Genomic DNA, 128,772 nt, shown 5'->3' with positions numbered 1-128,772 from the left:
AAATTTCTGCTGGTGGGGCTATGCTGAAAGTAAATTAAGAACTTAAAAAAATGAGAGTTTAAGTTCTGCATTCAGGGAAAGACATGACTTCTCTTGCAGATGACATGACAGTCTATGTAGAAAATCTCAAGGAATATATATCCCTTGAGATATATGTGTATGTGTGTGTGTATATATATATATATATATATATATATATATATATATATATATAACTAGAACTGATAAGTTTAGGTTTAAGAAGATCTTAGGATACAAGGAAAATATAAAAAAATAAATCTTTCTTATCTGCCAGTGATGAATAGCAGAATTTGAGCTTTAAATACCATTTACAGTAGCATGTGGGCATGGACACACACACACACACACACACACACACACGTAAATAGTTATACATAAAGCTAACAAAATTTATGTATGCTGAAAACTCAAACACTGATGAAAGAATTCAAAAGATTTAAATAGAAAATATAGTGTTATTAATGCAAAGAATAAACATGGTGAAGATGTCAGTTCTCTGCAATTTAATCTATAGGCTCAATGCAAACTGAGTCAAAATTTCAGCAAGCTTTTTTTGGTATTACAGGCTGAATTTAAAATGTATATGGAAAATCAAAAGAACTACAACAGCCAAAACAGTTCTGGAAAAAATTCTGAAGATTTATTCTACCCAATTCCTAGATGTAAAGCTATAGTAAACAAGTCAATGTGGTATTTGGAGAAAAGGTAGATACGGATCATTGGAACAGAACAGAGCATCCTTAGGTTCAGACAAATATGACAAATTGAGTTACAAAGGGGCAAAGACAATTCAATTGACAAAGTACAGTTGACCCTTGAACACCACAGGTTTGAATTGCATGTGTGCACTTATACATGGATTATTTTATTTATAAATATTATAAATGTATTTCCCTTATGATTTTCTTAACATTTTCTTTTCTCTCATTTTATTAGAAGATTACAGGGTATATGAAGAGCTATATTAAAAAATTAAAAAAGATTACAGGATATAATACATATAACATACACAATATATGTTAATCTAACTGTTACTGGTAAGGCTTTCCGTAGCAGTAGGCCATGTTGTTCAAAGGCCAACTGCATAGAGTCTTTTTAACAAATGGTACTAGAAGAACTAAATGTCCATATGCCAAAAAAAAAAAAAAAAAAAAAGCAACTGTGATACACACCTTATATTAAAAAATAACCCTAAATGAGTCATGGACCTAAACTGCAACATGTAAAATTATGAAACTTCTAGAACATTGGTTTCAACTTTTTTCCCGAGACACTTTGGCAATGTCTGCAGACATTTTTGATTATCACTACTTGGGGGAGGATGGTGCTGGCATTTAGTGGGTACAGACCACATTCCACAATGAATAGCCCCCCACCCCCACAACAAGGAGAACTAATTTCTTGGTTTGGATAAATGTACCATGGTTATGTAAGATGTCAGCCTTAGCGGAAACTTGTAAAGGGTATACAAGACCACTCTGTACTATCTTTGCAGGTCTTCCAGATATCTGAAATTATTTCAAATATTTAAGTAATCTGTAAGTAATCTCTAAAAAAAATTGTGATAAGCTTCAAAGGTAGAAATTAGCAAACTCACATCCATCTCTCACATGGTAGCACCTGGTAGGTTATTGAGTTACTTACTGAGATCAGCAATGAAGGCACAAATGAAAGAATCCTCAACTCTACCTGGTAAGTGAGGGAAGGTTTCAGAAAGGAAGAAAGCCTTAGACTAGGTCTTAAGGCAAAGAAATACATCAGCAAGCAAGAGCAGTAAATCCTGAATTGTAAATGTTGCCACTTCTCTTAATTTTCATCATGTAAAATATAGATAGAAAATTGATTCACTTTGGTGGGGCACCTGGGTGGCTCAGTTGATTGGGTATCTAACTCTTCATCTTGGCTCAGGTCTTGAGCTCAGGGTCGTGAGTTCAAGCTCCACTTAAAAAAACTGATTCACTTTGAGAATAAGGTCCTAAAGTGTATCTAACCTCCCTCACTTGGAAAGTTTTTCCTATACAGAAAGAATGCACTTCTTTCTTACCATTTTGTATGGAGAGGATGTAAAACAAGCAAGCGAAAGTAAATCCCAGGTTATTCCCAAACCAAAGTAACTATTTTGCATCTTTCTCAAATACTAAATAATTCATGAATCTAGGTGCATACATATATTTTAATATGGAGATTTTAAAAACTGTTGGAATTGATTATCAATGTACCTACCTATTTTATTTCTCTTGTCCTATAATACTTCTACAGATTCTATTATTCTATTATTCTAGTCTATTATTATTCTAATGTAATTTTTGATATTAATACGCTGGTTTAATGCAATTTGTCTTTACTTATTAACCATGATATATCTGGATTTTCCCATTAAGAGCTGGAGGGAACACAAAAGATCATACACTCTTTCAGGAGAAAACATAAATAGAATTATGTAAATAATAGTTATATTTAAGATAAAATATTAAGATGAATCTGATCAGATAATAATGCATGATACAGATAATTAAGTGCTAGGAAACTAAAGGAAGAAATAGTAACATTATACAGAATTATCATGGAAGCCACAGAAATTGAGGAGAAAGAAACTGAGATGCCCTTGAAGTTTGAGCAGGATCTGGAAAGAATTTGGAAGAACTTTCTAAGCAGTAAGAACATAATAACTAAAGACATGACGATTGCATGGACAGAGTACCATAAAGATTATCTGACTTAGAGATTCTGGAGAAGTGTTTTCAGTAGATTTGATGAAATATCCTTTATAAGCTGGCTATCAATGGAAGTATGAAGTAAGACAAAGAAACTTTTCTAGTTTTAATAGAACTATTTTATCCTGAAAGGAGTATTTCCTTCAACAGATTCCTTGAAAGCCTATTTTAAAAGACCCTTAACTGAGTCCCTTTGTATAATTCAATATTCCCTGAAGTACATTTAGGTAATGGTTTTTACATAAAACTAGCATTCTCTAGTCAAATTTTGAAAATGTTGTGTTAGTGTTAAAACTTAAAAAAAAAAAACACACACTGTATGAGCTGACACAGCCTTTAATAATATACTTGTATAAACTATGACTCTCCAAAAGAAATTTATCTGACCTGAGAACATGGAATACTCCCTCTTTTTCTTTTTCCTTTTTTCATTTCTTCTCCTCCTGCCCCCACTTTTTGCTTTATCCTCTTTGTCTCATTGGCTTATTTTTTTGTAGCGTTGTTGAGGATTAGGGTTTCTTGGAACAAACTTTAGAAAATGCTGATTTAAAGCCTCCACATACATATGTGAAAGAAAACATTCACTGAAATAAAACAAGTCTTTAATTGGGGAGTAGAAATAATAAAACTATAATATCCAAGTTCATTATTAATTAGCCTGCCTGTGTCTACTTACCTTGCCTAGTAGGTACGAAACAAAGAAAGCAAATACAAACACGAATGCATGGCTATTTTTTCCCTCAAGTATTTGACACAACCAGGTATGCTGAATGCTGTTTTGAGCATAAATTTTCTCTAAAATTCAGATCTATCATAAACAAATGAAAATCAAGGAAGACAATTTTGATAACCTTCAGCAAGCATTTAAAAATATTGTTCCTTATTTTACCATAATCTCAGAATGTTTTTTCAACACTTGTTAGGGATGTTTTAGACTGCCTTTAAGGAAACACTTTCAAGGACAGTTTTAAGAGTTTACCTTTAGAAATGTGAAGTTCCCTCATTTCTATAGCTAATGGTTTACCAACAGTGCTAGTTCATCAGGGTGGAGGTGAATCACACAGCTGACCATGTTTTATGGTAGAGGAAGCACAGTTACTTGGAAAAGTCCCTCTGAAGACAGGGTTTGGTGAGGAATCGTCTGCTCCAAAAAATATTCGTCAGCTCCCTTTTCTGGAGTTAATACAAAAATCAAACAGAAAACATACTTGATTCAAAGCCTTGTGAATGGAGCAACCCGTGAACTCCATACAACTTTCTTTTATTTATTTATTTGTTTGTTTGTTTGTTTTAAATTTATTTATTTTCAGAAAAACAGTATTCATTATTTTTTCACCACACCCAGTGCTCCATGCAATCCGTGCCCTCTATAATACCCACCTGGTACCCCAACCTCCCACACCCCTGCCACTTCAAACCCCTCAGATAGTTTTTCAGAGTCCATAGTCTCTCATGATTCACCTCCCCTTCCAATTTCCCCCAACTCCCTTCTCTCTAACACCCCTTGTCCTCCATGATATTTGTTATGCTCCACAAATAAGTGGAGCATAACATATGATAATTGACTCTCTCTGCTTGACTTATTTCACTCAGCATAATCTCTTCCAGTCCCATCCATGTTGCTACAAAAGTTGGGTATTTATCCTTTCTGATGGAGGCATAATACTCCATAGTGTATATGGACCACATCTTCCTTATCCATTCGTCCATTGAAGGGCATCTTGGTTCTTTCCACAGTTTGGTGACCATGGCCATTGCAGCTATAAACATTGGGGTACAGATGGTCCTTCTTTTCACGACATCTGTATCTTTGGGGTAAATACCCAGGAGTGCAATTGCAGGGTCATAGGGAAGTTCTATTTTTAATTTCTTGAGGAATCTCCACACTGTTTTCCAAAGAGGCTGCACCAACTTGCATTCGCATCAACAGTGTAAGAGGGTTCCCCTTTCTCCACATCCTCTCCAACACATGTTGATTGGAGAAGTCTCTGTTCATATCTTCTGCCCATTTTTTGATATGTTTGCCTGTTTTGTGTGTGTTGAGTTTGAGGAGTTCATTATAGATCCTGGATATCAACCTTTTGTCTGTACTGTCATTTGCAAATACCTTCTCCCATTCCGTGGGTTGCCTCTTTGTTTTGTTGACTGTTTCCTTTGCTGTGCAGAAGCTTTTGATTTTGATGAAGTCCCAAAAGTTTATTTTTGCTTTTGTTTCCTTTGCCTTTGGAGACAAATCTTGAAAGAAGTTGCTGTGGCTGGTATCGAAGAGATTACTGCCTATGTTCTCTTCTAGGATTCTGATGGATTCCTGTCTCATGTTGAGGTCTTTTATCCATTTTGAGTTTATCTTTGTGTATGGTGTAAGAGAATGGTCAAGTTTCATTCTTCTACATATAGCTGTCCAGTTTTCCCAGCACCATTTATTGAAGAGACTGTCTTTTTTCCACTGTATATTTTCTCCTGTTTTGTCGAAGATTAATTGACCATAGAGTTGAGGGTCCATATCTGGGCTCTCTACTCTGTTCCACTGGTCTATGTGTCTGTTTTTATACCAGTACAATGCTGCCTTGGTGATCACAGCTTTGTAATAAAGCTTGAAATCAGGTAACGTGATGCCCCCAGCTTTATTTTTGTTTTCAACATTTCCTTAGCAATTCGGGGTCTCTTCTGATTCCATACAAATTTTTGGATTATTTGCTCCAGCTCTTTGAAGAATACCGGTGAATTTTTATCGGAATGGCATTAAAAGTATAGATTGCTCTAGGCAGTATAGACATTTTAACAATGATTATTCTTCCAATCCAAGAGGATGGAATGGTCTTCCATCTTTTTGTGTCTTCTTCGATTTCTTTCATGAGTGTTCTGTAGTTCCTCGAGTACAGATCCTTTACCTCCTGGTTAGGTTTATTCCCAGGTATCTTATGGTTCTTGGTGCTATAGTAAATGGAATCAATTCTCTAAATTCCCTTTCTGTATTTTCATTGTTAGTGTATAAGAAAGCCACTGATTTCTGTACATTGACTTTGTATCCTGCCACATTGCTGAATTGCTGTATGAGTTCTAGTAGTTTGGGGGTGGAGTCTTTTGGGTTTTCCATATATAAAGAATCATGTCATCTGTGAAGAGAGAGTTTGACTTCTTCATTACCAATTTGGATACCTTTTATTTCTCTTTGTTGTCTGATTGCTGTTGCTAGGACTTCTAATACTATGTTGAACAAGAGTGGTGAAAGTGGGCATCCTTGTCTTGTTCCTGATCTCAATGGGAAGGCTGCAAGCTTTTTCGCATTGAGGATAATATTTGCTGTGGGTCTTTCGTAGATAGATTTGATGAGGTTCAGGAATGTTCCCTCTATCCCTATACTTTGAAGTGTTTTAATCAGGAACGGATGCTGGATTTTGTCAAATGCTTTTTCTGCATCAATTGAGAGGACCACGTGGTTCTTCTCTCTTCTCATATTAATTTGTTGTATCACATTGATTGATTTGCGAATGTTGAACCATCCTTGTAGCCCTGGGATGAATCCCACCTGATCATGGTGGATAATCTTTTTAATGTGCTGTTGGATCCTGTTGGCTAGGATCTTGTTGAGAATCTTAGCATCCATATTCATTAGTGATATTGGTCTAAAATTCTCCTTTTTGGTAGGGTCTTTGCCTGGTTTGGGGCAGGAAGTTTTCCTTCTGCTTCAATTTTTTGAAACAGCTTCAGGAGAATAGGTATTATTTCTTTGAAGGTTTGGTAGAATTCCCCAGGGAATCCATCAGGTCCTGGGCTCTTGCTTTTTGGGAGATTTTTGATCACTGCTTCAATCTCGTTATTAGATATTGGTCTATTCAGGTTGTCGATTTCTTCCTGGTTCAATTTTGGTAGTTCATAGTTTTCCAGGAATGCATCCATTTCATCTAGGTTGCTAAGCTTATTGGCATATAACTGTGATAATAACTTCTGATGATTGTTTCTACTTCCTTGGTGTTAGTTGTGATCTCTCCCTTTTCATTCATCATTTTATGAATTTGGGCTTTCTCTCTTTTCTTTTGGATTAGTGTGGCCAATGGTTTATTGATCTTATTGATTCTTTCAAAAAACCAGCTTCTAGTTTCATTGATACGTTCTACTGTATCTCTGGTTTCTACCTCATTGATCTCAGCTCTAATCTTGATGATTTCCCTTCTTATGTGTGGAGTTGGTTTGGTTTGTTGTTGATTCTCCAGTTCTTTAAGGTGTAGAGACAGCTGGTGTATTTTGGATTTTTCAATTTTTTTGAGGGAGGCTTGGATGGCTATGTATTTCCCCCTTAGGACCGCCTTTGCTGTATCCCATAGGTTTTGGACAGAAGTGTCTTCATTCTCGTTGGTTTCCATGAATTGTTTCAGTTCTTCTTTGATCTCCTGGTTGATCCAAGCATTCTTAAGCAAGGTGTTCTTTAGCTTCCAGGTGTTTGAGTTCCTTCTGAACTTTTCCTTTTGATTGAGCTCCACTTTCAAAGCATTGTGATCTGAAAATATGCAGGGAATAATCTCAGTCTTTTGGTATCGGTTGAGTCCTGATTTGAGACCCAGTATGTGTTCTATTCTTGAGAAGGTTCCGTGTGCACTTGAGAAGAATGAGTATTCTGTTGTTTTAGGGTGGAATGTTCTGTATATATCCATGAGGTCCATCTGGTCCTATGTGTCATTCAATGCCCCTGTTTCTTTATTGATTTTCTGCTTCGATGATCTGTCTATTTCTGAGAGAGGCGTGTTAAGATCTCCTATTAATGTATTCATATCAATATGATTATCTTGATTAACAGTTTTCTTATGCTCCCATATTGGGGGAATAGATATTTACAATTGTTAGATCATCTTGGTAGATAGTCCCTTAAAGAATGATGTAGTTTCCTTCTGTATCTTTGACTACGGTCTTCAGTTTAAAATCTAATTTATCTGATATGAGAAGATTACAGGGTATATGAAGAGCTATATTAAAAAATTAAAAAAGATTACAGGATATAATACGTATAACATACAAAATATATGTTAATCAACTGTTACTGGTAAGGCTTTCCGTAACCATACAACCTTCTATAGAATTCTACACAGCTGTCTGCACCCGTGAGGGTGAAGGGCATAGGGGTTAGGGAGAGTGACACGTCCACACAAACTGAGAGGATGGTCTTTACCACCACACAGTGAGGGCGACACCTGGGCATCACCTGAAGCTCATATCAAGCCAGTCAGCACTTTATTAGGGGCTGGTGAAGGTGTGCAAGAGCAGGAAGGATGTGAGTTGAGCCGACTGGTGACTGCGGTAGGACTCTGACCTGTCTCCACTAAAGTTTTGATTTCCCTTTATAAGTAAGTGAGGACCATTGACAGACCTTCTAAAATGGATCTGGTATATACAAAAGTTTCTTTTAAAAGATTAAAATTTAACATAGAAAGTAATGTTCCTGTTCTTATATAGTTTTGGTCTCATGTGCATTCTGAGTAATAAGGTTTAAAGTCACATATTCAATGACAGAGCTCAAATAGTAGTACAGTATTAAAAATCTTGTCTTAAAAATCCTTCAAAATTCATGAAGTGAATCTGACAGTGTTATTACATAGGTCATTTATTATCAAAGGAGAAATGTTATCCAAAGCCAGCAATTTGTTTGTAATATGTATGAAAATATTTTTATATAATACATATAGTGTCAAAATTAAATATACATTCCATTAATTAAAAGGTCAACATATATTATTCTGTTAAAAATATACTTCCCAAATTGCAAACTCATTTAGAAAAACTTTATTACACATAAATGACAAAAGTAACTCAGCATTATGGTTTGGCATCCTTAGAACAGGTGACTTTCTATTTTGTGAAATCATTCTTTATGGTCATCTTAAAACATTTGCTATACCATTAATGAAGGCACTGTCTTATGCATTCAAGTTTAATTACATGTCTTAATCTCACTGAAGTATCTTGGACTCCATACTGCTTCTTTAGCCCTTACTCTCATTGGCATTACCCACATTTGTTAACTCTGAAACATTTCCAGCACAGAAGACAACAATTTCCACTCTTCTTGTAGCATGCTGGTGCACAAAATTATTTGGATAATAAAGCAATGTTAATTTTTAATTCCTGCAACCTTTATATACTTCACAGATTTTACAAGTCTTCTTCTGGAATTTTAAGACAGTTTTTAGAAGTATTATTGCCTTTAATACCTTACTTGGATTGTCTTGCAAAAAATCACAGAATTAATACTGATTGCTCTATGTCCAAAAACATATGAAGGTTTATCGATTGCAGCATTTGGTTTACACTGTTTACATCCATCTTCTAGTACTACGGTATGAATTACTCAATTGCTCTAATCCGCTTTTACCAGGATGCATTCTGTAACTTCTAGGGTCCTCTACCCCCCATTATGAGCAGATATATTCTTGAAGGATACAAGTGAAGTTCATATGTCTTTATATTGCCACTCCATATTTTTCAATGTTCTTTAGAGCCCCTCAAAATTTTATTCCAACAAGTTTTTATTTTTTGTAGTAGTATCCCTAGGGAACACAAGCTCTTCTGTTTTCTCTGTTCCTTTACAGATTTATTGTCTTCCTAGAAAAAGATATTAAAACAAATTTTAAAATTATATTGAAAAAAATACACATTTTCAAGTGTTCAAACTTTAATTTCCATCATGTTAGGTTATGCTGAAGGTTTGCTAACTAACCAGGATGGCTACTTTCTTCATACACTTGTTTTCTAGTTTATGTGCTCCTATAGAAGTGGTTTGCTCATGTCTTTTGTTCATTACCTATTGATGTGCTCATTTTGTTGCTTTATTAAAAAAAAAAATGGTGCTCTGATATTTCCCCTCGCCTCTTTCATTTTAAAGTAGTGGCTTTAAGGGTCACCTGGGTGGCTCAGTTGGTTAAGTGTCTGACTCTTGATTTTGGCTCAGGTCATGATCTGAGGGATGTGAGATGGAGCCCTGCATGGAGCTCAGGCACTGCATGTGGTGCCTGCTTAGGATTCTCTCCTCCACCTCCTACCTCCGCACACTGTCTCTCTCTCTCTCAAATAAATAAATAAAACTCTAAAAAAAAAAATTAAGCAGCGGCTTTAAAAACTGTAGCTTAAAGGAATCCAATTTCTAAGGGGTACATCCCATCTCCTTTTATTAACAATATAATGATTGTTTTCAAAATGAACCATAGAAAAGGAAAAAAAATTCGAAGGGAAACATAAAGGAATTAAGTTGAATAAAAAGCTGATGAAGAAAGAAAATTATACAATTATTCTCACCAAGTTTTTAGTGGGTTGGACTTCACCCTGGGAAGGTAGCTTTATTCCTTCCTTAAAAACAAAGTCACTTTGATAATATTGAATATTAATTGTCTATTGCTCCTTTTATTAATGTCTGCTAAATTTTATTTTGTTTTATTTTCACGGCTAAATTTTAAATTGCTGTCAAATTCATCTAATCTATTAGAGAATCTTCAGTTTTGATAGTATGGAAGAATAATTTCATTTAGAAATAGAATATCAGGAAAAAGGAAAAAGCAAGACAGGTTATTTTTCCTTTTTCTTTTTAACAATTTAGGATGTTTATTTTTAAATTTTTTTATTTCAAGTTTTTATTTAAATTCAAGTTAGTTAACATGTATGGTAAAATTGGTTTCAGGTGTAAAATTTAGAGATTCATCTCTTATGGATTTATAGAAAAGAGAACAATAGAAATTGGTAGGAGAAGAATAAATGAAACAAGATGGGATTGGGAGGGAGACAAACCATAAGTGACTCTTAATCTCACAAAACAAACTGAGGGCTGCTGGGGGGAGGGGTTGAGGAGAAGGGGGGTGGGGTTATGGACATTGGGGAGGGTATGTGCTTTGGTGAGTGCTGTGAAGTGTGTAAATCTGGCGATTCACAGACCTGTACCCCTGGGAATAAAAATATATGTTTATAAAAAATTTAAAAATTAAAAAAAAAAAGAAATTTCATATAGAAGACTAACATAAGTAAGGGGTCAAAACTGGAAATAAACTTGGTGAATCCAAAACACCAAGAAGAGACTGGCTTGCATCAAGTAGATAATATAATGATAAATGAAGTGGTTCACATTCTATCATCTTTATTTTCATCGCTCTCAATAAGGCTCAAGGATAATCTTACCATCTTACCGCCTGTGGTCAACTATAGGTATTAAAAAATAAGAACACATAGGAACACTTTTATGTCATGAAAATGTTAAAAATTTCTTTTTAAGAAATCATAAGAAACCTTTTGGCTTTTCTGGCCATTGGTAAAAATTTCTGAAGAGGAGGATAGTGGTAATAATAATATATCATTTATTGAAACCTTTCTAGTACTAAGCACTTTACATGAATTATGCCAATTAATTAACCCTGTCACCATCCTGTAATGTAGATATTATATTTTTCTCCATTTTGCAGATAAAGAAACTGTGGCCTAGTATCAAGATTGTGTCTTCCAAATTTTGTTTTATTGCTTATATTTCATAACCACTAGAAGATAAGTAGGGAAAATTAGCCCTATACTTAACAAAAATGATTGAAGCAAAAAAATTTTAAAAATTGGACATATATGTATATATATATATATTTTTTTTTTAACATGTGAAGTTTTAACATACAAAGATATTAAATGCTTTTGATTATCTGTTTTATTGGCTATGAGTTCTTATAAATGTGTACATCTATGGACAAAAATTATTAATGAGTTTTAGAGGTAAAAATTCACCATTCCCACCCAAGTTAATGACATTAACCTCGACCAACATTATTATAGCAATGATGTATGCACTTCCTTATTTTTACTCCGCTTCTGTAAACTATTTGCCCTAGCAAAGAATAGGTGCTTTCCTAGTTAAGACTTTCCTCTTCTAGAGTTGAGTAAATATATTTCAACTTTAAGTGATGATAAACAGAATTCTATGATACCAGATATGATCACCAGAGAATTATAGTATCCTATCACAGGACTAGTTGATATTTTTGTTCAAAGTAAACAACTTACCTTGGGGGTACAGTTCAACAATTGTAATGTGCCCTGTGAAACTCTTAATAAGTGGAGATTGAAATCCTCACTGTCATTCACTTTCACAAACTGCTTCAACTTGTGAGCAGCACGATATAAAAATATACCTTCCTATTACAGAAAAAAAAATCAGAAGGGTTGTGGTTCAAACAAAATATTAAAAAATGATAAGCTTTTATAAGGAGCCTAAAGCCAGAAAGGTATTGCCAAATAATGCCCCACCTCCGCCCCAGATTTCTATTCCGGTTAATCACATGACTGACAAGTAACTAGACTAAAACTGTTTAGCTCCTAAGTGACAATCTGGAGTGCCTAGAATTTGCCTTAATGATTATTTGTCTTTTTGAAGTCTCCTTTCTTCATAATATAAATTTATGATCTTATCACTTATGGATGAACCTATAACAGCATTATTCCATTTTAAATGAGTCAACCAAAGGAGAGGGCTTCGGGAGGTGACAATAGTGGAAGGTATGTGGTTTCTCTTCTTATTATTTTTGTACCTGTTGAGTTATGGATGAATAGCTGGCAATTAGAAAAAAAAAAAGGTCCATTTTTCACCTCAAACAAGCCTTTCAAATATTTAAAGTAAGAAATTAGAATAAAAAGAATTTATGAATATATAATGTGATACTATGAGGTTAACTCAGCTACTGTGAGTTTAAAAAAGACTGAATATCATACTAGTTTCTGTAGAAGGAACTAATACAAAATTTGGTTGTAAGTTTTGTAAATTGTAGTATTGCACCAACCAGAAGCAGTCGTTGTTTGAAGATAAGCAAATATTGAAGGAAGAAATTTCAAAGGCCTAAAAGTAAATTATTCCCATGACTTATGTTTGTGTGTGTGTGCAAGCAGTCACTCTAACAAGGATTTTCCTGCACAAAAATGTCACAAATAAGGGAAGTGTATCTTTGAATTCAGCAGTTCTAGCATTTTCCAAAGTGAAAACTGAAATGCTAAAATAGAAAAAAATATTTACTGAATAAACATAGGATTTTTTATAAAATCAAAGTATAAAAGAAGACCATAGTATAATTTAATAGGTCAGTGAGAATTATCTGGTTAAAATGAAAAGATTATGTTATTAATATAATCAATATAATTATCTAATACTTAACAAATAATACAAACTTCTATAAAATCAAGTTTAAATGACATATAAATCCCAAAAAATTATTATTACCTTATTATCATCACATGCATGTTTTTTTAAAACTTTAGGTTCATTGCTCGGGCAATTGGTACGATTTTTTATCATGGTGTCCTGTAAAGAGTAATTATATAATAGTATGGTTAAATTGGGGACTTTTCTAATATGTAGCAATTTTAAAAACAACGTTATAATACTTGCTTTTAATATGTGCATTTTAAGGAAAATAACTTCAGCATGGCTCAGCTGACTAGGCATAAAGAATAGTTTTCTACAGTTAAAGAATAAACCAGTATAGACACAAACCCTCACATATTTAGAGCTTCCCCAGACTCCCTAATTTAATCCCAGAAGTCACTGTGAGATTCTGGTTCATTGGGGAAATAGAAGTGCCTATTTTAGAAGTTATACTATGTAGACAAAGCACAATAAATTCTGAAATCATAATGTTGAGATGCATTTAAGAGGTTCTCCAGTCCAATTTCCTGCCACTACAAAACAGCAACAAAAAGAATTTACATAAGAATAAGAGAAAACCTCTTGACAGAGAGAGTGAAGCTGAAATTTATTTTGCAGCATTTTTACTAACCCAATTTGTCTAGGATGCTTGAGATAGAACTTTGCTAATAAACAATGGGATTGACTGTGTGTGTATTGTTATGTAGGAGTAGGAAGGCAGACAAGCCATGTTAATTTTTCATTTCTAAGGAATGTAGTAGTAGAAGGTGGGGATTACCCAAATCAGGAATTTAGTTGAGGTATTAGGAAGAATTTCCTAAGGATTCAGATTCTCTTATACACAGGATTAGACTGGTTTTGTCAAGCAAACTAGCAATTCTATGCTATCAGAGCTTCCAGAAGTACTTGAAGCAATCACAGCCTGTATGTTGTCACCAAAGAAACAGGGTAAGTGGAGTAATGGCAAGCTTTAGTCTTGGGGTTCTAGTCTTCACCTGCCTTTCAGAAAAATGTGCATTACCCTGGTCACCAGTGAAAAGTATGAATGGTCTCTGGGTTTATCCTGACTTTAATTGTATTTACTATCTGCTTTATGTAGGAATGAGTGTGTGAACATTCATTTAACCACTGGACACTTACTATCAGTCAGTGTGCATGGTCCCTACTAAGCCCAAGGAGTAAAAGAAACAGTTTCAGTTTCTTGTGCCATTTGATATAAAGGGAAGATATTGCATCATCCCTTGGACACTTTTCTATCACTTCTTACCTTTGTAAAAGTATGCTTTGTAAACAAAATTTTTGTTAGTACCAACCTCCCCAGTCATACTGCAAATATCTTAGGTGCAAATGGATATATTTTCCTGTAACTAACTTCATGTTGCTATTATACACACTCCTGAAGAGGTAGTGAAGAATTAACATTTTCCTATTAAATTATCTTCCTATGGATTTCCATTTAACTTCAAAAAACCCCAATAAATCATATATACATTTCTCTCTGATAAAACATGGAGTATTTCATTTTTGCTGTGCCATTACTAAAAAAAATAAAAGAGACTCTTAACTTTAGAGAACAAATTGAGGGTTGATAGAGGGAGGTGGGCAGGCGATGGGATAAATGGGTGATGGGCATTAAGGCATCATACACTTGTGATAAGTACTGGATGTTTTATTAAGTGATAAATCACTAAATTCCAAGACTGCAACTAATATTACACTGCATGCTAGCTGAAATTTAAATAAAAATATGAAACATTAGGAAAAAAAGAAGATAGACAAATGTGCATGTTTTCCAATTTATCAAAATTATTATACAAAAATACATCACAGAATTAGCACTCATTTCTTGGATCATTTTAACAAATTGCATTGCACACAAATATATGAAAAACCACTTGGTTAAGCCCTTGTTCCAATGAGTTTAAAAACGACTCATTTATATGTAGTCATATGTTGTTATATGTATGTACAACATAAGAAAGATAATATTATGCCAGTTGGTTTGTTTGCTAAATGTATGCTGTTTGCTACAGTGTATATATATATATATATATACTGTTTGCTACAGTATATAAAGATTTATTCTACACTAAAAGATTGACTCCTATAGAGGTAATAATTATTGGCTTCAGTGTTTTTTATGAATATGTTAACAGGTATATGAGTGCCAATTACAGTTAGTTTCTGAAACTGTTTTTATTCAAGCCTGGTGAGAAGGATGGCTCAGACTAAGGTTAATAGAATCACAGAGTTGAAGAGAACCTTAGATATCCATCTCTTGAGTCACTTTACTTGATTTACTTTACCAATAATAATTTCTTATAAGCATCATGACATGTTTGAAGATTTCATCATATTTAATAAGGATATGGAAAATCAAAAGAGAAAAGCCAGGATCACAATGACTGCAAACTGCAATATTTTCCAGTATAAAACATGGTGTTACATAAATTGCTCTAAAAATACATAACATCCTTTCAATCTGTAGACTTAACATGTCTTTCATTTCAGTATAGATTTCTTCTTTGAATTTTTTCTGTTACACCTTTAACAGTATCTTCTTCAGAAACACTAATTGTGTTTACAATGGATTTTCTATTTCATCTTTTCTTTTTATATGTTTGTCTTTGATTTTTTTTAAATTTCATATTTTGTGGTTTTCTCTACCATGTCTTCCATGTGCCTGTTCTAACAGGGCACTTATTTATGGTTTTCATTTTATTCTCTATTTTTCCCCTAAATCCAAAGAGCTCACCTTCATTTTCTCTGTTATCTCTTCTCCTCACACTGTATTATTTTTTAGATTTTTTTACTTCAGTTTCTTAGGGAGTGTTATGAAGAAAAATTTGACATTTTCTACTGCTTTCCTAGGTAATTGATCTTTGATCTGAATTCTTCATTTTCCTTATCTATGTATTCATTTGCTTATTTACATGTTCATTTGCCCATTTCTTTTGGTAGTATCAATGCATAGTTTTTAAAAATTTTCTGGTTTTATATACATACATATATATATATATATATTTTTTTAGATTTTATTTATTTATTTGACAGAGAGAGATGACAAGCAGGCAGAGAGGCAGGCAGAGAGAGAGGAGGAAGCAGGTTCCCTGCTGAGCAAAGAGCCTGATGCGGGGCTCGATCCCAGGACCCTGAGATCATGACCTGAGCCGAAGGCAGCGGCTTAACCCACTGAGCCACCCAGGCGCCCCAAGGTTATATATATTTTTAAATTTAAAATCAATTAATTAACATATAGTGTATTATTAGTTTCAGAGAGAGTTCAGTGATTCATCAGTTGTATGTAACACCCAATGCTCAATATACATCATGTGCCCTCCTTAATGCCCATCACCCTGTTACCCCATCCCCCCACCGACCTCCCCTCCAGCAACCCTCAGTTTGTTTCCTATGGTTAAGAGTCTTTTTTGGTTTGTCTCTCTGGTTACATCTTGTTTTATTTTTCCCTCCCTTCCTTTGTGCTCCTTTTTTTTTTAAATTCCACATATGAGTGAAATCATATGATAGTTGTCTTTCTTTGATTGACTTATTTCACTCAGCATAATACCCTCTAGTTCAATCCACATCATTGTAAATGGCAAGATTTCATTATTTTGTACAGCTGAGTAATACTACACACACACACACACACACACACACACACAGACACCACATACCACATCTTCTTTATCCATTCATTTATCTGTAAATATCTGGGCTCTTTCTATAATTTGGCTATTGTGGACATTGCTGCTATAAACATTGGGGGTATAGATGTTATTTTTTGGTTATCTTTTGAAGGGATGCTAAACTAAATTAGATAATATTTTCAGCCAATATTCAACTCTTCCCTCTACCCCATCAGAGGATATATCTGTTTCCTAGGGCTGCTGTGGCAAATTACCAAAGTTTAAACAGAAGTTTATTTAGTCACAGTTCTGCATGCCAGAAATCTGAAAGGAAGGGATCAGTTGGAGAATCTAGGGGAGAATCCATTTGTTTGCTTCTTCTTTCTTCTGTTGGCTACCATCATTTTTTGGTGTTTCTTGGCTTGTGGCCACATGGTTTCAGTCTCTGTCTGAAATTCTATCACCTTCTTCGCTATGTGTCTGTCATGTCTCCCTCTGCCTTTTTCTCTCTTTTTTTCCTTCCAAGTTTTTATTTAAATTCCAGTTAGTTAACATACAATGTAATATTAGTTTCAGGTGCATAATTTTGTGATTCAACACTTACATGCAATACCTGTTGCTGATCACAAGTGCCCTCCTTTATCTCTGTCACATATTTAACCCATCCCCCCTCCTGCCCACCTCAGTTTGGTAAACATCAGTTTGCTCACTAAACTTAAATGTCTGTTTCCTGGTTTGCCTCTTTTTCCCCTCTATGTTCATTTGTTTTGTTTCTTAAATTCCACATATGAGTGAAATAATATGGTATTTATCTTTCTCTGACTTATTTTGCTTAGCATGATACTCCCTAGCTCCATCCACATCATTGCAAATGGCAAGATCTCGTTTGTTTTCATAGCTGAATAATAATTCTATGTGTGTATGTGTCTTCTTTATCCATTTATCAGTCAATGGACATTGGGGCTCTTTCCATAATTTGGCCATATTTTTTAACTTTTTAAAAGATTTTATTTGTTTATTTGAGAGAGAGAGAATGAGCACGAGAGAGGGGAGAGTCAGAGGGAGAAGCAGATTCCCCACTGAGTAGGAAGTCCAATGGAAGACTTGATCCTGGGACTCCAGGATCATGACCTGAGGTGAAGGCAGTCACCCAACCAACTTAGCCACCCTGGAGCCCTTGGCTATTGTTGATAATGCTGCCGTAAATATCAGGGTGCATGTATCCTTTCGAATCAGTATCTTTATATCCTTTGTGTAAATACCTAGTAGTGCAAAGTGGGACTTTTTTTTGAAGAACCTCCATACTGTTTTCTAGAGTGGCTACACCAGTTTGCATTCCCACCCCTAGCTTTCTTTTACAAAGACACTTGTGATGGCCATTTTGCTCAAGCATAAGACATAATCTTGTGTCAAAATTCTTAATAACATCTGTAAAGACTCCTCTTCCCTATGAATTTCTAAAGATTTGAACCTGATATCTGTTAAGTGACCTATAGCCTCCTTTGGAGAATATTTCCATGACTGTTGGTATTGAGTTTGACCAAAAGACCATGCTTTGGATAGTGGCTATTTGCAAACTGGACAACAGCAGAGGTTTGAGATGTATTTGCCCAACTGAATTTGCCTACTTGTATTCATGTGTTTCAACATGAGGAGAATAAGCCTCTGGTAGCCATTTGTTCATTATTTATTATGACAAAATAAATTATTACAAACTTTAATAGCTTAAAACAAACATTTATTACTCTATAGTTTCTATGGTTTGGGAATTTGGGAGGCGCTTCACTAGGTACTTCTAACTCTGTGTATTCCATGAGGCTGTGGTTAAGATGTTGGCCACATCTATAATCACTTAAGGCTTGACTGGGACTAGAGGATCCACTTTCAAAAGGCAAGATTGTTGCAAATGGCAAAATTTCATTCTTCTTTTATGGATGAGTAATATTTCATTATATATGTGTGTGTGTGTATGTACACCCTCCCCCCTCATATTCTTTATCCATTTTTCAGTCAATAGATATTTGGGTTCTTTTCATAATTTGGCTATTGCTGATAATGTTTCTATAAGCATTGGGTTGCATGTATCCCTTTGAATTAGTATTTTTGTATTCTTTGGGTAAGTACCTAGTAGGGAAATTGCTGGGTCATAGGATATCTCTATTTTTAACTTTTTGAGGAACCTCCATACTGTTTTCCATAGTGGTTGAACCAGTAAGTATTCACCAAGAATGCAAAAGAGTTCCCATTTCTCTGCATCCTTGCCAACACCTGTTGTTTCTTGTGTTGTTGATTTTAGCCAGTAATATCTCACATTGTGGTTTTGATTTGTATTTCCCTGATGACCAAATGGTGTTGGGAAGACTGGACAGCAACATGGAAACAAATGAAACTGGACCACTTTCTTACAAAATACACAAAAATAAATTTAAAATGGTTGAAAGACCTAAAATTGAGACAGGAAACCATCAGAACCCTAGAGGAGAACACAGGCAGTAACCTCTTTGACATCGGCTGTAATAACTTAATAGATATGTCTCTGGAGGCAAGGGAAACAAAAAGAAGAATAAACTATAGGGACTTCATCAAAATAAAAACCTCTTGCGCAGTGAAGGAAATTATCAACAAAACTAAAAGGCAACTTATAGAATGTGAAAAGATATTTGCAAATGACATACCTGATAAAGGCTTAATACAAAAGTGTATAGAGAACTTACAAACTCAACACCCAAAAAATGAATAATCCAGTTAAAATATGAGAAGACATGAAGAGACATTTTTTCATAGAAGATATACAAATGGCCAATAGACTTATGAAATGATGCTCAACATCAGTGGTAATGACTTTTTAAATAAATAACAAAGGAATGATTCATGAGAGAAATAATTGATAATATGGATTTCATTAAAATAAAAACTTCAAAACACATACATATACATACATATTTTCCCTGATTATAGTAATTATAGTAGCACTATCTATATTAATATATGTACATAATGTAATATATAATGTATGTAATATATAATATAGTAACACTGTATATAGTATAATTACATTTATATTATATTATATTATATTATATTAACACATACATACACCTATCCTTTGAAAACAAAGTTTGCAAAGTAAACTTTTAGAGACTGGTTTTCTTAGGGTTGTTAAGATAGATAGGGAATCAACAGAAGATTAATATGTTATCATCTAATGACTACATCTATGATTAGCCTTGTAGCCATGGTAACTAGTTAAGAATCTAAGTGTTTCTAAATGAGGTCTTTCCACCCAGAGTGATTTTTATTTAGATAAGATGAATACCAACGTAGGAGTACAACATTATTTTGCCACACAAAGTTGCATCAAGTGGCTCAGCATACATTCCAATCCTGCCTTACCCATATGGATGCCCCAGACATTTCTTTTTAGTTGAGATGTAATTGGCATGTAACATTAGTTTCAGGCATACAACAATGATTCAGCATTTGTGTATATTGCAAAATGATCACCCCAATAAGTCTAGATAACATCCATCACTATACAGTTAAAATTTTTTTCTTATGATGAGAAATTATAAGATCTACACTATTAGCAACTTTCAAATATACAATATAGCACTAAATAACTATAGTCACCATGCTTTACATGACATTCTCAGGACTTACTAATTATATAATGGGAATTTTGTACCTTTGACTACACTTACCCGTATCCACCCCCTCTCCCCATTGGAATTTTTAGAGCTTATTTGGCTCTATGGCAAGCACTAGCATGCAAACATGCTATAGATACAATGTTGCACTTTCAGTCACAGTCCGTAGATTGGAGGAGGAAGAAACAATTTTAATTGCACTGAGGCAATACTAAGAAAGTTTATAGAAAAAGTAGAGAAAAATCATATCTTAGTAATAATGATGATATAATTGACTTTTAAAGTTTAACAATATTTTCTAACCAACGTCAAGATTCCGGTGTGGCTCTAGTTACTGAAGATCCACAGATCAACAAGTACTCCTGTGATACTTTGAATCATGGTGTTGAATGTGTGTTTCTGTAAAAGACACAAAGCTTAACTACTTCTCTCTCCTATTCTCAGAAAGAGCCTTTGAATTCACTGCTATTATTACTCCATTATTACACTGGGATATAATACACAATTTCTTTCAAAGGAAAAAATGGAGGCATAAAGAGACAGAGTAATTTGTCCAAAGGCACAGTTAGTGAATGTTAAAAATTATGCCTAGGCCATCTAACTCCAGAGTCCTTTCCATAACTGTAATGCTTTATTTGCTTTCTTTTGGAATAGTTAAGTGAAATGTTTGTTATATAATGGGAATTTTTCAGTGGAGAAGCCAGTGTTTCAAGGAAAAGAATAGATAACTAATTAAATAAAAATTGAGTCTTAAGAGGAGGCCATGTGGAATAAAATCTCAAGTGCATTTTTAAAGTTGTTACTTTTAGGATACAGGAAGATATGTCTTTCTCCAAGGCAGAAGTGAAAGAGAAGATTGCCTTATTTATAAGAATTTTTACATTAATATTGCCATATATTGTATGTGAATATTTCCTTACAATAATTTTTTATTAAAATAAAATATTCTTCTTTGTAGACATACAAATGGCTAACAGACATATGAAAAGATGCTCAACTTTTCAAGCAGAAGATACTCCCTGATAAAGTCAGGGAAATGCATATCAAAACTGCAATAAGATATCACCTCACACCAGTCAGAATAGCTAAAATAAAAAACAGGTAACAACAGATGTTGGTGAGTATGCAAAGAGAGGGGAACCCTCTTACACTGCTGGTAGGAATGCAAGCTGGTGCAACCACTCTGGAAAACAGTATTGAGGTTTCTCAAAAAGCTAAAAAAAGAACTACCCTAAGATCCAGCAATTGTACTACTAGGGTATTTATCCAGAGGATACAAAAATACTGACTCAAAGGGATATATACACCCTGATGTTTATACAACATTATCAATAATAACCAATTTATAGAGAGAGCCTAACTGTCCATTGATTATTGAATGAATAAAGAAGATGTGATTTATATGGATCACACATGTATGCACACACACACAACACACAGAGAAATATTACTCAGCCATGAAAATAATGAAGTCTTGCCATTTACAACAATGTGGATAGAGCTAGAGAGTATTATGCTAAGTGAAATAATTCAGTGAAAGACAAATACCACTTGATTTCATTCATATGTGGAATTAAAGAAACAAACAAACAAACATGGGGAAAAACAGAGGCAAACCAGGAAACAGACTCTTACCTATAGAGAATAAACTGATGGTTACTGGATGCAATGGGATGGGTTAAACAGGTGGTGAGTATTAAGGGGGGCACTTGTGATTAGCACCAGGTATTATATGTAAGTGATGAATCACTGAATTCTACAACTAAAACTAATATTACACTGTATGTTAACTGGCTGGAATTTAAATAAAGTCTTAGGAAAGAAAAAAAAAAGAAATAAATATATTTTGTTATCTTTGATAATACTTCTGAAGTTTATTTTATTCATAGTGTGACCACACACCCCAGTTTTCTGGGACCAATCTTGATTGTACCAGAGTGGCAGCCTATTGGTTAGCTTCCTTTTACATTTTTTTTTTTAAGATTTTAATTATTTGTCAGACAGAGAGAGCACAAGCAGGCAGAGTGGCAGGCAAAGGCAGAGGGAGATGCAGGCTCCCCACCAAGCAAGGAGTCCGATGTGGGACTTCATCCCAGGATTCTGGGATCATGACCTGAGCTGAACGCAGATACTCAACCAACTGAGCCACCCAGGTGCCCCCTTCCTCTTACATTCTTAAAAATGTACTAGATTGGGCAATAAATTTTTTGCTCACCCTACTTGTACTATGGTACTTTGATTTTTGGTTTGCATGGTATAGAGTTTTCCTATCTTTTTTTAAAAAAATTACTTTTAACATAACTTAAAAATACTTTTAATGTTAAATATATTACTTGCTTGCCATTATTCAAATAATATTGGTATGTATGATAAAAATCTTTTTAATTTCTCTCCTCTGTCCCCACTATAATCACCCATCTGAGGTGACTGGTATTAGCAGTTTGATGAAAATATCCTTGCTCAAGAAAATCGATGTTTATATGTAATGTATATAATGTACATATAAGCTTTCAAAATTCACTTATATAGGATATGTGAAGGAGATACACACACACAATATATATATATATATGACATATGAAGGATGTATGAAGGTATTTTCTTTTACCATTTAAAAAAATTTCATAGGGGTGTCTGGGTGGCTCAGTGGGTTAAGGTTCTGTCTTCAGCTCAGGTCATGATCTCAGGGTCCTGGGATTGAGCCCCACATTGGGCTCTCTGCTTGGCAGAGAGCCTGCTTCCCCTCTCTCTCTCTCTGTTTGCCTCTCTGCCTACTTGTGATTTCTGTCAAATAAATAAATAAAATCTTTTAAAAAAGGGATTCATAGTATATACATTACTTTTTGTTTTGTATTATTTTCACTTTATATAGTATAGTGACTATCATTCTAGGCCAAATATATCTAGAACAATTTTTCATGACTGTATTATATTCCACATCCTGTGTATTCTAGTTTTATTCAACAGTTTTCTTTTATTCAACAGTCAATATTTGCTCCTATAAACAGTGCTATAATAGGCATCTTTGTGTGTGTATACATATATATTTTTATGTGTGTATTATCCCCTTTCAGATAAATACTTACATTTCTGTAGAATTGTTTCCCCTCATTGAAATTTGCTAAAGAAAATGGTATATTTATTTTTAATGAATCTTATTTTATTAATGAATTTGATTAATGAATTTGATGAATTTTAATTCATTCACACTTTGACTAGGAAGTAAGGGAGCCCATTCTGTCACATCTTTGCCAGCAACAGATGTCATCAGCCTTTAACATTTTTACCAGTCTTGATATGTGAAAATCTATGCCTCATTGTAGCTTAAAGTTGCATTTCTATTACTATTAGAAAATGAGCATCATTTCATGTTGACATTTTGCATTTCCTTTTATATAAATAGCCAGTTCTTATCCATTCTTAGGTTGCTTTTCTTTTAATAAACAGTTTGTACATTTTATATAAGAAATATTTTAGAACTTTCTATGTTTTATTTCAGTTGTGTCTCTCATATAATGCATATTTTTTATACAATTAGTTTTACTTTCAGACCTTAATTCTTATTTATTGTTAGATATTCATTATTATTTCTTGTGCTCTTTTTCATTTGTTTTGTAATTTTGTCATATTAAAGGTAATTCTTAAAAAGTGTTTTCCAGGGGCGCCTGGGTGGCTCAGTGGGTTAAAGCCTCTGCTTTCAGCTTGGGTCATGATTCCAGGGTCCTGGGATCAAGCCCCACATAGGGGTTTCTGCTCAGCAGGGAGCCTGCTTCCTCCTCTCTCTCTGCCTACTTGTGATCTCTGTCAAATAAATGAATAAAATCTTCAAAAAAAAGTGTTTTCCAAAAAACTGTTAAAATTATATTTTTTCTCAATATAAATGGTAAATATATCTCATATAAATGGTCATTCTGAAACACAAAGAGGGATAAATTATCTATTTTACTTTCAGTTCTCCTGTAACCTCCTGTAACCACTTGATTTGTATATTATTAGTTTTTAGATTAAACATGTTATTATTGTGTTCCCATATTTGTAATAACTATCTAGACACCACAAAACAGTTCAGTATTTGATAGTAGTCATTTTATAGCATCATTTGTTCATTATTGAAATATATTAATATCTTGTTTGATAGGACCAATCTTGCTGTCAGATTTTTGTTGTGATTGTTTTAGATAAGAGAGTTGTATCTTTCCTGAGTGCTATGTATTTTTATTTTCTTTGGCACATTGATTAAAATTTGCCTACGTGTAGGATTGTGGACTCATGTTCTTGTTATTACAGATCTTAGTAGAGATTGGTCAGGTGAAAGTAAAAGTGGGTTAAAAATTGGAGGGCGGCCTAAAATTATCTTCCTTTATTGGAAACCCTTTCTCTTTATTCTTCTAGGATGATACTTGTTTGAAAAACTTCTCTTTGAAATATGCTAGATTTGTTTATTATTATTATTGACATAATCAAAGGAATTTTTGATATTTTTTTAATAAAATACAGAAATAGATCTTTCTTCAATTCTGGAATTTTTACTTCTATTTCATTTGTTATTTTTTTCCTACAATAAAAGTCTTTGCCTTTTCTTTTGAGAGGTCTTTACATGTATGTCTATGAAATGATCACAGCATAAAGTAGCTTTTCTTTTTTATGCACACATTATTATAATATAAACCTTTACCTTCCTAGCTTATTGAGATAAACTCATCTCATTTGCTAAGTTCATTTTTAAAAATTTTTTTAATTTTTTATTTTTTAATCTCACAAGTTCATTATTTTTTTAAAGATTTTATTTATCTGAGAGAAAGACAAAGATGGTGAGAGAGAGAGCATGAGTGGGGTGAGGGGCAGAGGGAGAAGCATACTCCTTGTGAGCAGAAGCCCCCATGAGGGGCTCAATCATCTCAGGACTCTGGGATCATGACTTGAGCCGAAAGCAGACACTTAACTGACTGAACCACTCAGGCAGTCTGCCATGTTATTTCTGAAATTCCTCCTGGTATTATCTAATGTATGATCTGTAATAACTCCTCAGTTCTTGCACCTGATCTCTTCAACTTGCTGTCAAGACCTTCTTCTAGAGATGATGGTATTCATGAATTCACCACTTTCTTGGGTAAAGCTAGTGAGAATCGGTCATATGCCATCTCTAGTTGTGGAAAGGAATCACAACATTTTGTGTCGAAGAATTTTTCTGGCTGCTGGAACTCCGAACACTCCTACTGTAATGAACATTGTGTTTTATTTCCATATCTTATCAATTCCTCCCCCTCTTCATGACTTAGCAGACACGTGATTTCTGGGACTTATTCCACTCCCACTTATAGGTTGGAATCTAATTGGTCTAAGACTTAGATACGAAGTTAATAAGGGTTATCTGATCTTCCTTGTTCCAAGTAATTGGCTCAAATAGCCAAGGTCTAAAGCATTCAGGTCCTTGGTGTTCTACTGTCATAACAACTGTTTCATAGGCAATCCAATAAAAATACAGCCAGAGCCTTGATTAAATTGGCTATGTACAAGAGAATGATCATTCTTCTGGATCTGAAGGAAGCAATAAACTCTGTTCGCTACTGACAAGTCACAACATGAAGCCAAATGGCACACAGAGAAATGTAGAGTGAAAAGAAATGAAGCTGATAGATGAGTGGCTGAAAAATATATGGTACACACATACAGGATTATTACTCAGCCATAAAAAGAATAAAATCCTTTCATTTCCCATAACATGGATTGACCTACAGGGTATTTTGCTAAGTGAAATGGACAAAGAAGGACAAATACCACATGATTTCATTTATATATGGAATCTAGAAAACTAAAAGAAATAAACAGAAACAGATACAGAAAACACACTATTGGTTAACAAATTGGAGAGATCTGGGGGGGAGGCAGATGAAACAGAGGTACAAGCTAGATTAAGAGGTACAAACTTTCAATTATAAAATAGTCATAGAACTGTAATATATACCATAGGAAATATAGTTAATAATATTATAATAACTTTGTATGGTAACAGATGGCAACTAGACTTATCATAGGGATCATTTCACAATGTATATCCAGTGATTGGAAATATCCAATCACTATGATGCATATCTGAAACTAACAGAATATTTTATGTCAATTATATTTCATTTAAAAATAGCCAATAAATACTCTTTAATGATGAAGTTCATTTATGTTGTTTTCTACTACTGATAAGTGAAAGTGTACTAACTGATATAACTTCTTCAGCCTGAAGGATTTCATGACTAATATTCTAGACTCTGGCTACTCTAAAAACAGTTCCTCTTCTGATGCAGCTACTTCTACCAATGAGAATCTGTGGCTCACACTTGCCCTACTTCCACACGGTCACCTTCAGCATTAGAAAAGCTCTCTAGTCCTCTTAACTGAGATTTTTAGAGCAACTCATTTCCAGTTCCAAAGAGAAGAGGGAGTTCTTTCTCCTGTATTAAAAAAAGAGAGAGAGAGAGAAAGAAAAAGAAAAAGAAACAAAGAAAAACAACCAGAAAACAGTTACATTTCTTACCCTCCCAGGCATGTCCTTTTCCTAGAATGATTGATGGCAAACAATACTCGATATATCAATGATCACCACCACCACTACACCCCAGAATCCCAGACAAGCATATTCACAAACAGACTAACTGAAAAAACTAATGATTGGCAGAATTAGCATACAAACAGAGGTTGGCATGGTTATAAAGCTCATGCTTTTTCTACTACACTAAGGTTGCCATCCAAGTAATGTAGACTTGATTAAAAATTTTGATCAACCAAGTTTATTATTTTTTAAGATTTGTATTTATTTATTTGAGAGAGAGCGTGAGAGAGGATGAGAGGGGAGAAGGTCAGAGGGAAAAGCAGACTCTCCCGCAGAGCTGGGAGCCAGATGTAGGACTCGATCCTGGGACCCTGGGATCATGACCTGAGCGGAAGGCAGTAGCTTAACCAAATGAACCACACAGGGGCCCTAATCAACCAAGTTTAACAGAAGAGTTGAGAGTATCTAGCCAAAAACCAAGAAAATATATTATTTTCTCAATCCTGAACCCTATTCACATGTGCTAAAATTCTAAGTTAAATATAGAGTACTATTAATTAACAACTGTAAATTTATTAATCAAATTTCTGAGGTTATTGAAGTATAATAATATTAATTTTCCAGTCCTTCCTATGACCAAGAATAGCCCAAGTAAAACAGCTCTAATTAATGTATTGTCATTTTGTTTCTCATTTAACTTCCGTTCAGAAAATAGTGTTTTATATTATGTCTCCATATACATAAGTAATAGCAGAAATAAGAAGTTAAATGCTTTAACACAAAAAAATAAATGCTTTAACAATTAACATTAATGATAATTCACTATAGAGAGCACACTAGGAATAAAAACAAAGAGGACCAGTCCAAAAATAATATTGAAAATGATTCTTATCAAATATTTCAAAGTCGTATCATGAAAGTGCCTCCAAAGTACTTTTTATACAGAAGAGTTAGAAAAGAAAACTTGTGTTTGTGGGTTCCCACTTGTAGAAATACCTCTAAAGAATTTCTCTGATGTGGCTCAAAATAAGAAAAATCAAACAATCAGCAACATTTATTAAAAATACTTATGGTTCCATGAATGCTCAACAAAGGAGGACACTACAAAAGGATGATAAATAAATCTTAGCTATTAAACCCATTCTTTATCTTGTGCAAAATTATATAAGCATTGGATGCCTATTTTGGAGGTGAAGATATATTTTCTACTCATGAGATCCCTCTCCAGCATTACCAGCACACCCTGGATACATAACTTGGTATTTTACTCATTTGTGTTAACCAAAGTGTGGTTACCAGAGATTGATGATAAGAACCTGTGTTCCAGGAATTCTATGATTCAACAGTTGGCAGATTTCCCTAAATCTCAATGTGCAATATTAAGTACATTGAATAACCACTGAAACCTGGTGGCATATCCACCTGTAGTTGGTATAGTGCCACAGACCAAAAAGTTATGCACATGCTCCTCTGGGTGTGTAGGAATATTATTATGAGAGAGAAAGTTTCATACATGGCAACCATTCTATGTTTTTTTTAAATAAACTAAAGTCCTACATCAATGCAATGAAAAGAAGACTGAAACAGAGGTGTGGATAGCTGGATCCTAACGTTCCTCTATTGGCATTAAATAATTTTTCAGTGGTAATGGACCTCAAAAATTACGCAAGTCAAAGTTCTAGTTTTATGAATTATAAAAGTGAGGCCCTATAGCAGTTAATTGACTTGTTCAAAGTCCCAAAGCTAGGACTCTGACGGAAACCTTTTTCTTTCCAGACCAACAATCTCTCTGTAACAGTACACTGACATGATCTAGCCTCTCCTTGAATTACCTCATCTGTAAAGTGAGTACACTGAACTTGAGCAGTGGTTTTCCAACACCCTGTTCCTTGTAACCCTGGGGTTTATAGAACGACACAGAAGCCACTGAAAATAGGCACAAGATGATAAAGAACACTCAAGGCTCAAAACCTCACTGGAGTTCTATGTAAGATTTATTTGAAAAAAAAATTCATAGATAAATAAAAATTTGAAAACCACAGTTATTGATGATTCACTTCGAAGTTTTAAATGCAAAGTCATCATTTATACATCTTTTAATAGAATTTCACTCTCATATATCAAGCAATTTATAGCCATTTTAAAATATTCAAGGTTTTTATTTGTTTCTGTTCTTAAGGGCATAAAGTAGAAATTTAGAAGTCATTGTTACAGAAATATTCTAACTTGAATAAGATTATAAGAAACACCACTTGTTGAATGCTTACTAAGTTCCAGGAATTGTTTCATCAGCCGGTCATATACCAATTCATGTTATCCATATAATAGTCCAGTGAAGTGTGGGTACTAATTTTTATCCCAATTTTAGAAATAAGGAAACAAAGGCATAAAAAGGTTAAGTATTTATCCAATGTCACACAGCCAGCAAGTGGCAGATTTAGACTGAACATTCACACAGGGTTCACTAAGTCATGGCATAAATAGGTTCACACTAAAGTATTCACTGATTAAAACCTATCTATGGTCTTCACGGTATGCAGAATCCTTTTATCTCTATAAACTACATTTCTAACCTCATAGTACTCAACACCAATGATGGTCATTGATTTAATAAGCACCATTAATAGAAAACAACTGAGGATCATGTATAGCTTTTACATGATCTACAACATCTGTGACATCTTGGTTGGTTATCTGGCTAAGATTTACCTTTATATGCACATGATAAAGGAACCAGATTTTATAAAGCTTATGATATTGGTAAATCTAATAGTGACATAGGTGTGGGTTCAAAACAAATTTAAAAATTACTAATATAGTAATTCTCACAAAATTGCTATCAAAGCATGGGAGTATTAGAAACCATTGTCCTCAAAGAAAAAAGGCACAGGTTTAGTAGAAACCTGGCCAGATATGAGTAAACCAAAGTTTAACAATAATAAGCACATATAGAAAGAGAACTATGACAAGCCCTTTCTACTTCACTAGGACAGGCTCTGTAATCATGCTGTGGTGCTAGCATTCATCTCACTGCCCCTACTTAGAAAAGTGTCTTCTTTTTCTAACTGCTGGGAGCTATTTCAGTCCCACTAATCCTATGGAATCTTGCTTTAAGAACAATATGATTCTCTCAAGAGATGCAGAAAAAGCATTTGACAAAGTGCAACATCCATTCATGATTAAAAAAACAAAAACCTCCAACAAAGTAGGGATGGAGGGAACATACCTCAACATCATTAAGATCAGATAAGGAAAACTCACAGCTAATATCATCCTCAAGGGAGAAGAACTGAGAGTTTTCCTCTATGGTCAGAAACAAGACAGGGCTATCCACTCTTACTATTGTTATTAACTAAGTACTGGAAGTCCTAACCTCAGTAATCAGAAAACAAAAAGAAATAAAATCCCAAATCACCCAAATCAGCAAGAAAGAAGTCAAACTTTTACTACTTGTAGATAACATGATACTCTATGTAGACAACCTGAAAGAGTCCACCAAAAAATTGTTAGAACTGATACATGAATTCAGTAAAGTCACAGGATACAAAAATCAAAGTACAGAAATCTGTTACATTTCTATACACCAATAATGAAACAGCAGAAAGAGAAATCAAGGAATCAATCCCATTTACAATTGCACCAAAAACCATATGATATCTAGGAATAAATCTAACCAAAGAGGTAAAAGGTCTGTATTCTGAAAATTATAAAACACTGGTGACCAAAATTGAAAATTACATGAAGAAATGGAAAAACACTCTATGCTCATGGATTAGAATAACAAATATTGTTAAAATATCTATACTACTCAAAGCAATCTACACATTTAATACAATCTGTATCAAAATGCCACTAGCGTTTTTCACAGAGCTAGAACAAACAATCCAATGGAAAAAAGACTGTCTCTTCAACAATGTTCCTGGGAAAACTGGACAGCAACATGCAAATGAATGAAACTGGACCACTTTCTCATAAAATACACAAAAATGAATTTTAAATGGTTGAAAGACCTAAAATTGAGACAGGAAACCATCAGAACCCTAGAGGAGAACACAGGCAGTAACCTCGCTGATATTGGCTGTAGCAACTTCTTATTAGATATGTTTCTGGAGGCAAGCAAAACAAAAACAAGAATGAACTACTGGGACTTCATCAAAATAAAAAGCTATTGCACAGTGAAAGAAAAAATCAACAAAACAGGCAACTTACAGGATGGGAGAAGATAGTTGTAAATGATGTATCTGATTAAGGGTTAGTAAATATGTAAAGAATGTTACATATTTATGTTATAATGTTAGTAAATATGTAAAGAACTTACGAAACTCAACACCCCCAAAAATCAATAATCCAGTTAAAATACAGGCAGAAGACATAAATACACACTTTCCTGAAGAAGACATACGGATGGCCAACAGACACATGAAAAGATGCTCAAGATCACTCATCATTGGGTAAATACAAATCAAAACAACAAATGAGATATCACTTGAAACCTATCAGATTGGCTAAAAGAAACAACACAGAAAATAACAGATACTGGAGAGGATGTAGAAAAAGGGTACTATTGGTGGGAATTCTAACTGGTGCAGCCACTGTGGAAGTCATTATGGAGGTTCATCAAAAAAGTTAAAAATAGTACTGCCTTGGGGTGCCTCAGTGACTCAGTCAGTTGAGCGTCTGACTTGATTTTGGCTCAGGTCATGATCTCAGGTTCCTGGGATGAAACCCCACATCAGGCACATGCTTAGTAGGAAGTCTGCTTGAGTTCTCTCTCTCTCTCTCCCCCTTCCTCTGCCCCTTCCTCTGTTTTCTCGCTCTCTACCTCCATCAAACAAACAAACAAACAAATAAATAAAACTATCTACCCCCCCCCAAATAAATAAATAATAAAACTGCCCTAAAATCCAGCATTGTACTATTTGGTATTTATCCAAAGAATATAAAAATACTAATTCAATGGGATATATGCACCCTGATGTTTACAACGGCATTAACAGCAATAGCCAAATTATGGAAAGAGCCAAATGTTCATGAAATAATGAATTGAGAAAGAAGATGTGCTATATGTGTGTGTGTGTATACCATATAAATGGAATATTATTCAGCCACAAAAAAGAATAAAATCTTGCCATTTGCAATGACATGGGCAGAGAGTCAGAGAGTCTATCTTTCCTTCAGCTCACTGTGATCTAATGTAGTCAATCTAGTACTTGGCCCCTCATATTCTCTCATTAATAAAATTAATAAAATTAATAAAATTCTATGAGTCCTATGAGTCCTAAAGTTGGAAGAGATATATAAAGTTCAGTTCAGTAAGGCAGTTAGAAAGTAAAGTATGTAAGCACTGAGATTACAAATTCATATTTGGCACATTTTTAATTGCTGACTGTCATATGTGTAAGATAATATATAATCATTACTGCCTATTAACCTTAAGACTGGTGAGTGATTAACATCTCCTAAAATGATCAATGTGCACACATTGGCAAGTTTACAATCAGCTCTCCAGATCTGTGTAAATCTCAACTTCTGTTCCTTAATGGTTCAGTTAAACATTTATTAAGCATCTGAACCTGCCAACTCAAAGATGGATCATATATTTTTTAAGAACTCTAGCGACTGAAGCAAAAATTACAATTTTATAGGGCTTTGAAGAATGGTAGGTCTTAAGTAGGCAAATAAAAGGGAATAGAAGGCTATTTGAGTCAAGGCTGGAGTCCAAGGTTTTCAATGCAATACTGTATGCATTTATGAAATGCTTGTTAGTGGCTATGTGTAAGCTGTTAGGTATCGAACATCAGTATAAAAACACCAGCCTTCCAGACTGGGTCCTAATCCTGTGATGTTCACAGTTTTGAAGAAAAGATAACGACTTCAAAAATTACAACACAAGGGAATAATGCTGATAATAACAGTTAAAAATGTTTAGAGAAAGCAACTAATTCAATGCAGGGAGCTTGGGAATTGCATTAAAAGTCAGTGGCCCTTTGTGGATTAAGTTTAGATGGAGATTTGAGTTTAGAGTGTTTAGAAGTTAGGTTGTGATCAGATCTTAGAAAGCCTTACCTGCCAACTTGAGGAATGTTGACTTGGTTTTTTGTGACTAGATAATAGGGATCCACTGAAGACTTTTAAACTTCAGAATGGCAGAATGAGATCTGAGCTTTTGAAAGGTAACTCGTATAGCTCATATAAAATAAATTAGAAATGGGAAGCACCAGAAAGATGGGTTATTTCAGCACTGAGTTTACATATGGCAGCTGATGTCTTCTGAAAGTTTAGGAGTATGTGACTAGTGATATTGTCATTCAGTAATTTTTGATCATATGAAAACACAATGGAAAACTTTTAGACTGTTAAAATGTAGTTCTTGTAGTAGGAACCAGTAAACACAAAGGCAGTTAACACTGAGCAGTTAAAGGGACAGAGGAACAGAGTGTCTTAAGCAGACTTGGTGCTGAGGACAGAGTCCAGCTCAGGGCCAATATCACCACGCTGAGATTATGATCTGAGTCAAAACTAGAAGCTGGATGCTTAAAATGACTGCACCACCCAGGCACCCCATGGTGTGCCCCTTTAATCTGTTAATTCCATTTTCTTTATCCATTTGGGGAACATTTTTCTCTATCATAAGTTATTTTACTTTTCCATTTGATGAGTTTTCTTTTGGAGGAATGGTAATCCATAAACTGACTTATTATTTTCTGGGGTGTTTCTGCATGGTTGCCATGTTGTTTTCATCTTAAGTTTATAGGGGACCACCCTGTGCTATCACCTATCCCAGCACTTCCAGTGAGACCATGTTATTGTCTACCCCATAACAATTTTTTCAAGTTCATTGTGGGGTTTGGTGAACTGCCTTTCTTGGGGATAGAATGGTCACTTGGACTTAAAGGTTCCCTTCCCATTAGGAGTGAAGCATTTCACTTTTGATAGAGACTAGGATATTCAGGAGTGATTTTCCACTTCACTTGCCTTTCCCTAGCAGATATTTCCACTGACTTTCTCCAAAATGGAGTATTAGTGAGCTCTTTTTCAGAATTTTGTCCACTTTAGCCACTATCAATATGAGTTTACATAGCTGCCATAACAAATGTCCACAAACTAGGTGGCTTAAAACAAAAAAATATATATATTCTCTGGAGGCTCAAATCCACAATCAAAGTATTGGCAGATTTCCATGCCTCTTTTCTAGTTTTTGGAGGCTACCAGCAATCCTTGGCATTCCTCGTAGCTCGTAATGCATAACTCCAATGCTCATGGATTTTCCTGTGATTCTTCTCCTGCTCTTCAGTTCCAAGAACGCTTGTTGTTGGAATTTGGACTCAGTTAATCTAGGTTGATCACCTCTTGATATTCTTCATTGTAACCGCAAACATGCTTTTTCCAAATAAGGTAGCAGGTACACACACCCATTGGGGTGCCACATTTGAACCACTGCACTACCTGTATGGAGTGTTGTTTTCATGTCAGTTCCTGAAAGGTCTTTCTCATTTGGGAGCTGCCAGTTTTCAATAACTTGTGTGTGTGTGTGTAAAAACGAGTGTCTTTCCATTAGTTTGATTCTCTATACTTTTGTACAGTTTGAGGTACTCAACTTCAGCTCATTTCAATGGGATTTAATCTGTCATCTCACCCCAGCAGTACATTTGAAATCATGAATACCAGTGACACATGTACCTTTAGATTCTATTGGGTGATCTTCTAAAACAGTATGTTTTCAGCCCACTGTGAAGGTTAGAACATATGTTATACCATTTTTTCATTGTAATGAGATCATAGTAGTTTTCAAAACAATGACATGCTTTAACAGATTCAGAGTACTCACAATGTCACATCCTTACAAATTTCCCAATTAAATTAGCTCTATTTCCACTTGTTAGATTTGTATAAATTCTCTTTTCATTTTCAGAATTAGCCAAGAATGTAGAGAGTTTATTCAATGCAAACAGGCTAAGTTTCCTTCCATATGCCATGTAAGGAAAACAGAACCATGCAATCCATCCACAGCTCTCTGCTTATGCTTTTTCTTTCTGTTTTAATTTCTGTTGCAGATATAATGTATCAACACAAAAAACCCAGTGAAACATAGTCTAATGTTCTTGTTGGTCCAGATATGTGTATAACTTCAGGCACAGGCCCGAGGGCCCAAATTTATAGTTATTTAATTTATACTTGTTTGCCCAGAACTGTTTCCAAAGACATCTATGATAGCAAGGTAATCAGATCTAAAAGTGATGCCAATCCTTACACTCTTTTCCAGGGTAAACTTTCCCCAACAAATATCTTGAAAAACAACAAGTATATTGGTGGTGGTGAGTCTAGGGAACCAGTCAAAACTCCTTTCTTTCTCAATGAATCCTTCCTATCAGTAGATATCAGACAGGAATAATTCAGTCTTTCATAAAGAATCAAATATCATGAGGCTTCAAAAAGTAAGAGTCTGGGTTCTTAAACTCACCCTGCCCAGGAAACTATCTATGGAAGTGAAATTATTTCCTCCCTAGGGACTAGTTGTACATACCAACAGATTTTGGATTTGGAGAATTTATGGAACCATAAAATACTGCTAGCCTTGTTTTATTTTTTAATGAATGAATGAACAAATGAATGAATGACTTTACTGTTTTAATAGACTTTATTTTTAAAAAATTAAAAAATGTTATTTATTTGAGGGAGTGAGACAGAGAGAGCACAAGCAGGGGAGAGAGGCAGAGGAAGAAGGAGGCTCCCCACTGAGCACGGAAACAAACATGGGTGTTGATCCCAGGAATGGAATCATGACCTGACCTGAAGGCAGATGCTTAACCAACTGAGCCATCTAGGTGCCCCAACAGACTTTGTTTTTAAAATCAGTTTTAGGCTTACAGAAAAACTTAAAAAAAGGACACAGTTCAAATATATGCCTTCACCATTGCTTCCCCTTCATTAACGTCTTGCATTAATGTATTTTTGTTACAGTTCATGAATCAATATTGTTACATTATTGTCAACTTAAGTTCTTAGTTTACGTTAAGTTCACTCTTCGTGCTATAAAGTCCTATGTGTTTTGACAAATGTATGTCATGTATCTACCATTACAGTGTCATATAAAATATAGCTTCACTGCTCTAAAATTACTCTGTGCACCACTGATTCATTCCTACCTTCCTTTCTTCCCAGCCCCCAGCAACCACTGATGTTTTTACTTTGTCCATAGTTTTGCTATTTCTAGAATGTCATATAGCTGGAATCCTATGGCAAGTAGTCCTATATACTGAATTCTTTCACACAATACACATTTAAGACACCATCATGTCCTTTTGTGGCTTGACAGCTCATTTCTTTTTATCACTGGTTATATCCCACTGAATGGATGTGCCACATTCTGTTTATTCATTCACCTGTTGAAGAATGATGTGGTTGCCTCCATTTGGGGCAATTATGAATAAATAACACCTTTATAAACATTAGCATGGCATTTTTACTGTGAATGTTAGTCTTGAACTCATTTGGATAAATCCCCAGAATCATGGTTACATGATATGACTATGTTTAACTCTGTAAGAAACTGCCAAACTGTCTTTCAAAATGGCTGTACCATTTTGCATTCCCATTGGCAATGAACAAGAACACTTGTTGCTCTGCATGCCTGTCAGCATTTGATGTATGATTGTTTTTAGTCATTTTAGTTATGACAGATTTTAGTCCATTCATCAGATGTTTAGTGCTACCTCAATTTCAATTTACAATTCCCTAATGATATATGACACTGAGCATCTTTTCATATCTTTCATATATTTATTTCCAATGTGTTTATCTTCTTTGCTGAGGTGTCCATTCATTGTTAAAATTACGTTGTTTTCTTTTGTTGTTGTTGAGTTTAAACTTTTTTTTTGGGGGGGGTGGGGATATTTTGAGTACAAATCCTTTATCAGATATGTGTTTTGAAAATGTTTTCTCCCAGTCTGTGGCTTGTTTTTTCATGTTCTTAACAGTGTCTTTCTCAGAGCTAGCGTTTCTGGTTTTGTTTTGGTTTGGTTTTAAGATTTATTTATTTATTCATTTATTTGAGAGAGCGAATGAGCTGGAGGGCAGTGTGGGGAAGGAGAGGAAGAGAGAGAATCTCACGCAGACTGCCTACTTAGAACAAAGTTGGACACAGGGCTCAATCACAGGACCCTGAGATCATGACCGGAGTTGAAACCAAGAATCAGACCTTAACTGACTAAGTCACCCAGACACCCCCTCTCAGAGCACTTTTAATTTTAATGTAGTCCAATCTTTTTTTTTATTTCATGTATGGCACTATTGAGTGTCACATCTAAAAGATTATCACCAAATTCAGTGTTACCTAGGTTTTATTCCTATTTTACTTTCTAGGAGTTTTTATAGTTTTGCATTTCACATTTAGATCCATGCTCCATTTTGAGTCAATTTTTGTGAAAGCTATAAGGTCTTTTGTATATTGATGTTCAGGTGTTCCAGCACTATTTGTTGAAAAGACTATCCTTTCTCCAATTGAATTGGCTTTGATCTTCTGTCAGAGATCAGTTCGCTGTATTGATGTCGGTCTCTTTTGGGCTGTCTATTCTGTTCTATTGATTTGTCAGTTATTTCCCCAATATTACACTGCTTTGATTACTCTAGCTTTACTCAAAACTCTAGTTTTGAGTTTGGGCAATGCCGGCACTCTTTGTTTTCTTTTTCAATATTTTGTTGGCTTTTTTGAGTCTTTCGACATTCCTTGTGAATTTAGAATCAGGTTGTTGATATCTACAGAATGACTTCCTGTATTTTGATTGACACTGCTTTGATCAAGTTTGAAGAAGTGACATCTTTACAATATTAAGGCTTCCTATGTATGAACATGAAATATCTCTCCATTTATTTGGTTCTTCTTGACTTCTTTCCCTAAGGTTTTATAGTTTTACTCATATAGATATTGTCCTTTTTAAAATAGATTTATCTATGATTATTTCATTTTTTGAAGCTTATATGAGTGGTATAATTTAAAATACAATTCTTCACTGCTGGAATAAAAAAAAGAAACTGTCTTTTGTCTTTTTGTGACCTGAAACCTTGCTATAACTGCTTATTAGTTCCAGGTTACTTTAGATTTCCTATGAAGACAGTCATGTCACCAGGAAAGAAAAACCATTTAAATTCTTCTGAATATATTTTGTTTTCTTTTCTTGTTTTGTTGGATTAGCTAGGACTTCCTGACAATATTGAATAGGAGTGATAAGAGGGTATATTGTTAACTTGTTCTTAATCTCAAGGGAAAGTATTGCTTTGTCACCATTAAATATGTTAACAGTAGGATTTTTATAAATAAATTTTATCAGTGTGTTAAATTATTCCCTATTCATAGTTTGCTGGGAGTGTTTCTAATGAATCACTGTTGGATTTTATCAAATACTTTTTCTGCGATTACTGTAATCATATGATTTATTTTTTTGCCTGTTGACATTATAAATTACATTAACTGATTTTCAATGGTTGACCCAACCTTGCATACTTGAAATAATTGTATTTAGTCATGATTTATAATTTTTAAAAAATACACTATTGGATTTCATTTGCTAATACTCTGTTAAGATTTTTTTCCCCACCTATGTTCATGGAAATATTCACTTGGAGGTTTTCTGTCTTATGTGCCACGGTCAGATTTTGGTACTGGGGTCAGACTGGTTTCACAGAATGAGTTGGTATGTATTCCCTCTGTTTTTGAATGAGTTTTTAGAGAACTGATATGCTTTCCTGCTTAAATGTTTGGTAGAATTCACAAGTGAAACCACCTGGACCTGTATTTTGTATTTTGAAGAGTCATTAATTTTTTATTCAATTTCTTTAATAAATGTAGTCCTATCTCGATCATGTAAATCTTCTTATGTGAGTTTTGATCATTTCAGTCTTTTAAGGAATTGCTGCATTCATCTAAACTATCAACTGTGTGTCCACAGAGTTGTTCATAATTGTATTAGTCAACATTCTCCAGAGAAACAGAACATTCAATAGGAATCTATCTATCTATCTATCTATCTATCTATAGAGAGAGAGAGGAAAAAAACAGGGAAAGAGAGGGAGTGAGAAGTGGGGGTATTTTAAGGAATCGGCTCATTTGATTGTGGGTGTTGGCAAGTTCAAAATCTGTAGGATAGGCCAGTAGGTTGGAACAGCAAGGAGGCTAATGTTGCAATCTTAAATCTGAAGGCAGAATTCCTTCTTCCTTGGGAGAATTTGGTCTTTTCTCTTACAGCTTTCAAGTGATTGAATGATGTCTTGGTCTGCTCAAGTTGCTATAACAAAATATCACAGACTGGGTGGCTTAAACAAGTGATTGAATGATGTCTTAGTCTGCTCAAGTTGCTATAACAAAATATCACAGACTGGGTGGCTTAAACAACAGATGTTTATTTCTCACAGTTCCATAGGCTGGGGAGTCCAAAATCAAGGTGCCTGAATGATGTCAGTCAATTTGGTTCCTGGTGAAAACCCTCCTCCTGGCTTGCAGGGAGGCATCTTCTCATCATGTTCTCATATGATGGAGAGAGAAAGTTCTGGTGTCTCTTCTGCTTCAAGGGCACTAATTCTATGATGGGAGTTCCACCCTCATGATCCCCTCTAAAGCTAATTATCTTCCAAAGTCCCATCTTCTAAGACCATCACATTTGAGGTTAAGGACTTAAATATATAAATTTTTGTAGAACATAGACATTCAGTCCATACAAATGAGGATCACCTGTATCATGAGGGGTAACCTGTTTTCCTCATAGTCTATTGATTTAAATGTTAACATCTAAAAAAATACCTTCACAGCAACATCTACACTGCTGTTTGACCAAATAACCAGGTACCATAGCCTAGCCACGCTGACACATAAAATTAAACATCACAATAATATTCCTTTATTATCCTTCTAATATGCATGGGATTAGTAGTGATGACCTCTCTTTTATTTCTAATATTAGTAATTTGCATCTTTCTTATTTTCTTGGTTAGCCTGGATAGAGAAAAGTTTACCAATTTTATTGATCTTTTTAAAGAACCAGATTTTGGTTTCACTGATTTTTTTTCTATTAATATCTTGCTTTCAATTGCTTTTCTAATTTTCATTATTTCTTTTCTTCTGATTAATTTCATTTTAATTTGTTCTCTCTCTTCCATTTTTCTAATGTGGGAGCTTAAATGATTGATTTACATTTTTCCTCTTTTCTAATATATGCACTTAATGCATATATTTAGCTCTGCCTTCACTGTGTCCCACAAATTTTGTTAACATTTAGTTTATTACTTTTAAATTTTCCCAAGGCTTTTTTTTTAAATCTGTATTTATCTAAAATGTTGTTTAAACTGCAGATATTCCATCTATTGTTCTAGTATTGATTTCCAGTTTAATTATGTTATCATTTGGGAGTATATTTCACATGATTTCTATTTGCTAAAAGTTTGTGAAAATGTGCTTTATGACCCAGAATATGTTTAGAACATGGTGATTACTCTATGCGAGCTTGCAAAAAATGTGTATTGTGCTGTTGTTGGATGATGTATTTTATAAATGTCAATTAGGTCCAGTTTTTAGAGTGCTTTTCAGTTGAACTATATACTTACTGATTTTCTCTCTGCTGAATCTGTCAATTACTGACAGAAGAGTGTTGAAGTCTACAACTTTAATAGTGGTTTTATCTATTTCTTGCAGTTTACCAGTTTTTGCTTCACAAATTTTGATGCTATGGTTAGGCATACACATTAAAGTTTGTTGCCTTCCTAAAGAATTTACCCCTTTATTATTATTTAATGCCCTTACTTTACTTACTACTTATCTCTGATAGTCTTCCTTACTGTGTGCTTTGCTTAAAATAAATATAGCTTCTCCAGCTTTCTTTGGATTAGTGCTAATATAGCATACCATCCTTCATCTTTTTTACTTTTAATCTACATGTATCTTTATACTTAAAGTGGGTTTCTTGTGGATAACATATATTTGGGCCTTTTTTTCCTTTTTTTAAAAAATCCACTCAGCAAATCTGTCTTTTAAGTAGTGTATTTTTATTTCATTTTTATAACTAAAATAAAGTCATTGCTAGGACAAAAAGACTCACTTCTTGAAAGGTAGCTTCCCTTGTTAAATTGCAACTGACTCAGTCATACTGCTAAATTATACACACAGGAAATTTGTTTTATCTTCTAGCATAACTTGATAAAAGAAGAACTAATTTAAGACTAATTTTAGCCAATTTAAAACATCTTTCCTCTGTTAATTGGAGTTAAACATATTTAGACATATTTATAAAGTAATGTTTGGCAGGAAGTTGATCATTTATTTGTCAACAAAGCAATGAAATGCAAGATCGAAGTTGATAGGTCCTAGGTCAGAGAGATTTTAAAGCGTTAAAGAGCCTTTGGAAAGGAGAGAGAGTGTATCAGATTTGAATTTTGGAAAGATAACTCCAATGCCAGCAAAGAGGACAGATGCACACAGGGAGATCAACCAGGAACTCCTTGGAGGCTATGGAAGTGGTCTTGTGATGTCAATAACTGCCTGACCTGAAATGATTAGTGGAAGTCAACAGAATGAATGACTTGCACAGGTGTTGAGAAGGTGTACTAATCTGTAGAATTGCTGATGGATGAGCTGAAGGAGTAGGGGTGCCAAGGATGATCCCAGGCTTTCAGCATTGTTACCTAAGATAGAAAATGTAGAAGCAGGAAGCAGTGAAAAGTGCTAATTAGTTCTCCATTATGCATGATGTGTCAGTGCAATTCATCAGGGTAAAGATTTCTAATTGATATTTAAATTATATGGTGCTTAAGTTTATGAAAGGGGTGTAAACCAGAGGACCATCAATGCAAAGACAAACCTTGAATCCCTTAAGGCCCCTCAAATAGAGATGAAGGCAGAATTGAGGACATTGAAAATTGCAAAAGCCAAGTATAACCCATTCACTGGATTTCATAATTTAATAACTTACAATAAAGTAAGCCCTTTGTGTGCCTCTAACTAGACTGAGTCATTCGTAGAAAGTATATGGCCATTCCCAGCAGTCTTTATATTTTTAACCAGCCTTTGTTCTGGTGACTAAGAGTTATGTAATTCAACCATATACGTTATGTAATTCAACCATATAAGTCATGTTGACAAAATAGTTTTTTATGGAAAAAAACAATATTATATAATATCCCAAACTAGTTCATATTGAATATCAGAATGGCACTTGACATTTGATTCTAACAAATGTCCATAGAAACAGATGTTCAAAAGAAGAGACTTTTAGCCTATTTGAAACAAGTTCTGGCTTCTCATGAACTTGTGGCATTAATTTTAAATTCATCCATTATTTATCATATATTATTACAATTCATAGTTACTGATGAAAAACTACTATGTATATGCAAAGTATTCTGTTGAACATTCTGCGGGACACAAAGATAAATCCAGCATAAACTGTCCTTAAGATACTTATAAGCTAGTATGAAGAAATAAGACACAAACTTAGGTAAGTATACAGGGTCACAGAGAATCACAGACAATTGAGAATCATGGACAATTTAAAAATGAAATTAAACAATCCCATTTACATTAGCATCAAAGGCACATAAAATACTTAGGAATACATTTAACCAAAAAGTTCGAAGTTTATAGTCTGAAAAATACAAAATATTTGTTAGAAGAAATTAAAGGAGATCTACATAAATGGCAAAGCATCCCATGTTTAGGTGTTGGTGGATCAGAAGCATTGTTATGCATTGCTGAAAAGATAATACTCCTCACATTTATCTACAGGTACAAGGAATTCCCTATCAGAGTCTCAGCTGACTTCTTCCTAAAAATGAAAGCTGATTCATATGAAATTGCAAGGGACCTGAAAGAGCCAAAACAATACCAGAGCTTTACCCTGTTTTTTCTCATACTAATGAGCACGTTTCCTGGGGTCTGATTTCCAGGTTTGCCCCTTGCCAGCTATGTTGTCCAGATCTTGGTGTCCTCATTACATAGAGGTGTTGTAGGAATTATATAAGTTAATACATGGAAAGTGCTCATGGAAGCACTGGCACATTGTACACCTTGATTTTGTCTTAGTTATTATTATTATTATCATAACCTCACAGGAGTACTGTGAAGCTCAAAAAAGATAATGTATATGAAACTTTTTTGTAAGGTACTGCTTATCGTTTTGTACTGTAGTGACACATACATCCGTCATCCTTATAGGGTATAGAAGAACACGGACTATTAATTTTTTATAGCCTAATAATAATAATAAATGCTCAGAGATTCATATTTTAGCTTTCTGTAACTTTTATGATCAAATCACTACAGACTTTCAGTTATGCTGAGAATAAAGTCCAAATATCATTGCATCAACACCACTCTCAATCTTGCTATAAAGTATAGATCCACTTATGTCTTCTGCTCTATCACTGGTCTTGAAAGTGGAGTCACAATGGATCATCCACTGCAGTGTGGGAGGAAAAATTTTAGAAATTCTGTCTACATGTAGTTTTGATGACATCCTTTGCAAATTTTCTCCAGTTTTATGTGTATCTTTATTAATGCTTGCAAAAATACTATTAAAGCTCTAATATGTAAATAGATGCTAAATGTCTATGGGAACGGCAAGCTCAAAAAATTTTTACTGGATATCAGTCCACTCTCCCACAACATGGTCTTTCTCCTAGTGCCAAGCAGATCCATTCAACTCCTCCTAGAACACAGCTTCTATCTTTTTATTCCCAAATCTAGCTCACAGCCAGTCTGTTGGTTTTGAATGGCCGTGAGGCAGCCACCCCTCTTCAAGCTACAGCTTGCATCCTTCACACCAAGACTTAGCCATCACCGAAGGAAAGCTTCTTTGAAGAAGGGTCTATACCTCGTCCATCATGGTACCTACCCAGAAGCCCCCACCACTTCACCACATGAAAGGTTTTCCAAAATAACAGGTTCCAAATAGATGTTTGCCCCATGCATATGCTAACACCAATATTGTTATCAAGAGGCAAGAGAGCGTGCTGTTTAACAGCAAAGGTTCTTATCCGGGTTCTGCCCCTCACAAACTGGCCGGCCACAAGACTCAGCTTCTTCCTCTGTGAAATTAAAGTAATAAAAGTACCTCTTTTCCAGGTATATTGTGAAAGTGTATTTGGCTAGCACCTGGAATAAAACAAGTGCTTCATAAATATTAGTATTATTATGCTATTCCCGAGACTCAAACACTATAATGTCTGCAAAGCATCTAGGACACAAGTTAGTAAGGGGACTGAATTTCCTCTACCAGTCATGTTGATACAAGTAGTTCTTGGTGACTTCTTTCTCCTTCCTCCTATTTTATCACCTCATATTTACAGATGACTTTCTTGCGATTATCATGGCACTATTCACTTGAATTGATTAGTTCATATACTCTTCCTCATATAGTCTTCCACATCTAATGAATTAATCTCTTAAGAAGAGTTGCCATGTTTTACTTTGGCTTTTGTTGTCGTTGTTCAAGATTTATTTATTTATTTTGCAGAGAGAGAAAGTGGGGAAGGGGGGAAGAGGCAGAGGGACAGGGAGAGACAGTTAAGCAGACTCTGCCCTGAGTGCTGAGCTGACAAGGGGCTTGATCCCATCACCCTGAGCTCTTGCCCTGAGTCGAAACCAAGAGTTGGCCACTTAACCAATGGCGCCACCCAGGCACCACCAGGTACTGTTTTAAAAGGATCGTTGCTGCCGTTGTTTTTTTGCTGCTGTGCCTTTTAATCAGATAAACTCCTTTATATTTCCAGAAGAAATGTGCTATGAATATGGTAGACAAAACTCTCCTTTTGGATTGTCAACAGCATTTTTCTTTGCAGTTTTACACACAGAGTTATTTACAAGTGTTGTAGGACTAACACCAGTTGATTCCTTGCCTAGATAATAAAATTAAATGAAAGCATTATCTTGATTTAAAAATTAACTTAGTACTTTAATTAATGCAGAAAATGTCAAGTGTCAAAACTTCATGAAATGCAAAGTGGGGTAACTGCCATTTAGAGTACATTTTTTTCCTTGTCAACGGGTAAAATCAAGGACCTCTGTGGTCTCTGTTCAATATTATCTTGAGTTCCCCATATCCTTTCAAGAGGTAGAACAATGAATTTCCCAAAATGTCATGCCACTTCGGTGTAAGTATGTAGTGAAGATGATAGTGGGATGGCAGGAGGGAGAAATTAGACCATTTATCCCATCTTAAGAACATTTGAGAGGGTTTTCTTTTGCATTTGGGGCTTTAAGAACTGATTATCTTTTAAATCAACACATCCCATGATGTTGATCAGCTCTTAAATTGTAAAAAAAAAAATATTTTTGTAAGTGCTATAATTGTGTAGAAAATCCCAAAGGATCAACAACAACAACACCTCCTGGAACTAATAAGCAATTACAGAAAGGTTTCAAGATATAAGGTTAATACACAAAAGCCAATTGCTTTCCTATATATCTGCAATGAACAACTGGAATTTGAAATTGAAAACAAGACACTATTTATAATAGCACCCTGGTTTAGATTTAAGAAAATCTTAAACAGGATCTATATGAGGAAAAATATAAACCAAAGAAAGGAATCAAAGAGAGATCTAAATAAATGGAAAGCTATCTCACTAGAAGAAGACTTAGTATTGTTAAGATGTCAGCTTAGATGTGAATTCAGAGACCTCATTGATCAAGATATACAGGTAGTAATAAAGTATATGAAAAGATACTCAACAGGTGCTTGGGTGGCTCAACTGTTTAAGCGACTGCCTTTGGCTCAGGTAATGATCCTGGAGTCTTGGAATTGAGTCCCGCTTGGGTTCCCAGCTCCACAGAGAGTCTGCTTTTCCCTATGACCTTCTCCCCTCTCATGCTTTCTCTTACTCTCTCTCTCTCTCAAACGGATAAATAAAATCTTTAAAAAATAATGATAAAAAATAATAAAAAAATACTCAGCATCTTATGATACTAGGGAATTGTTGATGAAAACAATGATATGCCATAACACACATTTTTGAATGGCTAAAATTCAAAACACAGACAACACCAAATACTGGTGAGGATATGAGGCATCAGGAGCTCTCATCCATTGCTGATGAAAATGCAAAATGGTACTGTCATTTTGGAGGACACTTTGACAGTATTATGTAAAATTACACATAGTCTTACCATGTGATCCAGTAGTCACTCTCCTAGATATTTATGCAAATGAGTTGAAAAAATATGTCCATACAGAATCCTACACATGAATGCTTATAGTTTTATTCATAATTGCCAAAAGTAGGAAGCAACCAAGACATGTCCTTCAATCAGTGAATGGGAAAACAAACTAGTATATCCAGTTAATGGAATTTTATTCAACAATTAAAGAAGTGAACTATTAAGCCACAAAAAGTCATGGAGGAACCTTAAATATACATAGCCAAGAGAAATAATCCAGTCTAAAAAAAAAGCTATATACTGCATGATTCCAAGCATATGACATTCTAGAAAAGCAAAATGATAAGAGACCATAAACAGATTGGTGGTTGCCATGCATTCAAAAGGGAGGGAAAGGAAAGGGTGAGTAAGCAGAGCACAAAGGAATTTTAAGGGCAGTGAAACTATTCGGTATGATACTGTTATGGTGGACACATGACACTACAGTTGTTAAAACCCATAGAAAGTACAACACAAAAGCAGAGCCCTAATGATAGCTATGGACCTCAATTATAATAATGTATCAATATTGGTTCATCTGTTTAACAAATAAAAGTACCACACAAATGCAAGATGTTGATAATAGGAGAAATTGTAAGGAGGAAGAGTGTTATGGTAATTCTCTACTTTCTGCTTAACATTTCTGCAAACTTAAAACTAAAATATAAACTATACTGTAAGGAGAATCACACCATAAACTAAAAAATTAACTTACAGCAAATTACATATAAATGTGTGTGTAAAAATACCTATATAATACCTATGTTTGTACACACATTCAGATAAAATAACTATACGTCTCTTTTTCATGATTGTGGTTTAATGTTGTACTCTTGTTATTTTCCCTGCTCTATTAAAGTGCTTCTACGGGGACTGCCATCACGAAGTGAGGCAATGCAGATAGTTATGCTAAATTATGCTTACAAGAAATGTGGTGGTGGTGTGAACTGAGCTGAAATGCATAGCTGAAGGCCTATTAAAGAGTTATTTTAAAAGGATATAATGATGTCAACTATAAAAATAGGTAGTGTCCCATTAAATTTTGCTCTTTAGTTATTTCAGTTTCTTTAAGAAATACAGATGGATCCTTGAATATGAAACTGTTACCGTGTGAGGGAAACAAACAAGCACATACCAAGTCGTTGATGCTGATCATTAGGACGTGCTGATACTCTCTGCCCTCTTTACCTTCAATGTCACAATCGGATGATGCTACTGGCAACAGAACGAGGATCAGGGGAGGAATTCCAAAGATATACCTAAAAGAAACTAAATTGAACAGTGAGTAAGAATGAGCTAAATGTTGTACGTCAGATTATATACTGATTGTGTTGTTTTGATTGGCCTGACCATTTATTTCTAATAATTTTTTGAAATGCATCATGGCTTTTGGATAGTGTGGGAAGAACCCTAAAATTCAGTATTCTGTAACAACCAAAGTAGGACGGCATTTTAGAGTTTAGATTTCTTTCACTTTTTTATTTAAAAATTACTCTTTGGAAAAGCGATGAACAGGTGTGATGAAAGCAGACTCTCTGTCCCTGAAAAACACTCTCAGGTATAAATCAATTTATTCAATTTTGATTTATATTGAACACTTCTACAAGAAAAAGCATCTCCAAGTAAACAGGTAAACTACAGGTAAACAAATTACACATTTTTTAAATTTTATGATTTGTGGCATGTGTATTTATGTAAGCCTTGATGATTATCCAAGTATCCAGCCTCTTCCTGAAAGCCATGCTGCACGTTTATTTCCATGGTACTGTGATTATATTCTTTCTTTTTAATGATGGACCTTAAAGGATTTACCCTTCCCAGAACTGTGACAAAGCTGACATTGACATTTTGATGCTCTATATTTTCAGTATATTCTTTGTTTCTAAGTGCCCAGAGGCCCATATTTTCTACAAACACAGCTCTGTCTAGCTTCTTGACAAATTAGAAAAACCCATTAAATAAATTCACACCCTGGTAACTAATGATTTATATCTGTTTTTGATGAGACTTCCTACTTTAGAGGCAATTGTCTAATCAAAAAGAATGAAATTATAAATGGTATCATTTCGGGCAGTAATAATGCACTGATGGAAAGCCAATTATTCCCAGAGACCTTAAAATGTGGCTATATAGAAATGTATTTCTTCATAAGTCTGCCAAAATGTCTTGTTTGTATCTTTCTGCAAACTCTTGAGTTACGTTGACAATATCTCCTTTTAATTTCCCAAATGAAGTTTAGCTATACTTGATGAATGCAAGACATTTCACATGTGTGTCTTTTCTGATTAGGACTACAAACAATACTCCTTGGAACCCAAAGAACTAATATTGTGACATATGTTAAATGCATCATAAAGTTCCCAATAACATTATCCTCTATTGCATCATGTGTCATATAAAAATCAGTAGCACTCCCCAATAAATGATGAGCTATTTGTGACCCATATTTTTATAAATAGAGAAAGTAGGCTACATAGCAGGTATGAGAACAAACACAAATCCTACATCGTATCTTCATGTATCACAGACAACTGACAAGGTAAGAGAAACAAAATGAGACACAGAATTGATTCATAGCTCTGCCACTAAGAGCCTATACATGTGCCAGCAAAATTCACTGAGGAGATTAATAATGGTCATGATGATGATAGTTATGTTTGGGTACCTATCATGGGCCAAGCACTTTGTTACCTTATACCTATCTGTAAAGATCAGAAGAGTCGTACAATTTAATCTTTTTGTAAAAACCAGACAGTAGGTGCCAAGTCTGAATTCTAACCTGAGTTTACTGTCTCACCAAGATTTTATCAGAAATGGCCATAGTTTTCTGATAACGTGTAATTACATTAGTCCTCTGAATGAAACCACTTCTATGAAATACTACAGAGCTCCACCTCTCTCTTGTACTATTGCTCCTTTGCCCTGAAGATTCTCAGACGATAGTCAATTGCTGTTTCTTTACAAGATGCTGACACTTTAATTGGATCTGTACAGACTGCATAGATCCAAACTTCATTTTTCTGTCTTCTTACAGGTGTCCAAAAAGGTATACTTTGCAAAGAGTAGGTGATAAGTTATATAGCATGTAACTTGAAATGAGTTTTAAGGGGAATATAATAAAATAATTAAATACTGGAGTGAAAAAAGAGACCTTTTTATTATTCTACATAAATGTTATTTTAAAGGTCCATCTTTAATGTTTTGACAAAGGAGTTTGTTTTACTTTCTATGAGCACTAGCTGTTGTGTCCTCTTCACCCCAACTTTCAGTAATTAGTGCTCCCCAAGTTCACACTGATCCATTTATTCATTGAATGGCATTTACCAGTGCGTTTAATGATGGCTTGGTTAGAAAACTTAGCCTTTTTTATGTATTTCAACTAGTTTCTCAATCCCGAAGCATAATTTGCCTTGAGGTACCTGAATGGCTCAGTTGGTTAAGCATCTGACTATTGATTTCTGCTCAGGTCATGATCTCAAGGTCAAGAGATTGAGTCAGGCTGTGAGCATGGAGCCTGCTTAAGATTCTTTCTCTCTCTCCCTCTGCCCCTGCCCCCTCCTGCACATGCATTCTCTAAATAAATAAATAAATACATAAGATCTTCTTGAAAAAACCTAATTTGCTTTGTCTATAAAGTCAAAGCCATTTTTGTCATTGTTGTTAAATAGGTTAGCTTCAGATGGACTAGGCCAAAACAAAACACAGAGGGTTGGAGTATGGAGACTTGGGGTTTTCATCTTGGTATGCCAAGAAGCTGTATTACAACGAGTTGTGTGACTAAGTGAATGACAGTGTCTTTTAAGTTTCATTTAACTGATCTGTAAAGTGAAAACTTTAGACTAAATGATCTAAGGTCCCTTTCAACTTTGAAGCACCTTAAGTCTAAGAATCTTCCTGGCCATCCCAATAGAGTATTTCTTTAGACTTGAAATCGCCTCAGGGACAATACTGCAAACACACCCAGGGCTTCGGATCCACATCTCACTGGGTCTGAGATGTGGATCTGAAGTTTCCACCTCTCAGATGAACAACTGCACTTTGGTCTGCAATTGAATGAAGACTTTTCTCCACACCACCCAAAGAATAAACATATTCATACTGCCTAGTTCGAGCATGCTTTTGACATTGTTGTCACGATAGGAAAAAACTCTGCACTTATTCTGTTTTATTTCAGACTATGCATAGACATTCACCCCTTTCGTGACCCTGAACTTTTCTTTAGGTCACAGAGAAGATAAACCATAAGGAATAATGCAAGGCGAGCTTGGGCCTGTGGAATTCTGTCTTTAGATTTCCTGAAGGGATTGAAACTGGAGACCCTGCTTTTCAATAGGGAATTTGGTTACACCAGAATGATGGCTGTCTAAAAATTCTTGTTGGTTTTTAATTTAAGCCAAATAATACATTCAGTCCTCAGCCGCGTAAGTTATGGGGTCAAAGTGAATATAAATAAATTAGTTTCTAAGTCTATTGAATCCAGTCCTTCATCCCTCCTTAAGATAAGTAAATGTTTATTGAATGTCCACTATAAACATTTCATAGAACCGTTTTCACTAGGAATTACAAAAAAAAAAATACTGAAAAGACATTCAGGATGGAATAGAAAACATTATCTGAGTATATAAGACTTGGTTTTAATATAAGACTTGGCTTGTGCTTGTCACAAGCAAATTGGTGCATAAATAGAAGAAAAAGTTAATAAACAGAAAACAACCATGAGTTGTATGGAAAACAGCTCGTTATAACCTTAACATAGTAAATTTGATTATCCTCATATGAAGAAATCTAATTTCTGCCACAATCAATATTAAGACTACTCTGTAAACTCTATCCACAAATCCCATGATAAAACTTAAAGACAGGGCACCTGGGTGGCTCAGTGGGTTAAAGACTCTGCCTTCGGCTCAGGTCATGATCCCGGGGTCCTGGGATCGAGTCCCCCATCTGCTGGCTCTCTGCTCAGCAGGAAGCCTGCTTCCCCGCCCCCCTCTCTCTGCCTGTCTCTCTGCCTACTTGTGATCTCTGTCTGTCAAATAAATAAATAAAATCTAAAAAAAAAAAAAAACAACAAAAAAAAAACAAAACCCAAAACTTAAAGACATTTCTGTAGCCATCCTATGATATTGCACACAATATTCCATTTACTCTCATAACCAGTTCCGGAGGTAAGTACTACCAGTTTTCACGGTTGTGCAGATGGAAAACCTAAGGAACAAAGAAATTTTTCCTGGTATATAATGTGTATAGTAAGAGACAGGTTAAAGAGTTTAGGAACTCAGCTTTTAGCCACTGAGCTGCACCGCTTCCTACAAAAACAAGCATGTGTGTGCAGTCAAGGGAATATTTTAAAAAAAAAAAATCTTTTTTCCACATGAACCTCACTAAGGTGCTTCCTGATCAAGCTCTGAAACACTGCATCACACACTCTTATTTCAGAAAAACAGACACATGACACCAGGTTATGTGTCAGAGGCAAGACCAGAAAAAATAATCTCATGTGCATGAATGTGAATATGACATATAAATTGATCCTATAAAATAGCTTTTCCCATTTTTGTTTAAGAGCCTCCAACACTGATGTAGTACCATTTGTGACTCTCCTTTGTACCTGTTCAGGCTTTCTCATCTTTCTCGGTTCCCTGTTTTTATTACTATTCCATTTTTGGTCCTCAAATGTGATTAAATTGCCTAAACTAGATAGTACCCTTGAGAACCACATAGTAGGGCATCAACTACTTCAACTCCTCAAAGAAGCAGCAAAGGAAAAGTTTAAAAAGAGTAACCCTATCCTTAAGCTTCTTGTGAAATCTCTTGGAAATGCAAAAGCCACACATTATAATCACTATTAACAAATTTAGAACTCTAATATTTTGTTTGCTAATAACTTTTGGTAGATGAATAATACAGATACACTTCAGGAAATAAAGCTCCTTGTTAATAATGCACTTCCTAGCTTCCTTTTCTTTTTTCTTTCTTTTTTTTTAACCTCTCCAGTTAAAATTAGAGTTGATGCAGGGATTAGAACTAAGAGCTACAGGAAAGAAATAATTGCAGGAGATCCATGGCGCTGTGAGACAGGGATATACCTAATTTCTAATTCTATACTAAACTTCTGAAGGGCACGCATTACAAATCTTTTTCCATAATCGTCTTCCATACTCTACCCACCTCTCCCCCTAATGTTGTTACTGATCCGGTACTTCTTGGCTATGGATTCTCTAATACCTACGGGAGAGAAAAGATTTTTGATCTAACGGTGTAGCTTGGAAAGCGCACAGACCACGCATGAAGAGCAAAAGCAATTTGCTCCTTATTCCCCTCACCCTCCTCCACCCGCCTTTTTTTTTCTTTTTCATGAGGAAGTGTTTACTATAAAATATTCTAATTTATCTCAGCAGCTCTTTGCCTGTCACATCTCTCTTTATTTTTTTTTCCCCCATCCAGTAAACTTTTTGTCTCTTTCCCTTGGCCATATAGCTGCCAAGGGAATCCAACTCATTCGCCTCACCTCTGCCCTTGTCCGTAGTCCGCACGAATAAAAATACATTAGATCTTGGCAAAGGTCTAGAATTTAGACTTAAGCCTATTTCATCCTGCCTCCACCAAGAAGCACCCATATAGGGGAAAGAAAGAAAGAAAAAAGAAAAAAAGAAAGAAACCCAAACCCCGAAGCTCGCCTTTCTCGACGCCAGCCCGAGGACTTGGGTTCCCAGCAAAGGGCTCGAGGTACAGCCCCAGTCGGAAACTCCCAGCCTCGCTGAAGGGGTGAAACGGGGTTTTCCAGAGACCTGTCCCCTTAGGGTTTAAGAGCGAGTCCCGTGGGAGCTTCGCTTTCACTTCTCTAGAGAGTAGGGAACTACACGAGCTCAGGTAACTCGCCCCTTCCCCGGGCGCCTGTGAGTAACTGGGCGCCGCCAGGAGCGCGGGGAGGGCGGGCAGGCGCGGGGTCGCCGGAGGGGAGCGCCGGCTCGGCAGGACTGACGGCGAGCCATTGGCTACCTCGGAGACCCGGCTGCCGGCTGCAGCCGCTGAGCGGCGCGGAGGCTGCAGCGCCGGGCTTGGGACCGCCAGCCGGCGTCGGGGGTGGCTTCTCGCAGCGGGCGAGGCGCAGCAGTCCCGACGGCAAGTGGCTGTGGGCCAGGGTACCGAAGCGCGGCTGACGCCCGCCTGTGGGAGAGCCAGTGCCTTCGGCAGGTCCAAAGTGCAAGGCTGGGCTGTTCCCGGACGCGCCTGGGCGCGGGGCCCGGCGACGCGTCCTGGAGTCCCCCGGCGCGCCGGGCGCGCGGAGTGGTGCGCCTGGGAGAGGAGCGCTTACCATGGAACATGGTCTGCGGGAGGCGGGCGTGGTCATGATGACCGCCACTGCAGCAGGAGCGAGCTCTCACCGCCCATAGTCGCTGCCAGGAGCCTGGTCTTCCGCGGAGTTGCCGGGAGTCCGTGCGGGTTAGGGCGGCCTCTGCCGCTGGTTCCTCTCACCCACTCCGCGCCTGCTGCTTCATCCATCCCAAGGGGGGCGGCACACACCACGGCCCGGCTCTGCGCTTTGCCTTTCCCATAACTTCCGTAGGATCAGCCGGCAGTGTACTTTCAGTTTCTACTTTGAGCTGGGTCTGCAGGTTTGATCTTTGGGTTCACCACCGGGGTGCCTTCACCGCCCCACCTCTTTTGAGCACCTGCGTCCTCCCCTAGCTCTTCTTGTGCACCTGAAGCGGCACCAGAGGAGGGCGCGAATTTCCAAAGCCCCACAGGAGGAACCAGCGGGCCTTCTGAATGAGAACAATTCGAGGCAAAAGACTTTCCAAATGACCTCTAACCGTCTTGGCAAAGCTAGGCGACTGGGATCTAAAAGCATTGGTTGCTCTGTCCACGGAAGCCACAAACGTGTAGTGCGAAAAGCTGGGCAATTACAAGCTACGCCACCAAGGAGGCGTCGTAGCTCTTGCATGGATGTCGTGGACGATGCCAAGTCCTCTTGAAAAAAAGAGAGAGAGAGAGAGAGAGAGAGAGAAATAAAGAAGAAAAAGGAAGTAAAGAAAGATTAAAAGGGTTACGCCCTCAGCCCCTCAAACCTATGTAATCAGTCTCTTTCTGCCCTGTTTTGTAGATGCACCTGCCCGGGTGAGACCTCAAAGAAAAATAATCCTGTGGGCGCATCTAATATGGTAAGTGGTATGTTTGGACCAGAAACAAAGCCCAGAGTAGGTGGAGGAAATGGAGACTGACTGTAATAGTTAATAACTATGACCCCTACCCAGGCATTTATCAGAATTGACCATTTTTACTGTGTTTTACTGAGAAGTTAATATTTTTCTAAACCTGAATTATTTTAGTATTTCCTGCTTGAATTTGTTTTCTGATATTCTGCAGGAGCCCTGCTTAAAAGGTGAGTGAAGTAATAACAGTGATGATGATCATGGCTATCCTTTATCTAGCATTTGCTCTGTACTATATTGTGCTAAGCATTTTATACATATATACTCTCAAGCATAATTTTCTATGAGTTGAAAATTTTCTTATCTGCACTTCACAGATGTGGGAACTGAGACTTCCTTAAGTAACTTGCCAAAGTTAACAGCTAGTTAGTAATAGAGCTTTTACACAAACCTGGTGTATTCTGGCTCTAGAGTTCATGCTTGCAGCCTCTGTGTTAGCCATCCTTGGGAACAATGTGGAAATTAATGCCAGAGGGAGACAGGGTCAGATATCCCATGGGTGTGTCTTTGCTCCACTGTTGGGGACCTCAGGAAAGCTTTCTAGAGTTTCTGAGTTCTAAATTGAGACTCAAGCAGGCACTAATCTAGGGTGGTGAACATTCCAGATTCAGTTATAGTGTGAACAAAGAAAAGAGGAAAAGAAGGGAGGAAGAAGAAAATTACAGTGAAAGAGTGAGATGGAATTACTCAAGCCTCAAGTTTGGATCTCCCATTTCTCTTTTCGTCTCACTTCTCACATCCAGCCCATAGGCAAGTCTTGTCAACTCTACCTCTAAAATACACTCTCTTCATAGCAGCAGGATATTTGATTTATGCAATGCCACCTTCTGTGACCACACTCTGGCCACTTGCCACTGTGTACCAAGCCTTCGAGGTCGTCTGGTGTGATCTGGGTGCTACTGCCCTCTCTGACCCCCTGTGGTACACAACTCGCTCTGCTCCCGCTGTTTTCTTCCCTGTGCCCAGCCAAGCATCTGTCCACTTAGAATAGTATCCAGCACACAGGTATTCAGAAAGTATTGCTGAGTGACAGAACGAGAGAGAACAATTGTATGAGAACGCATGGTTGAGAGCATGCATGAACAGAAAATATGTAAAGGCAGAAGGGAAATAGAAGAAAGAGCTGGAGAAGGAGGGAAGCAAATGGGAACAGGAGACAGACTGGGATGGAGAAAAACAAGCATTTTCATTTGACTGGAGCCTAGAGTGGGAGGTGGGAGTGGAAAAACAGGAGGATGGAGTGACTTTTAAAAATGAATTCTCAGGGCGCCTGGGTGGCTCAGTGGGTTAAGCTGCTGCCTTTGACTCAGGTCATGATCTTGGGGTCCTGAGATCGAGTCCCACATCCGGCTCTCTGCTCAGCAGGGAGCCTGCTTCCCCCTCTCTCTCTGCCTGCCTCTCTGCCTACTTGTGATCTCTCTATCAAATAAATAAATAAAATTTTTTATAAAATGAATTCTATAACTAAACACACCCAGATTAGTTACTTATTAGTCTAAAATCCCTGACAGCAGCATTGAGGTATGTAATTGCACAAAGCCTGCACCTTTTCTTCTTTTTTAAAAATACGTTTCAGGGACAGATAAAAGAGCATCCATCAATAACTTCCTCAAGAGGAAATCCATTTCCTTTTTCATGAGGTCAACATAAAACCTGGCAGAATAAAGGCTTGTGCACAAGTAAACTTTTGGGAATCATGAGAGGAAATTATTCAGAGCTCCAGAAGGGGACATGTAAATTCCAACCTAAACTCTGACCCCAAATGTGAAGAATCACACTAAAAAAATTCATAAGACATTTAGAATTTTTATTGGTATATGAAAAAAGGATATGCTCTAACTCTATCAAATTATTATTATTTCAAATTATTATTAAATAACTTTCAAATTATTATTTTTCTAACTCTGTCAAATGAATTATAGCATTTTGAAAGAATTCCAAAATAAAGTCTTAAATTAGTGGTTGATACTTTGATAAGCTGAACATTATTTTGTATAAGACAGATGAACAAAGATTAAACATTCTATAAATGTTTATGTATTAATAGTTAATGATTAGAGAAATGGAGTGGTTTTTATAATGTTCACTCATAGATTCAATGAATTATGCAGAAAAGTCAACACAGAAACAAAATAGTGCATAGCTTGTGAATTACAATTAATATATATTAGAAGGGAAAACATCATCTCAGAATGATTTATATAATGCAATAGAAAACACTGAAATGAAATGATATAAATATCTACTTAAAGGGCAAATTGTTAAAGATGAATCAATGTCATTTTAACTGTTCTACCATCTTCTGTCAAATTAGTCAGTCAGTGGTAAGCCTGAAAATATTTTCTTGATTAAATATCTGAACTATTTTTGCCCAACGTAATATGGCTATTGTTTATATAGATCTGAATGCTAGCTAACTTTCTGTCTATGGATATTTTCTGAGGTTCCTATGGCTTGATTTTCCAGGTCTAATGCTTAACGTGTTTCCAATACGCAGATACACACACAGACATATCACATAAAGCCTCGCCGTGTTCTGTGTAGTTGCATGGGGGCCAGTGCATGGAAGGGCTCCCTGCTTGGTTTAATATTCCGCTATCACTGTCTTGGAATTCTTAATTATTTTTGGACAAGGGTACTTTCGTTTTCACTTTGTACAGGGCCCTGCAAATTCGCTAACTGACCATGCACACACATATAGGCGTATCTTCAAGGTATTTTCGGTCTGGTGGGGAAAACATATATTAAATATGTGACTTCAAGGATAAAGAATATTATGAAAAGGATAGGATAAGATATATTTCACACAAGGGTTTAAGGCAATCTAGACCCATTTTAAAAATCAGTGAAACTAGGATCCCAAAAGGGTTAATTTACCTGTCTAATGGAAAAACAGCTATAAGTGGATAATATATAATTCTAAATCATATCTGTTTGATTTTCAAGCCCGAGATTGAGGATGGGTTTTGATTTTTATCAAATGACTACTGAGGATCTATTTACAAGGTCAAATTTTTTTTTCTTATTGCATTTTTAAAGAAACTGTAAATTTACCATAATGCTAAATTCCAGTGGCTAATACTTAACAGACTTTTGCAATTTTTTTTGTAATTTGTATAGGTCTGTTCTTCATATTATATTTAACTAGGCTTGGGCTATCTTGTCAGATTTTCTTAGTTTCATAAAGGGATTTGGAAATTCTATTGTTTTCTAGAACTGTGTTTAATCATTATCTGAACTATTTGTTTCTGGGTGATTGACTAGAGTTTACCAATAACACATACTTAATTTCATGAGATGCAGCCTAGGAATAGGATGAGATTGTCCATTTAAAGCATTAGAAGAGTAAAAAAATAAAGTTACTTATAAGGCTGAATCAGAATATTAGGAACCCTGCCAAAAATGTGTATGTCCACATATCAGTGACTGCTGGGGCCATGAAAAAGAATGATATCATCCAACTTAGAAGAGATGAGAGAAAGAGACACGAACATTAGGGGGATCATGAGACACAAACATTAGGGGTAGCTGGGGAAATGGGTGCCCACCAACAAACTGACCAAACAGTGGACAGCAGGGTAAGAGAGAGAGAAGTCGGTATCCCAGGATAGAATGTCAAAATAGGCTAACTAGTCAGCATTTCCAAATGTCACAAAAAGATCAAACAAAAGGAAAATTGAAAGGTGTATCCACTGATCTGGCAGAGCAGAGATTGTGGTCAACATGACAACAATTTAGAAGAGCAGGATAGATAGAGGCAATGTTCCAGTTTGTGGGATGCAAGGAAGGATACAAAAAGAAGAGACAACTTTTAAAGATCTGTGGTAAAGATAAAGAAATCGGGTTTGAAAGGCATGTAAAGCATGATGGAAGGTTTCATGAGGTACTAGAGCATATTTATATATTAGTTGGTAAAATTAGGTTATTTGGAAGAAGTAGGAAAGGCTAGAACCAAGAAACTCAAGGTACATGATTTATTTTTTTTCCCTATCCTCTCTTCATTTCTCTCTCCTCTTTCATTTCAGTCCATAAATTGTGTAATTCTAAACAGTCAGAATCCATTAGGAATCTTGTGCCTAATTTTGTTTCTTATCAAAATGTCCCCTCTGACCTCACTTGTGTCCTCTGGGTTGAGAATTGGCTAGTGTAAGAGAGAAATATTTCCCAAATTGTCTTTTGGAAGGAAGAGCACTGTCTTCTATAGCTTGTATTGTCCAATCCTTTTTACATAGTAATGGATATGTTGTTGGCACTTAGAGAATTCGTTTATATACTAAATTTTGGAGGGACTGGGCTTTTAACCATTGCCTTCATAGATGATTACTTAAAGAAGATTACACTTATGACAATGTTTTATGGAAATTACTTGAAGAAAATGGAAAAATATTTTCCTTTATTTCTTTAAAATCCCTGACAGAGTCCCTTTAGAGCATCCAGTTACTATGTGAGGCTGTTTAGTTGTTCTTATGAGCTCTTTGAACAACAGCGACAGTGTCTTACTCAACCTGGAGTTCTCGAAAGTCAACAGAATTCCTATCAAGTTACAAATTCTTCCCAAGTATGACTTGTAGAAAAGGGCGATATCAAACTGCACAGGTCTTGACTTGCTGTTCTTACAGAGAATCAGTGCTCTGGGCAAACCTGTATTAATACCCATGAATGTTATAGTAAAAACTATTGACTGACATTGATATGTCTAAAGTTCTGGTAGGCTTGTTAAAATTCTGATTTAATATGAATTTAGACTGCTTTAAAGATTTATTTATTTATTTAGAAAGAGAGCACACTTGGGCAGGGGGAAGGCAAGAGGGAGAAGGAGGGAGAGAATCTCAAGCTGACTCCATGCTGAGCACAGAGCCCACATGGGGCTCTCGATCTCACAGTGCCAAGATCAGGACCTGAGCCAAAACCAAGAATCAGTTGCTTAACCAATTGAGCCAGGCAGGGCCCCTAAATTTAGACTTCTTTTTCTAAAATGGAGGGCTATGTGTCCTATTTAAATCCTTTTATTGTTAAATTAGAAAATGAGTTCAATCTGCCTCTCCTTCAGGCAAGCCAAGTTGTTCCAGCACATTTGTCATTGTGTTGGACTGTGATTGGACTATCAGAACATCCATTAACTCGTATATGATGTGGAATGATTAAGTGTATTGCAGTAGTAATTAAGTCCATAAAAAGTAATCTAAGAAGAGCTTGTACTTCCCTGAGTTCTCGGGGTATCAGTCATTCCTCTATGCCAATAGTGTGTTGATTAACTGGCATCCCCGAAGCCTGGAACTACATTAACATGCTTGCCTAAAATTTTAATGTACTAGCTGGTAGTGACATTTATACCTCCATGAGAAGAGCACAAAATTGGAAGTTTTGGAGAGGAGCTCTTGAGTTTGGTTTATCAGAAAATGATTTCTTCAAACAATGGAGAAGAGTGTCTTAGGTTTCTTGCGTAATATCCTCTATGAAATGGTGACTATATGTTTTGATTTCTTTATTTCTTTTACAATGTTAATAATTCTCCATGATGTTTAACTAACAGATTTTCTAATCATGTCTTCCTCATTAGATTATTTTTCTAATAAACACTTCTGTTTAATGTGGGTAACACATTGTTTTTTTTGTTTTTTTTTTTACTAGTGAAATGTAGTATTTTTCTATTTCTTATTATTTCCTTCTTCTCAAAATGATACTCTTTGTCATTTTCATTCTGAGACTTTTAAACTTTTACTCAGATTAGAAAAATGAGGATCCTTTGTTTCTAATTCCAAACTAACCCATATTAGAACTTTTAAAAAAATCTTTAAATTTAACTTTATGAAATTAGGGCTGTTTACCAAATGCAAATATATACTCATGTATTAAGCTATTTGAATTTACTTTTAAACTTTTAGTATATATTTTTTTTCATTTCATGTACATGATCCAAGTGGCCTATGTTGAGATACAACAACAAACAAGACAAAAACAAATATCGTGTATACTGGGTCGTTGATCATTTAAGAATGGTCCTCTGAGACTAGAGATTTTTGCAAGCATTGTTCAATGGCCAGGTATAAATCAGGGAATTTAAAGTAAGACCACCAAACAATCAAAACAAAACAAAACTGGGGCGCCTGGGTGGCTCAGTGGGTTAAAGCCTCTGCCTTTGGCTCAGGTCATGATCCCAGGGTCCTGGGATCGAGCCCCGCATCGGGCTCTCTGCTCAGCAGGGAGTCTGCTTCCTCCTCTCTCTCTGCCTGCCTCTCTGCCTACTTGTGATCTCTGTCTGTCAAATAAATAAATAAAGTCTTTAAAAAAGAAAAAATAACCGAGGACTTTCAAGAGTCACAAGACACTATCAGAAGGTTAAAAAAAAGAGTAAGGGTCCAAAGAAATCTCAGGAGGTTGAACCTAGAAAAGCATTAGGAGATAAGGAAAAGAGCAAGTTCATACTTTTGCTACAGTTATTATTGCAGTTTGTAAGCTCCTGGGAGCCTCTCAGCTATAATCTGAAACTGGCCCATGTCCTCAGAGAAGAAGGAGAGACAGAAGAGACAAGCCACTCTAAGTGGGAAGGGGTCTTGTGGGTGGCAATAAGACAAGTAGATCTCCACACCTGCTAACCAAATCTTAAAAGTTTATATAGACATCTTAACTGGGTTCAATCACATCTACACCATCTAGATGGTCTCAACATCACATCATTATTTCAAGGCTGTATCCTTAGAGCAGCCTCTGTTGGGTGGGAGAGGCAAGCAGAACCTACATTCCAAGGGATGGAGGCAAAAAGGGCAATGGGGAATCTCTGATTTGGGGATCCAGTTCAAGCTCAACCAGTAGTCACATCCTCCCAGCGGCCTCCTCCAACATGTTAATATGGTTGCTTTGTGTTAATATTGATTGAAACTACTTATCTTCTTTATTACTTTAGTTTTCTCTAGGTCTTTTGATGCTCTTAAGAAATCTTTTTTTTGTTTGTTTGCTTTTTAAAGATTTTATTTGTTTATCTGACAGAGAGAAATCACAAGTAGGCAGAGAGGCAGGCAGAGAGAGAGAGGAGGAAGCAGGCTCCCCGCTGAGCAGAGAGCCTGATGCGGGACTCGATCCCAGCACCCTGAGATCATGACCTGAGCTGAAGGCAGCGGCTTAACCTACTGAGCCACCCAGGCGCCCCCAAAAATCTTTGTTTTGACTTTAATTTGACTTAATACAATTCCTTTTTCCCTCCCCTTAATCTTTATTGAATATTAAACTGTAAAAGGATATAGACCTCGTGACAAACCTGTTCTTGCAAGCAGATCTTTTTGGCAGTTCTCATTTGGTATCTTATCCTACTGTGTCAGTGCAGCTAATTCAATACAACTTATCATTAAATGGAATTAACTGGACCTTTGCTTTTCCATGGAAGTAAGTACTAGCTCAAACATTGTGTGTTTCTGACATGTATTGTGGCCAAAGTGATGAATATCTTCCACAGAAACTTAACTTTCTTCCTGAGAATATTCAAGATTAATACATAAAGGTGCTCAAGTCTTTCCCAAACCTAAATAACCCTTCTTTTAATCGTACACATAGTTATCAAGTAACACTATGTGGCATGCACTATTCTAGGTACTTGGAATATTTCAGTGTAAAAGACAGACAAAAATAATTTCTGGTACATGGAAGTTTACATTCTAGGGGAAGAGATAAAAAAGAAAAAAGTAAAAAGTACATAAATTTTAGAAAATTACTAAGTTCAGTGGTTAAAAAAAAAAGTAGGATCAGGACAGGGGATTTGTGCAAGTGGAGGGGAGGAAGTAGGGGAAGAGAGCTGTGATTTTGAACAGGCTTCAGTAAGAAGTTGACATTTGAACAAAGACTAAAATGTGACTGAGTGCATCACATGGATGTCTGTTAGAGGCATCTTCTGGAGAGAAGAAATCCAGTACCAAAGATTTAGGGCAAAGGATGCTTGGAGCCTTCGAGCTCTCTGTTTCCGATTAATCACTCTGCTTTCTCCTTCCTTTCTTTACTGAGTACCAAACTCTGTAGTTTACACTTAGAGTTTCCACTCCTATTCATTTTCACTCCACTGCACCCTGACTTCTGAAGACCACATCCCAGGTCTTCAGTGAACTAGTTGGTTGATTGTTGATGATGTTATTTCTTAAACTGACTTTTAAAAATTATAAAAGCAGACATGTAAAGTATAAACATTTAATAAATGGAGACAAGCAAAATTTGTAAAAATTAACACTCCATCTAGATATCACATTTATTATGGCTGTGCTGTTAATATATATTTTTAACCAAAATGAGCTCATACTATACATATTGCTCTGCAACATGCTTTGTCTTCATTTACTTGCCTCCATCTTTAAATTTCAGGAATTCTTATCTAAAACCTAGATGTGCAGATTTCCAAAATTGACCCCTGAACTTCTATTACATTGGAGCTTTGGTTTCTTCTTTTAGTAGATTATTATTTAGAAACCACAATCTGGGCTTTAGAAGCTCTCACTGCTTTTTTTCAAAAAATCCACTTCCAGTTTCATTGATGTGTTCCACTATATCTCTAGCTTCTATCTCATTGATCTCTGCTCTAATCTTGATTATTTCCCTTCTTGTGCATGTGGTTGGCTTCATTTGTTGTTGATTTTCCAGTTTTTTAAGGTGTAAAGAGAGCTGGTATAGTCTGGATTTTTCAGTTTTTTTGAGTGAGGCTTGGATGGCTATGTATTTCCTCCTTAGGACTGCCTTCACTGTAGTATCCCATAGGTTTTGGACCAATGTGTCTTCATTTTCATTGGTTTCCATGAATTGTTTAAGTTCTTCTTTGATTTCCCGGTTGATCCAAATAGTCTTAAGCAGGGTGGTCTTTTTAGCTTCCAAGAGTTTGAATTCCTTCCAAACTTTTTCTTGTGGTTGAGTTCCAGTTTCAAAGCACTGTGGTCTGAGGATATGCAGGGAATAATCTCAATCTTTTGGTATCATTTGAGCTACGGTTTGTGACCCAGTATGTGGTGTGTTCTAGAGAAAATTCCATGTGCACTGGAGAAGAATGAATATTCTGTTGTTTTAGGGTGGAATCTTCTGTATGTTCTATGAGGTCCATCTCTTCCAATGTGTCATTCAATGCTCTTGTTTCTTTATTGATTTTCTGCTTAAATGATCTATTATTGAGAGTGGAGTATTAATATCCTCTACTGTTAATGTATTTATATCAATGTGACTCTTTATCTTGATTAACAATTGTCTTATGTAGTTGGCTGCTCCCATACTGGGGGCATAAATATTTACAATTGTTAGATCTTCTTGGTGGATAGGCCCTTTAAGAATGATGTAGTTCTAGACCATTTCAGTAGCAGGGGAAATTACAGGTTTGTGTTGTTCTTTCTAATTGCATTTTAATAATTCAGCTTCTTTTTCCTTAATTTCTTTATTTATAATGTTATCATGTTTCTTCTCACTGAAGGATATTGACTTCTGATAGAATTAATTTAATTCCTTATTTTTTAACAACTGATATAAATTGGCTGCAAAACATTGATAATAATATTATATTAAACAATATACCTTCTAACAGAATTTTAAATTGCCTACATAGTTCTTTCTGTTCCTTGAACACATCCCTTTAAGGACATATATAACATCAAAATGCTGTATTCAAAGTCATTGAAACTCAACTTTTAAAATTTATGGCTATTTAACCAATTTAATATATGATAGGTTCAGTTGTTTCCAATGGTATTTTTAAAATTTAGTTGTTTAGAAATGCCTACTGCAGAAGCTCTGTGTGGCAGGTTCTATTTCTTTTTCCTTTTCTGTCCCTTTTTTTCTCCCCCCAGAGGAAAACCTTTTCTCCGTATCAGAGCATAGAGACCATTTTTGTTTTGTAATAGCTGCATTATATGTAAATGGCTCATAATTTTTTCAATCATAGTCTATTGCTGGCCCCTTGTTTTGGATGCAATCTTATAAAAGCACTTTAGGTACATCTTACCACTTAGTCTCCTTGACATCTCAGAAGTATTGGATACTTAATCACTCCTTCTTGGAATATTTTCCCCCTCGTGGTTTCTTTGGACATCCCTAATTCTCATCTTGTTAGACTTAAAATCTTTCCTCCTTCTTTCCTGGATTCTCTTCCTCTGCCTGTCATAACATTTTTATTCTTCAGGGTTCTGCCCTCTCCTCTCCTCATGTTGCACTCACTTCCTAAGTTACTGCATTCACTCTGATGTTTATTTTCATTGCCCACTCCGTGCCCCTCCCCCGCCACTAGTCTTCCATGACCTTAAATTCCAATCCTGTTACTCAACAGGTTTTTGTGCATCTACCTGAGTTTCTCAAAGAGATCTCCAACTCAACCTATACCAACATAAGCTTATTTTCTACCTCATTTTTTCTCATTGTATATTTTTCCAAAATATGTAGTTTAATTGTATCTTTTATCTCTCAGTCTGGAAACCTAAGAGTGATCAAATAAACCACTAAATCCTGTGTGATACTATTTGCTTGCTACTAACTGTCCTCTCTCATCTGTTCCTGCTGCCTTTTTTAGGGAGTAGGAATCTCTCTCTCCTCCACTACATCCTTAAGAGATATTTTTGAAAAACAACTGGACTCTCATTCCCTGCTTTAAGTTTTTCAATGACTTCATGTTTCCTAAGGGCAGTGTCTCTTGGCACTCTGCATGGAATACAAGGCTCTTCATGATTTGGCTCCACCCTCCTGCCATACAATTATTTGCACAGACACTCTACTGGCATCCTGAATCCTCCAGTCATTCGGATTCTCAGGCTTCCCTAGCTCTGTACCTGCTGTGCTTGCAGCCTAGAGTGCCTTTGCCCACCCCATTCTTCAGGTTAAGCTAGGTATTTCCTAAGGGATGTTATCTGTTTAGTGTCAATTGTATGGACTAGGTCCTTTCTTTATCAAATTCTTAGCAGCTATACTGTAAAGGTTTTGATTATTTTTTCCCTTCATTGTGAAATCCTTGAAGATACAGACTTCTTTTTTATTTATGTTATCTTTTAAAAGATTTTTTTTTTAATTTGACAGACAGAGATTACAAGTAGGCAGAGAGGCAGGCAGAGAGAGAGGAGGAAGCAGGCTCCCTCCTGAGCAGAGAGCCTGATGTGGGGCTCCATCCCAGGACCCTGAGACCATGACCTGAGCTGAAGGCGGAGGTTTAAGCCACTGAGCCACACAGGCACTCCTTATTTAGGTATCTTTTGAGCCCATAACAAGGCTCTCTTGCCTTAGGTATTTGATTTAAATGTGCTGAATGAATGGATGGCTACTTCTGCTGTTGAATGTGTTACACTATTAAAACTTTCACAGTTTCTGGAGGTTAGACACCCATCTTGTTTGCGGTTCTCTTCTCAATATTTAGCACAATCCCTGGACATCACTGGCACTTAGTACATGTAAAGCCTCATCTTAGGCAATGGTGGTTGTATTCATGCTGATATATTTTGTCATCAGCTGATAACTAGGTCAGAGCTGGAATATCTCACTCAGATATACTAGATTCAGATAGATTCTACCTTTTACACACATTTAATTGAGTTGTATATTTGAACAGATCTATTACGATTTCATCCTACATAACAGTGACTAGCATATTTCACTATGTTAAAAATGTGGTATAAGAGACATTCCTATTCTGAGAAGTTCAATGCCTTCGAACCTCACATAATCTAAATAAAATAACACTACGAAGATAAAACAAGGCTTTCTTTAAAAAAAAAAATGGTCCCCAAATGGATTTTATGTCAACTAATTACGTATTTGTGTGTGTGTATGTGTTCTATAACTGAGAAAGAGATATAAGGAAATCTCAAAGTGAAAGGGAAGAGAACCAAGTTAATTATGAAATAGCTCCTTATGTCAAACATTTCCATTTATAGGTACCTTTAATTTGAAAATAGAATAGTTTTAGTTGTAAGGTCTACTTTAATTATGTTGTCCTCCTTCTATTCCTTCCCACAAACAAACAATTTGAAATCAAGGAGACTGGTTCTAGAAATTATTTCAGAATCACTTGTTTTTATTTGCAACATTTGGTTTATGAGAATTATTTGGTTATAGCAATATTTATGATGACTAATAGTGGTTTCTAGGCAGCATTGTAAATAGAATTTTATAAATATGTGTCTTGGCAGATGGAAGGTGATGTTGCATAAAGTGAGTCTGTAAAATATGTTTCATAGACTAGTGTAGGTGTTGGTTTTGCTGTTGGGTTTGAAGTTTATTTGGAATTTGGAATTGTGAATTAAAAAATATTCTATCTGGATTGGATGGGCAGCAATTTGATGACCTTCACACTACATTCACTGATGAAAAGATATTTGCATCAATTTTTTAATTAATTTGGTCAGACCTCCTCCATATTGTCCAATATATTTTAAATACTTTCAAAGTATGAAATGCCACTTAAATGTCACTATATTTTAGTAATGCTGATAAGGTAAGGGTGATCACAGGAAGAAACTATATTTCAAAACTAACAAATTATGCTGAAATAGACACACATTGAAGAATATGAATATTGCTATAATATTCTATATCTTGATTACTAATAAAAAGTATTATGAATATTTTAGCACTCTGGAATTTTTACCTCTTAATGTTTCTTTCCCTTTTCCATTTTGAGTGGCTGTCTTGCGAATTTATACATCTGTTTTATGTTCATGTTACCATTTTTCAAAATGTATTTTGGAAACCCCTTGTAGAGTAAATTGCAGAGCCACTAGTGTATTACTTTTCAGAATTTATGGGTTAAGTTTCAAAGACAAAGAAAAAAAATTCAAAAACAAAAAAATTTTTTAAATATAATTATTAATTTATTTTGACCAGGTCACAAATTCAAATAGGTGCAAGGGTCATGTAGGTAATTTAAGGTGATATAGACAGACAACCTTCTAGGGACTAGAATGCCTGCCTGGAGAGCTCAGCCCTTGTCTAAAGGACACCAGAATGTAGTATCAGCATTGCCTGGTTCCCAGTCTTGCAAGCAAGCCTGAAATTTTGCATATTTACTGGACTTTTCCAAGTTTTAAATGTTAGTTCAATTCTTTTGAACACTTTGTTTGCAATCTCTGTTTTAGAGTAATATCTCTTCATAGTGCTTATACCCTTTGTAAGCTCTTCTTAAAGTTTTCATAAATTCAACTCTCTTCTTTTTCTCTCTAAATTATCAAGAGCTTTATGGCAATGTATGAGAACAAAGAGTAAATGTGTCATATGGTCTTTAATCAGTGAAGCCTTCCCCCATATAAAATAGCAACCCCCCCACCTTCTCCCTATATATTTTTCTCCATATCATTTATTAATATTTTACAGATTATATATTTACTTTTTTGTTCATTGTCTTTTCCTCTTCACTATAACATAAGCTTCACAACGATATTTTTTGTTCATTGATGTATGTTTAGTGCCTAGGACAATTACTGACAAATAGTAGGCCCTAAATAAATACCCATTACAGGAATGAATATTCTACAGATAATCAACTGCATATGGGAAGTAACTAAGAATTAGGGATATTTTACCTTGGCCAGAAAAGACATCGTCAGAAATAACAACCAACAGTGTATTGGCACTGGCTCATACTGGCCTATAAGATCTGATTGAACGTGTCTCTTAGATCTACATTTAGTGACATCCTATTGTTTACTTGAAGCAAGTCACAGTGAGAGTATTTCTGCTACAGAATCTAGCAAACGGTACAAACATGTCATTTACGAGAGCACACCCCTGGACACAATAGTTATGAGATACTGGCTTAGCAAAAGAAAGTACTTTTAAACATTTAGAGCACTCCAACAAAGGAATGGCCTAACTCACAGGCAGTATTTAAGTCTGTTTTAGAGATGTACTTCTTCAGATTATACATTGTAAAACTTTGGCATGTAGTTTATGGTGTCCTGCTGAAATATTTAAGTTCAATCTTTCATTTTTTATCGACTGAAGTAAGCCCAGGTATTTTATAGTTTTATTTCCACTTACTTATGATAAGAATAGTATATCAGGTATCTGTGAATATGATATTTCTTGTTATATTCTCTCATAAGGTCTTGTTTCTTTGTGTTGTTCCTGGTTATGGTCATATCATTGTGTGCTAGACATTATTTTAGAAACCTCATTTGTGGGAATAATTAGAGGCTTAGAATGATGGACATCGTTCTCTAGAGAGAACTTTTGTTTTCTTATGCCAGCTAACTAGACATTTCCGGCTATCATTTCCAATCTAGGACCATCTTAATGTGAGTTCAAAGTCTGAGGTTCATTGAACCATCCAGATGATGAAGAACCAGGCTATACATCTGTGCAAGGGCTGTGTTACTTATAGTGCCACTATAATGGGGGTACAACTTTTTGGTGTCTCAGTTTAAAGTAATGAGTGATTAATTAAAGCCCTTCTTTTGAACATTTATTTTTTATTTTTCCATTTTTTTGGTAGAGAAGCCTCTTCTTGTTTTGTGGCTGCAATATTTTATGTTGAGAGAGAGAAAAAGAAGGAGATATTTAAATATCCCCCCTTTTTTAACCTGAATAATCTCCACTTATTTGAGTCTTCCCCCCCCCTTTATTTTGTTATCTCTGTCTCTTGCTAAAAGCAGAGAAGATGCTTCCTACCCCTTAGAAATGGGTGGTTGCTATAAATCTGGTTACAAATGCCAAGGTGGGAGGGAATGGTTTGGAGATCTGCTTTTTAGCATGTAGCCTTCTTAACTCCTGTTATAAAGTTCAGTCCCTTGGGTTTTTGTTTTTTGGTTTTTTTCCTCCAGAAAATAATCTTCAGACTCCTATGAGGGGCCAGGTAAACAGAAGTAACTTGTCTTTGTGTGGTAGGATTGTGGAGCTGGAATCATATTAGATTGCACAGACATTTGTTTCTAAACCCCCATTGTCAGCTACACTCCTTACTCCTGCCATCCATAGAATCTGACCAAAAACTTTCTATTGAGAAGAATCCATTCTCTTCTGATGATGACACTTCTACAAAGAGATGTGTGTGTGTGTGTGTGTGTGTGTGTGTGTGTGTGTTTCCTCACTCTGCTAACCTCTTGTTCTCATTGTCTTTTTTGAAATTTTATAGTTTTTTATTCATTTAAACTTTAAGATGTTTCGAGGCATAGAAGAGATAAATGCATATTTCAAGCTGTCAAAATGGGTAGAATTAGGATTTTAAATGCTTTCTCAAGGCTCCCATCTATTCTCGTGTTTTCTGTAGTCACTTTTATGCTCATTCCATATCTGTATTTCTAATCCAGATCCCATTTCTTTGCTACTACTACTACTACAAATAATAATAAAAGCAAACATTTAAGTAATATTTATTAAATTGCAACCATTGTTCTAGGTAAGCACTTGACAAATTCATTTAAGCCTCAGCGCCATTATATAGTGCATCAGTTACTTATTGCCAAGATAGCTGTATAAGAAACCACTCTAAAATTTTAAAATGTAAAACAATAACTACTTACAATTTTTCACAAGTCACTGGTTCTACTGATCTGGCCTAAGCCCGAAAGACGTTGGCCTGACTCACTCACCTGTTTACAGTCAGCTGCCTGGTTGGATTGAGTTGTAGATCTAGGATGGACTCAAATAAAACAACTTGGTCCTTCTCTGTGTGGTCTCTCATTTTTCAAAAGACTAGCCTGGGATTTTTCTCATGGCCATAGCAAGATTCCAAGGAAGAGGGCAAGTCTTGAAACCTAAGCTCAGACTGCACACTACCACTTCCTACATACTCTATGGACAAAGCAAGTCAAAACACTAATCCAGGTTCAAGAGACTAGGAATAGATTCTGCCTCCTTATAAGAAGAGCCACGATGTCAAATGCCAAGTGTCTGGATCTAGTAAAGAATGGGAGTCAACTTTGCCACTTTTTTTCCACAGACGGGTATTATTATCTTCATTTTAGGAGAAAATGAGATATGAAGAGCTAAGTAAGTGGTTGGAGGTCATGGAGTAATTAGATGGTGGCATTAGGACTTGAATTCAGGCAGTCTAGCTTCCATCGGTGCCCTTAACTCCTACAATCTACTCTCTCTCAAGTGGGATATTAAATCAGTTGGTGGAATGATACAGGAGGAAAGGCAAACGATATCAAAGAAGCTTTGAAATAACTCCACAGAGAGAAAAAATGAACAAGCCATATAGAAGAAAAATGAGGGTTAATGTAAGAAGATAACACTAAGAACACTTCTTTGTAAAAAAAAAAAAATGGTTTGCATGTACTCTGTGGGTTTTGGAAAGAGAGAAGGCATGCCATTGAAGGCACATGGCTTACCTGGGGCTGCAGCTTGTTAGAACCCATCTCATTACAGTAAAACTGGAAGGAAGGCACAGTAAAAAAAAAAAAAAAAAAAAAAAAGAGTTACACGGAAGGATAAGATCTCAGTGGTATGAACAGTCAGGGAAAGGGTTTTGCAACTTCTTGTGCCAAGTGCATTCTTAACTTTAAATCTTATAGTTTGGTTGATTAAATTAGTGTATGATGCTCCATGCTCCATTTTTATATAAAATTGATGTGGCAATGTGATCCTCCTTCCCTAGTTAACATACTAGATATACCCAAATGTGTTATGTTGTAGATTTTCTTAAATTTTTACTTATATTTGTATTACTCCCTACAATAGTGTCTTCCTTGATCTCTCAGTCCTGTTTTTCTACCTCCATTTTTTTTTTTTTTTGTAGCAGCCAAAGCAATTTTTCAAAGGCACATTTGGCCATAGCACTATTCTGCTTTAAAATTATCTGTAATTGGCTATTCTTCAAATTGGCTGCACCAATTTGGAGAACAGTGTGGAGATTCCTTAAGAAATTAAAAATAGAAATTCCCTACGACCCTGCAATTGCACTACTGGGTATTTACCCCAAAGATACAGATGTAGTGAAAAGAAGGGCCATCTGTACCCCAGTGTTCAGAGTAGCAATGAATGCAGTTGCCAAATTGTGGAATGAACCAAGATGCCCTTCAACGGACGAATGGATAAGGAAGATGTGGTCCATATACACTATGGAGTATTATGCCTCCATCAGAAAGGATGAATACCCAACTTTTGTAGCAACATGGCTGGGACTGGAAGAGATTATGCTGAGTGAAATAAGTCAAGCAGAGAGAGTCAAGTATCATATGGTTTCACTTATTTGTGGAGCATAAGAAATAATACGAAGGACATGGGGAGATGGAGAGGAGAGGGAGTTGAGGGAAATTGGAAGGGGAGATGAATCATGAGAGACTATGGACTCTGAAAAACAATCTGAGGGTTATGAAGGGGCAAGGGGTGGAAGGTTTGGGGAGTCTGGTGGTGGGTATTACGGAGGGCATGTATTGCATGGAGCACTGGGTGTGGTGCATAAACAATGAACTCTGTTACACTGAAAAGAAATTAAATTCGAAAAAAAAATGAAATCAATACAAAAAAAAATCTGTAATGCCCATTATCTTCAGAGTGAAGCCCAAATTCTTTAAGGACACTTATCAGGTGGACACTGTTTGCCTCCCAACCTATTTCTTACCTTCCTTTCTCTCCCAGCTAAATACTTTGCAGAATTGCAAATGTGTCATACAGTTTCACGTCTCTTTCCCTTTGCTTACATTGTTCTTTTGACAAGAAATATCTTGATGAACACTGGTTTTCTTTCTTTCTTTCTTTATTTCTTTCGTTCTTTCTTTCTTTCTTTCTTTGCAGTTGTGTAAATGAAACTGAGTGATTTACACTCCTGGAAACTTTTACTATGCTTGGAGATTAACATAGTATAAATAGTAAAAAATTACCTCACTTTTTTTTTTCAGTTACACATCATGTGTTCTAAGGTTTATACTAGGTTGTAATAATACTTGGTTCTCTAACCAAGTATCTATGAATGCTCCCTTAACACAAAGGTCCAATGAGCACCACAAGATCTATAAGAACCTACAAAACGGAGGTTCCACAAACTGCAATCAGAAATGTGTCTGAGTGATGACTGTGGTATGAAGGCAGTGAGAGAGTGGGAGAGAGAGACAGACAGAGGGAGAGAAATGGAGATTGAGAGGGAGAGAGACAGCAGTAAGAGAGCCTAACTGGAGAGAGAGCCTGGCCAGAGTTAGGTCTGCCATCTTCTGCTTTAGTGGAGCGTCTTTGGTCTTTCATGAAATGGACCACAGTCCCTTCCTGTCTTAGCCTGGCTCACTTTGCAAAGAATGTTAGGTGAGTCTGGGCTACAGTGGTCCCCAGGAAAAAGGAAGACAAACCTTAGTACCATCAACGCAGGGAGCAGGTAAGAGCAGCCTTTGTAGAAACATCAGTTTTCTGCATTTGTGGAAACATCAAGTCCCATGGTGTCAGCTTTAAATACTGCTTCCATTCTGGTTTTCTGGGAAGTTGCAGTTAGAAATATCCATAGATTTGGTCTGTTGGTTTGTTATTAGAACTAAAAAAATATTGGCAATTGTTTCATCAGTTATTGGTTGTTTGGTGTGTTTTTTCCCCTTTTGAAAGCCATTGTGTTTTAACATCTGGAAGAGGTGGGGGGAAAAAAACCCACACATGCATCAGTGATCTTTTGTGCTTCAAAGTGCTCCCCAAACTGACAGGGTCACATTTCTAAATTTCTCAAAATACAGAAGAGTTTTTTAAATAATCGGGTTTCATTTTTCCAGTTTTCAATATCTTTGAAAGCAGATTTGTATACTCTACAAATCAGAAAGCATTAGCATCCATCCTTACAAATTGATACATTGTTACTATAGAAATATAGTTGCAACATGTCCACCTACACTCAGCAGATGGTCTAAATCCTTCCAGTGTTGTGTGGGAAATGACCTTGGTTCACTTTACACTTAAAGCCTCAAGGGCACCACCAGGCAAGTTATCTGTACAAGAGGTCACAGAACAGACAGGTTTACAAACTAAATTCTATCTCGAGCTCTAGGCTTTATTAAATAAGTTTAAAATAAACTGTGAAAAGCAAGAGGAAAGAGTGGGGTCGTTTAACCATCTGAAGATATGAGGCAAGCAGGGTGGAAAATTCTCTTGAATCCTGGGCTGTCACAAGGTAAGGCTGGGTCTCAACAAAGATTTAACTATTTGGAAATATATTACTGGCTATCTAAGTTTTAAATTAGATATTTGTTTTTCTAGAAAACTAAGAGTACAAAAATCTACAGAATAGAAACTTTACGTAATGAGTAGGGTGCTAGGCAAATGTAAGACGTTATTGTTTTTGACATTATCAGCAAAGTTGCTCTAGAAGCACAACATTCTTGTTGGAAATACCATCGTGGTAATGAGTTACTCAATTAGAATCATTGATTCACTCACTCATGTAATTATTTATTGATTTATTATGTACCAGTATAGTCTTAGACAGTGAGAATGGAAGAGCAAATATTCCTACTCTTACAGAACTTCCGTTCCCGTAAGGAGAAAGAGAGAGACAATAAAAATAAATAAATAATTAAGGTACATGGTATTTAAGATTGTAAGTACAATCAAGAAAAAAATAAAGCAAACAAAGGGTGTTTGAATAAGAGGGTTAGGGGTTGCAGTGAGGGGAGGCTTCACTGGTAAGGCCTCACTGAGCAGAGTAAGCCCTATTCCCTATAGATGTTTGGGGTGGAAATCTGAGAACATTTCATTTCGTGTTAAGAAGAGACAAGAGTCTAGAATTAGTTTGAAGATAGAGCCACCAGGATTTGTTAACAGGTTGAATGTAGGTTGTGACAACAGCCAATGCAAAGACCCTGAGACAAAAGAGTTCCTCATTTCTTTTAGGAGGCGGAAAGCAAGACGGGAGATTGGAGAGGTCATGGCAGGGCCATATGTGTAAGACTTTGTAGACAATTTTAAGAATTTGGCTTTTGCTTAAAGTGGGAACTGTTCATTTTATATGCAGGGTTTTATACGCATACATATTTTACATGCAGATTTTAAGCAAAAGAGTGATTGGCTATATAGGGTTGACATTTGAAAACGGTCACTCTGCCTTGTTGAGAACAGGCTAAAGTGGATTAAGGGTGAAAGCAGGAAAACCAGTTCAAAGAGTGTTGTAATAATCCAGGTGAGAGAAGCTAGTGACAGAGTTCAGGGTGATAATAGTGGGGTGTTAGGGAGAGGTTAGATCTTATATATAATTTGAAGAATGAGTCATCAGAATTTGTTAGCAGAATGGATGTAAGGTCTGAAAAAGAGAGAAATCAAGGCGAGTCCAGTGTTGTCTTTTTTGTTGTTGCTGTTTTTTTTTTTTAATCTGAGCACCTGAATGGACTATAATAGCGTTAGCAGAAATGGGAAAAGGGTGTAGCATTTGGAAAGCTCTGTTTTGAATATGTCAATCTAAATTCTAAGGGTTACATTAAAACCTTAGATACATGAATATGTAGTTCAGGGGAGAGCTGGTGTTCTGCATGACAAAGTGATATTGAGAGCCATGAATCAGGATAACATCACCAATGCAGTGAAGATACTTAGAACTGAGACTAAAGGACTGAGTAGTGAGATGCTTAGGCATTGAAAGGTCTGGGAGGAGAAGAAGGGCTGAAAAGTAAACAGAGTAAGAATAACCAGAGACAGGGGTAGAAAATTTGAAGCATTGTCTTGAAAGCCATGTAAAGTACCATTTTAAATGCTTCTTTGATCAAATAAGGTGAACACTGAGAATGGCTCACGATTGGATTTGATAATCTAGAGGTTATTGGAGATGTTGATCTGAGAGTGGTTCAATGAGTGGCAAAAGCAGGAGAAGAGAAGGAGCAGGGGATAGTGTGGACAAGGCACAGAGCAACAGGGAGGACTCGAAAAGAAGGGATGGGTCAAGAGAGTTGAATGTGTTCTTTCTTTTTTTTTGGAACTTAATATGAACAAAATAACGTACTTGAATACTAATGGAAATGATCCAGTGTAGAGTGGGAAATTGAAGATGTGGGGTAGGGAAGAGGGGAGAGAAGAGAGATTTGAGAATCTGAATCCTTAAATAGGCTATGTTGAATGTGACCAAGTGCCCAACTAAAGGGTTGGCTGAGATAAGGTAGTTCACCTGTAATTACAAGAAAACAGAGTATATGAGGATCTCTACTACCGGCAGATGTGATGGGGAAGCCCCTGAGGGTGTCTTCTGATTTCTTCAGTTTTTGTTTTAGCAAATTGGAAAACTCAGTGACCAGTTGAGAGTGATGGCAGGAGAGGGGTTGAAGGCATGAGGATACATTCACAGGAAGAGTCATGTAAGAGTGGGTTAGATGGTCACAGCATACAAGCATGCCGGAATAGGGCGGAGGACGCAGGTGGGGGGGTGGTAGTGCTCTAACCATGATTTGCTCCGGGCAGTTCGGTGTTCTAAGGCTAGTTAAAATTGCTGGAGTTCTATCCTTAGTTTCTATCCTCTTCTGCCTCTCCTTCTTGAGGCCTAAACCTGTAATTACTCATTCCTTGTCTAAACTACACTGCTTTCACTTCTGTGGTTTACCTACTGTCTTGAGGGCTAATTGTTTGCACTTTGCATTTATTCCATGATTATATTAATAATTAAAGTTGACCATGGTGGATATGTTTGGCTAAGCTAGGACTTATGACTAGATTTATTTTTTCCAATCCGTAAGTTTTATCGCATACCTCTAAATGATGAGAATACCTTAAATAATATAATACCATAATTATATCTAAAACAATATAATCACATATGTTTTCAATGTTCACTTTTATTTTGTTTATGTTTTAATTTATTTTTTATTTATTTTCAGCATAACAGTATTCATTATTTTTGCACCCCACCCAGTGCTCCATGCAATCCGTGCCCTCTATAGTACCCACCACCTGGTACCCCAAACTCCCACCCGCCCCTACAAAACCCTCAGATTTTGTTTTTCAGAGCCCATAGTCTCTCATGATTCACCTCCCCTTCCAATTTCTCCCAACTCCCTTCTCCTCAATGCTCACTTTTAGTCAGCTTTCTCATTATAATTATTTTTTCCCATTTGATTTGTTCAAATTAGGAGCTAAATGTGTATCCTATATTGTATTTGATTGAAATATTTCTTAAATATTAAGCATGCTATATTGCTTTAGCTCCTTAAATTCATTTGCTTAGACTGTGGGATCCTTTGTCCTCCAGAGTAGACCTGGAATTAAAAGAAATTTTTTTCGAATCGAGTTTGTGGAATGGGATCATTGGAACATCACTATAAATTAGTATATCATTTAATTAATAAGTGATATCTACATCTGGCCATAAAACCTTTACTTCTGTTTAAAGAGTTTTTTGAACGGGCCAAGAGGACATGTATTTTTGGGAATGTCCCTTTTATCTGTTTCTGTACTTAGACAGGAAAGAAGGAGAGCAGAGGGCAAAGGAGCCCCAGAAAAGGGAATGTTTTCCTATTTTTAGTTTTATCATTTTAGCAGAAAAAACAATATTGTGGCTGCCATACAATGGTCAGTATCAGGTGAGAAAAGATACACACAAGAATTTTCAACTAGGCTGTCCTGAACCCCTAAATCTCCACTGATAGATTTTTACTCCAAGCTCAAATTTAGTGACAGAGTTGAATGGAGAGTTGAAAAAAAAGTTTTTTGTTTTTGTTTTTTAAAGATCTTATTTTTTGGCAGAGAGAGATCAGAAGTAGGCAGACCAGCAGGCAGAGAGAGAAGGGGAAGCAGGCTCCCTGCGGAGCAGAGAGCCTGATGTGGGGCTCAATCCCAAGACTCTGAGATCATGACCTGAGCCAAAGGCAGAGGCTTAACCACTGAGTCACCCAGGTGCCCTGAAAAAAAAGTGTTTTATTAATATTCTAAAATCTAAGTCAGCTTAAACAGAGACCATGAAAAGCTAACACTTATTATGCTTGGTATATTGGAGAGGGAAGTAGAGAAGAGGAATTAGGTCAAAGTAAATGTAATGTGGACTCGAAATCAGAAGTCTGGGTGTTAATTCTGACTTTGCCATTGACTAGAAACCTTAAACAAACTCTTAAAAGTGTGAGGCCCTAAGTCTCACATTTGAAAATGAGGGTTTGAGGTAGACATCTACTGAAGACTGTTCTAGTACTTAAAAAAAAAATTAATAAAGGGGCGCCTGGGTGGCTCAGTGGGTTAAAGCCTCTGCCTTCGGCTCAGGTCATGATCCCAGGGTCCTGGGATCGAGGGGGGTTATGAGAAGGGGGGTGGGGTTATGGACATTGGGGAGGGTATGTGCTTTGGTGAGTGCTGTGAAGTGTGTAAACCTGGCGACTCACAGACCTGTACCCCTGGGGATAAAAATATATTATATGTTTATGAAGATTTAGTAGAGTTTTTGCAGGTGAAACAAAGGTAAAAATTTTAAGATGAAATGATGTTAAAGAAGCACTAAATTAAGGCACACACACACACAGGTAGAAGATCATGTGAAGGTGAAAGCAGATTTAGGATTTAGCCCCATGCCAGAGAATGCCAAGTGTCTCCTGCTGCCAGCAGAAACTGGAGAGAAGCAGAAAATAGATTGTTGGGGCACTTGGGTGGCTCAGTGGGTTAAAGCCTCTGCCTTCAGCTCAGGTCATGATCCCGGGGTCCTGGGATCGAGCCCTGCATTGGGCTTTCTGCTCAGCGGGGAGCCTGCTCCCCCCACCCCCTCCTGTCTCTCTGCCTACTTGTGATCTCTGTCTGTCAAATAAATAAATAAAATCTTAAAAAAAAACTATATGTTTATAAAAAATAAAAAATTAAAAATTAAAAAAAATAGTAAAATAGAAATAAAAATAAATAAAATAAGAATAACTAAAACAATGCTTCTGTGAAGTGCATATTAAATTCCATCATCTCTTAAAATATAATGGTAAAATTTATTAATGTATTTTATTTATCAATTTTTAAAGAAATAGGTCTTTAGATTTTGATAATAAGATTGTCAGTTTTTTCTTTTTTTAAAAAAGTTGAGGGGTGCCTGGGTGGCTCAGTTAACTAAGCAACTGCCTTAGGCTCAGGTCATGATCCCAGAGTCCCAGAATTGAGTCCCACATCAGGCTCCTAGCTCCATAAAGAGTTTGCCTTTCCCTCTAACATTTTTCCCTCTTGTGCTCTTGCTCTCTCTCTCTCTCAAATAAATTAACAAAATATTAAAAAAAAAAGAAGTTGGAAAAAAGCCCATGTAATCCCATCTTCCACTATTTACATTTTGATAGTTTCTAAGATTATTGCCTGACAATTGTTATTGTGAATGGAATATGTTTAAGTAATTATTAACTGAAAATTAAGATATTAATTTTGAAACTGGATGCCTTTATGGAGTTGTCTTATTTTAAGTTATTTTTAGTCCGTGTTCTTATTTTCTTCATATACAAAACTCCTTTATATGAAAATACAAAATATTTAATTTTGAGCCCCTATTACATAAGGACTCCTTTCAATTATTAGTACTTCATAGTCTTTGAAAATATTTTAAAACAATTCCTTAGTTATTTTAGAATAATATGTCCATAACAATATGTTATTTCTAGAAAAATATTAATATTAGTGTTGGGAGTAAAAAATTTCTGGCTGTTACTGATTTTTTTTTTCTTTTTTTTTTTTTTAGTCACGTCATTTATTAAGAAGTTAAGAAAATGCAGAATAGGTGTTTGATGACTTTTTGGCATCTATGATAATTGCAGAGTATTTCTCCTTCATCTCTTATTTGTTTGTATATTTACTTAATTTTTTTGAGAGAGAGAGAGCATGCATGCACTTAGGTGTGGTTAGCAAATGAAGCGGAGGTGGGAAAACAGACAGAGGGGAAAAGGAGAGAGAGAATCCTAAGCAGTCTCCATGACCACCACAAAGCCCTGATCTCACAACTTTGGGGTTATGACCTGAGCCGAAATCAAGAGTCAGGGGCTTAACTGACTGAGCCACCCAGGTGCCCCTTCCTTCATCTATTTTTGAAAGAAATGATATTAACAAGCCTTCTAGCATTAAACTATTCTTACATTCTGGAAATGAGCATCAGTGGGTCATATAATAGAATTTTAAAACAACAATGCATTATAAATTTTAACATTTTATTAGCAATTTTAGCTGTTAAGTTTGTATCAAGATGAGTCTGTGATTTTATTTTCCTGTATGATGTTTTGGTCAGGTTTTGTTTGAGGGTTATATGAACTTTATGTAAAGTGAAACTTTCCTTCTTTGTGCTCGTGAAAATATTCCTCCTTGAAGTCTGAAAGAATTATCCTATAGCACATGCTTTGTTGTTGTATAAAAGCTTGGTCAGTGCTTTCTTTTGTCATTGATTTGTTTTGAGGGAATGCAGTTCATTTATTCTTTTTCCAGGAAAAAAAAAATGTCTTTCAAGCAAATTTTCAAACTTACAGAGTTGACCATATAAACTTAATAACTTCCTTGGGAACTTGAAAAGAATGGGAATTATGTGTAGATAATAGTATATATTATTAAATATATTTAAAATTATCTTGACATTATAGCTCCTCTTTAAAATGTTTTTCTCTTTCTGGGAGTAAATCTTTTTGTAAAGAAAATGCTTAATCTAGACATATGTGCTATGGTGAGAAAAAAAAAAACAACAGCAGAATATGCTTAATCTACATTTTGCATGTTGTGCTTTCTACCATATTTTAAACTCTTTTTTTCCATTTTATTTTATTTTATTTTATTTCTTCTCAGTGTTCCAGAATTCATTTTTTATGCATCACACCCAGTGCTCCGTGTAATATGTACCCTCCATAATACCCACCACGGGGCTCACCCAACCCCCCATCTCCTTCCCCTCCAAAACCCTCAGTCTGTTTCTCAGAGTCCATAGTCTCTCATGGTTTGTGTCCCCCTTTAAACTCTTTCATTGTAGAATAAAGCACAAACAAAGAAAACAGACAAAAAAAGAATTAGAGAGCAATAAATTATTATGGAGTAAATAATTTAAAAAAACACTTTATTGAGGTGTTACTAACATGTAAAAAGCTACACGTAATTAATGTATACAACTCAGCAAATTTGTGAATACGTATATGTCCATGAGACCATGAGCACCAAGGCTGCAAACATATCCATTGCTTCTCATAGTTCCCTTCTTACCCCTTTATTGTTATTATTTGCTTATTTATTTTGTGATAGAGATACTTAAGATCTATCCTCTTAACAAGTTTTAAGTACACAATACAGTATTGTTAACTGTAGTCTCTGTGCAATAGTTACTATATAGTTGTTATATAGTTACTATCATGCTATAGTTACTGTGCTAATAAAACTTATTTATCTTACGTAACTGAAATAAAGTGAATAATCTCATTACCGTCACTTAGGTTCAGAACAGAACTTCAGCAGTCATTCCATAAGCCCCTCCATTTTTCCATCTGATTTTGTTGAATTTTACTTTTTATTTCTTTTCATTGAGATGTAATCAACATATAATATTCTGGTAGTTTTATATGTATAACCTAATGATTTGATGTGTGTAAGCATTGCAAAATGATCACCAAAATAAACTTAGTTAATATCTATCATCACACACACAAATTTTTCCCTTGTGATGAGAACTTTTAATGTCTCTTTTAGCAACTTTTGAGTATACAATGGAGTATTGTTAACTATGTTACCTTGCTGTACTTTACATGCCCATGATTTATTTATCTTATTTTCTAGTCTTTTTTTTTAAATTTTTTATTTTTTATAAACATATATTTTTATCCCCAGGGGTACAGGTCTGTGAATCACCAGGTTTACACACTTCACAGCACTCACCAAAGCACATACCCTCCCCAATGTCCATAATCCCACCCCCTTCTCCCAAACCTCCTCCCCCCAGCAACCCTCAGTTTGTTTTGTGAGATTAAGAGTCACTTATGGTTTGTCTCCCTCCCAATCCCATCTTGTTTCATTTATTCTTCTCCTACTCACTTAAGCCCCCATGTTGCATCACCACTTCCTCATATCAGGGAGATCATATGATAGTTGTCTTTCTCTGCTTGACTTATTTCACTAAGCATGATACGCTCTAGTTCCATCCATGTTGTCGCAAATGGCAAGATTTCATTTCTTTTGATGGCTGCATAGTATTCCATTGTGTATATATATCACATCTTCTTGATCCATTCATCTGTTGATGGACATCTAGGTTCTTTCCATAGTTTGGCTATTGTGGACATTGCTGCTATAAACATTCGGGTGCATGTGCCCCTTTGGATCACTACGTTTGTATCTTTAGGGTAAATACCCAATAGTGTAATTGCTGGGTCATAGGGCAGTTCTATTTTCAACATTTTGAGGAACCTCCATGCTGTTTTCCCTTATTTTCTAGTCTTAATAATGGCTCTTCTCCTTCCAAAAGTACTCACTATTCTGACTTTCATAATTACTTCTTTGCTTTTCCTTGTGATTTTATCACCCAATTTTACATGCCCACTTTTAAAAACTTTATATTACTTTTAGGTGTCTTTTAATTTACACATTTTCTCTCCTTTCTCTCTTTCCATTCTAATAAATATCTTGAAGAACCTGGGGAATTGGACTGGTAGAGTTTTTCACAGTTTAGCATATTTCTTTGTCTTCTGCATTTCTTGTAAATGGGCTACTGAATCCAGTTGCTTGGTTAAATCCTGGTTGCATTCCCTTGCCAACACTGTAGCTGTGATGCATTCTTTCATTAAGAAGTACATAATGCTAGCTTTTCACTTTTTTTTTTTTAATGTTAGCATACACTGATGCTCAACACCTAACATTCTAAAATGTTAATATTCAAATTCTCTCATTTGCTTTTCATTCAATAACTGGAACAATTTTACAAGATGTTTTTTCCTAAGCTAGTAGGTTGCTCATTGGTATTAATTATAGGGAAGTAAGGACAAATGCTTGGTTCTTTTATTTAACCAATTTAAAAAATTACTGTGGTAAGAACACAACATGAGATGTCCCCTCTTAATAGATTTTTAAAGTGCACCTTACAGAGTTGTTATCTTTAGGAACAGTGTTGAACAGCAGAACTCCAGAATAAGCCAGTCACAGGAGGACAAATACCATATGATTCTACTATATTTTTTAAACAAAATTTTTTTGCTTTCACTCATGTTTGAGGAAAGTAACCACTGTAAGACTGCAATTATTCCCAAGAGTGCATAGATAGATTATTCATAGTTCCCCTTTCTGCTTATCTGACTCCTATTTTAATTTATCTTTCAAATTTAAGTATAGATTCAGCTATGCTATACCTGAGACAGGTAGAAAAAGAGCTGTGTCCATGGGAAACTTTATTTCTGTATGCTTTACTCTCTTTATGTGTTGGGGAAATGCACCGGATTTCATTTTTAGCGTGTAGTGAATTCCAATGTGTATGGACAGGCAGGGGTACAGTGGAGGAGGTGGGCAGGGTGGGGGAGGTGGGAGATATGGAGAGGAGAGAGGGGGTTGTGGACATATCCTGTTTTGAGGGTGGACAGGAGCACTCCTTTGACTGTGGATTATTCATCTACTTCAGTTAGGCAGTTCTTGCAGACTGAATGGTTATGTCTCCCCAAATTCATATATTGATCCCTCAATGTGATCGTATTTGGGATTGGGCCTTTTGGAAGTGATGTGGTCATGAGAGTGGGACCCCTACGTTCAAATTAGTGGCCTTATAGAAGAGGAAGAAAAAGTACATTCACCAAGGAAATGTCCCATGAGCTCATGGTCAGAAGGTAGCCCTCACAAGCCAAAAGAGAGCCCTCAAAATGCTGACTCTGCTGGGGCCCTGAGCTTGGTCTTCCAGTTCAAAAGGGCGAGAAAATACAAGTCTTACTTAAGCTATTCAGTCTATGCTATTTCATGAAGGAGCCCAAGCCGACTAAGACAGAAGATGGGAAGTCAAACTGGAGAATGACAGGGCCCAAGAGCTTTCAGTTTGGGAAGGCCACTTTTTTGTTTTGTTTTGTTTTGTTTTTATTTCCCCTTTCTTGCATAAGCCATCTTTGTATCTGTGAAAAATGTTCACCCTTCCTTCTAGAGTCTGTAGATCATAAGGATCCTTCCCAGCAGCCAGGTCGGAGAGAATATGTTACATTTTAAGAAAAGTGGCTTCTATTAAACAAATAACAACACCCTGCCAGTGGCTGCTCCTTCTTCCCTCCACCCCCTCATTCGCCTCGGGGCAGGAACAGATCAGGACAGAAGTCTTTCTCCCAAAGCCTCTCCTGCTTCCAGTCCTGTTCTACATTTATTCACCATGAATGGGAATTGGCAGAATTTGCTTTAGAAATTTCTCTGAAAACTGCACATTTTCAGGAAGGGAAGTTGCACATCAGCCTTTGATGTTTTTCTTCACACTAATTCGAATTTACTGTATTTGGTAGTAATTCCTGCCAAAGATTTGTGATACATCTTTGGCAGTATTTACTAGTTTCAGAACTGATAAACATTTTTTCCTCATTTTTATTTCTTTTGCTTCTGTCATTTTAAAGAAGAGATCTTTATAGGGGTTCTCATGAGATTATTTCCCATTTTCTTCTTTTAAATAAAAATGAATGAGTGGGCGCCTGGGTGGCTCAGTGGGTTAAGCCGCTGCCTTCGGCTCAGGTCATGATCTCAGGGTCCTGGGATCGAGGCCCGCATCCGGCTCTCTGCTCAGCAGGGAGCCTGCTTCCCTCTCTCTCTGCCGGCCTCTCCATCTACTTGTGATTTCTCTCTGTCAAATAAATAAATAAAATCTTTAAAAAAAAATGAATGAGTAAAGCTTCTATAAGGCACTTTATTATTTGAACCAGGAGACAGTTAATACTTCCTATAATAGTAGTTCTCAAAGTGTTCCTTAGAACCCAATTACCTGTCACATTAAAAGGAGTTACAGGAGAAAAGCATGTCTTGGTCAAATAAATGCTAATAATACATATGAAACAAAATTAAAAATGTTTCTTTCCTGAAGGGCTTTTTATCACCTTTACTATACAGAAGGGCATTGTGAATCTACAAAACAAACATAATATGCAGGGTTTCCCAGAACTCAGTTGAACTCAGTATCTTTTTTTTTTCTATAAAAGATCACAAAGGAAAACCAAATTTGTAGACTATAAAAATACTGGTATGACAACATGATTTCCTAATTGCAGGTGAAGAAGTTGAGAACAAAGAAAAGTCTTCTGAATGTGAGCCTTGCAAAGTTAATTATAAAAACATCCCTCCACCTCCTCTTTCCTGCTCCTTCCTTCCCTCCATTCATGCAACAAATGCTTAAATCTCGCTTTGTGCAACACAGAACTGCTTACTTGACTATTAATATGAGGGAAGTTACATGCTCATCTCCTGCTTTACGGGAATATTGTGAGAACTGCATGAAGAAGGCATTTTTAAAGTGCTGTGACAATCTCATTGCCCTAGACTTAAACCTATACACTAATGCTTTTCAAATATGCTCTTGTAACACACTGATGTGTTGAGATTCATTGTGACATATGTTGCAAATTTCTAATATTTCCAAGTTAGTGATATTATAAAGTTTTCTTTTTAAAAATAGAACATACTGTGTTCCAGGTTAGGCTTATAACAGCATCATTGTCACTCATTTGATTTTTAATATGATTTAAGTGGAAAAGAAAGAGGAAGAAAGTGTAGGTAGTCTTTGGATATTGGGGCAAGCCCTGGGGTTGGACTGTCTCTGTCATTTCTCTGTGGCACGTGAGGGTAGCCCATAAAAGTTGCAAACTGAAGCAGACTAGGTGCCCTGAAATAATGAACATTCATCATTTGGGTAAATTAAAAGTAGCCCCCAAGGGCAGTGACTTGAAATGTTGTTGGGATGTGAATTTAGTCACATGTGCTGTGAGGCCCGATAGTAGGGAACGAGTCACTTGGTAGTTACTGAGTTTCGTGGTCCTTGGCAGAAATATGATTTGGGAACAGGGAGCTTGGGTAGATGGTAGAGTAGGAAGAGCCAGAGCTCACCCAGTCCCACTTTCACAACTAGATATTTTCCACTTCCAAATCAACAAACCAGAGAGTAATCAAAAGACAGGCAGAACAACCTCCACAATGAAATATAGAGTAGAAGCTGTGGCTGAAAGTTCAGGAAGGTCAGAAAGGTGGAGGGCACTGCAGGCACAAAGAGGGCAGAGAAACAGGACCTTATACCAGGGTGTTCTCACGGTAGGAAAGACTAATCCCCATAATGTTTGGCTTTAAAAACCAGAAATATAATTCCTTTTGAGAAAGTCCAAAGCTTACTCCAATATTCTTGTGAACAATATGGCATGAAGTCAAAAGTTTGACCACCACCCGTGTGAGTGAAATCTGAACATTGAAAGAGAATTTTTATTTGCTTATATAATGTTGTTGACAGAAACCATCAAATCACTTTGGTGCCCTAGAGTTTTCTTTTGGGGCTAAAGAATTTCATATGGGAAGAGAATTACAAGCAGATGGGAACCAATGGTCAGTGCAGACGCAATCCCACCTTACTGGAAAATAGATGTAAACACACACATCCAGTAAGGAGAAGCCAATCTCAGCATTTAAAGGGAAGAGGACACACCAACTTTTCTACTTTAGTTGCAATGAAGCCGATTTTATGACTGAGGGCTGACTTGCTATGCTCTTCTAACCTAACAGTATCTGGCAATAAGAACAAGTACATTGTGCCTGTGTATTGGTGCTCCACTGTATAAAATTGTGACCTGGCACAACCCCCTTTGGGCAGATTTTATTAGGGCACACTCTTGCAGACAGCACCAGAAACACAGGGTCATAGAGACACTTTTGAGTCAATTCTCCACACTGAATTATTCCTTTTCATCTCAATTAGCATATATTCTTTTAGATACAGTAAAAATACAAAAAAAAAATGAGGAAGTCTTCCTTTTGGAAAACATGTTGTGGACAAAGCACCGTTTACCTATGTCTACCAAGTGCTACTGGTTTTGTCATTTAACTAGCTATTTGGAGAGTCAAGCATGCCAGTAAATGATTTAAACTCTAATGCATTTTGTTCACAGAAATAACCTCAGTCATGGTAGTCAATGTGTCAGGAAGACCAAAAGATCCTATTTAATATATGATGTACCTGACATTATACTCTATTAATGGAAATATTAAACCAGTTGTTGTTACTATATAGTATGCATGGAGTTACAATTCATAGGATGTTTTTCTGACACCTACTCTTGAAGTTTTCATGGTAGAGAGCTTAGAATTAGATGCTTTGATGCAGGTATCCTAATAGGTGTTAGGCCTCCTGAAGTCTTGTTGGAAGCTGTAACATGAGCCAGAACCAGGTTTGAGGACCTTGATCTTGCTTTTGAGATGGCTCAGTGGAAGGCAATCAGATAGTGATGAATCTGTCCCCTCCTTAACTCTGGAGGTCTGCATACTCAGCTATAGAGTCCCATGGGTGGAGCGTGATAGGCAAGATTCACATTGTACTGGGAGGTTGGTATGCATCTTCCCTAGAAAGTCAAACCTTGGACTCAGGTCCATCATTGTAAGATACACACAAAGAAAGGGCCTGATGAAAATTACTATGTTCCCTGGACTTAGACATTACATTAGACTCCATGAAACACTTCACATCCTCAAGGGACACGGAGATAATGAGGCAGAGGAACAGGATAGATGAGAGTGGGAATCTGCATTTCAGGAGATAACTGGGTCTTAACAGTTAAGATAACAGGGCTGGCCCCAGCACATGATTCCTGGCATCCTTGTTTGAGGTTGTAATCCCTGAATACAGCAATCATAGTGGGGTCCTATAAGAGTGTACTGAAGACAAATTGGTCAAGTTGATGGCCAGCAGTTCGACAAGTGTACATTAGACTCTCCCCAGGAGATTTCCGGGTTAGGATATACGTCACCAGAGTACCTTATTCTGCATACTCTCAATGCTGACCAAGAATCTGAGGTGGGAATCATGGGAGAAGTAGCCTAAAGGAATGGAACCATAGCCATGTGGGGTAGAAATTAGTCCAGAAGAGCATTTAGGTCCCTCCTGTCTCTCCGTCTTTCCACTTCTTTTGATATCACTATTCTTGCCTCTTTGAGCTGGCTCTTGGTGAACTAGGGGAATGGTGCCATTTTGTCAACAACACTGGGCAGGAAGAAGAAGGAGGATGGGAAGAAAACCAAGGGGCTATAAGCAAGAGGGAAGGAGGTATCTTTTGACTATTTATCTTGGGTTTGCCGCTTGATTATCTGGGTCCTTCTAAATGTATCAGTTTGGGGTCCTCATCTTAGAACATTGTTATCAGTCACTGGGTGTGAGACCAAGATAATATTATTGTTTTTGTTTTTAAAGTTCCTCAGGTTGTTATATATACTCAGGATTAAGATCTAATGAATTCTATCAATAGGCCAACACAAAGGTGTGTAATAATTGAAAATTTGACACAAGAACTTGGATAGTAGTGCCTGTTTATGTATCTAAATCTTCTTATTAGTTGCTCTATTTGTATGAATTCTACTGTGAAGTTTTCCCAAAGTATGCTCTGTAGATTGGTAGTTCATGGAACATTTATAGGGTTGTGTTGACAGTGGGGAAAGCCCTGTTTTCCTGCTGTGGTCTTGGTAATGGGTTTCAGGACTCACTGTGTCTACCCATTTCACCCACATTCATACATAGGAAATGAAATGTTCAGAAATTCTGTCAGCCCCAAGCCTCATTTTCTCTCTTGTCATGTTCTCTCTCCTTTCATTAGATTCAGTAAATATACGTGTGTGTGTGTGTGTGTGTGTGTGTGTGTGACATTTTTTGTTTTCTTCATTTTCATCATCCCCAATAATGTAGTATGAGACATTCCCTAAACCCAGCTGATCTTAGAATGTATCTTTTTCTCCCTTGGAATATTACTCTACACATGCCCTATGGCAACATACTTGGGAAGGTAACACTATGAGTTTAAGCTGAGAAAAAGGATGAAACTAGCATTTTTTTAAAAGATTTTATTTATTTATTTGACAGGCAGAGATCACAAGTAGGCAGAGAGGCAGGCAGAGAGAGAGAGAGAGGAGGAAGCAGGCCCCCTGCTGAGAAGAGAGCTCGATGCGGGGCTCGATGCGGGGCTCAATCCCAGGACCCTGGGATCATGACCCCAAGGCAGAGGCTTTAACCCACTGAACCACCCAGGCACCCCAGAAACTAGGATTTTCTAGGGTAGGATCTTGATGCCTGTGGCTGCCTTCTTAAAATTTGCCATCTCAGTGATGGCTATCAAACTCCATTTTGCTCTTGAATTATGAATAGCTCTTAAGATTTTAACAGTTTTAAATAGTAGTCTATTTTTTCCCTAGAAGAATCAAGTGTTCCAATTTTATTTCCCCCCCACAAATATTATGTGGGTGTGGAATGGGAAAGGAAATTTCCAACTGTTCCCTGCAGGCAGAGCAGGCCCCTACCAGGCTGCTTCTCTCCAGTAATGAAGGATCCTGGATCTCCTAGAAATGTCAGTTTTTATTTCAAATGTCAAGCCATCTTATAAACAAGTCTCCAAGTTACATTTCCCTGTCCCTTGCCAGGTGTCCTTTAGTAGGACAATTCTTGGGAAGGACAGTGCCTTGGAGCACTCTGGTGTTTATTGCCTCTGTACTTAATTCTAAAGCTTTGCAAATTCTCTCACACAGTAACTCGATCAACCGCATTCTGTGGCTTTGGAAACTGTTGTTCACAGAGGTTAAGCAAATTACCATGGAGCAGATGAGTGAGCGACCTGGGAGTGGTTCCCGGACTCTTAACTGCTTTAGCTGGTGTGTTGCCTTCCATTGCTTCATGAGGGTACAAGCTGGCCTGTTTCTTTCCCTTATACTTAATTTGAATTAGGTATCTTAATTCCCATTTCTGAGTTGAAGTCAATTGTATTTAAACATCATAGCTAGACTGTTGTCTTAATAGAAAAATAAATTATAAACACCTGAATAGTGGTGACATCTAATCATCTAATCATTCAAAGTCAGCATTGATCTATTCTTCCTTCTTCATCTCCTTGCCCCTCATTCTCTCCAGGCTGCTTACAAATATATTCAATGTATCAACAAAAAAGTTTTAATAAAGACACTGCCTGAATATTAGCATTTAAAAAAAAATCGATTTGATGTTAACATAATCTTATACTTTACATACAGATATATATATATATATATATATATATATATATATATATATATCTGTGGATAATTTTAAAACTCTTTGTAGTGGCACAGTTGGTTGAGCACCAGACTCTTGGTTTCAGCTGGGGTAGTGATCTCAGGGTGATGGGATGGAGCCCCGAGTCAGGCTCTGTTCTTAGCTCAGAGTCCACTTGATTCTCTTTCCTCTCTCCTTCTGTCCCTCCCCTCCCCACTTCAGCTCTTTTCTCTCTCAAAACAAACAAACAAAACTAACTGTAAATAAAGAAAAATATTAAATACATAAATTCTCCATTTTGACTTATATTTTTCCATAAAGCATAGCCATTCTCTAACAAATAAATACTTATTTGTTTTTAAGATTGTATTTATTTACTTGACAGAGAGAGGGGTGGGGGATGAGCGCACAAGCCGGGGAACAGCAGAAGGAGAGGGAGAAGCAGGCTCCCTGCTGAGCAGGGAGCCCAATTCGGGACTCAATTCCAGGATCCTGAGATCATGACCTGAGCCAAAGGCAGACACTTAACTGACTGAGCAGCCCAGGCACCCTGAATTGGTATTTAACAAATTGATTGATTGTGGTCTTCAAGCTAAATGAGATCATCTCTCTTCGAATCTAAGTGACCTGAGCCTGGGGAACCAGAAACCTGGCACCCCACTGTGATGATTCCCTGGGCCAGGATTTCACAGCTGCATTCACAGCCACCCAGGAAATACGTCACAGTCGGGTCCTGCAACATTCTACCTCCTTCAGAAGAGCACAGCATCCTGAGTGCTATCTTCCCCTGTCCTCATATTCCACTGACCCTGACACACTGCCTTGAAAAGCCGTAGGGCTGATTTTGTGCAGAGTGCAGGGGTCCTCATCACACACATTCTGGAAGTTGCACTAATATGTACACATGACTGCTGCCTCCTCAGCTTACCACAGGGGGCAGACGCCGACTGATAAAGTGTTTAAAGAAACAAATTGCCAAGGACAAGCAGGGAGCTACAAAAATGTAAAAACAAAAACAAAAACAAAATGAAAAGAACACATTTTAAAACGCCTTTTCTTGTGCCACCTTTAGTAGCCCAACACAGAGATGGTGTTTATTTCACTTATTTATAAATAAACAACTCTTCCTGAATGCTAAAGATATATAAACATAAGGGTTAAAGCTAGGGTGATTGAATATTTTTCTGCAGAAAAATACTTCTGGGTAGTGTTCTCCTTTTCACATTTCAAAGTTCTCTTTTTGTATTTAAAGTTTAATAATTCTATGAATATGTTTCACTTAAATATTATAATCTCCCAAATGAATAACACATTCTTAGAAAATGCTGTCTTCATAGGAGAAAGCTCCTCGAACATTCATTTTAACTTTTCTTGCCAATCACCGATTTTTACCCTTTGCTATATTTTCTATATTTTCTAAAAACCTTAGCAAATGCACATAAAGCATTGTTATTCTTAATGAGATGAGCTACATGCAAAATGCAGAAGTCCCAAATCTGTGGAGAGCATTCTGAGAAAAGCCCACAGTTGGTTATTGCTCTGTACAGGGTTGTGTATGCTGTCTTTACATTTGAGCATGATGGTCTGAAGCCTACCTGTTAGGATCTAAAATTTTGGTCCAGCCCTCCTGAGTTATCTCAGATAATTTTAATTTCTCCGTACCTCAGTTTTCTCATCTGCAAAATGGAGGTAAGAATAATACTTATCATGTTGTTAATTGTGAATTATAGGTGCTTGTTTAAAAATAAGATGGTGCCTAACAGTGATATTTGTTTAAATAAAATAAAATAAAATAAAACAAATATATTTTTTCATAGCATCACTATAAGTCAACATTTTTATATTAATGATGGGGTCTCTTTTCCTCCATCCCTCCAGAATGCTTGGATAGAAGTTCATTTGATAGTGAGATGCACTGGGGAACTCTCTGGGTGCTGGTTTTCTCATCTGTGAAATGGTGATGCTCTTGCCTTAGAGGTCTGGTGTGAATGAACAAGGTGGCACACATGAAATGTTTGGGAAAGGACCTAACTGGTCCTGATACTGAGGCCCTCAGTAATCCTCATTGGTAAGTAGAAAATAACTATGTGTAAAGTCATCACAGAAACTCAAATAAACCATGTAGAGATTCAAGGAGATAAAATGGCTAGCTCAGAAACAAAACAATTATCTGTACAAGGGTTCAGATTGTTTTCTTTTATTCATCAGATTCAAGTTAGAAATTTTTTTTAATTTTTTTAAATTTTTTTATTTTTTAGAGGCAAGCAGGGGCAGAGGGAAAAAGGGAGAGAGAGAACCTTTAGCAGGTTTCAAACCCACTGCAGATAGCTCCTGATGCAGGGCTTGGGAACTCACAACCCTGAGATCATGACCTGAACAGAAATCAAGAGTTGGACGCTTAACTGGCTGAGCCACCCAAGTGTCCCCAAATTAGAAATTTTCTAACCATACTTTCAAAAGAGATTATTCAGACAGGATTTCTCAAAATGTTCATTCCTTTTGGGTTTTATATCCAATTCTTAAACAGAATAAAACTTGCCAATATTTTAGTAGTGAATTTCTACTTGTTGGAAAAGCCTCCTAGAAATACTGTTAAAGTTTACTTAGAAACATAGAAAACAAATGAAGATACTTGTGTCTTTCTCTTTTTGTGCTATTCAGTGATGGAAGAATAACCACTTATGTTTTCTCTTATGAAGGTGATTTGAGAAAAAATGCAAAATATGCTTAAAAGCACTTGAATTATCTACGTGCAAAAAAAGGTAAAATTTTCACTACTTATGTGGAGTAGGCACCATCTCAATTTGAATGAGCTAAATTTCAGTAGCAGGTGACTGGAGTATGCCCTAAAATCCTCATGTCATACATTATGGCATGTTTGGTAAGTCACTTTGCAAATATTATTGCCTTCATAGACGATTTTAGTTGCTCATAGGCAATTTCAGATAAGTCTTGAGAATTGCCTTAGTCCTGGTGAAAAATAAGTATTGTGTTTCAACTAAGGGCTTGGTAGACGGTGGGAGAGATTGGATTTAGGAATGCAGGTTCCTAGGGCTGCATTGGCCCACTGAGGTAAGGCAGAGTATTTTGGAAAGCCTCTGAAGTGGGCAATTGGAATGAAATGAGAAAGCTCTAAAGAAAGGTATAGTCGGGGGCGCCTGGGTGGCTCAGCCATTGAGTGTTGGCCTTTGGCTCAGGTCATGATCCCAGGCTCCTGCTTCCAGCCCCCTGCTTGGCAAGAAGCCTGCTTCTCCCTCTCTCAGTCCCCCTGCTTGTGTTCCCTCTCTTGCTGTGTCTCTCTCTGTCAAACAAATACATAAAAAAATCTAAAAGAAAAAAATTAAACCTAGGGTAAGGCTGAATCTACAGGTGACAGCCTTACTGAGCAAAGTAATTAACATCAACTCACCAATCTCTTACAGCGAATACATTTATGAGTTTCGTAGGATGGTTTCACTTACTATCATTCACAAAGGCAGATGGCCTAGAAACCAACTGCAGTTTCATAGAAGAAAAGTCAAAACAGGGCCACTTAATATGTATTCTGTGGATAAATGTGATCTATTTTTATGTCAAGAAGTTTCTGTTTCACGCTGGTGGTACCAAGACTTAAGAGGCTGGGCCCTGCATTTCTTCTTATGAAGAGTCGAAGTCAGATTCAGAAGTTTATATGAATATTGAAAGATGATGATGAGAAATACAATCATTTTTATATCTACATCAGGAGCTGAATGAAGGAGGCAAAGGAGACATATAGCCTCTGAAGGGCCTGCACTTGAATTACTTTTCTCTTTCTCAAGCACATAACTGTGTTTCAGCCTCCACTAGTAGAATAAGGGGATTTGCTCCTGGCATGGTCCATTTAAACCACGCAGAGAGTTGACAGCATGGAGGATGTCAGAGGTGGACCCCAATGTCGCCTGCCTTCTGCCTGGTATGGACAGCTAGGCAAATGGTAAAACATATCAGGGACTTGGCCTCTCTTGCAGGCAAGGACTACAAGGAAGAATTGGTAAAGAGGCAATATTCTGCCTGAATTATGCAGAAATATGATAACTTCACTATTTCCCCCAATGACAACCCAACCTCTGACCCAGTATATTTTTAAATGATCAAAACAAACAAACAAACAAAAAAATCAGGACATAAGAATTGTACCTCCATTATTAAGTGCTTCAGGAAAAAAATGGAAGAGTAGCTTTTTGAGGGAAAATGTTGCCTCTGATAAAAACCTTATATGCAGTCAGATTAGTGATCATGTGCTCTGGCAGCAGAAAGTTCTTTTCTTGTATGCAAACTCTCAGAAAATACACTGTCCTCATTCACTTCTAAGAGAAAAAAAAATCAGCAGTTGAACAAGAGATTAATTAAAACAGAGATCATGAAAATGAGGAAGTTATGGTAAAAATGACAGCTAGTAAGGATAGAAACTATTTGAACATTGTTTTATTTAATACCCAGGAGCAGTAAAAATAGCTGTAACAAGTCATGTAAATATATATATATATATATATATATATATATATATATATATATACTCAGTTCTTTAAAAGGAGTATACAACATATCATGTATTAGTACCAAAGTGGACCTAAGAATCCAGATTATGTTTTCTTAAAACTAGGCAGTGGGGTGGGGTTGGTGGTGGGAGGAGAGGAAGTAAAAGCTTAAACTACATTTCTCATCTTTCATAGGAGGAAGTCAATGGATAACACTTCTGCACTGATGTAGAAAAATTTAAATATAGATATTTTACAGTATATTTTTAAAATGTTAACTTGTAAGTAATCAGTAGAAACATAAAAACAATATGACTTCTAACTCACTGCAGAAATTAAGCAAACAAAATATCTATGTAGAAAAAGACAAGTAAAAGGAAACAGAAAGGAAGCACAAAATAAACAGAACATGAAACAACGTGATGTTCATATGACTAAATATTTCATACACAACCACAAATGCAAAAGGAAAAAGAGCCTTAATTCACTGTTTAAACACAGAGATTAACAGAGAACAAGCTGAGGGTTACCAGCGGAGAGGTGGGGGATGGGGTGGGTGAAGTAGGTAAAAGGGAATAAGAGTACACTTATCACAAGGAGCACTGAGTAATGTATAGAGTTGTTGAATCGCTGTAGTACAGCAGAAACTAATGTAGTACTGTAGATTAACTACATTGGAATTAAAAAAAATAGAATTTGGCCCCTCTAGAATATGACAATATCCACCATGTACAAAAGATAACCCAAAACAGCATAGCAGAAAAAAAGCAAACAATAAAAGGATGGGCAAAGGTACATTCAGCAAGCAATAATTATTATTTATTAGGAGTGGGACTATGAATATCCCCTGAAACCTAATTCCCAATCTAAAACCAGAAAATGGAAGATGAAAGTTACTATTTGCACTGAAGATATAAAAGAACCAAAATGTAAGGAGCAAACAGCATGGTATTGATGTATACAGAGCAGAAACCCCTAGAGAAAAAGAAAAGTAACACAACACAGTTTGAAACATGTTGTTATTGCCATCTTCAATTTTTGACAAATGATAAAGTGTCAAATAAATAAGGATGTAGAATATTCTAATAGACTCAATAGTAAATTCTAATACATTGATAATTGACACTTTTTTTCTTAAAAATATCTCATCCTTTTGTTTCTTAAAATGTCGATCAAATTGATGATACAATAGATTACATGAAATATCCCAATAAATTCCCCAAATGGAGAAACATAGAGGTCATATTTTAGAACAACTCTTCAATAAATCTCAAAATTAAATAATAGTACTCATAAACTATTTGGAAATTAAATATTATCCTCTAAGGAACTCTTGAATCAAAGATGAAATTTAAATGAAAATTTCAGGACTCTTATTTCTGGCAATGATGCAGAAGCCAGACCCTGAAAATCTTCACTACAATATATATTTCTATGAGGATAAGATATAACAGACTATTTTTTAATGAGTTCACTATAAGGTAGGGGAAATACTAGGGATATAAACCAAAGAGTTAAAAAACTGATTGGGAAATAAACTGAAATCTGTAATTCCCCTGCAGAAGAATTCCAGAGAACCAGGCAGCTTTCCCAGGAGACCAGGCCTTGGCTCTATGTGGGCAAAAGGAAAGAGAGTGTATGTGAAGTTCCTGAACACTGTTGAGAACTGAAGGAACTAAAATATTAGTAAAAGAATAGATGAAAAACAAAACAAAACAAAAAATCCCAAAAAACAACCAAACAAAAAAATTTTCTTGTAAAGAATGATAGAAGATGAAGAATATTATTTTGGCTAGTATTTTCAGAGGGCAAACAATGAACAAAAAGTTTACACTGAGAATGTGTAACCGTAGTGGTTTGGAGTTCAAGTTTACACTACTCCTGCAGTTTAAGAAACCACAAGTGGAGACATAAACTTAAGTTGACCCAAAAGCAAACAAAATATACCATGTGTAACAAAAGACAAATAAAATGTAATGGAAAGAAAAGCCAAAAAAAAAAAAAAAAACCAGCATGAAGTAAGATGCTTCACATATGTGATCAGGAAAATATATAAAACTTCTGAAAAAGGTTGAATCCCAGACTAGGTAAAATTCCCCAGAAAAAATCCACTGACTGTAAAATCACAGTTAAAATTAAAACAAACACAGAAATTAGCCACAGTGGATGATAATGACTGCAACATAGAAAATACGAGAAAGAAGCACATATGTTAAGAAGAACAAGTATACTTTACAAGGAGACAAAGAGAATTTGTAATAAAAAATATAATCAAACACATAAGTCATGAAAGTTTAAACTGAACTGATAGTACTTTTAGAAGAGAATGGAATCAATGAAGGAAATGGTCTATTTAAAGAGATCAAGTCTGAGATTTTTTCATTAATGGATTAAAGATATAAATTACTGAACTCCAGAAGCGTGGGTGAATCAAGAAGATAAAAGAAAGATAAGATCGATTCTTAAATGCATTACAGGTTCCTAATGGATCACCAAAGTTAAAGAGATCTCTAAAAACCATAGAAAAGTGAATGTAAGTACATGTGGATAAAATCAGCAACAGATTTCATGACAGTGAAAGGCAGAAAAGAGAAGAATATTTTCAAAATGCTGAGAAATAACCTAGAATTTTTACTCTTTTTTAAGAATAAGAGTTAAAAAAATTAGGACAAATAAATATTGAATTTATTCTTATACTCACTTAAAGGAACTCAAAAAGGATGTACTTCAGGTAAAAAGAAAATCATCCCAGAAAGAGGGTGAGATGCAACATATTAAGTGGGCAAAAAAACCAAACCAAAACAAAACAAAAAAAAAAACATGTTAAACACACCAGTAAATATAAACAAACATTGAACATGTAAAACAAGAATACCTACACATTGGAATAAGTAAACAGACATAAATGTGGCACAATGATAACATGAAAGATGAAATGGAAGCAATCTGAGTTAAAAGTAGAAATAGTTCCAAATATAGCAATAATCACAATAAACGTGGAAAGGTCATTCTCAGCAGTAAAAATAAATAAGCTATGTTTTTAAAAACCAGCTATCTGCAGCTTACACCCAACAGCTGAGGATGGGGAAAGAGAGCAAAAGGAAATGTACTCAGAAGATATTAACCAAAAGAAATTTTTATTACTTCATTAATATCAACAAATTTTATTTTAAGACAAAAAATTAGATATAAAAAGAACCACCACCTAAAGATTAATTGCTCAATAATCAGATTACCATGCATTTATTGGCCATTTCCCTGCATGCAACTGGTGGTTCATATGCTTTTGCCTATTTTTTTCTTGTGTTATTAGTTTTTCTCTTATTAATTGTAGAAATTCTTTTTGGTGTTTGAGGCATTAATCATTTGTAGTTAAATGTATTGCAAGTATTTTCTCCCAGTGTGTGTGTGTCTTTGCAAACATTTGTGTTGTCCTGGATTTAGGGATTGGTTCTCTCTGAACTAAGCTTGAATACAGTGCTGCGATCCTTGACAAAATGAAATGGGATCCAAGTAAGTCCCAACATTCAATGATGCCGTGATTAACTAATTTATCATCTCCAGTTGATTGCGGTTAAGTATCCAGTGAAGCAAATGATCAGAGAACCAAAGCGGCTGCTGTGTGTAACTGTTGTGCCTCTAATCATGGCCAAAAACGCTGGCGGGAGATGGCTGCTCCTCAGTGCACTGAATTACTTTCAGAAAGAAAATGATATTGCAGGTCCTTTAAACTCTCAAGTGATGTGACTCTCACTCAAGTCACGTTCAAAAAGCCAGAGAACTTCGATGGTGAATCTATATATACATCATCTCTTATTTTCTGAAGTTCTATGATAATCCCCATGAAAAATCAGAAACAAAATTTAATTGTATGGGTTACAGAAAGTGAATTCGAAGTTTCATCAAGTCTCTTGCGATGAGGAAGGTGTGGACCCTAAGACTTGCAACAGGATAACTGGGAAGTCTTGGATGATGTTAAGAACGTTGAACATTTGAACACTCTGTCCCTCCCTCCCGTTAGCTTTCTTTTACTAAAGAGTCTGTAATAATCTTTCTTAATGCAGTTGTTATACAAGAAATGCCTCTTTTTCTCAAGATTCACCCCAACCATCTTATAACTGGTATCAATTCTCAGCATGTTCCAAGGGGATATGCTCAAAATGACCTCAGAGGAAACAACTTTACTCCCAAATGAATCACAAAATGTTTATGAATAGGTATGGTCAAATTTATTGATATGGGTGCACTATCAATGAGTCTGAATGTAATGTATTCAGTGTGTCAGGTGGGAGGAGCTATAATATTTTACCTGGTTTGTTGAGTAAAAATTTGTCTCCAGTAAGGTTGAGATACCAGACCTTCTCTGGTATAAAATAGAGGAATGAATTCAAGGACTTGGGAAATAGGCAAGTTGGAATGGATTTATCATGTACAACTAGTTATTCCCACATTTCTTCTTCTGTGAGAGCCCAAAAGTTACTCTCTTCACTCAGTCATTGGGAAATTACACAGGTGGAAGAAACATCCATACCCTAAAAATAGGGGAATGTCTTCAGTAGTCCAGATATAGTGTTGGGATATGCTATCATTGAGTTGGGCTTCTCATGAAGATAATACAACATTCAATGGTCAGACTAAGTGGAGATATTAGCGTAATGTACGTTAGAAGTTTTGACACACAGAAATCTTTAGTAGGAGCCAATGAATCTCATATCCCTAAAAAAAAAAATAGTAAATATTCAACCTAGCAAAGCATTACTTGATCTAGAATAAGACAATTCCAGGTAGTGGACCAAATTCATGATCCGAGTCAACACAATGAAGAATCATGTCCTCTCTCCTAATTCCAGACCTAAGTCAGTTCACAGATCAAGAACTTCTTTACCAAAGGAGAGTTTGGGCTCCCATTCAATAATGCCAAAGGCATCTACCATTTTTCTTCCTTCAACCTTGTCAAAAGAAATCTGAGGCCAATTACTACAGTAATTGTACTCTGGAGAAAATGGGAGATCTTAACTCTTGGGGATTCACAACGATTCTTAAGGATTCAAAATACCAAAGTAAGGTTTATAATAATCAGGTAATAAAGGGAGTTATGTGAAGTTTGAGACACCAAGGGTCCATTAGATCTACAGACCCACCCTGTGAATAGCTCTCCAGTTCCTGAATGTGTACTTGGAATGGGCATATTTGGCATCCGACAGAATCCATGCAGTGCCCCTCTGATCCAGGAAGTGATGGTTATTATGGTAGGAAGGGTACGTGGAAGCCTCTGAACTTGTCCTCCCTCTCAGAGTCTGAACTGAAAGCGTACTGTGTTTATGCTGGGGATTGCCGAAGTGAGTCTCACCCTGAAAGGCTCAAAAGATGTAGAGCTGTGATGCTGTTCACATTCCCATTTATCTTTTATTATTGGCCTGTGAAGAATGTGGTGAGTCTTTGAAAATCATTTCATTATTTTAAACTTTATCAGTTGGTAACTCCAATTCCAGCTTCTGTTCCAGATACAGATTATTTTTCCTAAGAAATTGTGACCAACCATCACATTGAAGAATCAGTTACAGGATTGAGGGAAGTCAAAATGAGGTGGGAGTGGGTCTGAGACATGCAAGCCTAGGGGACAATTTAAGTACTTTGTCAAGATCCTCTCAGCTCTTTTTTGTTTCATGAAAACATTTGTTTTATTAAGTGCATAACACCCTGATGGAAAAAATAACACCTGATAGAAAAATCAAATTTTCTATGGTTTTTATAAATGAAGCTGAGGAATTCTGTGCAGGCAGAAGTCTCCTATTCCCTTTCCTCCTTTCTCTATCTCTTTCTCTCTCTCTTTTAAATTTTTTGTTATTTGAGTGTAGTTGACACACAATGTTACATTAGTTTCAGGTGTACATGTAGTGATTGGACAAGTTTATACATTATACTATGCTCACTCCAAGTGTAGTTACCATCTGTCACCATAAAACCTATTATGATATCGACTGTATTCCTTATGTTGTCCTTTTTATCCTTGTGATACATTCATTACATAACTGGAAGCATGTATCTCCCACTTACCTTCACACATTTCGCTCTTCCCTCACCTTTTCCCATCAGCAACCATCAGTTTGTTCTCTTATTTACAGGTTTGATTCTGTTTTTCATTTGTTTATTCATTTTTTTAAGATTCTGCAAGTAAGTGAAATCATACTGCATTTGTCTTTCTCAGTCTGACTTATTTCACTTAGCATAATACTTTCTAGGTCCACCCATGTTGTTGCAAATAGCATGATCTCAGCCTTTTTATGGTCATGTAATATTCCTTTGTAGATATATACCACATTTTCTTTATTCTTTCATCTATCGAGAGACTCTTAGGTTGCTTCTATATTTGGCTATTGTAAATAATGATGCAATAAACACAGTGGTGCATATATCTTTTCAAACCCAATAGTGGAATTATTGGGTCAGGAACTTCCTTACTGTTTTCCACAGTGGCTGTACTAATTTACCTTTCCATCAACAATGTATGAGGGTTCCTTTTTCTCCACATCCCCACTAACACTGTTAAGCCCGTCTTTTTTATTCTAGCCTTTCTAACACATATAAGACAATATGTCATCATTGTTTTGATTTGCATTGCTTGCATTTCACTGATGACTAGTGATGTTAAGCATCAAATCCTCTTCTTACTATTTTTATGTGCTATGGGTTTAGTGTTCTTTGGTTTCCAGTAGGTGGGTATGTGGCACCCGTTTTTGTGTAGTACCTTAAGGTTACTAGTGCTTACATTGTCTAAATGAATATCTAGAAGTTTCTGGGAATTTATGTTTCCTGAGTGTGTCCACTTACCCTTGACTGACATGTATGGGCTTATGGAAGCCCTAGTTCCTTGACATGAGTCTTAGCTTATGTGTCATAGTTACCCATGGGATCAAGTTGAAAGTACCTCAGGCAGGACTTGGTCTGAGATGTAATCCTTGCTGAGTGAGCTTTTACCCTTTCTCTGTCCTCTGTAAACCTATTCCCTTGGGAATACTTTTTCCTGGGAATAATTTTTTGTAAGTTTTTTTTTAAAGATTTTATTTATTTATTTGACAGACAGAGATCACAAGTAGGCAGAGAAGCAGGCAGAGGGAGAGGAAGGGAAGCAGGTTCCTCACTGAGCAGAGAGCCTGACGCAGGGATCAATCCCAGGACCCTGGGATCATGACCCGAGCTGAAGGCAGAGGCTTTAACCCACTGAGCCACCCAGGTGCCCCTTTTTATAAGTTTCTTGCAAATGAATCCTTGTCTCAGCATCTGATTTGGGGGAACAGACCTAAGATATCAGCAATGTCTTGTTAGAAAATAATAATTATTATTATATATTATTTATTTGAATTTCAATAATTTAAAAATCATTTATTTTAAACTTTACAAAATTATAATTATTATTATTATATTATTTATTATGGAAAAAATAATTCCCTTCATAATAAACACAGAAAATGTAAAATATGTATAAGTAGCAATGTGAATTAAATCATAAAATGTTGGTGAACAATATTAAAACATGAAAAGGAAGAGACAGACTATGTGCTTTTGGGGAAGATTGAATTATCATGTAAGTATTATTTTTCTAAATTTATATAAAAATTTAAAATCACTCTAAAGTCATTTAAAAACCATATGGAAGAATTAACATGTAATAATTACTATTCACCATATTATCATTGTCATTTTTTATTAAAATTATATTAATCTTACTTCCAGGAAATTTTGCAGGATTTTGAAAGCATACTTAGCATGGTTAAAGGTACTGTTTACAAAGGGAAAAATAAAACAACTTCAGAGAAAACTCCTCTCCAAAAAGAATGTCAAAAAAGGATGACCTCTAGTTATTTATAATAACAATAACAACACATTCTCATTTAGTATTTTAAACATGTATATTTATAGTGTGCACATACATCTGTACGTATATGTATAACCGTTTAATTCTCCCAGCCTCTCTGTGAATTAGGTACAGAGATAGAGAGAAAGAAATCTATGCATAGATGGGTTAAGTAACTTGTTCAAGTTCTTGCCATAGGAATTAATAGAGTTGGAATTTAAACCCAGGTATTTTTGATCCAGATTCCATGTTCTTAACCACTCCCTTTTTTTCCCTTAAGATTTATTTATTTACTTACTTTAAGAGAGAGAGAAGGGGGAGGGGTGGAGGGAGAGAATCTTTTAAGCCCACTCTGCACTGAGTGAGGAGCTGGAAGTGGGAGTTGGGACTCAATTCCCCAACCCATGAGATCATGACCTGAGCCGAAACCAAAAGTCAGATGCTTAACTGAGCCACCCAGGTATGCCTTACCATTTTCGTATGCATGCATATACATAACAATATATTGGTGAAGAAAATAAGAAAAAAAAACTAGGACCAATTACAAACAGATCATCTTGTAATTTGAAAAATGCGTATCTCCCAAAAGAGGTGTTTCAAAATTGTACTAAGCAATGACAATTATGGAGAATACTGTGTATCTGCTCAAAGTGATTATCTTGAAGAACAGCACTCAATGGATGTAGGAATGAAACTCAATCAGATTATGGCTTATGGGTTTATTAAAACCATCTATCTCAGGATCATGTGCCAGCCATTCCCCCGTCTTCAACAGCCAGCCCTATATGATTGGTCCTCGATATGCATCTTAAAAATTGTAATGGCAGTTTTTCTTTCTCTTCTTCATCTTTTACTTTATCTTCTACAGTGTTCACTGGCAAGAATAGAGATTTATGGATTTATTCAGACTTACTCAAGACATTATAGATGTCTCGCTGAAAAATCTGTTAGTTTCATCCAGATACAGAAGCAGAATCACCATATAATATTTTCATCTATTATGTTATGTGACTCATTGTGACTGCAGGTACTTGAATGACCTACAGAATAATCATGGACATTTGACATTTAGCTAACATTTAGACCATCAACTGAAGAAATGAAACAGGTATTTGTTCCAAGGCCAGGTCAGGTTTAGTTATAACATTTTTGTTCCTTTTTTGGATAACCTTTTCAATCACATTTCTCAAAAGGCAGCACTGAAAAAAAGCATATTCTTATTTAAGAGACATACACCACGATTCTAATCCAATGCTGTTTTTTCTTTTTCTTTTAAAAGTCTTTTGGTATCAGATATTAGTTATTTTTTGGTCATTATTACTTTCTTTAATATCCATTTTTTCCAAAATGTTAAAAAATCCAGTCATCTTTAAGTGTATGAATTTGCTAGGAAAATAATAGAAACACTGATAATTTCAGTTGTATCAGTTGACTAAAAAAATTGTATCTATTAACACATATGTTGTTCCTTGTGTGTGTGTCTTGCAGTCCTTCAAGTCTACTGAGATTGTGTTTCTCCGTATCAATATATTTTTCTTCCATATAATCAATGAGAAGTAATTTGGCAGTTAATTGCTGATTATCCTGTCCTTTCTGAAGGTGATTCTGTTATCATCTTTGATTTGGAAGACCAAGAGACTGTCCTATACCTGCTCTTTTATTTTGATCATCTTAATCTTAAAGCCAAAATCACTGAAAAGTGAGAAGAGATGGGGTTAAAATACAGCAACAAAAATAAATATGTTTTTCATTTTGTACAGTGAGAGGATTACCAATGAGGGCGATGATTGTGTATCTCTGCTGATGAGAAATGACCTACTGCTGAGGAGAGAACATTCTGGCAGGAAACAGAAAGCAGACACATAATTCACAAACCAGACAGTGAGAGAGAAGTCTCAGAATAAAAATAAGCACAGACATATGTACGGATGGCAGAGTGTGGCCCTGGAGACTGTCGCCCCTGTGGGAAGGGCAGTGGTGTTGAGGTTCTGAGCACATTTTATCTGCAGACACTAAAGAGCACCATTAAATGGGAAAGAATGTTCGGCTGTAGAAAAATAATGTAATTGGTTCCAGGAAGAAAAATTAAGGGAGGTGATTTAAAATGTGAAATATAGCTTTAGTTTCTCCTCATGCATACTTAATAAAATTTGGACTTCATTTGGCATTTACGGTGAATAAGTTGTAGAGAGTTTACTAACTGTGTGCATATGTCCAGCATTAGACTTCTAAGGGAACTGGGACCCAGAGAATCTAAGTGGAAGCTTGATGGTGGCAAAGCTGAGACTAATGCCAGTACTTTTCAGATGTCAGATTATGTCAAGGGTTTGTACTTCATATACTAACATTTCACCTTCACTTTTTAATACAAATTGGAAATGTTTTAATTAGGGAATGGGCTTGTAATTATTACTCTTTTATGTTTCCTGGTTCAGTCAACCAAAAACATTTGTTGCATTCTTAATATATGTAAGCACTGTATTAGAAAACACAAAGTTGAAAGAGACACTGTACCACACTGAAAAAGAGCTTATAAATTATTAAGAATCTGATATAGAAGTACATCCAGGACAGGGAGCGTGGGAAGCTGCGGAGCAGGATGTCCCTGAGGCACCCAGCCGGCCTGCGCCCAGCCGCCTGCTCCCCCAGGCCGGCTTCCAAGGCGCTGAGAGAGCTCGGCTAAGAACACCCCACGCCTTACAGCTCAGCCCGTTGAATCACCCCTTGACTCTTTTTCGAGCCCCGCGTTGGTGGGTGCCAGGGGCAGCTGCACACTTCGCCTCCATTGGCGTGGCTTAGGCGGCAGAGCTGGGCTTAGGTCCTGCGGCCTGCTGGACCGACTTGCTCCAGAGTCTCCAGAGCCCACGCCCCCAGGCCTCGAGAGACTGGAAATGCGTGCGCCCGGTATGCTGACAGCTCTGCGCGGTGCTCCCTGATTCTGAGGAACTGTCGTCCAAGCTCTCCTTCACGCTCACATTGACAGCATCTCCTTCCCCAGGGTGGTTGGAAAAATGAGTCAGAGTCCACCACATCTCCTTCTCAGGGCTGGTGCGTGGTGGGACCAGAGGCCGAAACGGTTAGCACAGCCGGCCTGCTGGGCACTCTCAGACGGGAGCACACCCGGGAGTTTGCCAGTGGCCAGGGAGGCTTTGCTGAAATGTCCGTGGCAGTGTCGGCACTCCCGCCCGAAGGACGGGAACGGCAAGGGGCTACTGATGGTGAGGGGTCACTCCGGGAGGTTCTCATCTGGGAGTGAGCTGGGAGCAGACCCCCATTGGAAATAAGCGAGGCGGATGGTTCGCGCAGGACTGAAGCCAGGGCTCCGGCTTGGATCCTCCTGGAACGGCCAATGTAGAGGCCCCGTGGAGGGCAGGGCAGCTGGGAGGAGCAGAGGGGTCCGCCTGGAAAGACCTCTGAGGCTCAGAGCCCGTGGCACTGGCTGGGACTACAGGTCCCGTGAAGCATCTGGCGTCCGCACCCGCTCACCAGGCCACCGTGCTGGGTGCTCATGGCATCAGTAACCACACAGTGCGGCCCGACGGAGTACTTCCCGCACACCTGGCAGTCTGTGGGCTCACACTGTCCAGAGCACGTTCGCCTGTGAGACAGCTGCTGAAGCAAGAGCTGTCTGGAACTAAGAAGAACACGGCTGACAGGTGCCCAGGAGCACATCCGGAGCCCAAGGCCCCTCCAGTTCGTCACTGTCCCCTTGGTCCCACGTGGTCAGAGGTTCCATTCAGGTGTTTCTGGAGAGAAGGCAAATGAGCAGCGTCTCTCGCGAAACTTTGTCCTTTTACTCAGAAAGGAATGCGCTCACCAAAATTTCTATCTGTGCTCACGGACAGGAACCGGGGCGCATGGCCCACGAGGCTGCAGGGAGCCTGGGAAGGTGAGCCGTCATCAGGAAGCATGGCTGCACCAAATAGCTCAGGATCCTCTCAGGGAACAAGGGGGTATGGTGGACATGTGTTGGCTGACGTGGCTGTCCCCACCGTCCTGGGATGTGATGACCATTTTCATTTTCATAATTTGATGGAGGAAGAGATTAAGGGACAGGCAAGCCAGGTCATTTCTTTCCTGAAGACTACCTAATAGACGGGGAACCGTATCTCTGTGAGACCATAGGCAACCTGAGAGCAGGACTGTGTGTTTGTCCTTTGCCCTGTGTAGCTGTGACCCCATCACCAGACAGAATGTCACTTGGATCGATGCCTGATCAAATACCTCATTGATGGCCCAGTAAAGTCCCGTGCATGTCTCAGGCTTCCCCGTCCTCCCTCTCAGAGGAAAGAGTTCCAGAAGCCTCCCCATGCCGGCATGCAGTTCCTCTGGGCCCAGGCAGCGTGGGTGTGCCGGGAGGACCAGTTTCAGTCGACTGCCATCCCAGCCACGTTCAGCTGAGCTCACCAGGACCAAACAAGGCCTGAAGTGTCTCAAGGAGTGTTTTTAAAAGTTGTAAATAATATCTCACCAAGTCCCATCGCTGCCTAGAATTGATGCAGCTGGTGAGAACTAGTCATGATCCCGTGAATCATTTGTCCATTTACAAGAACATTTCATTCACCTCCTTCCAGAAGGATGCACAGAACACGCTTTAAAAGAAGGCGTAACTGGTACTGACATACGGGAAGGCTGTGTTGCATTCCAGTTCCTCACTGGCTCATGCGGTGTGTGTAGAAGAAGGGATACTCGTAATTACTGGGGATTTAAAAAAAAATAGAGATAATTTGTCTTAAGAAGAAACATGGGCATCTGCAGAATGATGACTTTGTCTCCCCGTGGTCTGCTCTTGGGTCAGAAATGTGGCCGGTACCCTGCCATGTGATTGCTGGCTTCTAGCCCTGCTCTCTCACTCTCGAAGAAAGGGCGTATGTCTCAGCCTCCTGCAGAACCACCCCACTCTTGTCTCTTGTCGCCCCTGCTAAGGCTGAGCATGGATCTCCGTATGTTGGCACATGAACTAAGGAATAAGCCTCTGGAAGAAAGTCAGAATATCTCTAATGGGGAAGTCTTTCCTGCTACAGCGACCATCCCTATGACAGTTGGGCTTAAGGAGGAAGAGGGGGAGCTTGGATGACCAGGGATGCATCAGCCCGCAAACCGAGCAGCCACGCCACTTAACAAAGCATCCGACCCTCAGTGACTTAAGACAAAGGCTATTTCTTCTCATGACCAGGGCTCTGCGGGTTTACCTCGCTACAGCTGATCTGGGCTACCCTCATTCTGGGGCGGGTGAGCGGGGCATGGCTTTAGGCTCCTGTATAGACTTGGATCTTTTCCTCAGGTTTCTGCAGAGGCCATATCTGAAGTGGCGCCTCTGCCTGGTGCATAATCTTCTCGGGGGATCCCAGGTATGAAAGCTTGCCCAACTCCAGGGCACAAGGACATGGCAAGCCTCTGGAGGCATTGCATCAAGAATATCTCATTAGCCCAGACAGGTCACATGGTCCACCCATGTGGACCGCCATGGTGCACCTCCCTCCCAAGGGCAGGGAGCAGGGCCTGGCCTTGGGGCTCTGGGGATGGGGGAGGGGCTGTGGTGCCTGGGAAAGGGCTGTGGGGTGGGGGGAGGGGCTGTGGTGCCTGGGCAAGGGCTCTGGGGAGGGGGGAGGGGCTGTGGTGCCTGGGAGGGGCATGGGGCTGGGGGAAGGCTGAGAAGTAAGATCTAGAATGAGGCAGTGAATCCTCCAAACTGGAGATTCAGTCTGTCCCAGAGGAAACCATGGGGTAGTTGGGTGGGGAGGGGCAGCAGAGAAACGCAGGAGAAGCAGAGGGGATACACGGAGTGGGCAGCAGGTGGAATGTGCATGGGGAGGGAAAGGGCAAATGTCTCCAAGATCCCCCAAGTCCGGGTTTCTGCCCCAGAAATGTGAGAGCCACAGGTGTAGGTGGGGCGTTCCTGAGGGACACATTCCAAATGTTGCCAAGATCCTCCAGGACGGAAAGGTCCCAGCAGCACCTGCCTTCCCCTGCAGAGAAGCTGTGACCCCTAGTTTCCCCACAGTCAGTCGGTCTGTTAGCAAATACCCCGTGGAGGTCTGGATGGCCGGCGGGCGAGCAGACCTGCACCAGCGTGGGTCTCCTTCCCACCACCCTTGGCTGCCACCGGCCTCTGTTCCCCAGGCCCCGCTTTTCTGACAGTCTCTTGCCCAGTCACCAAATCGACTTCCCTGTTAGCGAGCGACCCCGGTTGCCACTCCTTCAGAAGACCTCCCCTTCCCCTTCCCCGGGATTCTGCTTTGTGGCTCTCATTAGCATTTCCCTCCTGTCCCCCTGAACATTTCTCTTCAGTGTCTCTTCCTGGCGCATTCGAACATTCAAGGAGGGGAATGTCGGCAGCAGAGGTGGAGAGAAGCACTGAACAGTAAATGGTCCAAAATCTTTTGCCTTGGAAGCGCCGGGAGCCTCCTGCTGTGGGGTTGACTGTGAGGCCTGTGCCCCATGTGAGCAGTGACCCCAGTGACAGCCCCCCTGCACGCCCCCCCCCACCTCCTCTCATTAGCAGCATTGGCGGAGTCCTTTGCACTGCCCTTCTGGGCTCCTGGGGGCAGGCCTGCAGCCAAGGGAGCTGGACCACCCTGGGCCTGGCAGGGGGCGGGTTGCTCTCCTACCACACCGCAGGAGGGGAAGGGGGCTCAGGTTTCACCTACAAATTTCAACACCTGCTTCTTCCACAATCAGGGATCTTCCACCTGCCTTTCCGCACGCTCCCGCACTACCCCCTGCACTCCGCTAAAACTGCCCCCGTGCTAGTCTGAGCTCCTGCCCACCCTCTTCCTGCCTCTCCATCATGTGTAAATGCCACCTCCTCCATAAAGCCCTCCCTGATTCCCTGGCGGGAGTCACCCACACTGCCTCTCTTCTGGGGCGTTCATAACAGTGTAACTTATCTCCTTCCCCATCTGACTGTGATTCCTGGCCATGGGGAATTTGCCTCAAACTTTGCTTTCCTCCAGTACCTAACTAATGATTCCAGTGGAGTAGGTCCTCAATAAATAGGCGAGAATTCATCAAATTGGGGTGGGAGTGGCAATCGGAGAAGCGACCTGATATGTACTTAAGAGCTCCCGTCCCCAGCTTGTTGCTTTGGAAAAGAGAGTGAAATCAGTTTTTTATTGAATCTGCTCTTTGCAGAGTGATTTTGTGCTCTTTGTTGGGCCAATTACAGTTATGAAGATGAATTATGACAGGCGGGCACCCACGTGCCTGCATTACTGTGTGCTGGCTGGGTCATTAGTGGCCGGCATCTAGGAGGGGAGTTTGTTGATGTTTCCATCAGAAAAAAAAAAAAAAAGAAAGAAAGAAAGAAACATTAGGATCCATAAAAAACAACGAGCAATGATATTTTCCTTTTTATTGGTCATTTTAAAACATTCGCTGATAATTTCCCCCATGCTTAATAGGCACATGCTTGTGTCTTTAGGTAAATCCAAAATTTGCAGAAACGCATTCTTATGATTGTTCAGCTTCCTCCCATCGTGAAGCCCAAATGAACAACTTCCCAAGGCAGCAGGCGTGGGGTTCCTGGAGGGCATTGACCTGGCCATACGGGTCACCCGGGGCAGAAGAACTCACCTGAGAGTGAGCACTGACTGTCCAGCTATCCTCCAGCCAAGGGGGTTTAAACCTGAGAGCATTAAAAGCAGCACAGATGGGGGAACAAAATCTGGGCTCTGGAGGGAGGAGCCTCCGCAGCCTTCAGGATGCCCACAAGACCCACCCTCCTGTCTGTATTGTGGAGCTGGACAGACCTCTGAGTAGGTGCCCGTGTGTGTGACTTTGATCATGTGTGTGTGAGCATGAACATGCACATACCCGTGTGTGTCTGTGTGTTAGTACATGGGGACATGTGTGTACATGTGCACGTGTATCTCCAAGTGAGCATGTGGGTCGTGTGTGTACGTATGTGATCATGTGTGTCTGCCTGCGAGTGTGATCGTCTCTGCATGTGAATGAGTGTATACGTGTCCATAGCTCATGCAACCATCCCCAAAATCACTGTAGCCAGAGAGATGGAAGGAGCCGCTGGACTGCACCCAGCTGGGGCCCCACCCCAGAGATGACAATAACCTTAAATAGCCCCACCCCGGGCACCAGGGCTGCTGGGGAGGGAAACGGGCGGGAACAGGGGGCATGGCCCTGCCTGGCTCAAGCTCTGCCTTCCACTTCATCTCGACCTCATTCAGGCCTACTGGTCCTGGTGGGAACAGTGAACACTAGGGGCCCAGACCCATCAGTTTCCCACTAGACCCCCACAAACCACACTGCAACAGCCCTGGTGAGCTTCCAGGTGCAGGAGACACACCTCTACCCCAAGCATTCTTGTAGCCATGTAGACCCCCCTCAGCACTTTCATCTCCCCGTTGAGGGCCCCCCAGGAACCAGGAGCTCCTCTCATGTTTTAAGGGGAAAGTGAATTCTGGCGTGCAAACATTATCACACATTCATGCACTTGGGATCTAATTTTAGCTGCAAGAGGCTTCGTTACAAGATGCTCACATAATTAAGCAGCTTTGTTCCTGGGGTCTGGAAGCCTGTCTATTCTTCTGTTTCATTTAGGGGAGCAGCAGCCACTTGATGGAGAAGCTGAAAGCTCCAGGAGGCCTCACTTGCACAATGGACAGCCAGAGCCCTTTCCGTGCCTCCAGGCTCTCCCACAAGAAGAACCAGCCACAGGGCCTTTGCATGTCATTGCTCATCAGACACCCGGGAGCACCAGCCCCCTGTAGGGCGCCCAACCATGTGAACTGACTCAGCGTGACCTGGGTGTACACTGAACCCATCTTTCTACTCATCTGCAGGTCTGGTTGAGGTCCCCTGTAAGCCACAAGGCTATCACAGCAGCTGGCTCTTCCCCGGGGAAGGAAGGGAGGTCTCCGCGGACCTGCTGCAGGAAATGGACCATCTACCAGGGGGTCCGGCTGATGCTGTCCTGATTGCAGGTTGGGCAGGAGGGTGGGAGGCCCAAGGGTCAGTGGGCCTGGCCCTCCAGCCATTCCGGTGCCCTTCCCAGCCTCCCCAGCGTCTGGGTCTTCTCCTTAAAGTCACACGGGGGGTGGGGGCCGGGAAGAGTGAGGGCCAGAGTTGGGAGCTAGGCTCAGGAGGCATCCAGAGTCTGGCTATCCATCCCGTTGAGACTCTAGGCTTGCTTCGGGGGGTGCGGGGACCCTTGGGTGCACGGCAGGTACGGCCTCCTGGCAGGCCTCATGTCTTCCTACGACTCCAGAGAAACAGTTTCATCAGGGGCCTTTCCAGACTGATTCTCGGAGCCAGGGCCATGGCAACAAGCATTGCCAGCGTTAAGCAGAGAGTGGCTGTGGGACGGCCCAGGACAGGCTCAGCACCACGGTGAGTTTGGCGGGGACAGGTGTGGAGGCCTCCCTCCGAGGAAGGGCAGCCCGCTGGGCCCTCCACCCCACCTGCTTTCACCACAGTGGCTTTCGGCTTCCCCAGGGCCGGGGGTAGTGCAGGGTCAGGACGTTCCAATGCTGGTTTCCCCAAATCTCTCACCACGTTTTCTTCCCCTCGCACAGTTTGGCTCAGCCTGCAGGAGGGCAGACCAAGGGCCCTGCCGCCATCACTCCAAGCCTGGAGAAGCTGTCGAGGGGCCCACACACCATCATCCACCTGGCCGGGGTCCAAACCCCCAACACACTGGAGACCTGGTAGCGCGGCCTCATTCTGAACCCGAGGTACCCCTGAAGGGAGCTCTGTCCCTCCAGGCTGAGCAGCAGGTGGCTGAGGACCGTCCCTCTCTATGTCCCCACCTCTGTCCTCACCCACCCACTCCGCCCCCAGCTCAGAAACTCAGACACACGCGCCCCACAGCCCATCCCCCTGTTCTCCAAGCCCCTGAGCCTTTGCACACAGTTTTCTCTGCCTCAAGGTTCTTCTCTCATCTCTGCTGGGGTAATTCCTGAGATCCTTAATGTGTCTTAAAATCCACTATTAAAAAATATCCATCCTTTGATCAAACCTCCAAAGCCCCATTTCCAGATTTTTCCTATGAAGGATCTGCACGAAACACTTGGCAGACCCCAGGACACTCCCTGGAGTGTCACTTACTGGAAACTACATGAAGTCCCCACAGCTGAAGACTGGCAGGTGCAGCAGAAGACAAATGAGCTTTGATGATGATTTCAGTGAAGGGTAATTTCTCGTTTCCACGGATACTCCACAAACACAGCTGTCAGAAGCACATTGTGTAAATCAGATGCTAATTAAATTAAATCCCCACCAGAATTAAGGCAGCAGAGTATCTTGTTTTCCTGCATGCTGGGCTCTCGATGGTGACAGCTGGAATACCGTCATCTCAGGTACATGGGGCAACAGCTGCAGGGACTCCAGGCAACTGCTTCCACAGCTAAATGGTTGTCAGCAACAGAAAAATAGATGGCATTTTTGGCAACATTGGTAATATTAAAAATGTGAATAACCTAGCAGAAACAGAGCTAGACTGGGAGAGAAGAGAACCAAGTTTTGAGGTAAGTGTCGGCAAGAATCACTTTTTACACTTGCTTTGGTGCCCGCCGACCTCACTCCTCTTCTTCCTCCTATTCATCTCCTGAGTAGGTACCATGTACCAGCTACTGCCAGCCAATGTCCTGGGGCCTGGACACTCAAAACTCCTCTTGATCCTGCTGGTCTCCTTGGAGGACCAGGAGGTGGGACTGTTCAATCTCAGCACCTTCCAGAACTTCACTTTCTGATGTCCCAATGTGAACTGTTGTCCAGATCTGTCCATCTGTCTGTCAGTCCTCTGTCTGACCTCCTGCTGAAGGGCACCCAATACATATCCCTGTACCTTCCCTCAGTTTTAAGTCTGGTTAAAAACAAAAGCACTTGGGGTTCTTGGGTGGCTCAGTCAGTTAAGCATCTGCCTTGGGCTCAGATAATGATCTCAGGGTCAAGGGATCAAGTCCCGCATCTGGCTTCCTGTTCAGTGGGCAATCTGCTTCTCCCTCTCCTCTGTGCTCCTCTCCTGCTCTCTCTCTCAAATAAATTAATAAAATCTTTTTTAAAAAAGGAGGGGGAAGAAAGGAATCCAGACTGGAGATAAGGCTGGAACATGGTTCCAGACCTAAGCAAGGGGAACCCAGGGTGTGAGAAACCTATGGATGATGTATTGAGTGTCCTTCATCTGTCACGCGTATGTCATGTATTGGTGTCTTTCACTCAGCAGGTGGAATGGGCATTGCTGTTAGAACCCAGTCAGGATGCTGTGGAGTACTCAAGTCCAATCCCAACCCAAGCTGGATATCCTGTAACTAAACATTAGGTTCTAAAGTTTATCTTCCAAAAATTAATATGCAACAAAATTATCCACAACTGAATAGAAAGAATTTTTGAGGAACTAAAAATAATGAAAACAACACAAGGGGAACAAGCGACCACCCCTATGGCATGGAGCACAGAGGGGAAAGTTTGGAGTTATTCACACTTAGGAATTCCTCAGAACATTAACACTAGAATAACTATATGATACAGCAATTCAATTTCTGGGTACACACCAAGAATTGAAAGCAGCATCTCAAAAATACTTGTATATCTGTGTTCTCAATAGCACTACACACAGTAGCCGAAAGATAGAAGCACCCCAGGGGTTCATGGATGGTGAGCAGATAAACAAAATGTGGCCCATACACACAATGGGATAATTTTCAGCCTTAAAAGGAAAGGGAACTCCGACACCTGTTTCATCATGCATGAATCTTCAGGATATCATGCTGAAGGAAATAAGTTAGTTACAAAAGGACAATTACTGTACAATGCCACTTATGTAAATACCTACAGTGGTCAAAATCATGGATACACAGTAAAATGGTGACAGCCCAGGCCTGGGAGGACAGAGAAATAGGGAGTTGCTGTTCAATGGGAATAAAGCTTCCATTCTGTAAGATGAGAAGAGTTCTGGAATTTGGTTGCACCCACCACGCGAATGCTCTTAACAATTTTGAACTGTACGCTTAAAGTGATTACAGTGGTAAACTCCATATGGTGTGTATTTTACTGTTAATGAAAAAAAACTGAAGTTTGGACCAGGCACCCTGCAGAGTTGAAACTCAGAGACTGGGTGCTGGCATCCTGAGCCCCAGGGTGGCCCTGGGGGCTGGGAGATGGGCTCCCAGTTCCGCTGGAGCTGTCATCTCTGAAGGGGCAGGAACAAGGCTAGGTCTATGTGCACCAGGAACACTGCAGACTGGAATCCAGGGCTGGAACTGGGGCTGAAGGCACCCAGTCTAGGCTTCTAGATTAGGCAATGTGGACAAGACACAGAGGGGAGGGGGAGATCCCGTCTTCCTTCTGGGCCTCTAATCTCCTGTTGGTGTGGCCTCTCAGCAGAGTTCAGCTCCCAGCCACCTAGTGAACAGAGAAGCAGTTTGCAGAGTCCAGGGTGGGATGACTTTGAGGGTGAGACATGCTGGCTCAGGGTCACTGATAAGGATCTAAAGTTGCCTCTGGGGGGTGCCTGCGTGTCTCAGTCTTTTCAGTGTCCAGCTCTTGATTTTGGCTCAGGTCATGATCTCGGGGTCGTTGGATTGAGCTCTGCATTGGGCTCCACGCTCAGCATGGAGTCTGCTTGAGATTCCTTCTCTCCCTCTGCCCCCTCTGCATGCACTCTTTTTTTTTTTTTTTTTTAGAAAATTTACTTTATTTAAAAAGTATATATAATATGTCCCATGATATAAAATTCCAGAGAGTAGATTTAAAAAGCATACTGGAAAATATAAATATCCATTTTCCTATGTATATCTTTTGTGCACTTAGAGTCTTTTCCTAGGTTTACATTTTTCTTTATTTTACAATCTGATTCTTTCTTGTAGTAAAAACAAATATCATAGACAGGTATACAGCAAAAAGTAATTCCCTTCTATCCATCTCTTTCTCAGATATTGGTAAAATCCTTCCAAACTTTCAAGCACACAAATATATTTTTGCTTTTTTACATTCATGGTTTCACATTATACATGTTGTTCTGTAACTTAATTTTTTCACTGAATACTGTAATGGAAATCTTTCATGATAGTACAGATAGAGCTACTTAAAAAAAAATAGTTGTATTGCAGTCCTTTATATATCAAGAACTATTTAGCTAGTTCCCTCATGAAAACTATTTAAGGTGCTTCCAATATTTTACTAATAAAAGCAATACAGCAATGAACATGCTGGCAGCTTATTTAGAGAAAAGCACTTATTGTATTTACCTGCATATCTTTACACCCCTCTCTTCCTTTTAAAAGTCAGATTTTTTTAAAGGACAAGTGAAGTATTAAAAGCAACTAATGGAATATGTAGATACTGGGTGAGTTCAGAGGGGGAAAAATCAGGGTTTTAGCAAAACAATTTTATTAAGTTATTTGTGTCAACAAACCAGAAAGCCATGTAAAACTAATTTTTTTTTAAAGATTATGTCTGAGCTGGGCAGATGGAAAATTATCTAGATTGACTGCTCACTCCCTGTGGAATTTTTTGAGGATTCCACTTTATTTCTTAAAACCGTCCTTTTCCTGTTCCATGCTCAGAACTATGTGGTGTAGCTCAGTTCACTTTAAACTATCAGGCTTGTTTGGCAGCAGGTGATGGGCATTTTAAAAATTTAAGATGTTTCTAACAAGATGCCATCAGCCACAAGGAAGAACCTGGGTTGGTGGGCAGGAGGGCAAATTTTCTTTCAGTCATTTGTTTTGACAAGCCCCAAACTCCATGTACAATAAATGCAGGACATGGCTTCATTAGCATATGGTCTTAGGACAGCTGCCCTTTATTTTATTCGTGACCTTGTACTTTTGAACAGTTGGTGGGTGTTTTCCTTTAATACTTGGTTTTGATGATACTGTTCTATGCTCTCGTCTAGTTATGCAATTCTGTGTTCTTCTTGACCTCATAAAAGGATATGACAACTATAAAGTGGTTACACTGTTTTTCAGATTAAGTAAATATTTCAATTAGGGGAGTAAATATTTTTAGACTGGGAGTGTAGCTAACTCTTGCTTTGGGAGTGTGCTCCTTAGTGGAGTGGATCTTGGATTAGTGGTTTTACAAGGAGTGTGTAATGGATATCTGGGCTATATATCTTAAGTCTTGACCCTGTCCAAAAAAAAGCAAAGGAAATTTCTAAAGTTTTTCTTGCAGCAATGCACTGAAACAGAGGACGGGTGCAGTTAGGATGCTTGCCTTTCTTATCCGCTGGTGAATTTCGAAGGTATCAGGCTTCCTACTGCTTCTGGCACCAGTTTTCAAGTGTCACTTTTAAGGATTCAACAAAGTAGTAGAGAGCTCCACCTGACTCTTGTTATTTTCCATTTATTCATCATAGATAATGGGTGGTACCCGCAGAATGTTCTCATCTACTAATAATTGTGTTGTCCTTGATGGGTGTGCTACCCTGATAGATTGGGAATTTCTAGTTTATGGCATAATTTCTCCTTAATTTTGTCTCAGGCCTTGATAAAACTTAGCTAAAAACATATGAGTGAGTTTTTATCAGCCAAAAATTCCATGCTGCTGGGCCAGGCACAGCCTACTCTGTTTACCTGCAAGACTATGGTCTGTAGGACTCCCATTCCTTCTGGTTGACGTACAAGACCCAAGACTAATGTATAACATGTATAACCTCCTCGTTTGTTGGTTGTGATCTTGTATCTAATCAATATGGGACTGAGGAGTTTTGGGGGTGACAGTCCTTTCAGTGTCATCCTTGCTCCCTCCCTCTCCCAGGTGACTTGTTTCTTCCTCATTCTTCTCCTGAGTGCCATCAGGGAGGGGCCCCCAAATGCCTGGCAGAGGGAAGAGATGCACGGAGGGAGGCCTGGTGCTTGTATGAAGTGGGATGTCACTCAGCGCTCAGGGAGCTGTCATACCCTCAAGGCAAAGCTGTCCTCCTTTGCCCTGAGCCACAGTCTTGGATGCCAGACCCATACTCTAGGCCAGGAGTGTCTTTACATCGTCCTAGGGCTGTGAAGCAAGAAGATTCCGTGGGGTCCCCAGTGGGAGAGGAGCAGTGCTTCCAATAGGCAAGGGTGAGTCTCCCCAGTTTGCCCTCCACAGGCCAGTGTTCTCCCAGGCCCATCCCCGAAATGGAAAACCTACTCTCACTCTTCAAGGGTCGGTCCTTCCAGCCCTACCCGCTCCGCTGGGCCACAGGAACCTGGAAACGGTGGCGTCTGGCTTCCCATGCCAGCATCCATTCGGCCCCCAAATTTTGCCCACATGACCCACAGAAGAGACTCAGGAGAGCTATGCAGAGAAACTAGAACAGGCTTTAATTAATGAAATGAACACTACCTAAAGGTTCTGAGAGGAATGTGGGGAGAGGGGAGGGGAAAACTGTGGGCAGCAGAAGGAGTCCCAGGAGCTGTGGGACTGGAGGCCAAAGGGACACGATCTCCGTGTACTGTCCCAAGGCTCATAGCCCCTGGGTTCACAGAAGAGGCCTAAGGCCCCACATTCCTTAAATATGGTAGGTCAGGGATTGGGAAGTTATCCCAATGTTGGATGGCAGGCTGGGAGTCCGGTCTTGCTCCAGTACCAGACTTGTGTCTCCCATTCCACACTAGTTTTGCACTGGTGTGACATGGAAGTACACCAATAGCTACTTCTCCAGGTAGCTATTGACTCAACCGAGCCACTGCCTCTTGGGCCCTTAGGAAGTGGGCTTTGATGGGGGATAAGATGGTTTGTTGCACGGTGCAGCTCTTTTACGTCCTCTTAGGTGCTGGGCACGGGATGACGGGTTCTTGGTGGCAAGGCTGGTGTGGGCGTGCTGACCACAAAGGGGGTGCTGCTAGGAGGAGACCCAGAAAACTCCCGTCCCCGCTGACAGCCTTGCTGGAAGTGTCGCTCTCTGATCCGGACTACTGCTTGGTCTGGTGCCTGGGGATGTGACTGGAGCAAGGAGCACTCCGGGCTCCCGACACAGGCTGGTTCATTGTGCTGGCTCCCGTGGTCCCCGACAGGGTGCTCTGGCATGGGCGGCCTCCTGTGTTCCGGCCCAGGCTTGCCTTGGAGCCCTGCGGGCCACTTGGGGCCCTGCTAGTTGCTGCTACGATGCAGAGTGGCCCTAATCTGGAGCACAGATTGTCAATATCATCTCCTCTCCCCAACACTGGGGGTGCTGCCGAAAGCCCCTTGCTGATGTGGGCCGGCATTGTGGTGCCAGTTGGGGGCCGGGTGCTGGCTGTTGGGGCCAGCATGGGACACAGTGCCGGGCAGATGGGTGCCGCTGTCAAGCCTGGGGCTGCGGCAGTGGGCTGGGATGAGCAGGCAAATGGCTTGTTGCACGGTGAAACTCTTTTGCACCTAATGAATCTCTGGGCACGGGATGAGGGTGTCTTGGTGGCAAGGCTGATGTGGGCCGTGCTGACCACAAAGGCGGTGCTGCTAGGAGGAGAGGCCAGGATGCCCCCGTCCCCGCTGGCAGCCTTGCTGGAAGTGCCGCCGTCTGATCTGGACCTCTGCTTGGTCTGGTGCCTGAGGATGTGACTTAGGGAGGAGCCCTCGGGGCTCCTGACACAGGCTGGTTCGTTGTGCTGGCTCACCCCGGACAGGGTGCTCTGGTGTGGGCGGCCCCCAGTGTTCAGGCCCAGGCTTGCCCTGGAGCCCTGCGGTCCACTTGTGGCCCTGCTCGTTGCTGCTGCGATGCACAGTGCCCCAAATCTGGAGCACAGATCGGCAACATCATCTCTTCTCCCCAAAACTGGGGGTGCAGCCGAAAGCCCCATGCTGATGGGGGCCGGCATTGTGGTGCCAGTTGTGGGTCCAGGGTGTTGGCTGTTGGCCCCAGCATGGGACACAGTGCCGGGCAGATGGGTGCTGCTGTCAAGCCAGGGGCCGCGGCAGTGGGCTGGCATGTGCAGGAAGATGGCTTGTTGCACGGTGAAGCTCTTTTGCACCTAATCAATCTCTGGGCAGGAAAAGAGGGGGTCTTGGTGGCAAGGCTGCTGTGGGCCGTGCTGACCACAAAGCGGTGCTGCTAGGAGGAGAGGCCAGGACGCCCTCGGCCCCCTGGCAGCCTTGCTGGAAGTGCCGCCATCTGATCTGGACCTATGCTTGGTCTGGTGCCTGGGTATGTGACTGGAGCAAGGAGCACTCGGGGATCCCGACACAGGCTGGTTCCTTGTGCTGGCTCCCGTGGTCCCCGACATGGTGCTCGGGCGTGGGCGGCTGCCTGTGTTCGGGCCCAGGCTTGCCCTGGAGCCCTCCGGGCCACTTTTGGCCCTGCTCGTTGCTGCTGCCATGCAGAGTGCCCCAAATCTGGAGCATAGATCGGCAACATCATCTCTTCTCCCCAAAACAGGGGGTGTGGCCGAAAGCCCCATGCTAATGGGGGCCGGCATTGTGGTGCCAGTTGTGGGTCCAGGGTGTTGGCTGTTGGGCCCAGCCAGGGACACAGTACCGGGCACCTGGGTGCCGCTGTCAAGTCAGGTGCTGCGGCAGTGGGCTGGCATGTGCAGGAAGATGGCTTGTTGCACGGTGAAGCTCTTTTGCACCTAATCAAACTCTGGGCAGGGGATGAGGGGTTCTTGGTGGCAAGGCTGATGTGGGCCGTGCTGACCACAAAGGCGGTGCTGCTAGGAGGAGAGGCCAGGACTGCCCAGTCCCCACTGGCCGCCTTGCTGGAAGTGCCTCTGTCCGCTCTAGAACTCTGCTTGGTCTGGTGCCTGGGGATGTGACTGGAGGGAGGAGCACTCGGGGCTCCCGACACAAGCTGGTTCGTTGTGCTGGCTCCCGTGTTCGCTGACAGAGTGCTCTGGCGTGGCAGCCCCCTGTGTTTGGGCCCAGGCTTGCCCTGGAGCCCTGCGGGCCACTTGTGGCCCTGCTCGTTGCTGCTGCGATGCAGAGTGCCCCAAATCTGGAGCATAGATCGGCAACATCATCTCTTCTCCCCAAAACTGGGGGTGCTGCTCAAAGCCCCATGCTGATGGGGGCCGGCATTGTGGTGCCAGTTGTGGGTCCACGGTGTTGGCTGTTGGGCCCCGCCTGGGACACAGTGCCGGGCAGCTGGGGGGCCCCTGTTAAGCCAGGGGCCAGGGCAGTGGGATGGGATGTGCAGGAAGATGGCTTGTTGCACAGTGAAGCTCTTTTGCACCTAAACAATCTCTGGGCAGGGGATGAGGGGGTCTTGGTGGCAAGGCTGGTGAAGGCCGTGCAGACCACAAAGGCGGTGCTGCTAGGAGGAGATGCCAGGATGCCCCGTCCCCACTGGCAACCTTGCTGGAAGTGCCGCCGTCTGATCTGGACCTCTGCTTGGTCTGGTGCGTGGGGATGTGACTGGAGGGAGGAGCAGTCGGGGCTCCTGACACAGGCTGGTTCGTTGTGCTGGCTCCTGTGGTCCCCGACAGGGTTCTCTAGCGTGGGCAGCCCCCTGTGTTCGGGCCCTAGCTTGCCATGGAGCCCGCAGGACACTTGTCGCCCTGCTTGTTGCTGCTGCGATGCAGAGTGCCCCAAATTTGGAGCACAGATCGGCAACATCATCTCCTCTCCCCAACACTGGGGGTGCTGCCGAAAGCCCATTGCTGATGGGGGCCGGCATTGTGGTGCCAGTTGGGGGGCCAGGTGCTGGCTGTTGGGGCCAGCATGGGACACAGTGCCAGGGAGATGGGTGCCGCTGTCAAGCCTGGAGCTGCGGCAGTGGGCTGGGATGAGCAGGCCAATGGCTTGTTGCACGGTGAAGATCTTTTGCACCTAATGAATCTCTGGGCATGGGATGAGGGTGTCTTGGTGGCAAGGCTGGTGTGGGCCTTGCTGACCACAAAGCGGTGCTGCTAGGAGGAGAGGCCAGGACGCCCCCGGCCCCAATGGCAGCCTTGCTGGAAGTGCCACCGGCTGATCTGGACCTCTGCTTTGTCTGGTGCCTGGGATGTGACTGGAGGGAGGAGCAGTCTGGGCTCCTGACACAGGCTGGTTCGTTGTGCTGGCTCCTGTGGTCCACGACAGGGTTCTCTAGCGTGGGCAGCCCCCTGTGTTTGGGCCAAGCTTGCCCTGGAGCCCTGCGGGCCACTTGGGGCCCTGCTTGTTGCTGCTGCGATGCAGAGTGCCCCTAATCTGGAGCACAGTTCGGTACCATCATCTCCTCTCCCCAACACTGGGGGTGCTGCCGAAAGCCCCTTGCTGATGGGGGCCGGCATTGTGGTGCCAGGTGGGGGGCCGGGTGCTGGCTGTTGGGGCCCGCATGGGACACAGTGCCGGGCAGATGGGTGCCGCTGTCAAGCCTGGGGCTGCGGCAGTGGGCTGGGATGAGCAGGCAAATGGCTTATTGCACGGTGAAGCTCTTTTACACCTAATGAATCTCTGGGCACGGGATGAGGGTGTCTTGGTGGCAAGGCTGATGTGGGCCGTGCTGACCACAAAGGCGGTTCCCCTAGGAGGAGAGGCCAGGACTGCCCCGTCCCCACTGGCAGCCTTGCTGTAAGTGCCTCCGTCCGCTCGAGAACTCTGCTTGGTCTGGTGCCTGGGGATGTGACTGGAGCGAGGAGCACTCGGGGCTCCCGATACAGGCTGGTTCGTTGTGCTGGCTCCCGTGGTCCCTGACAGGTGCTCTGGCGTGGGCGGCCCCCTGTGTTCGGGCCCAGGCTTGCCCTGGAGCCCTTTTGGCCACTGAGGCCCTGCTCGTTGCTGCTGCGATGCAGAGTGCTCCAAATCTGCAGCACAGATCGGCAACATCATCTCTTCTCCCCAAAACTGGGGGTGCTGCCGAAAGCCCATTGCTGATGGCGGCCTGCATTGTGGTGCCAGTTGGGGGGCCGGGGTGCTTGCTGTTCGTCCCAGCATGGGACACAGAGCCTCGCAGCTGTGGGGACTCTGTCAAACCCTGGGCCTCGGAGGTGGGCTGGGATGAGCAGGAAAATGGCTTGTTGCACGGTGAAGCTCTTTTGCACCTAATCAATCTCTGGCAAGGGGATGAGAGGTTCTTGGTGGCATGGCTGGTGTGGGCCGTGCTGACCACAAAGGTGGTGCTGCTAGGAGGAGAGCCCAGGTCGCCCTAGGCCCCGCTGGCAGCCTTGCTGGAAGTGCCGCCGTCTGATCTGGACCTCTGCTTGGTCTGGTGCCTGAGGATGTGACTTAGGGAGGAGCCCTCGGGGCTCCTGACACAGGCTGGTTCATTGTGCTGGCTCTTGTGGTCCCCGACAGGGTTCTCTAGCGTGGGCAGCCCCCTGTGTTTGGGCCCAAGCTTGTCCTGGGCCCTGCGGGCCACTTGGGGCCCTGCTTGTTGCTGCTGCGATGCAGAGTGCCCCTAATCTGGAGCACAGATCGGTACCATCATCTCCTCTCCCCAACACTGGGGGTGCTGCCGAAAGCCCCTTGCTGATGGGGGCCGGCATTGTGGTGCCAGTTGGGGGGCCGTGTGCTCGCTGTTGGGGCCCTCATGGGACACAGTGCCGGGCAGATGGGTGCCGCTGTCAAGCCTGGGGCTGCGGCAGTGGGCTGGGATGAGCAGGCAAATGGCTTATTGCACGGTGAAGCTCTTTTGCACCTAATCAATCTCTGGGCACGGGATGAGGGTGTCTTGGTGGCAAGGCTGATGTGGGCCGTGCTGACCACAAAGGCGGTGCCACTAGGAGGAGAGGCCAGGCCTGCCCCGCCCCACTGGCAGCCTTGCTGGAAGTGCCTCCGTCTGCTCTAGAACTCTGCTTGGTCTGGTGCCTGGGGATGTGACTGGAGCGAGGAGCACTCGGGGCTCGCGATACAGGCTGGTTCGTTGTGCTGGCTCCCGTGGTCCCTGACAGGTGCTCTGGCGTGGGCGGCCCCCTGTGTTCGGGCCCAGGCTTGCCCTGGAGCCCTTTTGGCCACTGAGGCCCTGCTCGTTGCTGCTGCGATGCAGAGTGCCCCAAATCTGCAGCACAGATCGGCAACATCATCTCTTCTCCCCAAAACTGGGGGTGCTGCCGAAAGCCCATTGCTGATGGAGGCCTGCATTGTGGTGCCAGTTGGGGGGCCGGGGTGCTTGCTGTTCGTCCCAGCATGGGACACAGAGCCTCACAGCTGTGGGGACTCTGTCAAACCCTGGGCATCGGCAGTGGGCTGGGATGTGCAGGAAAATGGCTTGTTGCACGGTGAAGCTCTTTTGCACCTAATCAATCTCTGGGCAGGAAAAGAGGGGGTCTTGGTGGCAAGGCTGCTGTGGGCCGTGCTGACCACAAAGCGGTGCTGCTAGGAGGAGAGGCCAGGACGCCCTCGGCCCCCTGGCAGCCTTGCTGGAAGTGCCGCCATCTGATCTGGACCTATGCTTGGTCTGGTGCCTGGGTATGTGACTGGAGCAAGGAGCACTCGGGGATCCCGACACAGGCTGGTTCCTTGTGCTGGCTCCCGTGGTCCCCGACATGGTGCTCGGGCGTGGGCGGCTGCCTGTGTTCGGGCCCAGGCTTGCCCTGGAGCCCTCCGGGCCACTTTTGGCCCTGCTCGTTGCTGCTGCCATGCAGAGTGCCCCAAATCTGGAGCATAGATCGGCAACATCATCTCTTCTCCCCAAAACAGGGGGTGTGGGCCGAAAGCCCCATGCTAATGGGGGCCGGCATTGTGGTGCCAGTTGTGGGTCCAGGGTGTTGGCTGTTGGGCCCAGCCAGGGACACAGTACCGGGCACCTGGGTGCCGCTGTCAAGTCAGGTGCTGCGGCAGTGGGCTGGCATGTGCAGGAAGATGGCTTGTTGCACGGTGAAGCTCTTTTGCACCTAATCAAACTCTGGGCAAGGGATGAGGGGTTCTTGGTGGCAAGGCTGATGTGGGCCGTGCTGACCACAAAGGCGGTGCCGCTAGGAGGAGAGGCCAGGACTGCCCCGTCCCCACTGGCCGCCTTGCTGGAAGTGCCTCTGTCCGCTCTAGAACTCTGCTTGGTCTGGTGCCTGGGGATGTGACTGGAGGGAGGAGCACTCGGGGCTGCCGACACAAGCTGGTTCGTTGTGCTGGCTCCCGTGTTCGCTGACAGAGTGCTCTGGCGTGGCAGCCCCCTGTGTTTGGGCCCAGGCTTGCCCTGGAGCCCTGCGGGCCACTTGTGGCCCTGCTCGTTGCTGCTGCGATGCAGAGTGCCCCAAATCTGGAGCATAGATCGGCAACATCATCTCTTCTCCCCAAAACTGGGGGTGCTGCTCAAAGCCCCATGCTGATGGGGGCCGGCATTGTGGTGCCAGTTGTGGGTCCACGGTGTTGGCTGTTGGGCCCCGCCTGGGACACAGTGCCGGGCAGCTGGGGGGCCCCTGTTAAGCCAGGGGCCAGGGCAGTGGGCTGGCATGTGCAGGAAGATGGCTTGTTGCACAGTGAAGCTCTTTTGCACCTAAACAATCTCTGGGCAGGGGATGAGGGGGTCTTGGTGGCAAGGCTGGTGAAGGCCGTGCAGACCACAAAGGCGGTGCTGCTAGGAGGAGATGCCAGGATGCCCAGTCCCCACAGGCAACCTTGCTGGAAGTGCCGCCGTCTGATCTGGACCTCTGCTTGGTCTGGTGCCTGGGGATGTGACTGGAGCGAGGAGCACTCGGGGCTCCCGATACAGGCTGGTTCGTTGTGCTGGCTCCCGTGGTCCCTGACAGGTGCTCTGGCGTGGGCGGCCCCCTGTGTTCGGGCCCAGGCTTGCCCTGGAGCCCTTTTGGCCACTGAGGCCCTGCTCGTTGCTGCTGCGATGCAGAGTGCCCCAAATCTGCAGCACAGATCGGCAACATCATCTCTTCTCCCCAAAACTGGGGGTGCTGCCGAAAGCCCATTGCTGATGGAGGCCTGCATTGTGGTGCCAGTTGGGGGGCCGGGGTGCTTGCTGTTCGTCCCAGCATGGGACACAGAGCCTCGCAGCTGTGGGGACTCTGTCAAACCCTGGGCCTCGGCAGTGGGCTGGGATGAGCAGGAAAATGGCTTGTTGCACGGTGAAGCTCTTTTGCACCTAATCAATCTCTGGCAAGGGGATGAGAGGGTCTTGGTGGCATGGCTGGTGTGGGCCGAGCTGACCACAAAGGTGGTGCTGCTAGGAGGAGAGCCCAGGTCGCCCTAGGCCCCGCTGGCAGCCTTGCTGGAAGTGCTGCCGTCTGATCTGGACCTCTGCTTGGTCTGGTGCCTGAGGATGTGACTTAGGGAGGAGCCCTCGGGGCTCCTGACACAGGCTGGTTCATTGTGCTGGCTCCTGTGGTCCCCGACAGGGTTCTCTAGCGTGGGCAGCCCCCTGTGTTTGGGCCCAAGCTTGTCCTGGGCCCTGCGGGCCACTTGGGGCCCTGCTTGTTGCTGCTGCGATGCAGAGTTGCCCTAATCTGGAGCACAGATCGGTACCATCATCTCCTCTCCCCAACACTGGGGGTGCTGCCGAAAGCCCCTTGCTGATGGGGGCCGGCATTGTGGTGCCAGTTGGGGGGCCGTGTGCTCGCTGTTGGGGCCCTCATGGGACACAGTGCCGGGCAGATGGGTGCCGCTGTCAAGCCTGGGGCTGCGGCAGTGGGCTGGGATGAGCAGGCAAATGGCTTATTGCACGGTGAAGCTCTTTTGCACCTAATCAATCTCTGGGCACGGGATGAGGGTGTCTTGGTGGCAAGGCTGATGTGGGCCGTGCTGACCACAAAGGCGGTGCCACTAGGAGGAGAGGCCAGGCCTGCCCCGTCCCCACTGGCAGCCTTGCTGGAAGTGCCTCCGTCTGCTCTAGAACTCTGCTTGGTCTGGTGCCTGGGGATGTGACTGGAGCGATGAGCACTCGGGGCTCCCGATACAGGCTGGTTCGTTGTGCTGGCTCCCGTGGTCCCTGACAGGTGCTCTGGCATGTGTGGCCCCCTGTGATCGGGCCCAGGCTTGCCCTGGAGCCCTTTTGGCCACTTGAGGCCCTGCTCATTGCTGCTGCGATGCAGAGTGCCCCAAATCTGCATCACAGATCGGCAACATCATCTCTTCTCCCCAAAACTGGGGGTGCTGCCGAAAGCCCATTGCTGATGGCGGCCTGCATTGTGGTGCCAGTTGGGGGGCCGGGGTGCTTGCTGTTCGTCCCAGCATGGGACACAGAGCCTCACAGCTGTGGGGACTCTGTCAAACCCTGGGCCTCGGCAGTGGGCTGGGATGTGCAGGAAAATGGCTTGTTGCACGGTGAAGCTCTTTTGCACCTAATCAATCTCTGGGCAGGAAAAGAGGGGGTCTTGGTGGCAAGGCTGCTGTGGGCCGTGCTAACCACAAAGCGGTGCTGCTAGGAGGAGAGGCCAGGACGCCCTCGGCCCCCTGGCAGCCTTGCTGGAAGTGCCGCCATCTGATCTGGACCTATGCTTGGTCTGGTGCCTGGGTATGTGACTGGAGCAAGGAGCACTCGGGGATCCCGACACAGGCTGGTTCCTTGTGCTGGCTCCCGTGGTCCCCGACATGGTGCTCGGGCGTGGGCGGCTGCCTGTGTTCGGGCCCAGGCTTGCCCTGGAGCCCTCCGGGCCACTTTTGGCCCTGCTCGTTGCTGCTGCCATGCAGAGTGCCCCAAATCTGGAGCATAGATCGGCAACATCATCTCTTCTCCCCAAAACAGGGGGTGTGGCCGAAAGCCCCATGCTAATGGGGGCCGGCATTGTGGTGCCAGTTGTGGGTCCAGGGTGTTGGCTGTTGGGCCCAGCCAGGGACACAGTACCGGGCACCTGGGTGCCGCTGTCAAGTCAGGTGCTGCGGCAGTGGGCTGGCATGTGCAGGAAGATGGCTTGTTGCACGGTGAAGCTCTTTTGCACCTAATCAAACTCTGGGCAAGGGATGAGGGGTTCTTGGTGGCAAGGCTGATGTGGGCCGTGCTGACCACAAAGGCGGTGCCGCTAGGAGGAGAGGCCAGGACTGCCCCGTCCCCACTGGCCGCCTTGCTGGAAGTGCCTCTGTCCGCTCTAGAACTCTGCTTGGTCTGGTGCCTGGGGATGTGACTGGAGGGAGGAGCACTCGGGGCTGCCGACACAAGCTGGTTCGTTGTGCTGGCTCCCGTGTTCGCTGACAGAGTGCTCTGGCGTGGCAGCCCCCTGTGTTTGGGCCCAGGCTTGCCCTGGAGCCCTGCGGGCCACTTGTGGCCCTGCTCGTTGCTGCTGCGATGCAGAGTGCCCCAAATCTGGAGCATAGATCGGCAACATCATCTCTTCTCCCCAAAACTGGGGGTGCTGCTCAAAGCCCCATGCTGATGGGGGCCGGCATTGTGGTGCCAGTTGTGGGTCCACGGTGTTGGCTGTTGGGCCCCGCCTGGGACACAGTGCTGGGCAGCTGGGGGCCCCTGTTAAGCCAGGGGCCAGGGCAGTGGGCTGGCATGTGCAGGAAGATGGCTTGTTGCACAGTGAAGCTCTTTTGCACCTAAACAATCTCTGGGCAGGGGATGAGGGGGTCTTGGTGGCAAGGCTGGTGAAGGCCGTGCAGACCACAAAGGCGGTGCTGCTAGGAGGAGATGCCAGGATGCCCAGTCCCCACAGGCAACCTTGCTGGAAGTGCCGCCGTCTGATCTGGACCTCTGCTTGGTCTGGTGCGTGGGGATGTGACTGGAGGGAGGAGCAGTCGGGGCTCCTGACACAGGCTGGTTCGTTGTACTGGCTCCTGAGGTCTCCGACAGGGTTCTCTAGCGTGGGTAACCCCCTGTGTTCGGGCCCTAGCTTGCCATGGAGCCCGCAGGACACTTGTCGCCCTGCTTGTTGCTGCTGCGATGCAGAGTGCCCCAAATCTGGAGCACAGATCGGCAACATCATCTCCTCTCCCCAACACTGGGGGTGCTGCCGAAAGCCCCTTGCTGATGGGGGCCGGCATTGTGGTGCCAGTTGGGGGGCCAGGTGCTGGCTGTTGGGGCCAGCATGGGACACAGTGCCAGGGAGATGGGTGCCGCTGTCAAGCCTGGAGCTGCGGCAGTGGGCTGGGATGAGCAGGCCAATGGCTTGTTGCACGGTGAAGATCTTTTGCACCTAATGAATCTCTGGGCATGGGATGAGGGTGTCTTGGTGGCAAGGCTGGTGTGGGCCTTGCTGACCACAAAGCGGTGCTGCTAGGAGGAGAGGCCAGGACGCCCCCGGCCCCAATGGCAGCCTTGCTGGAAGTGCCACCGGCTGATCTGGACCTCTGCTTTGTCTGGTGCCTGGGATGTGACTGGAGGGAGGAGCAGTCTGGGCTCCTGACACAGGCTGGTTCGTTGTGCTGGCTCCTGTGGTCCCCGACAGGGTTCTCTAGCGTGGACAGCCCCCTGTGTTTGGGCCAAGCTTGCCCTGGAGCCCTGCGGGCCACTTGGGGCCCTGCTTGTTGCTGCTGCGATGCAGAGTGCCCCTAATCTGGAGCACAGATCGGTACCATCATCTCCTCTCCCCAACACTGGGGGTGCTGCCGAAAGCCCCTTGCTGATGGGGGCCGGCATTGTGGTGCCAGTTGGGGGGCCGGGTGCTGGCTGTTGGGGCCCGCATGGGACACAGTGCCGGGCAGATGGGTGCCGCTGTCAAGCCTGGGGCTGTGGCAGTGGGGTGGGATGAGCAGGCAAATGGCTTGTTGCACGGTGAAGCTCTTTTACACCTAATAAATCTCTGGGCACGGGATGAGGGTGTCTTGGTGGCAAGGCTGATGTGGGCCGTGCTGACCACAAAGGCGGTTCCCCTAGGAGGAGAGGCCAGGACTGCCCCGTCCCCACTGGCAGCCTTGCTGTAAGTGCCTCCGTCCGCTCTAGAACTCTGCTTGGTCTGGTGCCTGGGGATGTGACTGGAGCGAGGAGCACTCGGGGCTCCCGATACAGGCTGGTTCGTTGTGCTGGCTCCCGTGGTCCCTGACAGGTGCTCTGGCGTGGGCGGCCCCCTGTGTTCGGGCCCAGGCTTGCCCTGGAGCCCTTTTGGCCACTGAGGCCCTGCTTGTTGCTGCTGCGATGCAGAGTGCCCCAAATCTACAGCACAGATCGGCAACATCATCTCTTCTCCCCAAAACTGGGGGTGCTGCCGAAAGCCCATTGCTGATGGCGGCCTGCATTGTGGTGCCAGTTGGGGGGCCGGGGTGCTTGCTGTTCGTCCCAGCATGGGACACAGAGCCTCGCAGCTGTGGGGACTCTGTCAAACCAGGAGCCTCGGCAGTGGGCTGGGATGAGCAGGAAAATGGCTTGTTGCACGGTGAAGCTCTTTTGCACCTAATCAATCTCTGGCAAGGGGATGAGAGGGTCTTGGTGGTATGGCTGGTGTGGGCCGTGCTGACCACAAAGGTGGTGCTGCTAGGAGGAGAGCCCAGGTCGCCCTAGGCCCCGCTGGCAGCCTTGCTGGAAGTGCCGCCGTCTGATCTGGACCTCTGCTTGGTCTGGTGCCTGAGGATGTGACTTAGGGAGGAGCCCTCGGGGCTCCTGACACAGGCTGGTTCATTGTGCTGGCTCCTGTGGTCCCCGACAGGGTTCTCTAGCGTGGGCAGCCCCCTGTGTTT

The 128,772-nt window shown here is 40.0% G+C and overlaps 2 protein-coding genes across 4 annotated transcripts; one reads left to right on the top strand and one right to left on the bottom strand.

Moving 5' to 3' along the window:
- Positions 1-8,487: 8,487 nt before the first annotated feature.
- Positions 8,488-53,898, bottom strand: IL7 (interleukin 7). The gene is made up of 5 exons (XM_004762312.3): positions 53,198-53,898; positions 47,018-47,151; positions 12,961-13,041; positions 11,754-11,885; positions 8,488-9,329 (listed from the first exon to the last, which is right to left on the bottom strand). The coding sequence occupies exons 1-5, from the start codon at positions 53,205-53,207 to the stop codon at positions 9,210-9,212; spliced, it is 477 nt and encodes a 158-aa protein (XP_004762369.1). The 5' UTR covers positions 53,208-53,898; the 3' UTR covers positions 8,488-9,209.
- LOC106006808 lies at positions 51,000-111,691 on the top strand. 3 transcript variants are annotated; one of them, XM_045063182.1, is made up of 6 exons: positions 51,527-52,752; positions 53,987-54,044; positions 106,730-106,796; positions 107,737-110,170; positions 110,247-110,793; positions 110,979-111,691. In XM_045063182.1, exons 4-6 carry the CDS (start codon positions 110,023-110,025, stop codon positions 111,112-111,114), a joined length of 831 nt encoding a protein of 276 aa, XP_044919117.1. In that variant the 5' UTR covers positions 51,527-52,752; positions 53,987-54,044; positions 106,730-106,796; positions 107,737-110,022; the 3' UTR covers positions 111,115-111,691. The 3 variants fall into 3 exon arrangements, 2 of the variants coding, with proteins under 2 accessions (XP_044919117.1, XP_044919116.1); XR_006601508.1 differs by having other exon boundaries at positions 51,000-52,752; positions 107,737-110,387; positions 110,672-111,111; XM_045063181.1 differs by lacking the exon at positions 106,730-106,796 and having other exon boundaries at positions 51,528-52,752; positions 110,005-110,170.
- The last annotated feature ends 17,081 nt before the right edge of the window (positions 111,692-128,772 follow it).

Source organism: Mustela putorius, unplaced genomic scaffold, assembly GCF_011764305.1.
Source record: "Mustela putorius furo isolate JIRA1106 unplaced genomic scaffold, ASM1176430v1.1 tig00003846_pilon_pilon_pilon, whole genome shotgun sequence".
Lineage (NCBI taxonomy): Eukaryota > Metazoa > Chordata > Mammalia > Carnivora > Mustelidae > Mustela > Mustela putorius.
This window is presented reverse-complemented; position numbering and strand designations above follow the sequence as displayed.

Excerpts from the sequence above, each read along its gene's own strand:
- LOC106006808 (XM_045063181.1), top strand. Across the intron at positions 110,171-110,246 it reads CCCGGGAGCACCAGCCCCCT|GTCTGGTTGAGGTCCCCTGT; the intron begins GTAGGGCGCCCA and ends ACTCATCTGCAG. Across the intron at positions 110,794-110,978 it reads AGGACAGGCTCAGCACCACG|TTTGGCTCAGCCTGCAGGAG; the intron begins GTGAGTTTGGCG and ends CCCCTCGCACAG.
- IL7 (XM_004762312.3), bottom strand. Across the intron at positions 13,042-47,017 it reads TGATCAGCATCAACGACTTG|GACACCATGATAAAAAATCG; the intron begins GTATGTGCTTGT and ends TACTCTTTACAG. Across the intron at positions 11,886-12,960 it reads ATGCATGTGATGATAATAAG|GAAGGTATATTTTTATATCG; the intron begins GTAATAATAATT and ends TTTCTGTAATAG.